This window comes from Saccostrea cucullata, unplaced genomic scaffold (assembly GCF_032062105.1).
Source record: "Saccostrea cucullata isolate Sc308-1 unplaced genomic scaffold, CSIRO_AGI_Scuc_v1 ctg120, whole genome shotgun sequence".
Lineage (NCBI taxonomy): Eukaryota > Metazoa > Mollusca > Bivalvia > Ostreida > Ostreidae > Saccostrea > Saccostrea cuccullata.
In genome coordinates, this window is record NW_026937312.1 from 608,727 (window position 1) to 752,905 (window position 144,179).

Below are 144,179 nucleotides of genomic sequence, written 5' to 3' on the forward strand. Positions count from 1 at the left end.
TCATTCTTTTTATTAACAAAATTATTATCAGACTTGCATATCACAGTAAATTTAAAATCAAATATAAATTATTTTGCACTGAAGTCAAGAATGTTTCTTTCTTCATTTTTTTATTCTGGTAAAAATATCACATAGTGTCATGATTGCACGCCTATAAATGTAAAATATAACAGTCAGCCAACTAAAAGACAATATTTCAGCACTATGTTACTTGGTTCTGTTGCATGAGTTCCATAAGGTACAGATGATAAGTATTACCAAAGGATAACTCATTGATGATTTAAAAAAAAAGCTTATTTCCACAGGGTCTTAAATTAAAAACAAGCTAGTAACAAAAAATTACATGAAAAAACAATTCACAAAATGAAATTTAGGCAGTGTACTTTAATGAATATAGCGTAATGCTTTGAAAAATGACATGTTTCCTAGTTACGTATTAAAGAAACCTGAAAAACAGGCAAAATCACCTGTAGGTACCTCTATCTCTAATAAAAGTCGTCCTTACTCTTACCTTTTTCTCTTTTCTGTGTCAAAAACACCCCATGCTCGTTGAGTTAAAAAGTTTTACGCTTTTATCATGTTGTAAATTTTGAATTTACTAGGGGGAGGTAAATGCAAAATTTATGTTATCATATCGTAAATTTTGCATTTACCTCCCCCTAGTAAATTCAAAATTTACAACATGATACTATCATGTACATATATGGGTTTTGGGCAGGATGATTCTGCAGATTTATTTTAATTATTATGTTATGCTGTATGGGTAAACTTTATTACTGAAGTATTAGTCTGTAGGCAGACTGTTTAAGCTCATAACAGAGCATTCAATAATCTTACGTACAGATTAGTTTCCCCCTTTTCATAACGTATTTGTTTTTCTCAATTCACTAGAAATAAATTAATTTATCCTTTTCCTTACCAGAGAAGACGTGAACAGAAATTTACCGTACTTATTGTATACAATAGTTTTACAAATACATTATTTTAAGTTTTTGTATGCATAATAAAAAAACTCCTTGATGCATAACCAGTTATGATATTGTAAATACAAACTGTACTCGCAAATGGTGACATCATCTTATCCATCGAATGGAATAAATTGTGATCGACTGCAGCCGGTCTCCAAAACACTATGCAAGTACTTAGTGTGCATCTCTAATAACCATTAAAGTATTTTGTTCATATTCATTAAAGTTCTAAACAAACCACTCTTGATAATCACTACAAACAACAATTTTATTTCCCTGGCGAGGTTCCACAGAGAATAAATCAACGTAGATCAAAGGCTACATAAACATTGGCGTTTGTTATCCTCAGGTGATGACGGAGAAAAACTGCATCGATACGGAAGTTGACAGATGAATTGGGTTTGGGATAAGAAACTTTCAAAGCAGCTGGAGTACTTTAATTTCCATTAGTCAACTATATAAAAAAAATCTTAGCAATGTAGATATTTCCTCTTAAAAGCGTCTCTTTCTGTTCATCAATCACCCTGCAAGTACAGTGAATGCGATATTTACAATACAGAAGCATGATGCAGCAAAAGAAAAAAAGACTGACAAAATTGAAATGTTCTGATGATTGTACACCCAAGTTCGCTGAAGTTGACATCAAAAAGATGCGTGAGTTTCTGATTGACAATATCTATGTCGTTTTTGGAGACCAGGTCTTCCAACAATTTATTGGAATTCCAGTGGGTACCAATTGCGCACTGTTATTAACAGACCTATTTTTGTATTCTTTGTATTCATATGAAGCATATTTTGTGCGAAGTCTTATGCGTGAAAAAAGAAAAAAACACTTGCTGTGGCCTTCAGCTCGACATCTTTCATTCTTATGTCTATACGATACATGCTGGTAAGCTTGAGATAAAAGATACTACAGAGTCTGACATATCTGTTTCATATTTGGATATTTTACTTGAAAAAGACGTTAATCTTTAATATCCATCAACTTCCCTTACTTACGCAGCAATATACTTTCATCACCTGCATGAGGAGTTTGAATATCTCAGTTGATTCGATACGCAAGAGCACACTCTACTTATGAACAATTTCTAAAACGAGGTAAATTATTTACAAACAAGTTCATGAAACAAGAATTTTAGTTGTCTCGTTTAAAGTAATCATTTCGTAAATTCTATGGTCGATACAATGACCTTCTCAGCAGAGTACAATTTATCATTGAGTCAAATGCTGACTGACGTTTTTCATACTATTTGTTAATCCATTGTTTATACACTGAATAGACAACAGTTTTCTCCGTTATTTCCCGATCATGACAAGGAGTACATGGCGGGTGTGACCGGTCAGCAGGGGATGCTCACTCCTCCATGGCACCTGATCCCACCTCCGATGATTTGGAGGTTCGTGTTTGTTCTGCTCCTATTGTGTGTTGTTTTCTGGACTTTTGATCTTGAATACTGTTCGTTATCTCCATATGTTTAATTGCAAATGACCATTGGTAAGGTAAATAAATTTACGAATTCCATTTTTTTTAATTAAAAAAGCAGCTGAGAGTCATCGCAGAATGCCCGAATTTTAATTTATCGTGGGGAATAATTGTACATTGTATATAAAATTGAAAAGTCGTAAGTTTCTTATGTCGTTGATTTGATCGGATTAATAAATATACACTTATAAATATAAACAAATAAAATATACATGATATGCATGAATTGATCCTCTATAATATTTTGTCAGCAACTCAGCTTTAAGACAAAAGCATGCACTTTCAAAGAAAAAATTCCATGAAACGTTAACTTGTTTTTGATTTTTTGAGATAAGATTCTTAGAAATGATCAATAAACATTTAATAATATAATGCATGACGCAAATGGAATTTTAATCAATAACTACTACCGTTTTACATATATAAAACTTCAATTCTCTCCTAGAAATAAATTATTAATCAAACTGAGTACGGATGATCAATTCTGATTCACCCGTGAACAGTGCATGAATAGCATCTAGACATCATATGAGATCTAAATAAACTATTTAATACCCATACCTTTCGTTGTTTTTTATATAAACAAAAAAAAAACACAAATAAATATTTTGACAAATAAATACTCCTGTAAACGAACCCACAAATAAATGAATGAATTACATGTAAATGACAAGGACGCACGGCTGGTGTGACCAGTCGGCAGGAGACATTCGCTCTTCCATGGCTTCTGATTCCACCTCTGATATCTAAGAGGTCCTTGTATGCTTTGGTCCCTGTATGCTATTGCATTGTTTGAATGGACTTTTGAGCTTGAAAACAATTTGTATATTTCATTTTAAAAGTTTGAATTTAGATTTTATTCATTTTATCTCGTTTTACTTTATTTTGAGATCATCCCCAACTGCAACACCTGCCTTGAAATATTTCTTAAATATTCAGTTGATCATTTTCTTTGCGATATCCTGAAACTTACATGTAAATCAAGATTTTAAAAACTTTGATAATAATATAATTTGTATTTTTTAATAATATTATTACGAAAATCTTTATAGAAATGAGTTTATAACACAGATCATTACAAAGATATTTTACAGTAAAAATGGAAGTTTTATACATTCTGATCATTTCGAATCATTTTACGCACAACTTCCTTTGTAACTGATTTTAAAAGATGTTGGGTTTTTCAATGACAATGTTTATTTCTACATATATCTATTTTTTCCTGTAGACCAGCTCCTCCGATTACTAGCAGTGATCCTTCATTTATTACTGGATTTTTTTAAACGATGGAACAAAAATGGTAAGGAGCTAATTCTTTCTGAGACTTTTAATTCGACAGTTAAATATATGAACTATGTACATCGTTATTTCATTCTTATATCAACTCGACTATATCCCAGTAAAGTCAACACGAGAAACACACAATATACAGTCTTCACATGATTACCACTCTTGGATTATTAAATTACTGTAGGCATTGATGCAAAACAATTAACAAACCTGTATGACAGCTTTCAATAGCTTTTTCCAATATCAACTTTCCTTACATATAGATTTCCATTTCTCGATCGACATCTGATTCTGTACGTAATTCCATGTTTCGAGTATACGATCAATATTTAAACCAAGGGAGGTTATCAAATAAGTTGATATTACATTGTTGTTTATAATATTTAAAAAAAATCAGATTTTCGCAAATTTTATTATCGATATAATGACCATATATGCAACGAGCCTGTCCTTTTATCGGCTTTAAGAGATTTTTTGATTGTTCGTTTGATTATTTTAAAGATTCTTTAGCTTTCCTTTTATCTTAAGTTTGCTTTTGAAAATTGTTTTACAATGATAATTGTAATTGTTAATTCGGTGAAACTCTTTTTTTCAATTATATGTTCATTAAATCATCTTATGTTGAATACTCAGACAAATAGAACATTTGACCTAAAATGTGTTGAAAACAGATGCCTTGACTGATCGATTCGTCTTTGTTGAGAAAGATTTGTGTGAAAGACTGAAAAGGAAGTGCCCATTTTTCATTTTGATAAGTCTTCCTAATCTATCCCTTTGCTATTATTAAACGAATGAAAAATATTTTTTGTTTGCAGATTAATTTTTTCGCTTTAAAGGGCGGGAATTCTACTGAAGAAAAATCATTCGTCATAACACTTTGCCCCTCATTTTTGAGAAATCCAAAGATTTTCTGACAAAGACCTTTAATTAAGCCGCACAATGCATCATCTATTCCCTTCTCTCTCAGCTTATTTTGTCCTAAGCCATGGTTTTAAGAAAACCCGTAACTTTTTTTCATTTTTTATTTCTAAAACAATACATCTCACTTATACTGGCAATTTCCTTGACTGGTTCAATTTCCCATTAAGAAGGATCGATCCAGTTCGGAGTGAAAAAATTATTTTCATTACAGGCTTGTGTCAGAATAAAACAAATAGTGTTAAAATCTATACTGCATTATCAAGCTTAATTTTATATCCACAAGAGGGATGTCACATAGGGCAGTTTTACTGATCACGAACAAGGGACAAGCGATAAGAATGGGAAAGTAGACCGTCGCTTACCACTTTTGCATAAATAACAACAGGGACATTAGGATGTAGACAGAATGGTAATTATCTATACAAGATGAGGGAAAACAATGGCGTATATTTATTGAACGATATGAGAAACATATCCTAGTTTCTTTGAAAATTTGAGACAATTCTTCATAAAAATAAAAATGTCCTAATGACAACAGAAGTTTCCTTTGTTAGTATGTATAAGTAGACGAAATGGCAATGGCAAGCAAGTATATTAACGGATCAACTATTTTCAAATTGGGCTTAAAAATTATTTTAAACCAGAAATTCGTGTGACTTTTCAGAATTGTCATTTTATGTATTGATTTATGTATGTCTGCCTAATGCCAATAGAAAAATAAGATAATCAGAGAGTTGAAAGTCATTTATTTTCCAGTAAAATATTGCACAAAACATGCGGCTGAAAATAAATGACAGAGGAAAAAACACAATCAAAATTAACATTCCCTGTAAAAACAATTACAAGTCCAACTGCATAATAGAGTACATGAAAATGTAAAAGGCAGTTTTTTGTAAAGTGGTCAGAAAAACATATATACAAAATAACATATAATCTCAAGACTACTTAAGTTCCATTGCTTACATCTGTATAGAAAATGTAACTGTACATCATCAAAAGGCAAAAATGCAATACTGTACATCACCAGCTTATGTGACTAGCATATCATATGCAGACTAGACATAGATGAGTAAAAAATATATAGTCATATCACAACTAGTACCCGTGATATATACCCCTATGGGGGGCGCTATCCCCCCGGGCACTATAAAAGGCAATTACGGGTACAACTGCACAACGTGTACATGAAAATGTAAAGTGGCAGAAAAACATGTATACAAAATAACATACAAATATCACTGATACTATATGTATAAAAAAGGAGGAGGGGAGGGAGGTGGTAAGCCTGAATTTTCTTTGTTTACATAATACGGAATGCGCATGCGCATCAGACAAAGTAACTCGTTCCTAGATCACATTAAAAATAGTACAAACAAATACTCTACCACAGGGGATGCAACATACATAAATAATTTATTGGCATAAATTATGTTTTATGTATGTCTGCCTAATGCCAATAGAAAATAAGATAATCAGAGAGTTGAAAGTCATTTATTTTCCAGTAAAATATTGCACAAAACATGCGGCTGAAAATAAATGACAGAGGAAAAAACACAATCAAAATTAACATTCCCTGTAAAAACAATTACAAGTCCAACTGCATAATAGAGTACATGAAAATGTAAAAGGCAGTTTTTTGTAAAGTGGTCAGAAAAAACATATATACAAAATAACATATAATCTCAAGACTACTTAAGTTCCATTGCTTACATCTGTATAGAAAATGTAACTGTACATCATCAAAAGGCAAAAATGCAATACTGTACATCACCAGCTTATGTGACTAGCATATCATATGCAGACTAGACATAGATGAGTAAAAAATATATAGTCATATCACAACTAGTACCCGTGATATATACCCCTATGGGGGGCGCTATCCCCCCCTTAACAAGGTATTCAACATATGCTGGATGGCTTGTTAACGCCCCTCTACTCCCAATGTTAAATTTGCTGAGCTGGAAATGCTATGAGGCGACTGTTCTGAGATGTTATTTGAGGTATTTGTATGGTTCATACCTGGTGTCGCCACTGGCGACGTGATTTCCTGTAACAATGAAGGCGTTGTTTGTTGACTGTCAGTTCTTTGTTGAGATCCCTCATGGTAGTCCTTCATATATTGCTTGAAAGTGTCCTCTATTGTTGGAAGCATCCGTTGCATGCATTCTTTTATCATGGTTTCCATTTGAGGAATTGGTGCTGTGATTTGTGCTGTCACATCCAGAGGTACTGGTTGTGGTGTTGCGTCCAGAGAGGGTTCTGTAGTTGGAGATGGTCCCACTGTTGAGGATTTTGCACGTCTCCTCCTTTTGGGTTGGGTTGCCATGATCCTGTAAGTAAATGATTAAATTAGCTCTGAGTACAGTAGAACAAGCCTATGTCTTGTTCTATAGCTTTTGTCGATATAGCTCTAGCTTAAATCAGTATCAAAACTATGTAGCAATCACATTATATAGCAGTTATTTGCATGTGATTTACAGAGTATAGCACAAGTGCTGATGGTTGAGCGCATAAAATATAGCTTAAAAGCTACTGCAGCTCTTAATCTAAATATAGCCCTCATGCTTATTATAGCTTCTGTTGGGCTCTATGCATAAATTGAGCTGGTTATTGCACAAAATGTATTGCACTTAAAATATAGCTTTTAGCTGCTGTGCATATCATAAATAAATACAGCACTGACTGTGTACTGTGTATTATATAAAACATTTAAATATAGCAATTATGCTGAAATAGATTCATACTCATAGTATGTATTCATATAGTGCCTTTGCATCAAAATTAAAACACTCTTAGGCTGAGATGCATGCAAATAGCAATTTTAGCTGCTGTGCATATCAGATATAGCCTTTAAAGGCTTGTAGTAATAACCCATGATAATATAATACAAAGGTTTTATAAACTGTATCAATTCAGCAACAACTAGCCTATCCAACTGGGGGGAAAATGTGTCCCAGAGTCGAAAGGTGAGCAAATTATTGCTGTGAGCGATAGTTATCACGCTGTAGTTAACCAAATAAATGGAAATGATATTACCTGTGAACGTCAAATTAATATGTGTTCTAATCAGTACTAGGCAGAAATCTGTGTTGCTGATTTTCTTCTGCTGAAAGAGTCAATTATTAAATGTACAAAGATAAGAGAAAAACAAATGGAAATAATAAAACAATAGCTCGGTTAACATAATAAATTGAATGAAACAATTTTTTTTGTTAATTACACCTCCTGTAAATAGACCTTTTACTTTTTCCATAAGAATGTTCAAAAATGAAATTTTCTAACAAAGCAATAACATTAAAGTAAGAATGCAATGCTACAAATTATAAATACTTTGTCGTATTATCACAAAAACACACAATTCAATGAAGCCCCTGTCTTCAAGATTGTGTAACAATAGGTCCTCCATTAGTCAGTTGATGAAGGAAAACACCCCTGATTTGACGTAGAAGTTTATAATTGCCTAGGTCGTTTAAGTGCACCCCGTCTCTTAATATTGGGTCTTGACTATTGGTAAAACCCCGTAATTTCCAGAATGTTATTTCGTGTTCCAAACAATTGATTCTTAAACATTCATTGGCCTGGGTTACTCTTTGGCTATATAGTTCTGCGGACACCACTCTTGTACGGTCTCTTGGAAAATAACTCAATGCGGTCACAGATCTAAGCTGACATTGATGTTTAAGTTGTGTTAAGAATGAAACAAACTTTGTCACAAAAAGTTCCACTGGACCAGGTGCGTCCAAGTCATTACCCCCTAACAGCACAATAAGATGGTGTGGGTTAATCTCCTGCACAATTGAGGTGAATTTCCGTAGATGATTATTATTCCTCACAAGTCCACCATTTATACCATAATAACTCACGGAAGTTAATTCTCGAATATTAAATGAATCAGAAGCAGGTCGACCGGGATCTATATATAGACGAAGTCTGTTTACATGGGAATCTCCTATGATGAGTGACGTCATCGTTGTAAACAAAGGGATTCTGCTTGCATTGTCACCATTTGTAAATTGTACACAGTATAACAGCAGAATAGTAACTACTTATCCGTCAGCAAGTTATAAATCATCAGTAAGTTATACAATAGTCGCTCATACATTTGCAAGGTGAAAAATCACATTGTCTCTCAAGTTACGCAACTGTAGATGATCAGTCCTCGAAGTGACGCTTTCTCAATTTCTTACCGAGGATCGAGGAAACTAGACTTAAACCATTATAAAAACATCCCACAAGTTGAATAAGTCAGGTTGAGACTTACGTTTGGTGAAATATCCTTATCGAGATGTAGAAATTCGCTGTTTTGGTTCTCTGTTTTTAAGCCTGAATTTTCTTTGTTTACATAATACGGAATGCGCATGCGCATCAGACAAAGTAACTCGTTCCTAGATCACATTAAAAATAGTACAAACAAATACTCTACCACAGGGGATGCAACATACATAAATAATTTATTGGCATAAATTATGTTTTATATCTGCTTTTTCTATTAAACGTTTCTACCAAGCAATCATTGTGAAAATAGACATTGAATTATTAAATATTATCACCAGTGGGACAATTTTGCGATATCGATGGAAACATTTTTTTCTCATTACTTTATACAAAGGGCGAGGAGAATAAACAGCTATCGTCCTAATAAAATCTATAAGCAATACAAATTATACCATCTAATTATACGAAGGTATACCATCTAATGCTTTAATTGAATCAACGATAATGATCATGATTAATTAAAACAATACTAATTGGCTGTAATTGCCCAATATAATCAATTTCTAATACGGTATAAAAAAGAACCACAGAAAACTTTGAAATGTAAAATTAAGCAATACAAATATTTAAAGACAGTTTATTACAGTGTAAGAAACTACAGCTTAAAGTATTTTCTTCAACATTACATATATGTAGGATACAGTATGTAAAAGGCAATTTTAGGACATTATCAGACTATTTTCCTTACTACGTAATTAGATTTTTATGAAACCTCTGATGCATGATGAAGACTAAATATGCTGATTGACACCTCACTTATGCTGATTCTATTTTTATTTAATTTGGTCAGTGCTACCATTAAGATGTTAATGAAGTCGGAAGGAGTGAAAATAATGAACACTAATATCATTAAATATTACTTTGAATTTTATTTTTGTAACCAAAATTAATAACATCAAAACGTATGAATTTCTCACAAAACCCTTTCCAAAGATAAATTAAAGTCCAAGCTTTTTGACATCATAGAGAGTGTCTTATTCAAGAAAAAATGAAACTCGAAAACTTACGTTGTAATTGCTAATGTGCAATTTATTTTGTTATAGAAACATTCTTATTATACATTCAGCTATAGGGTCTTCGAAAATGGTCGTAAAAAGATGCCTGGGCATCTGAGTGATAATATGAAAAAGGTGAAGAGAAAGAACATTGATTGATCTAAAAAACAAAAATAATTTTCTTTTTGTATAAATAAATAAAAACAAAATAAATTTTAGGTGGGATCAAGTGTCTAGGGGGAGTAATCATCCTTTATTGACCTGTCAAACACGCCTGAACACTATGTTTTATCAGGTAGTCGGAACATACCGTAGTCAAACTCATAATTCACATTAAGTACCGGTGTTACATAGGTATGAAACAAATCAGGCAAACTACCACATAATAAAAGAACATCTTTGTTTACAAGTTCATGATTACCACCAATGATCATTCATGACTTTAAACAAGGTTTTGAAATTCTTGAACACCAATCAATCTGTCGATAGCCTATTGAAGTTAGAAATCTGGTCGTATTCAGAGCAGGCTCTGTATCAAAATTAGTAAGGAAAATACAAAATATATGCAGATGAGAGCGGAATAATACTACCCGAATAAGGAAAGTTGACGATTAAAAAGTTAAAGTATTCTCGTTTGTCATACAACTTAGCTGTAAAATGGCCCCAATGCCTAAAGTCAGTAAAACATCCAAATATGAAACAGATGTGGCAAATTCAGTAATGTTTATTATTTCAATTTCAATTTGATATATCGAATATCCTTAACTTTATTTTAAAATGAAAGTAATTATTTTAATTGATATCACATCGTTGATATATTTATTGTCCAGTTGAAGACCCTGACAAGTGTTTTCTTCTACACTTGTAGAAGTTTTGAAAAGATTCTGATTCATTGGAACATATTAGACAGGTTGTCCAATATCTATAGCTTTTGGGGATCAAATGTCCAGCAATCTGTTTGAATACCCATAGATGCCCATTCGTGCTTATCATTTGCTATGCGTGCTGTTCATGTTGAATTTATGCTAGTATGCTAACTGGATCTGCTGTTTATATTGATTTATGCTACCAACGCTGGCTGTTCATAATGTATGATTACATGCATATGGTGGGTGTGACCGGACGGCAGGGAATGCCCAATTATTCATGGCACCTGATCCCACCTCTGATGTTTTGGAGGTCCGTATTTGCTCTGCTCCTATTTTGTATTGTTTAATGGACTTTTGAGCTTGAATACTAGTACTGTTCCTTATCTCCTTATATTGCTAGCTTTACTTGATGTTCAAGCTTATTATTGTTAGCTATTATGTAAGTAGCTATGCAGTTTATAGCTAGTGTTGCTAGCAATGCCTGCTGATTATGCTAATTTTATTATAGAAATACCAGCTGTTCATGTTGACTGTAGCTAGTATTAATACACATAATTACTACGTTATGTTCGATTGCAGCTAGTTATGAAACATATGTAGTAAATATTTTATGTTCATGCTGATTGTATTAAACTTGTGCATTGCTTCTTATTTACCCTGATTATTAGCCATGTTTGCAGTTCATGGTAACTGGAGTTATAATTGCCAGTGATTGTATGCTGTTTTTAAACAAGTATCTGTTCATACTGATGTTAATTATCGTATGAAGAATTAAGTATCAGAAAGTAGCCTCTTTACTTCAACAGGTCTTAGAGAATTTAGAAAAGTTTAATTCATTTTAAAATCTGTTTGAGAATTAAAAGACATGCATGTTTTACTTTAGAATAAATAATTAAAAATCACGTTTCTCTTAAACATAAGCCTTGGAAATACATGTAGTTATAGATGTTAAAAAAAAAACAAAAAAAAAACAAACAACAAAACTTTAAACAATCTTAATGAAAATCCTAAATTCCAATCCTCATGTTCAAGATAACAAGCCATATGCTATGAAAGTAATATAAAAACTTATCCTTGATCTCTCAATTTACGATGTCTCTTTCGTGCTTGATCATCATCATGGATTTTGCGGGCTTTTGGTCTAGAATCGTGACAAGGTCTAATATCTTTAACCTGCTAAAGTATCAAGTCTCTCCATGGTTTGAACACCAACACGAGAAATCTACAAGTCGCACTCAATTCATCGTTTAAATAAAATTTTGCTTCTTGGAAATACACCATTGTGAAAAATTAACGAATTACAAAACAGAACTTATTTGCTTCGTAGAGAGATCAATACATAATGAATATTTCATACAAAGAATTGATAATGTTAGGATAGACTACAATGGTATAACAAGTAAAAGGGACAAAGAGGCGCAAAACACTAAGAGATGATACTTTGTGACTTAGTTGTATTGCAGTGAATGAACGCACAATAATTAATTGTAGCTTCCGATCGTGATTTCGCTGCTGCCGTAAGATATATCGAGTCAAAAACATTCCGATAATCAACTCAGCTTTTCCTAAACTCCGAGTGTTGTCATCTTTATTCTTCCTCAGAACTACTTCTAGTAGCAGCGCGGGAAAAACGGGATCGCGCGGGAAAATCCATCGTATGTTAGACGCGCTTGGGATCATCTTGTTCATTGCCGTTGTTGATTTCGTCTGAAAGTGATTTGATGCATCCTTGTTGGTTTCTGTCGCGGTTCGTTGTAATCTACACTCTGCGTTATGTACATCGATTCTAGTGTAACGTGCCACGGTCCCATGTAAATTTCCAGGAATTGTTTCAATGAACACATGATAATGCATTCTGTGTAAACATGGACGTTTTGTATTATCAAGGAAATTAAAAATGGTGCAGAGCAAAGATGAAGGTAAAATTTATATATGGTTTATATAAGCATTTATAGAAAAAATATCAGCTGAATAAATTCTTAATACGTGAAGTTTTTGTGAGTATTCCAACGCTTACTTTTGAAAATATTTGTCAACATGATTTTTATGTGAGTTGTTCAAAATTTCTTAATTGCTTTAAAATAGATTAGCATTTAGCGATGTACGTTTAGATATGCCTGATTGGAAAATAAGTGGATTGATGGTATTTTGTTTCACGCCCCCCTCGAGAATTTTTCACTCATATGGAGAAATGGAAAATAAGTGGAAAAAATTATATTCTAAAACATTCTACTATATTTGATTGCCGCCACTATAGTATAAGAAAAAAATGTATACCTTATGAATAAACCAACATATTCACATCCTTGATTATCGAAATTTTCAAGGGACTAATAGAGATTATCATATAGTAAAGAAATCGCTCCTGAAAACCATTTCAACCATTTCCTACAATATCTTTGAAACCGATGTTAATTTAAAGAGACATGTGAGCATTTGAATATTGACTTCTCTGGTCCATATTTTTTTCACGGATGGGGATTAGCCGGGATACGCATCCGAGTGAAGCTAATGGATTATTGATAATCGTCAATTGGTGTGATATTCAGTTCGCCAGCGCAACTCAGCAGACCAAACATGTTTGATTTGCAAACACCTAAACTTGTTTTAATGGATATTAAATGAACATCGATGCAGCATGGAAAAACTTGCCGCCTTCGAATTCTTTGGATTATCAATGAAATTCCCCTACTCGCAATTCAATAATAATTCCCACTATATATAGATGTAAAGTGTGAAAAATATTTTCAACACTAAATGCGTTAATACTTCTTTAAGTCCGTATTCATGGCATACTGTACTTTTAATCCTCATCTAGAAGTGAAAAAAATATAATGGCGCACTGTTATTCTAAATTCACACTTCAAATACACACTTATGCCCCTAAAACACTTACTTCCATTTTTGGCTTCGAATTCATGAAAAGGGATATAGGTTCCAAATTTTCAATGATTATCCTTCACTCGCCGAACAAAATGAAGAATCGATTTTTGGAAAAAAAAAAAAAACAACATTTTTTTTCCATATTTTTATTGAAATTAAACCCAATATGACAAGGAAAGATCGTGGTACTAATGTAAACACCAATTTCTTTGTATTTTTGTCTTACTGTTTGTGTTATTGAAAGATATTTTATCAAAAATATATATAAAGAAATAGCAAGTCTGTCATGAAATAGATATATGATATATCCATTTAATGGTTTGGTTGGGGGAATAATGTTTTAGTGATATCAGGTTATGATTTATAGGGACAGGAGAGAAACGAAATTGAAATAATATCTCTGTAAAGTTAGCATTGAAAACTATCTGAAAACTTCTTGGCAACGGTGTCTTAAAGAAAAAACCCAATGACTTGCTAGTTTATGATTTAAGATTTTAGGGCTATTCCCTTTCAGCAATAATTTTACCAGGTCCGTAGGAAGCAATTTAAAGTTTGGGGGCACAACGAAACATTTTAGTTGGGAGCACTATCAATAATTTCTCGAAAAGCAAAAAAGGCGTTTTTATTTAGGGGGCAAAAGCATAGAGCAGCTAAGTTATCTATACTATTCTATGTTTATGAAAAATTATTCGGGGAGGGGCATGGCTCCTCCCGTGTCCCCTGTTCCTACAGTCATGATTATTATACGTATTGTCCAATTTGGTTTATTTCAAACATTGCAATTTTCCTAATCAGATACATGAATCTTAATGACGATGCAGGGAATCATCACTTCGTAGGCTGTTTCATTTGTAAATTACTAACCTTGACTTGGGAGTACCATCATGAACTCATACTCTCTAATTCTGTATGCAACAAAGTCCAGAAATGACATCCTTATAAATCTGGTCTCTAAAGTGCTGTAAACCGCAATGTGGGGTCAGCTATACCGCAATAACTTCTCCGAAACCGGTAAAATACTGTATGGTAATGTATTGCTTGGGGGAATTGGATTCACTGAAATCTTTATTGCACACCGATTTCAGTGATACAAATCATCATAGGAATTACTTTATTCTTTGTAAATGAAATGTAATTGAAAGCATTCATTATAAAGTATTTTTCTCAGTGACCTCTTTTATTGGAAACATTGTCTAGAGCCCAATTTAAAGATAAAAATAAATAAAAAGATTTATAACCTCGCAATGTTTTTGTACAAGCATTTCCGTTTGATATCAAGGATTCAATTCAATTTTTTCAACACAATTTACCACCATTTTCACCATGAATTAAAGACTAAATTTTATTAAATCAACAACTACTTAATCAACAACAAATGGAACTAGAAAACTTCAAAACTGCTCATATATAAGATTCTCATTATGATTCTACAATAACATGCTTTGCGGTTGATGTTTAAAGGAGCACACATAGGATGTCGCCGGTCGGTAGGGGATGGTTACTCCTCCATGCCACATAATCTAACCTTTGATGTTTTAGAGGTTCGGTTTTGCTCTCCTCCTGTTTACCATTAACCATGTATATGTAGTCCTATGATTTTAGACCTCTTTTTTTCCCTATGAAGCAGATTCTATCAAAGAATTATTGAAATCATGTTTACGAGAAGACGAAAAAACTTATGTTGGGGCCTTCAACTCGACATTGAGATTTTTCAACAACGTTTTATAAATTAGCAATATTACTTTCATTCGTAAGTCAACAAGAAGTATCTTAGTGAAAAAGCGTCTGATCATTTACATTTAAACTGCATGACAAACGAGATGACTTTTGATTTTCCATAATCAAGTTTCCTAGAAATAAATGAATTTCACTATCAACTACATACGGCTTTAATATTGATCACTGAACTTATTCGATACACTCATAGAGCCTCTGCGAGAATTGACATTTTATATATGGAGTAGAAGTAAACTTCTATAAACTGTATAGTATGACGTTTATGTATTTTGACTGTGTCAGGTAAAAGTCGCTGAATTATGGGTTTATGAGGTTAAATTCTGTGAATATTTTGACGCCGATTCTATAGATTGTGACTGTCTCTTGTCTAAATTTTGGATAGCACTTAACAGATACCTACTAAACTACTAGGATCACAGATTTAACTGGAGTTGGAAAATTGTATAAACTGGTCAAAGCCAATTTACAGGGCAATTTTGTTATTATTATCCAAATCAAAACTAAAAGTGTCGATGCATTAAATACGCAGGTGTAGCATTTCTTTGCATACAAAAATTACGCATGAATGTGTGTTTCATCCACATATAAGCTCTCGTAAAGAATACGCTCCATAATGAACAAAGCTTTAAATACATTTGTCTTAAAAGCATCAGACTGTACGTTAATTAATGGATTTAATGGATCAGCCATGTCAAAGAACTTCATGCAGATTAATCTGTCTGAATCCTGAAAAAGATACATGTGAATTAGAGAAAAAAAACTACCGTCAGCGGAAGATTTAAGTAAGACTACGATCTGTACAAAATTATCCTTTTGAATTTTTCATTAAGCAATGTTCATGATTTTATACAATGCCTTTGGTACGCAGAATTTCAGAAGACAATCGTGTTGTTAGAAATATCATTTAAAAAATATCCAACTCCATTTTCATGATAATATTTTATTTCTAACATTGCAAGCAATTAGGAGATCAATTATTAAATCTGTCAAAGTTGTTATTTTTTCAAGATCGTCGTTCATCAAAAAAAATCCTGCTAGTAATTTTTGAAACAAAAAAGGTTTTAACAAACACTCACAAGATACATATAACACATTCTCGGGAATCTAGCCTAAAAAGTTTTCAATATATAGCTGTCAACACCATCTTTTTATGGGAAGACAATACTCCCGTAAATCACTTCAACGTTCTGACGTAATTGTTCCTAATCAAACAAACATAAGGAGAGAAAGCTTTATGGCTTCTTTGCGTGAATTTAGGAATTTGGTTACCTCCTCAGGGAGGTGGAATTGCCCGGACTTGGTAATTGGCACGCTTTACTGCTCGTGTTTCTCTGACCGTGAGATAACTGTGTAAAGGAGGTCAAATTACTCTATTTTTTTGGGGAAAGTATTTTAATCGTCATAGGAACGAAATTTGTAGAGCTATGTATACATTTTAACTGTTATGAATGTATGCTATGACATTGACAAACCTAGAATGTAAATTAACGTTTTAGAAGTGAAATTAATATTGTTGTATACTGTTTTCGTATCAGTGCTTTGTGATATTACTTTTGGATCAACCTTCGTTGTTCTCCCCTTTGTGTTTTTTAAATAATTTAAGTCGTTGGTTTCTCGTCAAAACTTTAGGCGAGGGGGGGGGGGGGGGGGGAGTTATAAATAAAAGATGCATGTTTCCTTTTACGAAAGGACAGTGGACATTGCTTCATGTCATAATTGGATAATATGAACACAGTAATGTTTTCTTGGAATCTTATTGAATTTCTTTTCTTCTTGGCGTGTTAATTGGAAAACGACTGCGATCAATGTAGTCCTGCTGGTGAATAATATTAATACCTTTATAGTCGAAAACAGTCTGCATTGGATCCTTTTTATGTTTCAACCCATCTTCCAAAATATTTTGATTAAGTTAAGTTTAAATGTTTTTGTAAAGAAAATGAACATTTTTGTTTGTATCTGTAAGAATGATATATTTTTTTTTATCAGGCATAACTAATTTTATTAAAACATTTTATCTAAATTATCTATTGTGTTTAAAAACTTTAGTGTGAATTAGTCATCTAATATCTAGTCATCCACTGAATCGTCATTAAATAAATTAACTCAGAAAAGTAAGATAAGTATGTTATACCTTTTTCATTGAAATAAATGTCTTGGAAAAGTGTTTTGCTCTTGTTTATAATTAAAATTACATGGAAAACCAATGCACAATTTTGAATATATTTTGTGAATCTATCTTTGATCTGTTTGGTCGTTTTTCTATTTGTGTGCATGTATATACATTGATTCTTTCTCATAAACACTTGGTCATTTTCAACCAAACTTGACACAAAGCATTCTTGGGTCAGGATATTTATGCAAAATGAAGACTTTGGTTTTGTTTTGAATATATTTTATTGAACGAGTCAAATGGATTGGAAACAAGTTTTTGCAACTTACAAGTTCCTCTCCATAAATATAACAATATGTCATGCAAATAATACATTAAAATATAATATTTATTATATTTTCAAGTGATGCAAGTTAATTACAAATCAATTTAAAATCTACATGTTTCAGTAATAAATCTATGGACAGCAGCAAAAATATTAACATTAGTTGATACAGGCAAATCTCTTTCACCCCATAATAGTAGGTTAGTGTCAATTGTAACCAATTCTTCAAGCATGAACAGCTGGTTAAAAAGATTGTTTCTAGCATTTGCATACTTTGTACAAGCAAAAAATAATGATAAACATCTTTATACTTTCCACAAGAACGAAGAGGACTGTTGATAATATTGCGTTTATATAGATCATAATTAAGTAAACAGTTGTGTCTTAGTTTAGTATGAAGTATGTTTGTGTAGCGTTTACCAAAAGAAGAATATGTTGGCGGATTGATGATTTTTGTACAAGTTCTTAAGTTTTTACGGAAGGAATTAATTAAGATGTCTTCTCTTGTATCTAATTTCAATAAATTCCATTGTTTCACGGCGTCTGGCACAAATGACTTTTTGAATAGTTGTAATCTACATCTTGGAATAATGAACTGTTCTTTATTGCTGGTATTGCATTTTGATACATTTTCATGCTTGTTTGGTACAATATCATTTAAATATTCAGGGGCAGTCCCTTTATGTATTTTGAACATAATAGACATTTTTGCAACATAACACCTAAATTTTAAAGTTTCCCAACCAGTTTCTAAATGAAGTGTTTCAGTAGATGCAAAAATAGGAAGTCCGGTAACAATTCTAGCCGCAGCTAGTTGTACTTTTTCCAGCTTTTCAGAATCTTGTTCAGAGCACCCATCCCATCCCATACAACAGAAGCGTATTCGAGCATTGGTCTAATAAATGTAGTGTACAATTTTGAAAGACTTTGGTTCTTTCGCAGGGTGATACACTTAACTAATCAAGATAACCTAGAAATAGTCATTAAATAGGCTCTGGAGATTTCAAAAATCTTCTCAGGAACCAGTTTGCAAGAAAAACAGGTGCTTAAGCGAAAGCTTCCAGAAAAGTGTAAATTGTAGTTTTATTCAAAACATGATCAATTGGAAATATGTACTGTGTGTGATAAAGTTGCATTTGTATATGGAACATATATCAAAAGAATAAAAAAGAATCAATAAAATACCAATTGTTTTTATGAAAAAACGAGCTTTCCCAGGTTTGAAGACTCATCTTCATATACAGAAATTAGGAAATTTCCCCTGACACCTGTCACACTTCATGCCAACTTAAGCTAGATGATATTAAAACTCATTTTGCAGACTTTAATCAAGAATTATGTGTATTCTTGTTTTTGATTGACTGAAACGGAAATACGAATACCTGTAGTAATTCTTGATTGATAATAGTCAATAGGCCTATGTGTATATTTCAAAAATTTCAACTTGAAAGTGATTGGAGAATGTTTCATTATTTTACTCCGTTTTGCAAGTTACTTAGTAGATAATAACCTTCAGTAGCATCAAAATCAGGAAATGTTGCTATGTGTAACATATATATAGACAATTGGATTGAAAGAAACTACTCTCGCAAATGGACTTCTTATTCTTATTCGACAAGCTGATTCATAGCTTTCTATAAACTTAACAAGATGCTGTAAAAAATCTCCCCTTTCTTCATTAACTGTTACTTACTGTGATCTTAATTTCCCGATCTTACGGCTTGTTTCGAAATGTCATTTCCTCAGTGTGGAGGCCATTTCCCTCTTATTTAGTTCTTTGTACTATCCTTAAGACTTGTCGATCCTGGTCTAAACATCTCTCTGTGTAAAGAATGTGCTGCATGCTCTTCCTAAAGAAATAAATTGTTTCTATTATCACGACTGACAAAAATACTGCAATTCACACTTTTTTATACATTATTTTCAGAGTCCGTAAGTTTTTTTTTATAATAGAAAATGAAAATATGCTTTTAAACATCAAAATAAGTGGATATTATTTCAAATCCTTCTATTCTTAAACACAAACTGTAACCACAGTTTATATCTTTACGATGTATATTTAAGCAAAACTAGTGTGTCAAAGACTAACATTACGTTTGCTATACCTATTGCTTTGTGTCAACTGAACTTCAAAGAATGCATGACTTTAAATGGACGGACCACAATGAATTTAAAATCTGTTCAATGTATTTAATAAAGAGTTTATATCTATTGAACTCTATATAAAATCAAACATTTCACTTGTTTATAAAAAACAAACTGACACACACTGATGATAAAAAGACTGCTAAGCGTACATTGGTTAATATGGATACATGTATAACACATTACGGCAAGATTTTGTAAGAATTCGAATCATGTACGAGGCTCTTATTACCTTCAAATTTAACAGAGAACAATATTGAAAATATCACGTTTAAAAGTAATTCATGACAAGAAAGGAATCAAACGTGTAAAAGATTACAGTGTTACAAATGTTGGAAAAATATTATTCTAAAGTTTTTTTTATTAAACTTTTAAAATATCTTGTTTCAGCGCAGGGATTGTCCTCGCCTTACACTTCTCGATTCTTCGTGTTTATCTTGTCTACGTACTCAATTTCCAGTGGTCTTTCGAAAATGAGTACTTTTATTTTATCTTACATAGATGTACTTTCATTCCAGTGAAGTATTTGCTTCAGTATATGTTTTTTATGAAGACGCTAAATGCATTAACTTTATAATTGTCCTGAAAAGAAAATAGATTTAGATTTTGATTTCTAATTTGACGAGGGAGTTCAAATGATGTCAAAATGTGTAAATTATGCTATAAGTTAACCTTATTTAATTAATATAAAACTTACACCTTTTAAAGGTCGAGATGATGCTTATGTACATATACATAATTCATCAAATTTTGTTCATTGAAAAAGTTAACAAAAGCGGCATTCAATAAAAAAAAAAAATCTAGAACTATATTTTGAATATATTTTCATGATATCAAAACCAGGATTGAAAAAGAGCAATAAAATATTAAGATAAAGAACAGTAAGAGAGCTCATAGATCTATTGAGACAGTGAAGGATAGCGAGATAGCGAACAGTATTCAATATTAAAGTCCATAAAACAGTACGAAATAGGAGCAGAGCAAACACGGACCTCCAAAACATCAGAGGTGGGATCAGGTGCCAGGGAGAAATGGGCATCCCCTGCCGACCGGTCACACCTGCCGTGTGCTCCTTGTCATGATCGGAAAATGACGGAAAAATCCGTCGTTAATTCAGTGTTAACTTTTACTGCACATTATACAATAATGGACTAACAATTAGTATGAAAAACGTCACTCAGCATTTGACGCAGTGATAAATTGCTTTGCTAACAAGGTCATTGTATCGACCACAGAACTTTCGAAATGATGAATTTAAACGAGACCTGATATTCTTCTTTCAGAAACTTGTTTGTCAATAATTTACCTCGTTTTAGAAATTGTGCATATGTAGAGCATGCATTCAACTGAGATACTTGTATATAAATCTCAAATCCGTATGCAGGTGATGAAGGTATATTGCTACATAAATAAGGGAAGTTGAGGATAGAAAAGTTAAAGTCATCACGTTTATCAGAGAGCTTGGTTGTTAGATTACAAATAAAGCCTTTTCCAAGTAAAATATCTAAATATGAAATAAATCTGTCTGACTCTGTAATATCTTCTATCTCAAGCTCACTAGGATATATCGTATCGACACAGGAAGTTGACGATAGAAAAGTTAAAGTCATTACGTTTATAATAGAGCTTGGTTGTTAGATTACAAATAAAGCCTTTTCCAAGTAAAATATCTAAATATGAAATAAATCTGTCTGACTCTGTAGTATCTTCTATCTTAAGCTCACTAGGATATATAGTATCGACACAGGAATGGAAATTACCGTTGTTAATTGACAATACGTCGTCTATAAATATCTTAATGTCGAGTTAAAGGCCACAGCAAGTGTTTTCTTCTTTTCACGCATAAGATTTTGCACAAATTCTGCTTCGTATGAATTCCAAAAATAGGTCTGCTAATAACGGAGCACAATTAGTATCCATGGGCATTCCAATAGATTGTTGGAAGATCCATCCAAAACGACATACATATTGTCAATCAGAGACTCAATTATCTTTTTGATGTCAACTTCAGAGTACTTGTGCGCGCATTCAGAATGTGTTTTAACAAAATAATTTTGCAAATAACCAATGACCATTATATAATTCAGGAGGTGAGTAAACACGGATCTCTGAAAGCATCAAAGTCGAAATCAGGTGCCAAAAAGGAGAAATAATTCCATGTCGACCGGTCACACCCGCCTGCATGTAGGATGTCAACCATTTTTAACTTAAGAAATAAAAATTTTATAAAAGACCTGTCTTTACAAAACAGAGAATGAATCGTATTTCGTAAGTTCTATGGTCGATACAATGACCTTGTCAGCAAATACAATTTATCATTGAGTCAAATGCTGACTGACGTTTTTCATACCAATTGTTAGTCCATTATTTATACACTGAATTGACGACGGATTTTTTCCCGTTATTTCCTGATCATGACAAGGAGCACACGGCGGGTGTGACCGGTCGGCAGGGGATGCTCAGTCCTCCATGGCACCTGATCCCACCTCTGATGTTTCGGGGGTCCGTGTTTGCTCTGCTCTTATTTTGTATTGTTTTATGGACTTAGAGACTGAATACTGTTCGTTATCTATATATCCTTCATTCAATCAGTTTAAGAGGAAAATAACTTACGATGGCCCTACATCTAATTCAAATCGTGATCAAATAACAGCTTCAATGCTTCAGATTATTCAAATCACAAAAATCAACACTACCCCTTTCAGAATGATATCGTGGACGGAGTGAGTATGATAGTTCAAGAATATCAATTTTAGATATATGAGAAACGTCAGTATTAAAAAGAAATATTAAAAATTGGGGTCTTAACATCCTAATTCTTTTTTTTAAAGAGTTTGAAGTTGAAAAGGATTGTTCAATTTGAAATTCCAAATTGTAAAATTACATGTGATATCCCATTAACCTTAATGAAAAAAATAAGTACTGACTTGGAAAACGCAATGCAAATAAAACACAAATGAACATCCATATATAATATACGTATATTGCTTAACTTGAAATAAAATACAGTCAAGTCTTATTAATGCGAACGCTTGTTCTCTTTAATAAAACATCAGGATAACTGCATCGGTCTTTTTGAATTTGTACACATAAGTTTAAATTCTCATTTCCATTTCATCCGGAAAGAACATCGCCCGGATTATTAGAATTCGGTTTACCAAATCTCGACTGCACATTTTTACATTTTGAAAATAATTAATTTTCAAAAAATACATGTATAAAACCCAAATAAGAATATCTTGGAATACTCTAAATAAAGTCATATTACTATATTTCTATCTTTAACTGTTCAATATCTAACTCAAGGTATCGGAAAAATGGAATAAATATAAATATTCAGCGTACAATCTTCCTAGACGATTGCTAATCAGATTTAATGTTGGCTTGATAGAACCATAAAACAGAGATTGCCTATTCGATCATTAATAACCGTACACAGAACTTGACATTGACTTTTCCTGCACAGAGCACTGACAAGTGGACATAATTAATGGTAGACAAATTATATAAACGTCACAGAAAGACAAAATAATTGTCATATTCAATCAATTCTCTGCAGTACAAAGTGAAAGAAAATCCTATTATTTATTGAACGATGCATTGACAGTTGTTCCGTAATTTTAGTATCTGTAGGAACAGGTTCCCGATTATATAATTTGCAAGTCATATTGTTCTAATCGATCCGTCTTATTGTGGTGGTCGCCTCTCGATAAATCTGAGACGAAAAAGTATCGTTCCACACTGCAGGTGATAAATTACCAAAGACTTGATGATTGCAAGAGAAAACTTCTATAAAGAGAATCAATCTTCACACATTTCCAATTTACTACTTCTTCCGGATGTAGAGTATATGTCTTTTAGTAAGCACAAGGGAATTCTGGGTATATGTAGCAGACGACGCTGTATGACAGCGATGACTTGTGATTTACTCTCGCCGCTACTAGTCGATAAAGCTGCCTGAAACCTGATACGATCACGTATGTCAGTGACCGAGTTAAAGTGAATTATAGTATGATAGTCTTCTCCATTCATTATCGTATATGGTTTCCTTTCCCAAAGTTTAGTTCATTTTTGAAAATTTGCTCAGAGCTATAGTTATATTGTTTTGTAATTTTGGCACTTGAAAGTAAAAATAGAACAGCGAATGAAAGTGCATAGATAAGTGCCGCTCGGGAACATTTAAATGTGCTATACTGTAACTGCAATAAAAATCGATGATCGTGTAGATCAATACATTAAGTAAATATATATCCGATAAACCATTAGGCTTAGTTTCAATAAATCATTCACCTGCAATAAGATTTGCATAGCTCAAATTCAAAAAGTAGACAAAATTTTAAACAATTCTTTCTCGTCTCGTTTTGATTTTACTTTTCTTTTAACAATTCTGATAAATTACAGTTTTTAGAACAAAGATGTTTTTTTAACATGTTTCATAAAAACAATATAAAAAGTGGCCTATTTAGATCAGTTGATTATCAAATTCGGGTTATTACTGTAACAATATTTTCATTCATGTTAAGAACCCATTACACCGAATCTGGTGTGGAAACAAATAAAACGGTTCGCTTCTTTTATTCATGATTTATATTGTATATCAAAAATACATGTTTTGCAGCCAAAAATCACCTCCTATTTCTTAATATTTTCTAAAAGACAAATTATAGATCACAAAATGATTTGTTATGGTAAAAAGTCAAACGCAAACTGTTAAAAATTCCAACGGCTTGTTTACGAAAAATGAGGAACAGTCGTGAGTTGTTGGTAATATCAGGGGATTAAGTGACCCGATTTCGCTTTGTTGTTTTTTAGCCATATTTTCGAAAGAAAAGAAAATGATAACTTTTTCATGAAAAAATTTCATTTTGAATGAAATTAATTAGAATACCACTCTGCTTCATATGAACATGTTAATAGAAATTCTCTTTTGAAATCAATTGCAAAATTAATACAAACCTTAATAAAACACAATATACAACTTGAGTAAACAATTCAACAACTTATATAACTTATTTTCAGGTTTCCCTATTCGGTACACAGTTGCCATAGTAACAGCTGGCGTTGCCGTGGTGATTACAGTGATTGTTTATATGACATGGTTGTACTGTAAGCGGAAGCGGAACCGGTTCCAATGGTATGAGAGCTCGGACGAAGAATACTCGCCAAACGCAATACAATCAGAATCACGTTTGCGAATATCGCAAAGTACACCAGAACTGAATAAACATTTTCTTGATGATGACGACAAATTCGGGAAGAAAGGTATTTTCAAGTTAACAAACGTCCGACAATCCACGCTTCCTACTGTTTCACAGCGCCATGAACTGTTCAAGCGTCAACTATCACATAAGTTAGACCTCTCCAACATAGAATTTCAAGTTCAGAGTGTGAAGCATAAGGAACAACCTAACCTTGGAGTTATAAAACCAGAGTTGTATAAGCAAGTGTCGATAGATAGCGTTAAAAGTGAACACTGTGTCTGCGGAAAATTATTTTTTACTCTTGCCTACAACCACGGTTCGGAGAGCCTCGTTGTGAATGTTTTACGGTGCGAAGATCTTCCCGCCAAAGATTTCTCTGGGACGTCTGATCCATACGTCAAAATTTATCTTCTACCAGACAGAAAACATAAGTGTCAGACAAAAGTTCATCGAAAAACTTTATCCCCAGAATTCAATGAAAAATTTGCCTTTTCAGTTTCTTATAAGGAATTAACGTCAAGAGTGTTGCAGTTTAATATTTACGATTTTGATCGTTTTTCCCGCCATGATCTCATTGGAACTGTTGTTGTAAAGGACATTTTGTGCGAAGGAAGCTTAGCAAATGAAACTTTCTTTGTCCGAGATATACTGAGCGCTAACCAGGTAAGATATACAGTGCATATACATGTTAAGTTTAATCCATAAGAAACTCCAAAATCGTTACCTGTTGTTTAACAGAACGCAAGAATACAGTACTAGAAATACCAGAAACTTATCATAGGTACACAGAACAGATTTCAATTCATTTGAATATTGATGTACATGTAAATGCAAATTCGCAACATTTTAATGAATTAATGTCTTTTTAAGGTTCTCAGGTTTTAAGGCTAATATATAAGTATGCTATTCCACATAATACTTCAACTTGCAGTTCGTGGATTTCTTAAAATAAACTGAGGTCTTTATTTTGTGTTTAGATTCTGTTTCATTAATGGTGTTAAAAGTCATTAATCTGTACAAATGGAGCTTCAAAAATTTGTACAAAATATACCTATTCTCTCAGACTTTAAAAGAGGCTTTGTTGCAACCACTATTGAAATAATTATATCAATAGTGGTTGAGAGTTATTTCAATAACAAGCATAGTTAGTAACCACTATTGAAATACAACCTTTATTGAAAAAATTCTATCAATAGTGGTTGAGAGTGCATTTCAATAACAAACATAGGTAATAACCACTATTGAAATAAGACCACTATTGAAATAATTATATCAATAGTGGTTGAGAGTGCATTTCAATAACAAACATAGATAGTAACCACTATTGAAATACGACTACTATTGAAATAATTAGTTCAATAGTGAGTGAGTTTCATTTCAATTACAAACATAGGATGCAACCACTATTGAAATAATGTTCACTTTTGAAATAAATATTTCAATATGAATTAAATTATTTATTCCAATAGTGCAATGAAAAATGAATCCAATATATATTGAAATAATTATTTCAAAAGTTGCTGATGCGGTGAAACTTTTCTTTCAATACTGGTAGTATTTTAATAGTGGTTGAAACCTATGGTTACCACATTGAAATGTACTCTCACCCACTATTAAATAATTATTTTAGTAGTGCTCGTATTTCAATAGTGGTTGAAACCTATGGTTATTATATTGAAATGCAGTCTCAATCTCTATTGAAAAAATTATTTCAAAAGTGGTCATATTTCAATAGTGGTTATTACCTATGTTTGTTATTGAAATGCACTCTCAACCACTATTGATATAATAATTTCTATAGTGGTCTTATTTCAATAGTGGTTACTAATTATGTTTGCTATTGAAATGCACTCTCAACCACTACTGATATAATTATTTTAATAGTGGTCGTATTTCAATAGTGGTTACTAACTATGTTTGCTATTGAAATGCACTCTCAACCACTATTGATATAATTATTTCAATAGTGGTCGTTATTTCAGTAGTGGTTGCAACAAGGCTTAATAATTTCATACTTTGCTTTATAATTTTACATCATTTGCAAGGTACTGCTGGAGATTCTATATATCTATATGCTACCTTGATCAACTATATTAAGTTTATAAAATTACTAACCCCCTCCCAAAAAACAAACACAAACAAACAAATAAAGAACTAATTTGGCCATTTTTAAACAATTCATATCTTAATTGAAGAAATAAACTAGAATTACAATATACATGGCTGTATCTGAAAAGGGCATAACATTCTTTTAACTCACCCACAAGATGCTGTCAAATTACACAGATTGCTATAATTAAAATAAAAGTATCTCCTTAAGTTCAGAACATCAAGAAAGCTCAGTGGGTAAAGTGATGGTTCAGTGATCGGAAGGTTGTAAGTTTGAATCTCGACGGCGACTTACTTAAGTCGATAAAAATAGGTAGCAACTGTTCCTTCGCCAACAGGTAGGCACTTCGAAGTGAACGTCTCTAAATGACTGATAAATTCTCGAATGGGATGTAAAACAACAAACAATTTATCGTTAATTTAATATTAAATAGATTTAATGATATATGCACGTTTTTGGTGCTTTTCGTTCCATTCGAGAAGATTTAATTTTGATTTTGTAAAGATGTCACAATTAATACACGCCTGCCATAATACATTAAGGTTTCATCCAAAGGACCAGCAATTGTCATTTTCATTTTGTAGTGCCGAGCATTTGGCTAAGAAACTTTTGCTACGCAATATATTTTTTATCGACTTAAGTCTTGCACGGCCAAGGTTTGAAGCCAAAATCTTTCGATCATAGAGCGAACTTTACAAACTAAGCTTCCATGAAGGTTTGCTTAAAATAAGATTAATCAATGATGGGCAACATGTTCTACTCTTGACAAAAGAATGATCTATGTGTCTTTTAAAAATTACTTTGAAGCACGCAATGCGAAGCAAAAGCGAATAGTCTGCCTCGTTTAAAAAAAAAGAGTACCATTTGACTTCATGTTTTCTTATGATATTTAATAAAGATAAACACTTAATATATATGGAGATAACGAACAGTATGCAAACTTTATAAAGTCCAATCATACGAAGTTTTTATTTTTATAAAAATGTGTCTGCAGCAGGTAGAACTGTTCAGGTACATAAAGTGGACTCGAGTCTTTATTGAGTTGTAAAACATTTAAAAGACCTGGTGGCGTCTACATTTGTACCTGTCGAAGAAAAAATGATTCAGTGTCCTTTGTGTAAGCACTCATTTTTCCCCAGACAATTAAAAAAAAACAAAAAAAAAAAACAATAATTCGAATGGACCAATTTTAATTTTGAAGCTACCATTGTCACTGTCACTCATTGATTGTTATTCTGAACAAATTTGGACTTGGAGCTCTGAAAAGCTTTGTAAGTAATATAATGTTTCTTGTCTTTGAACCTAATTAGTCAGATAAGGAAACGTTAAAAGTACTTATCGTTCGTTCAACTTTTTCGTTTATTACAAAAATGATGAAGAACATAGGTACATGTAACCATGAGGTTAAAATTATCTTCGTCTAATTTATTTAATCTGAAGCTTTCACTGAAAGCATAATGAAGTATTGATTCTCAGCAAAGAGCAAACAGATGATGTAATATTAATGGAATTGGTATTCCTGGTGACAGGTAAAATAGAAAAAACATATTTTTACCTCCGATGTGCTTTAATGGAACTCAATTATTTAAAACTATTTAGAAGAACTAATTTCAAAGGGAAATGCCTAGAAAACCAGGAGTCAAACTGTACCGAAGGTCAATGTTAAATTGTTAATGCAAGACTTTAAAGATTGATAGTGCCTTTAGTTGTTTCTACGGAATTAATGATCTGGTGAATCCAAGGTCACCAATCGCTACGATTGATAACAAAAACAATTATATAAACCTCAGTTCACGGTCTCACAAACCAAAGCTTCCAGGAATACATAAAAATTATGATCCACAAAGCCCACATTCATTTTATTTTGTTAATTGAATACGGAATGGACAATGAGATCATTTTGATACAGGCTGTTGGAATATTGAGTAAAATAAGTTTATTCTTCCTACCATCATTAACACAAGTCACACAACAACAATTTTAGGTACTCTGTAAATTCCATATAATCTTGCAATATAGAATAATAAACTTAATGGTCATCTCTAGAAGACCTTTCCGAGATCCTATAAAGATAGATTACGTTGCATTTAGGGCTATATTTCGCCATTTGGTGGTCAGAAATGGTCTGTCAATTTTCCCTAACCTGAACATAGCCAGACAGGATTCTTTCCAAGCCAGTCATACAGACTCGCACTACGAGGGGAAAAGGGGACGTACAGCATAAGTACTTAGCTAAGTCAAAATAAAACAATGAAAAAGATTTTCTTACTTGAAGTAAAAAGAACGTTAGGGAAAAAAGTTTATCTAATCTAATTTGCACTGGCAACTTTATGCCTCAAATGGACACCTTAAAAGGCGAAGCTAGGAAATTAACTTTATTTTCCTCCATTCTTAGCTAAAACACATATTCTCATTGGATAAATGTCATTTAAGTGTTAATTCGGTATTTTGATGTCCCTGTAAAGGACAAGATAGGGTGGTAAGGCCTCTGATATGGAATATGTTTTAGAATGATACAACGGTTTATCATTAAAAATCTGTTGTCGCCCCTGACACAAAATTAGTATTGGTTATTTGTATGCAATACACAAATGCCATTGAAAGGTAAGAAAATATGTCAATTTCCGAATTTACTCATTTTTATTTAAATTTCCACAACTTTACAGCACATTTTGGTTCAGAAAACATAGAGCACAAGCTTACCTATCTGCCAGATTTATATATAACATACACTTTTATCAGATGCATCTTAGATCTCAGATGGGCAAGCTTGTTCTCTATATTTTCCGAAGTGAAAACTATCTGAAATTTGACGAAATTCCATCAAATTTGAGAAAATTCGGGAAAACATTCCACTTCCGCGCCCTCTTGTGTCCTCTGTGTTAGTTTTGAATCAACATTAATGCTGGTTTTAAAACAAGCATGATTTTAAATTCTTAACTTCAAACTATCAAAACTTTATCAGTGTTTTTGTTTTTACATCAAATAAGGGGCCAGAGTCGGCCGTTACCAAACCTTGTCGTTTGCTAATTAACGAGCTATATCAGTTTTTGGTCTGCACATCTGCTTGACTGTTGGTCTATTTACCCACAAAACAATAAGCCTGTAAAAGTCTATAACGTTTGAATGGTTGATGCTAGGGTTATGTATTTTAAATTCGCTTTTTGAAAACCTTTTTTAGGTAACAATAAATATTTAACCTTGACTATGGAGTTTGATCTACTTTTTCAAAATTTTACTACCATTATATCTTTGGCAATTCTTTTTGTTTTAGTGAAGCTATGACTTTCTAGATTTGGCACTGGTTCATTCCTAATTGATTTTACGTTATACCCTAAAAAAATGTATTTTCAATGAAATATAAGGATAACAAAAGTACTCTGGCTCAAAAGTCCATAGCAAATACATAAAAAGGAAGTAGTGAGCACGAAGATCAGAGGTTAGATCCCTCAATAAGGAATACTGTAAACATCCATTCTCGGCCGGCTACAACCACTGTATGCCCTTTGTCACGGTCGGACAATCGAGAAAAATCCGTTTAGACAATCCAGTGAAATATAAATGGCTTAATAATGAATATGCAAAGAGACATTCAACATTTATCGTATGATAAATTTCATTTGATAAGAAGGTCATATTATTAGCTATACAACCTACGAAATGATTACTTTATAAACGAGAATCTTGATAAAGTTGTTTCAACAACTTTTTTGTTTTTTTCTGAAGTAGCAATGTATTCTACAGGAAATGCTCTAAATTTCTGAAGTGAAAGAAAGATTGGGATGACGTGTCAGAAGTGTCCAGTATTCAAAGCAGTGAAATATCACTATAAGTAGTTATTCTGTGTGGTTTATTGAAAGCAGAAACCTAAAATTATATAAATCAAGCTTTGAAGAAAACGTGCAGCATTACTTTGTCACCGAATCACCAATTCGTCTAGAAAGATGTTGAGAATTAATTAAGGTAGAATATGCGCTTCCTGTGTGATTCAAGTCCAACAATGTCAAAGCCTGCAAAGATACTGCAAAGCAAAATAAATAAAAAAAACATACACAAAAACACATCCAACGAATAAAAAGTGAAAAAAGAGAAAAAAAAATGAATTAAAAATAGGGTCTAGTGCAATTTACATTTAGTGACAATTCGTAAGAGAGGTCTTCATATACAATTGGTACATATGTATATGATTATTTGCAAATGATAAAGTGATGTGTTTCATTTTCTCTTTTTTAAAATTGAATCATAGTTGAACTTAATATTTTAAGAATATGTAATTTGCACATCATCAAGCGTCAATATTCTCTATATTTATCCAGGAGAAGTTTGATCTCGGCGAGTTGATGCTATCACTCTGTTATCTTCCCACTGCTGGGCGCCTAACACTAACTGTTGTCAAGGCTCGAAATCTGAAAGCCATGGACATTACAGGATCATCAGGTGGGTCGGCCTCATTACTGGGTAATTCTTCAACTAGAAGGGATTTTGGGATATCGATTTTCAGAAATTCCATATTCAAATTTTGTCAATGTTTTTTAGCAAATACGTTATGATAACTATTAAAAAAACAACATCTTGCATGTGGCATCGTAAACGCTTCCTTCATTTTTCCATACGAGTGGCATTTTGCCAGTAAGAGCAAAACAAGATGTCATTACCGCAACAAACTTCATACTTCAATAAAATTTTCATTTAAAATATTATGCTTCTAAATTTTAGTTAAATAAGAAAAAAGATTAAAGTTTATTTGCTCTGATTTCTTTCAAAAGGTGAAATCCAAATATTTAAAAGAATAAGGACTGTAAATGATAAGTTACTTTCTAATATTCAGTTTTCAGTGATAATTTTTTCTTATTAAAATGAATCAACCCACGACTATCTCAAATCATCTTGGTGACGATAATTTTGACTTGTTCCATTAACCTTTGGTAAGCTTAAAGACTGAAAAAGAATATCAACTATAATGTTTTTCTTTAATTTTGACATCGTTGTGGTAGTGACAACGTGTTACGGTAATGACACACAGTTGCGGTAATGACATTGGTGATGCTTGCAAAAATCAAAACATTAAATTCAATGAATATTTATTAAACTCTGATCAAAATTATTAAAGAAAACTGTATATCTAAAAAGATAATTCAAGAATAAAATATAAATCTGTGACTTGGTCAAGAAATGTGACATTTGAAATGTCAACTGATTTGAAGCTATGGATTCATTATAATTTCTTGACCAAGTCACAGATTTAAACTTCTTGCAACAAATTCCCACTCGGCTTTTGACAATTGGAAATGCCGACTCCCAACAGCACCTGGTTGTCCAATATAAGCAACAATGTCATCATGAGAATACCATAGGACATCCTCTAACAGGGGCCAAAAAAATCGGTTTGTTCCTATTCTGTGCATGACCTTCACTTCGAATTCATTAACATCCACATTTTGTATGATGCCCGGGTACGGAAGCCCATCGTACTTTACTACGCACCACTGACCAACTTTAGATTCATCGGCCACGTTGGGTTCAAGACAAGCTTCTTGAATATTATCACCATCAGCATTTGACTGTTCAAACTCCATTGTGGTCAGATTAAAGCAAGAACAGGGTCCAGCGGAACAAAAACAGCTGAGGATTCTTGCTTGTATTGATCTAGGTTTACTTGTCAGAACCTATAAACAAAAACAAAACCTTTCTTGATTGATTACATTTACATGAAATATAAAAAAAATTTTCATTTTCCCACGTCAATTTATCTAAAGCATAATATTTTAAATGTTCTGATTGACATACCTGATGGAGTTTCATTGTCCCTGGTACTGTGGATAGATTACTTGGGATGACTTTCTCAATAATGGTTATGTCTGATTCATGAATTTCGAACATTTCTACTTTGGTTTTCTCAGAAATGGCAGACATGAGAGATTTTGCATTGGTTATGCTCCCTCCATTAGCTACAAATGCGTCCGCAGCTCGTTTGATAGCTCCACCAATGCCATCTGCCGGGCCCTTGCCATGACCTGCCTCTAGAAAATTCCATGATCCAGACTTGAAATGAAAATTTTCCAATAACTGCGTTGAAAATAAGTAAAAATTTTGTTTGCAACGATATTGAGTGGTTGGGCCGTCGCTTACAAAATGGACTGTTTCAATGCTTGGATTTTTTTGTTGCACTCGTTCCAAAATGGGTTTTAAGTGAGCCCAAATAGATGGAGGGCCGTGCTTGTTAAAATCTGAAACTGTGCAAAACGAGAACAACACATCGTTGGCATGATAGACTACGCCAGTGTGGAGGGTAACCTGAATTTGGCTAGCACCGAAATGAACACTTTGTATTTCTTTGTCGTATTTGCAGTTATAGTTTTCAGAAAAGTCAATATGGATTACAATTTCAGAATCCTTCAAATTTTCCCTAAGCGTGCGTAGTGCCTTGTATTGGTGTTTAATATTATATAAATGTCTGGCAATTTTTGTCATCTGTTCTTGAAAGTCATCAATAAGTGCTGATAATGAACACTGTTGTTCCTCTCTTAGGGTCACCGATACTGTGGTAGTTTTGTCTTCAGAACTTTCTTTTTTATTGGAACGCTCTATCCGTCGTGTAATCCATTTTTTCCACTTCACCTGCTGTCCAGGATCGTGATTCTGCAGAGGCACCTTCTTCTGACTACACAGCTCGCAATCTCTATAAGCACAACTCTGATTGTCGTTGCAGCAAATAGTTGCAACAAGTTGGTTTACATCTTGTGTTGATAAAACTTTCAGTTCTTTAAGTTTGTCTATTTGGTATTGAATATTTTCGCATTTTACACATAGACAAGTATCCCGAGATTTTTCTGTCGGTTTTAGGATCCAAAATGGCTTGAGCTTGCAAAAGAATGAATAGGAGATACAACTGGTGGGGTTTTCAGCTATGAATTTACTGTGTAGGTTAACCATACTGTCTCCAAGGTACCTTTTTTGTTTTTTAATTCTATTTCGCGTGACTGTTTCTTTTTTCCCTGCTGTACCTCGACTGTTATCGTCACGTTCGAGAAACACTCTCACCCTCTCTTGTAATCTTTCAACGCAACGATTTCGTTGTACCTTCCTTCTGAAATCCAGACCAGTGTCTAAATTTGAATTTGTTCTATTTTTATCAAAGGGCAGTTGTCTGAAGGCAAATTTTTTCAAGCGGTTTTTTTTAGGAGTTTGGAAGAAACTACCTTTGAAATGAACTGGCGATGCCTCTGGCTTTTAGTGTTCTTATATTTTTCTGTTATACTCTTAATCATAGTGTGGTGGAAAACAAGTGTCTTCCTGACGTCTTCATTTACTTTTTGATTCTTCAAAAGCCTTTCAGTTTTGGAGCGTGGAGAATCAGTGGTTTTAGAATCTGCTTTTTTATTTATTCTTTGCAGTCGTTTCTTGTATTTTTCGGCTCTTTTCTCTATAGAATTCAATTTTACTTTCATTTTCTCTATCTCCCTATAAGCTCTAGCCCTATCTCTGCGTACCTTTTTCCTACCCACGTTGTTTCGTCTTAATGCATGATCATTTCCATTATTTTCATTTGGTGAATTAGGCGGTGTAATTACGTTTTGGACATCGCTTAGTAAGATTTTATTTTTTTCTCTCTTATTTCTCTGATTTACTCGCCATGATTTTCGTTGTTTTCTTTGCTCTCGTGCAGAAAGCTCCTGTATACTTTTGATTTCACCTTTTTCCTTTCTCTTGTTATATCGCTCTCGTTCTTTTTGCAGATACGCCCTGTATTCATCAGGGTTATTTTTCTTCCGCTCTCTCCAGAGTTTAGAGCGCTCTGCAGAAGAAAGTGGCATTATTTTTGCATACTATGAATTTTTGCCAATTTATTTATTAATCGAGCGTGTTCTTTGGCTGCTTCGTGATAGTCTCTAGCGTTGCAAACAGTTCTGCACCACTTTTGAAAGGTGTTGTCTGTATAAGGTACTTTGATTACATTTAAGAGTTCTTTTTCAGTGGCCACAAGCAAATTATCCGCCTTTTCAAGTTTTTCTTTTAAATCTCTATCTGTGTTATTCATTGCTACAATTAAAAATAATCTATTGACTATTGTATACTTCATTTGTTCCAATTTTAAATATAATCGTAATTTTTTATATTCAACTTAATGAATAAATTTAATTCTAATTTTAAAAAAATAGAAAAATTTTATTTTAAGGAGATTAAAGGCTTTTATTTAAAAAAAAATGATGTTATGTTTGCTCCAAATGTCATTACCGAACAATATTGTCATTACCGAAACACAAATATGCGTTTCGGGAATGACCGTTGCGGTAATGACAAAAATACGTTTTTTCATTGATATAAGGGGCAAATAAATTATGTAATGGCGGACATCATGGTTTGAAGTTACCGGTTATGCACAAGATTGAATTAATGGTTGCTGAAAATAAATAAACGTTCAACAGAATGTTTCATTCATCATTCGGTAATGACGTGGAATTTATGTACGGTCAATATTTACCAACATTCTTCAAAGATATTTTAAAGATACTTACCTCAGCAGCACCAGCATCTTCATCACTTGCTTCTAGATTCAAGTTTATGACGTCATACGAATTGATCTCTACGTCATAATGAAGATAACACCAATGCACCGATTTTATTCAATGTGTGTCGGTAATGACAACAAAATTCTGGGACAGTTTATTTCTTAAATTTTCAAGACAATCGTATTAAATAAATTTATTTTATGAATCTTAAATAATTGTTACACATACCATCAAAATATTCGTACAAGAAATTTTGGAATATTTATAAGAGCACTGAAATTTCATGTATTCAAAAGAGTGTCTTGTAGAAGAGGGACAGGCAAAAAATATCGAATTCGGATACAAACCGGTCCAAAAATAAATAACAAATACTTCTTTTGTTTCATTTAATTCTTACATATAACAGAAAAATACAAATCGATATCAACAGGTTAAATTTTATCTCTGATAAAAGTGTTCTAGTGATTTTTTGGGCTTTATTTAGGATAGGGACGGCACTTGTCGGTCAAGTTGAAGAATCACCCTACTATAGATTCCGTCTGGTTTGAGAAAAAATCCAGTGGGCTGAAAAGATGTTTTTGTCATAGTCCTTCTGGTTTGAGAAAAATCCAGTGGGCTGAAAAGATGTATTTGTCGTAGTTACTTAGCAGAGAGGTCTTTGAAGTATTGATATATTTCAGCATTCTTTTGAATCTTTACATTTTTCTGCAATTAAGACAACCATTTTACTTCAGTAGATTCTCAGTAATGCTCTGTTTATCATGATGGCATTTTGTTGAAGACTTACAATAATGCATTGTTACTCACTGAGGTCTTTTGGAATAGATTAAGTCTTATTAAAGTAAGCTCTCTCTTGTGTATCTCTTATCCTGATGGCTGCAATAATGATAGTGTTTGTTCAGTAAAACAAATTTATAATACGTAAAAAATAATCGTCTTCTTGTCCTTGGTCGAAACTAATAATAATGAAATCTGTGGAGATAACGAACAGTATTCAAGGTCGAAAGTTCATTTGCATTTTAAATCAGGAGCAGCACAAACATGGACATCTAAAACATCATAGGTGGGGTCAAAAATCATTTTCAGAAACAATACTTTGAATTATAGGAAAGTTTTGACAAAGCAATATTTTGGATTAAGAGTTACATATCTAACAATAGGGACTTCATTTTATTAATCTGTTCTTTTTTACTCTCAAAAGACCCGTACGTAAAGGTATCACTGATGTGCCAAGGCAAACGTATAAAGAAGAGGAAGACGTCAGTGAAGAAGAGCACCTTAAGCCCAGTCTACAACGAGGCTCTGGTGTTTGATGTCCCACAGGAGAACGTCGATGACGTATACTTGATTGTCAAAGTGATTGACTATGATCGGTAGGTTAAAGAAAACTCATTAATTGATTTGTCTTTTTGTATCATTTTATACATTTCATTCTTTACCTCAAAATTAAAATCTAAAAAAAAACTTGAATTCATCAGTCATAATTAATTTAAAAAATCAAGCATATTAAAAATATCAAATTATAACTAAATACTACTGACGGCATGATTTTAATGTCAAAGTTATTCATAACCATGAAAGGAAGGTATATAGCTAAATACCGAATCAGTTTCATCGTCATATTGTTACGGTTGTTTCAATAACAGGTTTGTCTATGGTTGTTCACAAACAACCTTAAAGAATCTAAATAAAACTTCACAAAAAAATAATAACGGAATCTACTTGCGTATTCAACGTTTTCAATTTTTAAAATAGAAATTATCACCACCGAAACTGAAAAAAATAAATATGATAATTTGCGATTTATTCAAACTGCCAATCATTTTCAAATGTACTTGTGGCTTGTTTTGAGTCAAATTTAAATAAAAAAAGGTATTTACTTGGCAAAACTTTAAATGTTTCATTGAAACAGAAAGAAGGTAATATTTGAAATCTATTTATTTCTTGTAAAGGTGTCAAAAAAATTGTATAACACCCATTATTGATGTGCTACTGATGTATTATTGTTTCCAATAGACATTGGAGCTTAAAACGTCGAAAAACTGAACTCATTGAGTACGACGAACTCATGAGAATAGTATTGATAACAATTAAGAATAAGAACAATTGACAATAATAACAATTGGCTTAATTTCCTTGTTTTCGGTTTTTCAGAATAGGAAGTAATGAAGTAATGGGTTGTTGTGCCCTAGGGCCTAAATACCCAGGACTAGGTAGAGACCACTGGTTTGAAATGCTTGAAAATCCCCGGAAACCACTTGCTCAATGGTACACTCTACAAGAACACGTGCCCTTTTGTACGAGCGAAAACAACACCGGTAAATGTAAACTGAACTGTCAAGGTCAATCGCGGCAGTCCACGGTAGATTCTAGCGAGGGGAGTATGTATGGCTGAGGATTAAATGAAGGAGAGTGAAGAAAAAGAATCCATTTTTTCTTTTTTAATATTTTACCCCTACTTGTCAAGCAGTGAGTGCTTTTTGAATACTTGTCAAAGATACAGCCTGAATGGATAAAGTAAGATATGTGTAAGTCCTTATGTAGAGTTGAATCTGAGAGATAATCATAAAGTTGCTTAAAACACTTTTAAACATTCCTTTATTATGTTTGAGCTTTATAAATGTTATATACTAATTGTTATGTAAAGTATATATTTTATAAGCTTTCTTTATCATGTTTTAACTTTCATGATAGATGATACTAAGAACATTATCATAAGTTATTCAGATATCAATGTTTATTACACATTTATCAAACATTAGGTGTACATTGTATTTATTTTTTTATTCTCTGTGGAAGATTTTATCCATATGGTAGTTTTCGATGTTTACTACTATCTAAACATCAGTTATTATAAAATTTAACGAATATTCAGTTCAGCTAGTATTAAACAGTTGATAAGATATTTTCCAAACTATATGTAACCATATATTAAATCTTTTGAAAGATCAGAATTGACTTATTAAAACCTTAAAACGTCGTTGTTGTTTAATAGATATAGTACTGTTATCTAATTGCATTGTTGTGTTTATGAATGGATGTCTTTCGATTGTTATAATACGTATGGAAGATTTTCTTAATCTTAAGTAACTTGAATATTATTTATTCTTTGATCTATATTATTTTATAACATTTTTTGTTTTAGTAAAAGCTGTTTATATTCAATTTGTATTTATATCTTGAAGGATTAAAGTCGAGTGAAAAACAAATTTATGAAAGATATTACAATTTTCCTATCAATCGAGGTCGTTCTTGTTTAAAAAATTAAAATAGGTCACAAATCTCATACCGTATTATGAATTAAAAATAACTTAATGAGTGTAAAAGAAGTAGTTGAAAAAGTACCTTTGTTTTACCTTGAACATGACACCCTCATGTGACCTGATAAAGAAGACTACATACTAGTATTAAAAATTGAGAAATTGTATATCATTTAAGAAAAATAACCCTTAAAAATATATTTTGTCCAATATTTACCTTTTTGTTTTACAATTCTGCATTACCTGTGATGTAAGCATTCTCTTGCAATTATTTGGATTTTTGTAATGCGTGAAAAAAATCAGTCATTATTTTTGGTTTCTTTGTGAGTAACGTATTCCCCTGGCTAAAACAAACAAGACGAACGATCTAAATGATTGATGCAATATTGTTGCTTAAGGTAGGATTCTTCTCTGGTTTCTGACTAGATTAAACATTCAAAGTATATTTGCTTATATGTCTTATATATTAAGGTGTAAGGAATTTAAAAGACCATATTTTTCTTTCCTCATCACAATTGTACAACTTTAAATAGAAATGGTAAACTGTGTTTGAAAACTAGCAGGGACTATATTTTTGGCGGAATGGTGGCGTATGAAAATATCTTCTTTTCTGCCTCTCAAAATTATAATAAAACAATGAATTTAATTATAATTTTTACACAATCGAAGACTTGGAGAAATTTTCAAATGTAAGTTAAATTAATAAGGAGGGACTAAACTTTCAAAATATATCAAATAAATATGATTTTTCAAACAAACTAGAACTTTATTAGCTTTTAAACGCTTCCTATCAAAGTGCAAATTTGAGCCAAAAATCCAAAAAAAGTATTTTTTCTCTCTTCGTAAACGATCAAAACTTTTTGTTTTTGTATCATGTTGTATATTTATAAGACTACTTTATTATATATGAAAATAAGAAAAAGTTAAATATAAGAAGCATATGAAATTGCTAAAAAATTAAGAAAAACAGAGAAAATTCGGATTAGCCGATATCCAGTTCAGTTAAATTATTTATGTAAATTTGGTAATATCATGCTATAGACCCGATATAATAATATATTTTTATGCAAAAAGAACAGTCATTTAACTTTTGAAATAGTAGTAGGTATCACATGATTGGCAACATTTATTTTTTATTCTTAATGTCAAAGAAAAAGATAATGACCTTGACCTGACCTTGACTCTAATATAATACGGTCAAATCTAATTTCACTGATACTATCACTTACTGATATTGTCTTCTTGATTCTGTGAAAATTTCATTGATTTTTAAATATTAGAAATATGAGAAGAATCCTACCTTAACGTCACTCTTGAGAATTTTTCAATCATATGGAGACGCCACCTCGGTGAAGGGCTGCAAATTTTGTCTTGTACTCAGCATTCAAGGCCATTGAGCAGGGAGGGATCTTTTTCGTGCCAACACCTACTGCGACACGGGACCTCGGTTTATACAGTCTCATCCAAAGGACCGGTCTCCACGTCCCACATTGGGATTCGAACCCGTGATGTAAGGATCAACTCTTTACTTCGCGACTCTAGAGCAGACGCTCTAACCACTGCGCCACGAGGACGACCGAAATGAAAAAAATACTGATGAGATTCTTTGAACAGGACATAGAATACGAATCCTCGGAAATTCATAAGGGGGTATGAAGTTTTTGGGAGGACTGAGCATTCACTTTTGACCTATCACACCGGCCTTGAGCATTATGCATAGATCAAGTACCAGTAGACATACTCCTGTTGTCAAATTTTGTATAAAACAAATGGTATAAAAGGCCAGCAGCAATACGCTACAATGATAGATTATATTTACTAAAAGTTCATGGTATTAAAAATGTTGTTGTTGAAATCCCTGTAACATCAACTTATCTGTCAGTAGGCTGCCTTCATTTGAAAATTGATCAAACTCAGGAGTATAGGTAAGTTGAGTAAGTTGACCATGGGGAACCTTTATAGCAAATCTAGTGATTGCGAGAATAACTTAACATATTTGGAAATTTGACGAAGAAAAAACTTGCTATATCATGTATAAGCCTTTAAAGTATAATACAAATTAAATTATGACTGTTTTCATTTTTCACTTACACATTGCCAAAAAGGCATTTGACTATTTGTCTTCAACGGAAGTATCAGAATATTGTTGAAAAAGCGACGAAAAGCAAATCAGTGGTAATAGTTTGTTGGATGCAGAAACACAAAGCTCACGTATCGAAAGGCCTCACAGGAGATGAGTTAAACTGCCGTAAGTGCAAACCTGTACACTGGTATATGAATCGAGGAAAAATAAGGGAGAAAAATTGATAAGAAAAAAAGGAATGGTTTCCATTTATCTAATTTTAGACGTTTTAAAACCGATATGAAGCAATTTCAGCCCTGTTAAACAATTTGTCATGATAATAAAAAAAGGTCGTATGCTGAAAATATTCTATTTCAATGTATTTTACACAATATTGTAAAAAGAAGTAGAGCTAAAAATGGAAAAATGGATTTTTTTCTTGGTTTCACCATGAATAATTTCACAATGCTATTCCTCAGAGATAAAGTGGAAGCAATATACATTTATTATTTTATTCAGTAGAGAGGTCTTGTCATTCAAATCTCTGAAACATTTTTTCTATTATTATTACTCCATAATGAAAAACAAAGCCTAGTAGTATATTGTGGTTTGGCATAGATAAAATTGATATTGCGCACTTTTTTTTAACTGTGTCCAGAACACGGATATGTAATTATAGACGAATTATTAGAAAGAGATATAGTCCAACCTTAAAGAAATTGACATCACCGTATAAACTTAATTTTTAATCTCTCCACATGGAAGTTTTCATAAGCAATTAATGCTTATCCAACTACTAGTACTTTTTAAAGGTTATTAATATTTGAAATATATTCTTTTTATAAATTACAAAGCAATTTAAAACAAATCTTTCTAAATCAAAATTACACATTGCATATATCATGCTGATAATACGAAAATATCAATTATACTTGAAATTGAAATAATATGAAAAGAGAAATTAATGCAGTAAAATATGTAAAATGAGAAATAATAAAATATATTTGAAATGTCTCACATATTTGCTGAGTTTTTAAAGATAAGCATGTTCCCGTGGGAATTGTTCGATCTCTTGTACATTTCTAGCTTTCCCTTTTAATGCGGTTAGCTAGAACCAAGTGATTTCTCTCTTTGGTCTCTGGAAAATTAGACTCTGTAATTTGTACATGCACACCTTTATGTTGTTCTTGCATGGCAATTTCTTTCTCTAAAATTGTTTGTTAATCTAATTATTTTATGTTTGCTACTGTATGTCTACGGACACAATTTTGATCAACGTAATTGATCATTTTTTTTTACTTGGGATGTTGATTGCATAATATGAGATAAAAATCCTAATGACAGTTTCGATTTTAAAATTAATATTGATTTTATTGACGGTTCCATCGGCTGATGAATGACAGATTGTTATTGCGATATATTACGAAAGTGTTTCATACGGGGGATCCAATTGAAAGTCAATTAAGGGATTAATGAAATGACATTCATTTGAAGCTTATTAAAAACTCTTTGACAATTCAAATGAGGAAAATATGGCATTTTATGTTTTCATTTCTTTGCTTTTGGGAGAGAAAAAAAAATCCTCGCTGACCTTCAAAGAATTATATTAAAGAATATTATTTCTAGCTAAAAATCAAATTCTATAAAGAATTTTCATATAATTAGCTTATTAAAAAAGAGAAATGAAAAGATTATGAAAAAAAGTTTTTTTTTACCCTTAATTAAGAATGTCAGTTTTGAGCAGGTTACTCATCCGATAGCCTATCATCTTACAACAACATGATTTATATCGTATTCAAAAGAAGGTCATCAAGCAAAGCAGCTATCCTTACATTAGTAAACAGTCCTCCCTCCTAATTAATAAGGTGTCAGTAATAGAACTTGAACAATGTATAACCACGTGTAATTACATAAATATTTTTGAATTGAAATCCTCTGTTTTCCTTTCTGAAATAAATCATTATTAACGATTGTTTTCTTTTTTCTTATGGATCTGACGAATAGCATTTAAGGTCAAAAGTCCATTAAACAATACAAAATAGAAACAAAGCAAACACGGACCTCCTGCTCAGAGGTGGGATCAGGTGTCATGGAGGAGTGAGCATCTCCTCCTGATTTGTCAAACTCGGTGTCATAATCGGGAATAAATAATAGTTTCTTCCATTTCTAATGGAGTAAGTGACAGTAAAAGTATACCATTGAAGTATTATCTTAGAAATGTATAGAAAAACACTTGTTTTTTCTCTTGGGCGTGTTAACAATTTACTTACATATACGTTAACAAATGCAGTTAAATTCCCAAATCTAGTCTGTCAAGAAAAATAATAGTACTCGGTCAAGAAACAAATAAAATGTTTTTTTCTTCATATGTTATTTTCAAAATGAAAATATTTTGACCAGAGATAAAGTAAATGCTGGTACATGTACTAGTGAATAAATACAAGAATTCCACAGATCTTGAAAATTATCTGAATATGAAAATTATGATAAATATAAGTTCATAAATATTTTTGAATTGAAATCTTACGTTTTGAATTGTTTGACTAAATATCATTTTTTGTTAGGTATAATAAAGTTCGCAAATGGTTCCTGTCGTATGATATCAAAATAAACTAAAAAAAGCAATGGCAGAAAAGAACAATTGACATACTATTGGCATACTATTTCCTAGCTTATAGATCATACATGTGTCTGCATAAAGATTAATAGCTAACAAAGACGACAAACGGAAAGTTATCATAAGAATCCACTTTATCTAATATTTTGAAGATACCTATCAATATCCCTGAATCTGGAGACTAAGTGGTCAAACAATAAATACAATGCTTTATCAGTTAACAATTCATAGGTCTCTCGATATGTCCTTTAAAACATTGAAATAAAAGACACGACCAAGTTTGCCAGATCTATTTCAAATTTGGACATTTTACTGACTGTAAACGATAAAGGCCATTAACAACGCATTGTATGACATACGAGATGACTTCAGTTTTTTTTTTTCATATCAACTTTCCTTCTTTATGTAGGAATACAAAATTGTAGTTAATATCATCCAATACCAACAAAATGGACAGTTGTTTCTTTCAGCTTGATATTTGGTAGCAATAATAACAGAACACAAACTGTATATTAACCAATTTTTGTATTGTAAAACATGTATATAAGTTTTCTTCATACAAAACAAAATCCAGAATTTAACATGTGCAAAATCTTTTGCATGAAAAGAAAACACTTGCTGTGGCCTTCAACCAAGCCATTTGCATGAAAAGAAGACATTCAAATATATAGAATACGTATTGTCAATTAACAATGGTGATTGTTATGCCTATGATGATACGATATATCCTGGTGAGCTTGCGATAAAAGATACCACAGAGTGTGACACATTTGTTTCATATTTGGATGTGAGCATATTTGAAAAAGACGTTAATGGTTATCTAACAACTGAGCTCTTTGATAAACATGGTGACTTAAAATTTTCTATCGTCAATTCCCTTTACTTATGCAGCAATTTACCTTAATCGCCTGCATATGCAGCATGCTCTACGTATTAACAATTTTTAACATGCGGTAAATTATTGACAAACAAGTTGATGGACAAGAATTTTAACAGTCTCGTTTAAAATCTTCATTTTTGAGTTCTATGGTCGATACAATAATCTTATCAAATATAATTTTATCATTGAGTCAAATGCTGAATGATGTTTTTCAAACTAATTGTTAGTCCATTTTTTATGCACTGAATGAACGACGGATTTTTCCGTTATTTCCCGACCATGACAAGGAGCACACGGCAGATGTGACCGGTCGACAGGGGATGCTCACTCCTCCATGGCACCTGGTCCCACCTCTGATGTTTTGGAGGTCCGTGTTTGTTCTGCTTCTATTTTATATTGTTTTTATGAACTTTTGATCTTGAGTACTGTTCTTTATCTCCATTATGTTTAATTTTGGTAAGATCATGTTTTATAGCTAAAAGGCATACTGATAAGATGTTACAGGCGTTTTTTTAAACTCTTTTTAAGTCGGAGGTAAATTCTATGGTCGCTAAAATGCCCTTCCTAGCAAATATATAAAATTATCTTTGTATCGTAATTTGGTTGTCCTGTCACACAACAAATTTGAGGCATTTGCTTTTATTTCCAATAAAACAAAAGCCAATGGTGGGTGTGTCCGGTCAATAGAGAATGTTTATTCCTCCGTGGCACCCGATCCCTCTCTGAAATTTTAAAAGGTCCGTAATTGATGCCCTCTTCGCATATTTGTTTTTTTTATATTTACTTGTAGTATTTATGGAATTTTTGAACTCGATCAATATTTGTTATCCTCTTCATATTATATGCTTCATTACTACTGAATGGTAAATAATTGTAAGTTTTGTTTGGTTAAGATGTAAATGTTGATTGGCTTCATATTCAATGATCCGTTGAATGACTCCAGATCTATTTAAATCCACTTGTACTTTTCTCTTTCACTAAATAGTCTAATTAGTAACATTTTGAAGGATGTTATGCATTTTGAATATCGAATCAACATATTCATTCTTAAACGTTAGCCTTCTGATCCAAAATTTTACTTTTTGGTGAACAGTTTATACACATGTAGCTTAGTGTCATAAAGCATATAAATTACTTTATTTTCAAAATTTGAGGAAATAGCTAGTCTTTCAAAAGGTACAGTTTCAAATGATGTGTTTAATATACGATTGTTATATTACCAAGTGCAACTCTACTTGGTCCCTGAACACAAGGGGAAGATATTTCAACATTTTGGTGTTATACATTGTAATTCTTTCAACAACATCACAGTGTAATGTCATCTTTAACATAAGTATACAATCAACATTTCCATTTGATTATAAAGCATCTCCATCTGAATATAAAGCAAAATAAATCAAAGACAACTGCTTCGTGAATTCTTCTCCATTGATCTGCATTAACCACATGTATATTCAAACAGGATACGTTTAAACTGTGCCTTTAATAAATGCTCTACAAAAGGAACACTTGTACATTGCACGTGCGCAGGTTGAACACCAATAACACAAATGACAAAATGAAGGCAATTGAAACATCTTCTTTTATACAAATTTGAAACTGGATTATATATAAAACTAATTTTATCCGATCACATCAAATCAATTTATAAATGATAATCATAATGATAATATCAATGACATTTTTTTTTAGACATTCATTTTTAAGGAACCTTTTTTTGCTCAGTATAGTGAATGGAATAAAAATAGACTTATATGTGCAAAAAAAGTAACCATACCCTGCAAAGTCTTTGTACTTTGAGCCTTCTGTTTTCATCTATGACAGACTGTGTTTCATCTAAATATGAATAATGAAACGTATGGAGATAACAACCAGTTTTCAAGATCAAAAGTCCATAAAACAATACAAAATAGGAGCAGAGCAAACATTAACCTCCAAAACATTAGAGATTGGATCTGTTGCTATGAAGGAGTGAGCATCCCCTGCTGACCGTTCACACCCGCCGTGTGCTCTTTGTCATGATCGGGAAATAACGGAAATTCCGTCTTCAATACAGTGTATAGATAATGGACTAAAAGTTAGTATGAAAAACGTAAGTCAGCATTTGACTCCAAATTAAATTTTATTTGTTTACAAGGTCATTGTTTCGACCATAGAACTTACAAAATGATGACTTTAAAGAAGGCTGTTTATATTTTTGTTTCATCAAGTTTTTTTTATCAATAATTTACCTCGTTTTAGAAATTGTTCATACGTAGAGCATGCTCTTCTGTATCAAATCAACTGAGATACATACACTCCATATGCAGGTGATGAAGGAACATTGCTGCATAAGTAAGGAAAGTTGACGATAGAAAAGTTAGTCATCACGTTTATAATAGAGCTGGGTTGTTAGATTACCAATAATGCCTTTTTCAAGTTAAATATCCAAATACTGTAGATTGGCAAATAATCACGATGATTTTAATTTCGCTATGTTCGCGATTAATCATTTTTCCGCGAAAATAAACCCATCGTGAATGCTGATGTGAGTTTTTAAAACGTTTAAATGCTTATACGGAATTTTGAATTCATTTCTTGCAGCGTGAAATTAAAACCATCGCAATTTGCACTTTTTGAGATGTCGTGAAATTTTAACACCGTGGAATTAAAACGACTTACAGTATGAAACAGATGTTTTGGACTCTGCGGTATCTTTTATCTCAAGCTTACCAGTATATATCGTGTCGACATAAGAAAATGACTCATGCCAGTCCTTTGAATTGATGAGCAGGATATAGAAAATAATCATTATTATCTTTATGGCCCTTTTCTTAAATTTATAACATGTATCGAATTCAGTATTGATATATCTCTTTTTTATTTTCATTATAAACACCTGTAAAATAGATATAAAACATAAAGATAGGTATACCACTCAAACGTATGGCTCCTGATTCTTCAGATATACCTTAGGTTGACAAAAAGCTGCTTTCTCTGCCTGTTAAAAAGAATTTGTTTGAAATCATTAATTTTCTTTGTTTACGAGGTATACATATGATGATTCTACCGGAATGTAAATTAGGCAGGTCAATGGATCAGGAGCTAAGAGGCCTAATATGCAAGCAAATCTCGTGCGCATCTGTCTCTGAGTCTGACGCTAAAGAAGCCATGTACTGTGAAATATTTAATTTTTATGGAGGTGTGGTTTTCAAGGTATGAAGAGACTCACGAATTTATGTCCACCATGAAATGCATTTTTTCACATACTTTACTACTGAACATTTCCCCAGCCACAAAATCAAATCCCTATGAACAAATTTATTTTCTTCAAACCTTGAAAAATGACACCCTCCACATTATGTGATTTACATAATTGGAGGGACTCACGAAGTTATGACTACAACTAAATGTAAAATTTCATATGCATTTCTTCTAGATAATTTTAGACGAAATCAAACCACCCACAAACCCATGTTCCTCATCCTGATCTGGGGATGAATTCAGCATCTTTGAAAATGGTATCATTATACTAGTCTAAGAAAATTAACTCTTGAATACACACATTCTGAGAGAAATAATTTTAAAATAAAAAAAATCCCAAAACAAGCAATAATAAAAACATGTTCCTTTCTTGTTGATTTTCATGTACTTCTCTTTAATTGATTTCAAAGTATAGCCCATTTTAAAAATTTCATATGCTACTGGAAATTGCTAAAAATCTAATGAGTTTTAATGATAAAATCTATAGCAGGCTAAAGAACTCTGTATGACACATATTTAAAAAAGAGTGTTTTCGGCGATCACGGCGATATAAGAATTTAATATGTTACACGTTCATGTCGTTTACTTTTATTACGAACGGTTATTGTCAGATGAATTATCCTTACAATGACAGAAATTTCAGCATCAACTTGTATTTCGTCAATAACTCCGCGAATAAAGCTGCAACCATATTCATTCTGTGGTCAGTCTTTTGAGGTTAAAACGTATGTTAAGTACAACCAAGAGGCGCATCACTCGGTCTAGTGCATTAACATTGATGATGAAAGTCATCAGTTCGTACATTCTTTGATCCCTTCAACAGCTGTTCAAAGACTTTTTCAGCAAATACAATCTATCAAGATGTCAATTGATGACTGTTGTATTTTAACCTACTATGTAATCGTCAATTGTTTTCACATTGAATTGCTGACAAATTTCTCCGTTATTTCCTAATCAATGCAAGAAGCCAACCCTCTATGGATCCTGATGACCACCTCTGATGTTTTATACATCCGTATTTGCTCTGTTCTTGATTTGCACAGTTTAATGAACATTTGAGCTTGAAAACTCTTCGTTTTTTTCATATATATTTTATTGGATGAAAAAAAGATTTTCTTTAAAAATCTAAAATACATGTTACTGTTTAAAATATATATTCCGTCTATCAATTTCAGACGATGTCAAGTCAAATTGTTTGGAAAATTCATCAATTATTATAAAACTGCTATGATCAAACTCGACGAAAAGCAGATGCTCAAGAGAATTTCCTTTTTTTATTTTTCAAAATCGTTTGAAAAAAATAATTCGATTTTTTAGAATTTATTTTACAACCATAACCAATATAGTTAAATCATATGATTTTTTAAGTCCTGATGCAAAATCCAATTTTGAAAAAAAAAAACCGGATATAATCAACGGTGATCAGTTATAAAAATGAATAAAAAAAGTTACATCTTTGATTGGTTTTCGAAGGCTTTTGTTATATGTCCTTTGTCTTAATAATTACTAGCAATTTCTATTGTTAAATCTATTAATGTGTTACTTTGTCACTTATAAAAGTTTTAAAAGACGTTTAGAATCCTCAGAAAAAAATTAAAGTTCTCTCAATCACCACTTATCACATTCAGATATATAAACCTTAGTTTTTTTATTATATAAGCATGCGCAAGTCTATAGCTTATAGCAAATCATTCGCCATTTTCGTTTTTATGCCTCAAGTTATGTGTGAGGCATTAACATATCAATTTTTGAGCTCCAACCCAATATTCAGACGCTGATACGAGGAGATTTTTTCCGAATGTGAGAGGTATCGAATTTTTAATATATTATGCCACTGATTACAACAAATCACACGACCTTTAAAAAGTGTTTAGATACTGACCTTTTGAAAGCAGTTAATTAAAGTTGTTGATTAATTTGTTTATTGATTTACATTTTTTTTCGTTGAAATTGAAGTAACGTGAATTTTGTGTAAACATATTAAATAAAAATATCATGGTAAATAGGAATACAGGTTGTGACCTGAATTATTGATTAAATATTTAAATACCCAAGACACAATTTAAACAACACTGAAAATAAATCTACATGAATGTCGAATGATTATCGATAAAACTGGCGAATGCTTTTTCACAAAGCCACCCGATATGAGATTTCAACTTTATTTATCTTGTTCAAAATAAATAAGAAGTAATTTATTACCCATTGAATGTAATCATTTCATTGTACTGCTGCTTCCTTTTATGCTTTAAATTTAATAATATGAATGATTTGGATAATTTGTGCTTGTTTGGTTATGCAACTTCTGTAATCTTTAAAACATATTATTGCTTTTTCTTTTAGTATAACGTCTACAATTATCAGTATATCAAAATTTAAATTGAATGTATATTTTTTTAAGCATTTAATACATATTTAGCAGACTACGCCAAAAGTATGTGTTAACTTTTCATGTCGAATAAAATTTGAATACTTTGAATACTGTAATCTAACAACCAAGCTTTATGATAAACGTGATGACTACTACTTTTCAATCGTCAATGTCCCTGACCTATGCAGCAATATACCTTTTTCACCTGCAAAGGGGGTTTAAATCTCTCAATTGACACGATACGCAAAAGCATATTCTACGTATGTACAAATTCTAAAACGAGGTAAATTATTGACAAACAAGTTGATGAAACAATACTATTAGCAGTCTCGTTAAAGTCATCATTTTGTAAGTTCTGTGGTCCACACCATAACCTTGTCAGCAAATACATATAACTGATCATTAAGTCAGAGGTTGACTGGACGTTTTTCATACTAATTGTATAAAGCCATATTCACACACTGATTGTCGACAGATTTTCCCGTTATTTCTCGATTATAACAAGAACACGGCGAGTGTGACTAGTTGGCAGGGGATGCTCACTCCTCCAAGGCGCCTGATCTTCTGATGTCTGTGAGATTCATGTTTGCTGCGCTACTATTTCATAGAGTTTAAGGACTTTTGAGCATGAATATATACAGTTCGTTATCTCCATATACGTTTTACCTTAACAATGCTTTATATCATTACAGATTGCGAAAGCGACGCTGGTAAAGGTTAACACTAAACGTAGTATGGATTTATCGGTGTCAAATCTACCTCAAAAATGGACAGAGGACGGTATCAAAGAAGGATTAAAAAGAACCTCCATCGACTTGCTTATTTCCTGTGGATATGAAAGTTCTGACGCAGTTTCAACATTAACAGAAAAAGATATTCAGAATTTAGACTTGCCTATGGCACAGAAAACAATTTTGAGAAGATGGGTTATTAAGATTTTGCAATCAAAAGGTGAAAGTGAAGTGCTAGTAAATGCTTTTCACGGGAGTTTCAATAAAAGTTTGAGTGAACAAAATAGCTTCAAGCATGATAAACATTTGTATAATTCAGATATCCAACCTAATAAACAAACTCGGAAATCACAGCATGGAGATTGTGTAAAAGGCATGTACAACAGTTTTAATATTTAAAATAAACACTAGTTTGATATGTCTTTTATTTGAAAATTTAAAAATAAGTGAGTACATTTTTATATTTTACAGTATCTTCCTCCTCAGAGGATAGCAGCAATGATATAGAGGAACCAATAGATGAACTAACGGAACATAGTCATAAGGGTACATTTCCACCTGTTATACAGAGGTATACATTGCATATATATATATATATAATATATATATTTCGTATTGCACATTTATCAGTACAATATGTATTTAAAAGTCATTTTTTCTAAAACTTAAAAAAAAAACCCAAAACACAACACTTTTCAATATATGATATAAAAGTCAACATGTAAAAAATACGTCTGATTGTTTCTCTATAGTGAAACGAACTTTTAATTGATTTTTTAAACACACTGGTTTTATTAATTTGTTTGTTTAATTTTTAGCACCAGAGTGTAAATTTGTTTGTTTACCTTGAGCAAGCTATTGCATATCATATCAATTGTGCTTTCATATGCCGCATAAAGATTAGCATTTATTAATTATAAATCTTTCAATTTTATCATTATATAGATTAAAATCTTTTTAAAACAAATATGCAATAACAAAATCAATTTACTAGAGAGGGATATTAAACAATATATGTTACAATCAATCAATTAATTTCATTGGGATGTATATTGTCGATATATAAAAAGTGGTATATAAGGTCCATGGAATATCAAAAAAAAGACATTAACTTCATATGAACAGATGAAAATTTGTTATAGTTTTTGCATATATTTTTGTAGGGAAGTTGATTGTGAAAATAAATGATTTTTTAATGCAATTGTTAACTTTAAAGTTTTGCAAGTCTCACAGACAAAAAGGATTTTGCAAAATTTCCGAAAATTTTAACGTCTTTTTTTGTTGAATTCCCAAATATGCAACTGAGTTCAGACTCTGTTATTTCATTTTCAGCTAGAGAGGGACATTAAACAATCACTCAATAAATCAATTTGATTGGGATATATTTTGCTGATATATGTTGTGGCACAAAAAGGAAAAAAAGGGGAAAATTGACAAATGTAGAATTTTTGGATAACCCTGTAACATTTTGTTCAATATTCCTAAAAAATTAGGTTTCAGAAATTTACAGGCATCACTTCAGAACCTAAAATTGCATGAATGTAATGTAAGGAGAAAGCATAAAACTGCACAGATCATAATTTTCAGTTGACTACGAATCATTGCAAGAGGATTATTCATGCCATAGTTCCGACCCCACAACACCCCAAATATCGACTTCAAAAATCTCAGATGAATACAGTATGACCACAGCATCACTGCTGAACATTTTGGTGCGCAGAAAAAAGCCTTTTAATGAAGTTGCCTCCACGTTAAAAAAGTTGGTGGTGGTAGTGTTATGATATGGAAAATGGTATTATAAGAAAGTAAGATTTATCGAATTCAATGGACTTTGATGAAAAAATGTAACCATGTTCTACCTACACAAAAATTTTGATGTAATTTTTTAATACAAAGCCACATATGGCGCGTTTGACACACTTATTCTTGCAAAGAAACAACAACCTGTTTCAGTCACAGTCATCTAAATCGCTAGATTTAATCCAAATTAATCAGCATTGGACAAAATGGCTTGACATGATTTGCCAAAGACAATCGCATCCCCAGACTCTGCAACAGCTGACTAAAGTTCTATATTTGGATTGGGAGAGTATTCCTATACAGTTTTTATTACACACATTTGCTTCCATTAGATGCCGTTTGTGACTATCATTTGTGTCTGCGGGGGGGGGGGGGGGGGGGCATACCAGATTTAATCTTTAATGGTCTTAAACTGACTATAATTTTAAAATTGTTCAGTAATTTGACATAAGTCTATTCCCGTTGCTTACCACATTTCTGTTTTATCAATGCATCATTTTACTAAATAATCTTTATGTTCAGTGTGTCACTTTTAAATACTTTTTTTGAAGAGTATATGTTGTCTATTCATCTAAATGTCGAGTTGAAGGCAACAGCAAGTCTTTTTTCCTTCTCATGTATATGTTTCTGAAAAAAATTACTCCGTATGAATACAAATATGTCTGCGAGATAACACTGTGGATCCCCATACAAATGTGTATCCTAAAACCATCAATTTGCAAAGCAGAAAATCAATCATTTAAATATAGAAAAAAAAACCAACAAAAATAAAAATAAAGATACATGTATATAAACTTAGTATTTATATTTAGTAAATGTTTTTCGTTATTGCTATTAATATTAGTGTAAGAAAAAAAGATTAAAGCTCGATATAACGATTACTGGAACCCCTTGTTAAATAAGTAACTTTTAATTCAATCAAATTATAGGAAATATTAAAACTGATATAAGGGCTACACGATTTTAAAATCAAAACAAGTTCGATATAATTAGTATTTTAGGTAGAATTTTTTTTTACTTTAAAAATTCCCATGATAAAATCAAACTTTATTACATATATACATATAAATAAGGCTTTGGTACATTCCAATTAACTGGTATTAGGGGAAAAATAAAATAAAAATATAGCTTGTATGTCGATTCGTGGGTTTGTTTTGTGAAGAAGTCTAAGCATAGAAGTACGTTTATTTCTTAAATGAGAAGCAAGATAAATGTTGTGTTATTTGATACACACTGCAATGAATAAAGAATTTGAAAATCTTCTTTCTCTATTAAGAATCATGACTAACAGTAATAAATGCTGCTATCATGTTATATTAAAATATTCTTTGATTTTAGTTTGGTTAATGAAGATATTTTACCAATAAACATGGAAAACACGGGTGAAATTGCTCCAAACAGTTCAACCAAAGGTAACAAAAAGATGTCTGATATAGGATAATCTATATGTAATGAAGTTGAATACTTAAAATGAATACCATGAAAATATGGAGTTTGAAAACATTTGAAAAGAATTTTCGAATAAGTTATTTTTGTTTTCATTTTTTCAAAGATTCATTTGAAATATTCATTTATGGGTAATATTTAGGTGGGAACTCAATTACCATGAAGAAGCGAACGGATGTCAGAAATACATCTAACTGTGTTATCGCCGACAAACTTCACGTTGTGAAAAATGAGTTTGTACTCCAAGGAAAGAATAAAGGAGAAACAACATTGTCAAAAAACATAAAAGGTACATATGAAATGCACTGAATTCACTGTCAATAAGCTGTAATACTTAAAAGTTTATCAACGTATCGAAACTATTTGGGTGATTGAGTAAGGAATTGACATGACATATTCAAACCCAAACATAATAGGAATGTTTCAATATCAATATTGTTTAGTCTTGCATTGCTATTCCGAAAACAAGATCTTTTATTACATTTTCTTGTGTAAATATATTTTTTCTACCAAAGAAATACAAACGTTTCCTACCTGTTATATTGTCCATAGACTTTGCTAAATGTTGACTTAACACAAAGTACTAATTATTGCTATTTTAATATTTTTAATGCAAAAAAATGTTGTTCAACTTTAATTTGCCAACCAATCAAAGTTATATTATTATATTCTCTGTCAGTTAAAATAACTTTCCAGTAAAAACGTGAAAAGAATCTGAGCTTCAATTTCGCTTGATTAGAAAGGTTTTTTTCGCTAAATAGATAAAGTATTTATAATGGGGAAAAAACCCTTTCTAATCAAGATCATTCGGAAAAAGTAGTTTGATTCAATACATTCATCTGAGAGGAAAAAAATGAATATCTCTGAAATAAAAATTATTGAAAGGATAAAAAAAATATATAATTCTTCAAGGTCTAGAAATTGATTTACCTTTTCATCTAAGGACTCTTTTTTGTTTTTCTTTCATTATTATTTGGTTGACCTGATATCGTACCCACATTAATTTTATCAGAACATCATTTTAGCTATAATTATTGAAAACTAAAAGAGCTAATGCGGTGGTTTATGGTAGCAGTTACTTTTTTTCAATTTATTTTCTGCTTTATTTTGTGTTTGAACATTAGACCAAGGATACATTCCGAAAACTCATATTCTTTGTAAACATTTTTTTGGTGAAAGATGTTGCAATTCTCTCCCATAATAAACTTGTGAAGTTCTATAACAACATTTTGTTATTGAGTTTTAGTCTGAAGTTGTTATAACTGGGAACAAAACTACCATAAACATGTATCAAGATCAGTTAAATACATTATGTTCTATATAGCTTGCCAGAGTTACTAAAACAGATAGTATAAACAATTCTTTAAACTCTGCATACATCACTAACTGACAATACTGATTAATTGAGTTTTCTTTCTAGATCTACTCTGATGTTTTTCTGATTAAAGCTTTAAAATCATTCATAAATACGCAACAAATTTATTTTTTAAAAAAATTATTAAGGATAAATTATACGTAATAAAAATGTGAAGATGTATCAGAGATCAATCACATCCCAAAAATCCCAGTTTCCAGATATAATTATTTTTTTTGTTTTACATTTTCAAGTGAAAAGTTATTGCAAAATATGAGTCATGATATTACAGTCACTGTGTATAACAAAAAATTAAGAAAATATTAACTTCAACATCTCTGTACAGGCAATTTTTTATACTTTTCTTCTAGTGTCTGATTAAATATTTTCTTTTTTACACATATTCTACTATTGATGTACCCGACTTTAAATAAATATTATCTAATCTTACTTATTATCTTACAATGTAATTTATTTACATTAAGATATGTCCTATCTTAAATGTACTTATGTCCGCGGAAAATTGATTGAATAATTTTTCAAAATTACTGGTTTAAATGTGTTTCATAATTTCAGGAACGACAAAGCTGACCCTTAAACAACAACAAGAAAATATATCAATGACAACTTATGCCTTTACAGCAGCTGAACAGATACTAGAGGATTTGAATTTCGTCATGATATCTGGAAGACCTGGTGATGGTAAAACCTGTATTGGACGAAAATTATTAGCTCTCAAGGCCGAACATGGTTTTGATCCTTACTGCATAAACTCGGTCAAAATTCTTCAAAAAATTCTTAACGTTGAAAAGCGCCAAATATTTTTCATGGATGACGTATTTGGAACAGTGACCTCTGATAAAAACAAAGTCAATAAATGGTTTCACCATTTCGAAAATTTGCGATGTTCAGTAGATGGAAATAAAGGGAAAACTTTACTCGTCTTTGCCTCTAGAAATTACATACTTAAAGACGTTCTTTACCTGCTTGATAAAGGATCATTTTTCAAGGCATTTAGTATCGTTGATTTGTCGAATGATCATTGTTTAACAATTGACGAAAAAGAAAAAATGGCCAAAATATATAACGAGAAATTTAACTTAAATTTGTCAGAAGATGAAATCAATACCATATGTTTACTTGATACATCATATGGATTTCCATATGCTCTAAATCTTTTCAGTAAATCTTCAAAAATCCGACAATTAGGATTAAAGTTCTTTGAAAATCCAAGAGAAAAGCTATTGTCAGAAATATCGGGATTTGCTCATAAGGATAAAATTAAGTATTGTACATTTGTAATGACATCAATAATGGAAAAAGTCAGTATTTCTAAATTGGACGATAGTTGTGAAAAATCAAATGAACAAAAGCTCATACTTAGAGTATCTGGACTGTGTGATAATACCCCTTTCACAGACATAATTAAAACATTCAAAAAACTTAAAGATATTTATTTTCAAACACATGAAGGTGATACGTTTATCTTTTCACATGAAACATATAAAGAAGCTACGATGGCTAACATTGCAGAAACACATCTGAAGCTTGTGTTAGAAAAATTTGATTTTGATTTCATTTTGTCATCAACAGCTACGACGAATTCCGGAGAAGAAGATGCCTATTCCATACATGTTATTCCCAGGATTTATTTTAAAGTCTTAGCGCAACGATTTATTGACGAATACAAGAATGAAATATACAATTTGTACAACATTATGAAACATCGTTGCTGGGACGATCTTTGTTTTGTTTTAGAATTTGAACAATTTATGTCTGATCATTCACTTTTTCATAATATGATTAATTTCATGCAGTCAAGGGGCACTTTGGATAAAACAACTTTCTTCTGGTCCATTTGGCATAAAAAAGAAAAACTTGTTTTGTACATTCTGGATAAATGTAAATCAAAAAACATGACAGATGATTTATTGTCTTTGCAAAAAGACACATCAGACGGCTTAATCGCTGCATCGTATAGAGGTTTGAGTAGAGAATGCTTGGAGCTCTTGATAAAATTTGGAGGTGACGTTAATGCAGAAAGTACTTTCCAAACATTCGGAGAAGATGATGATGGATATTATGAAGACCAATTTTCATGTTTTGAATTCATATTTGATGATAAATTTGGACACGAAGTTCTGGTTAGAAAGATGACACCTCTTATGGCCTCTATATATGGAAAACAACCAAACATTCTACAATTCTTACTTAAGAAAGGGGCTCAAACGAGAATCCTTCAAGACAACGGCATGTCAATGGTTCATCTGGCTGCCATTGAAAATGACATACACGTTCTTAAAGTATTATTAGACTACCCTTTGAATGGTTTCCCAGGTGGTGATAACAAGGGTTATACGCCTTTTCATTATGCAAAATCACTAGATATCATCAAAATATTGTATGAACATCATCCACATATTTTACAACTGCGATGTAGAGGAGGCAATACTCCATTGCATTTATGGGCTCGAAGAGTTTTCTTTCACAGTACACTAAATAAGGAAATTTGCAAATGGGTATGTTTGAAAGCGCCTAAACTTAGTAACTGTAGAAATCAGAATGGTTTGACTGTTATTCATTCTCTCGTAAAATCTAATCAGGAAGACAACGCAGTCGCAGAAATGATTGAAATTTTAATAACCTTTGGAGCAAATGTGAATGCTTCAACAAACAGAGGTAGAACTCCATTACATTCAGCTGCAAGATCCTCCAATGTCCGATCTCAGACCGCACAAATTCTTCTGAAATATGGGATTCAGATAAATGCAAGGGATATAGAAGGTCGCACAGCTCTTTATTATGCTCTTTTCACGGATAATAAAGTTTTAGATGTACTTCTTAAAGCTAAAGCTGATCCAAATATCATTGACGAATATGGACTCCCTATCTTACATAGCTTGATTACAGATGCAGGTGATGGTCTTTTAAGAAAAGAAACCAGTATTCAGTTCTCACACGAATACAGATTTGACTTTAAATTAATAGAGCAACTCATTAAGATTGGATTAGACATTAATCTAAAGAGTACGAAAAACGATAATACAATTCTTCACCATCTTTTGTCCTCTATGAGCATGTTGCCGACATATAGTAAGATAGAGATACTTTTAAAATTGGGAGGTGATCCAAACCAGAAGAATAATAAGGGTTCTTCTTCAACTATGTTTGCTGCGTGTGTTGGTATTCCACTTCTACAACTTTTAATTCAATTTGAGGGAGACATATCTTTGTCAAATTGTAAAGGTGAAACAATTGCTCACAAGGTTCTTCTTAAATGTACTGAAAACCATGCATTGTCCGTTATCACTTACTTGCATGAAAAACGTGTATCTGTTCATAACCCAGATAATTCCGGAAAGACACCTCTGGATATAGCATTTGAAAGGCGTTTCGAGAATGTTATTAAATTTCTATTGAAGAACTGTCCTTCAAAAACTTTGTTTTCTTTAGCATTATCAAAAGGTTTACGTTTAGAGGAATTTGACAAGGAAAACAGAAATGTTTGCAACTTTTTGGTATCTGCGAACCTAGAGGAGTTTGAACATATTGAAAGAATCAAAAGCATACTAGAAATATGTAAGCCCAAAATGCTTTCCTTTTTAAATGATGAACAGGCAATACGCACAACGTTAAAACGTAACAAATTCAACCTCTTGAAATATATGATTAGCATTGCAACCCCAGTTACAAGGAGGTCAATAAAAGATTTGATTCCTGAGATGATTAATTATATGCAAGGGAAATTATTGATAGAAATTTTGGAGATGCTATCATGTCAGATGAATGTAAAAATATTCACGGATGCTTTCATTGATGCAGTAAAAAAGCCAAGGGAAGAGTTTTTTTTATCGTTCTTGATAAATAAGGGAGCATCTGTAGACTTGTTTTCTGAAGGAGAACGCCTGAGTTACATTTTTGGACTTATTGGTTCAGAGTGCCCTGATTCAAAAATAGACAATGTGTTCAAATTACAATGTGTTCAAATTTCTAATAAAGTACCTTTCTCTTTTAACAATAATGAATATGGAAGGATTGAATTTCTTGCAAGCAGCCATAGCCTATGACTCAAAGACAATGCCAAAAAGAAATAGAATAAGCGTGATATCATATCTGATTAAGGAAAGAATAAATGTAAATCATCATTCAAAATCTGGAAATACTGCTCTTCACTATTGCATTTTATCTAATCGACCTTTTGAGGAAAAGAACAAAATTTTACAATTGTTGCTCTAAAATTATGCTAATGTTGATGCCAAAAATCTCAGCGGAGAAACGGCTTTAACAATTGCTTTCAATGCAGCAGGAAAAATCATATGCTCAATGGAATCAGTTGAGGCTCTAATCAACCATTCCAAATATTCGAAGAAGTATATCATTATTAAATATTTGAAAGAATATACTTCTTACTACGTAAATTTTCTTGATCAGTCGGATATACAGAGGGGGAAATTAATTTTTTTATACACCTTACAAAACCTATTAAGGAGCAGTGACCTGATTCAGCCTTTAAAAATTTCATTGTTGAAAACCATACCTGAACTTACAGACATGTGTTTGGATATTGGTGCAAATGTAAATGAAAGGGATTCCGAGGGCAACACTCCTCTCCATTACATTTTTTCATCCAATGCAATTCAAGAAGAAAGGAATAGATTGTGGAAGTATATTAAGCGTTATTCTTCAGAGGATGACTACGAATTTGCATTTATGAACGCATTTTATCACCTGAGAGGACTTGAACAATTGGAATTTTTACTTATATCAGGAGCTTATGCAAACATTGTAAATAAAGATGGTGATAGTCCTTTGCATTTGTGCGCTAAGTCAAATTTTCTCGCAATATTTACTTACATCGCAATGAAAATCCTTTTGAAATATGGTTCAAATGTTAATATAAAAAACAAAGAAAATTTGACTCCACTCCTCGTGGCTATTCAGCATTACGGAAATAGGGATCGTTTTATGAGGATGATGCCTCTTCTTAAAAATAAAGGTATTCAATTAATTGATAATATGCACACAATTGATACATATTTACATGCTGCCGGAGTAGGTATAGGAGAAATTGTGAAATATCGTCAAAACTTCAAAACACCATTTGGTTCTAACTTTATGTCCGAGATGTTCGATTTTCACAGAAGATGGTATGATAACGACGGGCATGAGTCTGATTAATAAAATTTAGCTCTTTCGTCTTGCATTGCAGACATGGAACACAAGAGCATTTTTACACCAATTCTAAAGAATATTTGTAACCCACTGTTACAATTGAAATTTTTATAACATAACCAGTTGCTCTCATATAAGACAGTACTACCCGCACAAATTTCTGCTTTTTAATGTAGTTTTATAATATAATAATTATTCTGCATTTTGTAGAAAATATACATGCAATTTACTAAACATGGAACCCAATTGCAAGGGCATGTTATGCACACATTTCATATGATAAATTTATTATTAGTCTAAAAATAGAAAATACAGTAAATTCTGTAATAACCATTACCCCTCCCCCCAATCAAACTTTGACGGAGATAAGTATAATTATGCTTTAAAACAGGAAAATGTCTGCAGACTTCAAAGCACTGTATATTTTCATAAGTCATGACGTCATATAATTAATATTAGATGAGGAAATGACGTAAATTTAAAATTTTCACGATTTCTACAGAAAAAGATGTATATTATGTCGATAGATCATATTATAGGTAAGATTCACCAAGCGAAGGTCTACTCCAGGATGTGTATGTGTGGAATGATAGTATCAAAGAAATATTTAAATAATGTCTGGAGCAGGCCTGTGCTCTATTAATTTTACAGAAAAAATTGAGCAGATTTTGTCCATTTTTTTCTTTCTCTTAAAAATAATACAAAATCTGAATAGTTTGTGACGTGATCAAAACAAATTTGTCAATACCCTGCTTTGAAACATTTAGACATTTCATACAATATGTAAAATTCAGCACATTTTAAGGAATATTAATAAGTTATAATACTACATATGTCCTTTTGATTAAAAGTGAAATTTGAAGATTTTTACTGAAGAAAGGACAATGGTGCTTCAAAATTTTGGCTTGTCATTGGAATTTCGAAAGTAAATGCACGTTTTATAAAATAACTTCATATTTAATTTGAATGATGGTTAAGCTCAGTTTCTTAATTAATCTGTACCTTTTAAATTATCTAGACATATTGATTGTTAAATGTGTAAAATGGTTAAAATCTTTATGTAGCAAAAAATAGTTGTACTGTGCTGACGTGAACATTTTTAGCTTTGAAAAACAAGGCAGGGAAATCGCTTTTTATAAGGCATCTGATCCAACTCGTACGTCGGATGTTTTAAGTGTCCATATTTACTTTAGATCTACTCTTGATACTAAATATTGAATTGATTTTTATTGTTAAAAGCTGTCTGTTATCTTCATACATATTCATATAAAACGTCTCATTTCGAGCATTTATTGTTAATTCACTATATAACATATATTGTTTAAATTATAATGTTCAGACGAACACTTTTGTAATGTTTGCTCTCAAAATACATGAAATGTGAAAAATTTATTAGTCAAATGTGTTACATAAATGTCAATTAAGACATACAGTACTTTTCTGTGCCTTATAAAATACAGATTTATCAAATATGGGTAATTCCCAAACAATTACTTGATTATCAAAATGAACGTAAAATCTTGATAACAAGATGACTGGTAATATTTCAACACATTGCGTGTGAGATGTATATTCTTTACGCATGCCACACATCATAAACGGTGGCCTACAGTTACCATAACATCTGTATCATTTATAGGTTTAAGGATTTTCCCCGTAATTGTCAATTACTTGAAATAAAAAGCGCATTACAATAAATCATCTTTTTTACTTAGATATATCGCAATAATTAAATATCGTTGATTCAAAATAACCCCCCCCCGAAAAAAGTCCATGTAAATAAGATAATAAATCCTATTTAGTAAGTATGAGTACTTATAAGTTATTTCATTTTTCAATGTATTCAATTGAAAAATTCAATTTATACTTTAAAATCGAAGTTGTTTGTATTTATATGTTTATTAATGTAGCCGACTAGTTTGTTTGTGTGTGTGAAAAATTTTAATGGAAGCATTGACTTTGTGTACTTGTCAGGTATAAGAAAATCTACCTGGACAAGATCCAATATTCAACCCTGTGCCTTAAATATAGATTCGATAATAAACATGTGTATGTGCTTGTTAATTTGAAAAGTGGATTGACAGAAATAAATAGGTTAATTGATTTTTTCTGTGATTCCTGCACATGTGATTAATCCACATATCTGCATTGTTGGAGTTTTTGCAACCTTTGTTTGATTTATTTGAGCTTCTGTTTTATTTTTAAAACAAAGTCTTTGCTAGTAATGTATATCTGTTTTACAATCTGTTCTGTTTTTTATACATTATTTTGACATGTAACACTGGAGATCATTATAAAACTTTACTTTGTCATGTAAAAGAATATTTGTATAAGGTTTTTGGATCTTCCCATTTATTGTATTATTAATGCATATCGTCGCTCTCAATAAATTACATCTCACACAAAATTTTTGTTTTGATATTTTATCCACGAAGAAAGCTATAGGTACAGCTTAAATGTAAATGCTTCTTAAAGAAACATTATGGCATGAAGGCCATGCATGTGGGTCGTTTTTTAACATTTAAAAATCTCAATGTTTTTTTTTTAAATTCAAAATTGATTAAATCATATAATAGTTCTTTACGGCTAGGATTGGTCCAAAATATGAAAAAGATTTTTTTTATTAATACAAATAATAATTTAAAAAATAGATAAATTATTTCATACTGAAATGACGACAGACTTATTTGTTTTGTCGATCATGACAAGGAGCACACAGCGGATGTGACCTGTCGGCAAGGAATGCTCACTCCACCATTGCCCCTGATTCCATCTTTGATGTTTTGGAGTTTCGTGTTTGCTGTGCACTATTTTGTATTGTTTCATGGACTTTTGCTTTTGAATACTGTTCCATATGTTTCATACACCATGTCTAAATGAATCAGGTGAGTGTAGTGGCCCCGAGGTCTTGCCATATGCATTTATATGTCTACTCAATTCCAGTAACTCTTGAGAACACACCATTTTTATACAGTAATAAGTAATCAATCAGCTGGAACACAGCTATTCTCACCTATTGTAGTCCTTTAAAAATATTGCTTGGATGATATGGCTTCAATGATTGTTTTTAGTGAACGTCGTTTATATTAATTATATTTATCATTTTGAAAATTGTAGTTAGTATAAGGCAGCGAAATTGGACATGCATAGAAATGTCGCTACATACTTCTAAGGTGAAGAAATATTTAGAACGATTTTAAGACAAAGAAATGTTGAAAGTCATTTTTGGTAATAAGTTAAGTGTATACGAGGGAAACAAACAACATATAAAATAATATACAACTAGCGATCTCAACAACTTCCATTCCTTCTCTTTAACTAGTCTTCTTAAAACAAACCAGCGTGACAGATTGGCCTCCTTTTGCATTGATCAAATGGGTCATAAACAAAAACTGTAGACCATTTGAATTTTTGGTGTCTTAATTGTGTCTTTTGAGTTCATTTATTAATAATTTTAGTACCAAAAAAAAATTATTTCCGTTGTACTCGATATTTATATACTCAATAACCATGATAAAAACAGCTTTGGGTTAAAAAGGGCTTGAAGGGGCTCAAGAGCACGCTTTATATATCAAAATTTTATATTTTACCGAGTACATGGGTACTCGATCAGAATAAAACGTCCGAGTAACCGATTATCAAAGACTGACCGAGTTGACATTCCTACTAAAAAATATTAGCTTTGCGGTCTTGAATGGTTCGTTGTAAAAGAAATTAATATCCTCCTATAATAGCAGTCTGGAAATAGTTACCATTCCTGAAATCTGATCCTCTCCTGGCGTCTTCAGCGAACTGCGTTTCCAGTCCTGTCCACAAATTTCATTGTTAACAAGGAGTTTACGATATTGATAACAGTACACATCCTCTATTTCATTCTTGCATTTCGGTATTTGACTATTTGTTTTCAACGAAAACACAAGGATGTTATTTGAAATAGTGATGAAAAGCAAAGCAGAGAAAAGAAGGAACGCCATGTTTGCTGGAAGCCGACATACGAAGCTGACATCGACGTTGTCGGAAGACATTAAAAGTGAGGTAAACTGCAAACTTTTATGTATGATTCGAGGGAAAATATAGGGAAAATGATGATTAGAGAAAAAAAAATAAAAGGAATAGTTCCTTTTAATCTATTTTAAGAATACGTATGGGGCAATTTCATCTTCGTTAAACAAATTATCGCAACTTTAAAAAAAGTGGTATGCATGCTGAAAATATTCTAATTTCATGTACTTTGTACAAAAATATTGTAAAATGAAGTATAGCTAAAAATAGTTTTTTTCTTAGTTACACCATGAATAATTTCACGATGATATTCCTCTTAGATAAAGTAAAATCAGTATATATCTTAAATTATCATACTATTCAGTAGAGAGGTCATTTAAATCTCTAAAACATTTTTTTCTATTATTACTACTCCGTAATGGAAAACAAAGTCGTGTAATATACGCTTTTCTGTGGTTTGGCATATATAAAATTTATGCTGTGCACTTTTAAGCTTTGCATATGTATAAATTTAGACGAATTTTTAGAAAGAGATATGGTCAACTCTTTAAAATATTTTCATAATTATACCAACCTTATTACCTCCCTCTCCCTATGGAAGTTTTTATAAGCAGTAAATGCTTTAAAGGAAATACATATTTTTTTAAAATATACAATTTTGATTAAGTAAAAAGCAATTCAAAACTTAAATCCTTTTCCATCCAAAATTACATATTTCTTTAAATTGCTGATAATATGAAGATTTAAATTGTACTTGAAATTGAAATAATATGAAAAGAGAAATAAATGCAGTAAAACATCCAAAAAGCATAATTATAAAAGAGAATAAATATATATAAAATGTTTAACATATCTCCTGAGTTTTAAAAGATAAGATTGTTCCCGTGGGAATTGTTTGATCCCTTGTACATTTCTAGCTTTCTCTTGGGGAAACAAAGTGATATTTCTCTTCAGTCTCCGGAAAATTAGGCTCTTTAATTTGTACATGCACGTGTACTTTTTGGTCTTACAAGTTCATTTCTTTCCCTAATTTTTTTGTTAATTTAATTACTTTATTTCTGTTTTTATATGTCTACAGAGATACTTTTGATAAACCTAATTTGTCATCTTAAACCTTGCTGTGTTGTTTGCATAATAAAAGATAAATATTCTAATGAGAAATTCGATTTTACAATTAAGATTGATTTAATTGATGTTTCTATCGGCTTGTGAAGTACAATTTGTTATTACGACATGTGTATATTACGTGTATTACGGGGAATCCAATTCAAAATAAATTGATGGAATAATAAAATGACATTTATACGAAGCTAACAACAACTTTTTTGAAAATTCAAATTGGGAAATTATGGCATTTAACGTTTACATTTCTTTGCTTTTGAGAGAAAAAAAAATCTTCGCCCATTTCAAAAAATTATTTTAAAGATTATTATTTCTAGCTTGAAATTAAATTATATCAATGAATTTTCTTATAATTAACCCATCAAAAGCTAAATATTTATAAAATGTGTTTTGTACATTAAAGAACATCAGTTTCGAGCAGGTTGCTCATCCGATAGTGTCTCATCTAAGAACAACATAATTTACATTGTATTCAAAAGGGGTCATCATCCAAAGCAACTAACTATAAATTAATAAATAGTCGTCCCTGTTAATTAATAAGGTGCCAGTAATAGAACTTGACCATCGTGTAATTACGGGCACCTCATATATCTGCCCTTCATTTGCTTACTTTTCTAAAATAAATCATCATTAACGATTGAGTTTTCTTCTTTTTTAATTTCTGTTGCCTTCTCCATTTATAATTGATTGTATGTGTTAAACGTTCCTCTCGAAATTTTTTTATTGCAAACCGTGGACCTTTGAAACCTGCACGTTTAACTGAGGAAAATGCAGATGCTGATAACAGTATTCAAGCTCAAAAGCCAATTAATAATTCAAAATTGGAGCGGAGCAAATAAGGACCTCCAAAACCTCAGTGCATCCTGTTATGAAGCACCAAATATACCTTTACAATGAAACGAACAGTCAAATGCTGGGTCTGAAGCGTGGTCAGGAGGCAGCGACAGGCCAGGATACCAAATGCGTTCTCAACTACTCGGCGAGCATGAGAAAGTTTATAATTAAATATTCTCCCCTTATAGGTCAGGCGTGCTGAGAAGGCCATAAAATTCACAATTTTGAAAGAGTCACCATTGCTTATCGTAACTATACACTTAGCACGCTTACTTTAGTTACTTATACCCAGAGGTGGTCAGAGTAACAAAGAGAAAATGCATTTCCTCTTTTATCAGTTGTCCACCCCATCCATAGGAACCGCTGACCCTGGGGCCACATCTTTCAAAATTTTGAAAATTTTATAATTTTTATTTCTGAATCATCATGTTCTTGATTAATACCAAAGCGTAGATTTCAAAGCATTGACTTTTTTTTCAGACTTTGTACCCCCCTCAAGTACCTCTGTCCCAGGGGCCCGGAAATTATCCATTTTGGAAGAGGCAGCTTTTTTAATCATAAATATGTACTAAGATTATCGGCATTATACCCAGGAAAAAAGGAAAATATTTTCAAAGTATTCATGCATTTTCATTATATATCAAACAGTAGAGCCCTGCCCTAACACAAGAAACCCTGACCAAGTGGCCTGAATTCACAAATCTCAGAGGCATACTTCCTCCTCATAACTATGTACATAGTTCATTGGTTTGATAACCAGGTCGTAAAAAAGATTGTTAATGAATATATGCATTTTCACCATATAATCAATAGAGCCCCACCCTAACACCAGAACCCCTACTCCAGAGGGTCATAAAATTCTCAATTTTGGAAGGGGAAGCCGTATTCAACATAACTATGCACTTGGTTAGTTTATTCTATGCCCATGAGCAGAGAGGAAGAATTTCAAAGAAATAATGCATTTTCACTATATAATCTATTTAGCCCCGTCCTAGCACTAGAACCCCTGATCATTGGACCATGAAATTCACAATTTTGGAAGAGGCAGTTTTATTCACCATCACTATGCACTTGGTTAGTTTGTTTAATGTTTAGGAGCAGAAATGAAGAATTTCAAAGAAATAATGCATTTTCACTATATAATCTATTAAGCCCCGCCCTAGCACTAGAATCCCTGACCTTTGGGCCATGAAATTCGATTTTTGAAGAGGCAGCCTTATTCACCATAACTATGCACTTGGTTAGTTTATTTAATTCCCACGAACAGAGAAGAAGAATTTCAAAGAATATATGCATTTTCACTAAATAACTACGTAGCCCCGCCTGCTACTAGAACCCATGACCTTGGGGCCATGAGATTCATATTTTGGAAGAGGCACCCTCATTCAACATCACAATGCACTTGATTAGTTTCTTTAATGGCCACGAACAGAGAAGAAGAATTTTAAAGAATTTATGCATTTTCACTATATAATCTATATAGCCCCGCCCTAGCTCTAGAACCCATGACCCTGGGGCCATGAAATTCACAATTTTGAAAGAAGAAGTCTTATTCAACATCACTTTGCACTTGGTTAGTTTATTTAATGCCCAAAAACAAAGAAGAAGAATTTCAAAGAATTTATGCATTTTCACTATATAATCTATATAGCCCGGCCCTAGCACTAGAAACCCTGACCCTTGGGCCATGAAATTAAAATTATTTGGAAGAGGCAGCCTTATTCAACATAACTATGCACTTGGTTAGTTTGTTTAATGCCCGGGAGCAAAGAAATAATGCATTTTTACTATATAATCTATTTAGCCCCGCCCTAGCACTAGAACCCCTGACCCTGAGGCCATGAATTTCAGAATTTTAATATCTCGTGAAACGAAAAATTAATTTTCTCGTTTAAACGACTTCCTATCCGGTGAAAACGAAGTTTAGTGTCGAGAAAACGAAATTCAGTGTATTATCTCCTGAAAATGACATTAAAACGAGATAACAACTTGTGAAAACGACATATCATTTCGTGAAAATGAGAAATTATCTAGTGAAAACGAATGAGAAATTATCTTTAGCATGAAAACAACTCATTATCTCCTAAAAACGACATATTATTATTATTATTATTATTATTTTTAAGAGATATTGTGAGGTTTTTACGAGGCGATAATTATATCGTTTTCACTAAAAATAATGCATTTTTTACATATAATACACCTGTAATTTTAAATGAAAATAAGTTCCTATCATGCAATGTTTTCACGTAATTCTACAAAACGCAGGGAACTACTTATTATTTGATGTACACTTCAAATAGTAGGACACACATGCTGTAAGCCAGGCTAGCTCAGAATACCAAGTTCAAAAATACGTGGATGAAAAAAAAAACACCTGCAGAGTTTAGAAACCAAAACTTACAAAGAAATATTTCATTTATTGATAACCTAAATAACTGTTTTATCTAAAAAAAAAAATAGATAAAACTACATCCCTATTTTTAAAAAAATGACAGTGTACTATCTATACTGACTTTAGCATCCGACATCAAATGTCCGTGCTTTTCAAAGACCTGAAATTGAATAATTCAATGTCCACGGTTGTGTTACCGCCTGGATTGTTATATTTTTATAACAGTATCGATTTTTGCATTGATTGGTAGAATGTTCGTGTATTGTTAGCAGATATTCGATCTTGTAAGTTTTCGAAGGTAAAAGAGCTGCTTGCAGATTCCATGTTGGAAAGTGTTAAGACGTCTTACACTCTTCTTTAGTCAGGTGGTTTCATGTTTCATACCCGTGGAGAACAGATGGTAATACCACTGATCGGTATATATGAGACTTCGTCGGAGGCTTAACATCCATGGGATATATCTAGGTTGGAAAAAGCGAAGTAGAATTTCCATCCTTTGGAGCATGCGTGGAAAATTAGAAAATTTGTAGATGGAAAATTGAAAATGGGTTTACCCAAATGTTCATAAAACCATTCCGTATTGAATTTTGGATTGTCCTAACTAAATGTCAAATTCTAAAGGCTGTTTTTGAGTTTTTGCGCTAAATGACATAAAAGATGATCTAGATGCGTTGAAATTGAATCGCCATTTAGGGCATATTTCAAGGCAGTCTCAAGCATGGATTGTAGATCGCCTGAATATAGTGCGATGCGGGCTATATGGTATGCAAGGGCTTGTGAATAGTGATTTCTGTCAAAGATCACAGGGTGGTTGGAATTCAGTGATTGAAGCTCGTCGAACAGGTATTTGATGAATACTAGGTATAAAAACGAATACAACAGGTCCCTATATCTGACCTTTTGTTGGACTGAAAACGAGCATGATTTGTTTTGTTGACTCTAACTACGCTCTCTGTGTTCTGATGGCAGTCGTTAATAATGTCCCATATTTTTCCTTTAATGTTTAGCTTTTGCAATTTACACTTGAGGCCTCCATACAGTGTCAAATGCCTTACTTGTGTCAAGAAAGAATATGTAACGTCACTGTCAATTTCTAGGTTATATGATATAAAGTTTCGTGGAGGTAAAATGAGACCTGTGAGGCTACCCAGTTATTGTGGAAGCCTTGTTGTAAGTTTAGAAACGGTTTACCGACTTAAAGACAGGGAGGCTATTTTGGCTGAGAATAATTTTTTAAAATATTTTGAAAAATCTTGGTAATTAAGCTACTGGACGGTAGCTGTTACGAGAGTTTTTGGGTTTGGTACCTCCTTTGTGAATCGGAATGATAAGTGTTCGTTTCAATTGCGGTGGGACACAGCCGGTGTCAATGATTGCATTGTATAGTGTACAAATTATCAGAATGTAAGATATGTTCGTTTGTGATGTCAGCTCCTGGCGGTTTCTTATATTTCAGAGAGGAGGTGGCAATGATGACATCATCGTGTAAAATTTGAAATGAATACAGTAAAACTCGGTTATAACGAAGTCCTGGGGACCTGTGAATTTAATTCGCTATATCCGTAAATCGTTATATCCGTAAAACGAATTCGTATAACCATATATAGTGAATTCGCAATATGCATGTTTTCCTTCAAGTGTTACTACAAAATATGTTATGGAAGCAAATTTAAAAAAATGCTCTCGATACTAAGGTTTTATTATGAATTGAATTTTATATACAGATGCTAAATGAAAACAAAGTCAGTTCAATTTATCTCATTTAAAGATCTTTGAAAGTTCGTTATAAAAGATGTAAATTTCATTATATTTTATCTCAATGGGAATCAAAATCAGTTCGCTATATCCGTAAATTCGTTATCTGAGTTCGTTAAGAATTTTGCCGGGGACCAAAAAAATTTCGCTATATCCGTGAATTCGCTATATCCGTGTTCGTACTAAACGAGTTTTACTGTAATTTATCTCGATTATACTGAGGTTTTTTTTAAGAAACAAGGAAAACTTTATCCCACGAAAGCGACATTATTCTGTGAAAAACAACATTTTATCTTATAAAAACGAGATATTATCTTGTGAAAACGACACATTATCTTGGGAAAACGACACATTATCTTGTGAAAACGAGATAATTTCTTGCGATAAGGAGATATTGTCTTGTGAATACAAGATATTATCTTGTGAAAACGACATAATATCTCGTGAACAACTCGCCAGCAACCTACCAAAGACGAATGGAAAATTTATTAGCAGATTACAAGTTTTAAGTCGTGTCGTATCAAAACAAGGAAGCGAAATGGATCTAGATGGAACAGGATGAGTTATCAATTGGCCAAAACCTAAAAGTGCTGAAGAAGTTTACGAATTCCTTTCCTTTTTGTCGGTAATTAAAGGCCATCTATTGAAAACTAATCCAATAAGTACACCTTCAACAGATATCATGTCAATACCTTAAGAAAAAAAAAACAGGGAAGAACAAGAGGATGAACAGCATAAGAACATGCATTTGAAACACTCACTTGAATGAAACAGCCAAGGAACATCGTACATCTTCCCCTTTTCTATGTTAAGCAAACAGTTCTCTCCCTTATGAACTGCTCACTGATGCTTCACGTGATGCTTAAGGAGCTGTACTATATCAACAACAAGATAGACTTAAACGTGCCATTAGTTTTGCAAGCAGGGGTTTGAATAAAGGAGAATAAAATTATCTTCCACACAACAGAGAATTCTAACCACTTAAAGGGATCATTTGCGATAGATTTAAAAACTAATTTTACTGACAACAGTTTACAGTTTTTACAGACAGCATCTCGGTTACTTTTGTATTAACAAAAAAAACCTGGACGAAACTGGTCACAGATGTTTTGTAGCTTTAGCAGCATTTAACTTCGAAATTAATAAAGAGTCATGCTGATGATTTAAGCTGTATTTCTATTAGCATTAAGACATTCTAAGATATCTGCAATTCTTCTGTTTCATCATATGTAGAATCTTTGACTCTTTCACGTGATGTCATACGTGATGATATGGATCCAAGTGGTAGATGTATGAGAGGAAAGACCCCTACCAATCAATGTGCATCTTCGGTAAACATCTCAACCACCTTTCTCAATTAGCCTATATTGATACGAATTTATGCTTGCTCTCTCCCGACCCGAGGTAAAATTATGTGGCCGGTAGGTAGGTGGGAAAATCTTTTTCAAGAATCAAAGTACTGAAAGTACTGAAAAGCGGTTAGCATGCTTTCATGGAATTTGACTGTACAGTGTAGACTAACAAAAAATGCATTCAGTGATGATATTAAAGTAAGCATGCATATTTTTGTCCGATGTCATCAGCGAAGAAGCAGACACACTGACTTTTGTAGTACTTAACTAAATGGAAAAACCAATAACATCCCAGACTGATGTCACAAATGTATGTTTCAAAATATCAACCTGAGATTTTCAGTTTGAAAGACAGGAAGTTCAATTTCAAAAATTTCTTCCTAATTGTCTCCATTGGTGGCGTCCAAATGTGCTCAGAACGAAAAAAAAATATGTTGATGTTGCAAATTTAATTGTCTTTCATGCTCTGTTGACTCTGAAATTAGGTAACTGTAAAGCCTACTCAAAAAGAAAATAAAACAAGTATACTTTTCAAAAAAGCTTACCGTCTTTAGCAACAATTTTAAATAGCAAACAGATCTATACAAGTCTTCTTTTGAATTTCTTGATTTTGTATTTCTAAATAAGCTTTTTACGGGCATTAGCCCTACCACGGTTGTCGCTCGGTCATCTCCGTAAACGTTGACTGGCCGAGAGCTTTCGGCAAACCTCGGCTGATTCCCATTCACTCTTCAAACAAGAAAGGGGAAAAGAATAATAACAAATTGTAAAGCCTGCAAGCAATAACTATCAAATTTTATTTATAATGAAATTAAAGAGACCTTTTTATTTATCGCTATAAAACACTTTTATCACTATAAAACAGTAAAAACGCTATGTTATTAAGAATTAATTACTGTTGATTTTGTTGTTCGTTTTGTCATTTTTTTAAGATTGGAATTGTACGAAAAATATATCATCAGAAAGTTATCTTCCTTGCCTTGAACAGCGTTTCAACCAATGAAATAATTGAAAATTTTCTCATCATGCAATTTCTACCAATCACAAAAGAAAGGAAGTGCATAGTCCGACGACTGTAAAAAAACTTCAACTATACAATACCGTCTTCCAAGGAAGACGGTAATGATAATTCAAATTCTTAAGATTAATTTATTTGGAGTTCTGTACATAGATCTTTAGCTGGCTAGTCTGAGAAAAACGGATGGACGAGCAGAGAATTTGTAAATTAATTTAATTTCAGAGGGCTTCAGTTTCGTATGCTCACTGCGGGTCAGCAGGTGTGACCTGTTATTGGGGATGCTTACTTCTCCTAGGCACCGGAACTTTCAAGGATCCGTTTTTCATTTGAGACCGATCACTATTCATTCTGTATTTTGATACAGATACTGAGTACATCTGTTTATGAATATTATGAACTATTTCTCTCACAGGAAGAAAGACAAGTAAACAAGATAATAAAGTTTTAAGAAATGTACACTATTGACTTTAAATACAATAAATGTTCGAATTAGTAAATGGTACATGACAATAATTCAAAAAAGAGTCTTGTAAGCACGATATATATAAACGAACATATACTGAGTATTTGGCAAATATTTAAATAATGTGACGTTTATAATCGTTTGTAATGATTAGACTGAGTACAGAATAGATCCCTGGAAACAAAGCTTTCATCATCTTTTAAATAATTTCAATTGAGAAAAAAAGGAGAAGAAAACAAACGTTTCATTATGGAAGTAATCTATAACTGTACAGCTTAAAGATGCAGGGTTCTCCATGAGCTGTTTTACTGTGTTGCTCCCGACACAGCAAAATTTTCTACGACACAGTAACGATTAAAATTTTATGCATGCGACACATTTTTAAGGAACTCGTAAGAATATCATCCCTATCATCCCTATTTTTTCCTTTGCAATTCGGTAATTTGATAAAAAAAAAAAGAACTGACAAAAAAGTACAACAACTTTACTTTCAAAAGTGGTAATTAGTTTGATTGTATCGATCAGAATTTCCCCTTCTTTTCATAGCACGTGTTTTTACTTTTATCAATATGTATGACGAAAATATTTGTATATCGAAATAGTGATTTATTTTAAAAAGTGTGCGCATATGTTCCTATATAAGTTTAATGAAAAGTAATTCAGTTGCGAATTTGATCTCGAAAATAGCGCGAAATTTTAGTGCTTCACGTAAACTATGCAACACATTAAAATTTCAAATGATGGAGAACCCTGCAGATGTATTCAGTTTTTTTTTTATATATAAAGCTTTCTTCATGTACTAGTATTACTTAAGTTAATTAAAGGGATGGCTAAATATTTTGGCAAGGAAAATGAAACTCGATCGAGAGATTCTCCGATGTTTTGCAGTCTGTAATAACCTTCAACCCCTTAAGCCAGTAATTAACCCGTCCTTTCTGTGCCAGTAGCATAATTCGATCAAATATTTATTGTTCATGAGGGGTGCCTTATAATTAATCACAGGCACCTGAATTTTTATCAGTAAGTCTCTAAATTAGCCAAATATCGAAACATTCTACCCCTCTATGTACAGTTTAGATACACAAGGTGTGCAACGCCATTTTGACCCCCTGTTCAATTCAGGCTTCAATTTAACACATAAATCGGATATGCCTACTGGTTTTCGTGTAGCATTGGGTTCAAATATGATATTTCTCGCTATATATTTCTTCCTTAAGTTTAAATCCAACGCGTTGATAATGTTATCAGCTAAACTTCATGCTGACTTCAAATTTCGTCACAGGGCCCGATCGCCATCAGCTGACGTCACGGAAATTTAATCTCGACACCAAATGCTCCTATACATAAAATTTTAAAATACAACAATAAATTTATTTCATTGACAAACAAAATCAGATAAAAATTAAAAACCGAAAGATATGTTGTTTTGATAGTCTTGTTTTTATTTAACATATGTTATATGTGTTAGAAACAAATCATTGGTAGAGGCTTTGTTGAAGTTTCTGTTGTCGATAGGTAGCGCCTTATGGAGGTTTCCGGTTGCCGACACATGCCATATAGCGGCTAGCGAAGCTAACCGCTTAAAAATTCAGCATAGTTTACAACAGGATGAGAGGTACATAAAAAAAAGAATATCGTGTCCTGAAGAGAAAAAGAACAGTTTTGAGTCGGGCAATTCTTAAGTTCTAGTCAGTTTGTCGTGAGAGGGCTGCCAAACAAGTTTTTAAAAGGTTTTGTTTGGTTTTCATACCTTGGGTTATGCAAGGGAGGGTATAAACATATTCTGGCTGTCACAGATCATTTTACCGTATTTATTATTGCCATTTCCACAAGAAATCAATCAGTTAGGACAACAACTGAGATGTTTTGTAAACATTTTATTGTTCCTAAATATATCATTCCGGATAAAATCAACTCATATCAAGGTGCCAATTTTGAGTGCCGAGTGATTCAAGAATTTTGTCAGATCATCGGTATGGAAAAGTCCACAATTGCCAGCTTCCACGCAATGGGTAATGGCATGTGTGAGCGTTTTGATTGCACTTTGCTCCTTAGATCAAATGAAGAAAGCCAACAGGAAAGCATAATATGTAAATTCACTGTCTCATGAATATAACTGCACCCATCATGATAGTACTGGACAAACAATGTATCTGTTGATGTTCGGAAATAATCTAAGATTACCAGCTTATGTATCATTTGATTTATGTCCAAATGTAAAAAAACCAATTACACTCTACATCAAAGATAGAAAGAAAGAATAATCCAAGTAAACACGTTAGCAATAGAAGCAGTAGACAAAGCCAAGACTTAGCAGAAAGAAGGTTATTATAATAAGCTTAAGGAGAGTACTGTGAAAATCGGAGGCTTTTTTCAATGCACCTAAAATATGATTAATTCTTGACAATTATTTCAAACAAATTGATATATCCAGTGCGAGTGTAGTTAAAAACAATGATATGCAGGAAGGTTTTGCCTCAGATGTTCACTATATATAGGCCAGCAAGATTTGTTTATAATTGAAAAGTTTGTAAGCAACGATTTAGAAATATCTATTGGAAATGTAGAACGCACGCTTGAAGACTTAAAATATGATTGAATGCAAGTTATTGCCAAGATAAAATTGTGGTAAAATTTGCAAAAGATTATCGCATGTCTAAGTTCAGGTCGTTTTATTGCCTGACGTCACAGCGTCAGGCACTACTAAGGATCAATATTGCCTAGATGCGAAGCTAAGAGGTCACAGTTAGCCAGCAAAAATTTGTGCATGCTGATTTTCATCAGATTTTCTTACCTACATTTCAACAACAACAGTTAGAAGAAAATAACCAGATTTCTGATACAATATATTGATGCATTTATTTCCGTTAGTTTTTGGCATGCAGCTATTTATTTCTTGCGAGTTCCTATACGGACATGCCCGTTTGACCTTTTTTCTACGTTTCTATACTACTTAATTAGTCCAGTACATTTGTCTTCTAGTTAAGGAGTGACACAATCATTTCGCGCCAAAAGGTCACGTGTAAGTTTTGGCGCCTTTTTTCCTGGACTATTCTATTGAATGGAAATAAAAACTGTATGTGTTTTTTTTTTGGTCGGAATCTTAATCGAGCTTTGGAAAAAAAACATTTCGGTGATATTGTAAAGTGAGTTAGAAGTTTCACTATTTAAAGAAATATAAACGAAACAAACAAAAACTTCTTAAGAGGATGAACTGGCCAAATATACATCTGATCATAACCCCCCCCCCCCCCTACAGGGGTTTCCTTCTACAAAAACAGAATGTAGACTAAGGAAAGTGCCCCCTCACATTTCAGGATTGAGGGACTTTATTAATTTCTTGCTCTTACAAATATTTTTTATGGGGACCCCCCATCTCGGGGAAAAACTTCCTAAATCTGCGCCTGTCGCCATTCATATATCACCGTTAAGTTTATTGGGTCACTATGCATAAAGGATTTTATTTATCCCACGTTTCCAACAATCGTTGATGTTCTGGCATACCCAAAAAAACTAGTAAACATATTCTGCATGTCAGTCATAACCGTTACGATTCCCAGTTTCTTGTAGGTATCATATTTTAGCTGTCTTCCTCAAAGCCTATGCTGTATGCAGTTGAATCTAATTTATGTAACCTTAACCATGTTAAGATAGCCACGGCTTTCCAGGATACATTAATTACATTGCTTTATTTCCCTTATTGACTTCATCCTCTGCAACCATTTTTAGACTCGCGTAGTGAGGTGTTTATCTTTACCTCGCGGGTTTGAATCCACAGGAGAACGTGGAGATCGGTCCTTCGGATGATACCGATAGCTTATATAGATATTGATGGCATTAGTCAGGCAAGCTTTTTGAAAAGCTGTTACTTGTACTCAAAGCAAGTTCTTGTTACAGGAAGTATGCATGATATATAAAAAATCCCTTGAGTCAAAGGTTAAAAATTATAGACAATTTCTTTTTTATTTTAAGTTTAGGTTTTTTAGGTTTAATTTTTCTACAAAGAAAACAAACAGAAAGGAAATTTTCAGAACAAAAGATTAAAAAATATATATACACTTGAATCCACAATTATTCAGTCATTGACTGTATGAATTATACTATGCATGAATGTATTAATCCCAAATAGGCAAATACTCAAAAACACAAGGTATTACAAAAAGAACTGAGTATCTTTAGATTTTGATTTTATTTATTCAATTAATCGTACTTGATTTTTTTTCTGTTATTTCTTTTTTAAATTCTGATTTATTTAATGCTTTCTTTCACATAGAGCTAGTAACAATCTTATGTAAACCTTTTCTTTAAAAAATTCTATTCCGGAAAATCGTCCGGGATATGTTTTGCGAATTTTATCGTTCATAAATATTGATAAGATGACTCAGCCAGACATAGCGAATTTTCTCTGCGTTTACTGCACAATCATGTCATTAGCAAGTCACTCGCCATTTTATGCAGCCTCCAGATATGTGTACGAATTTCTACTTAATTTGATGAAGGTAAGAGATATTTTATTTAACTTTACCTGTATACAGTTTCAACAAATTAAGCGTTCTTTCACGCATATCTCTTTATTGTCAAACTGCTATATAAATACTATATCTCTATATGCAAATAAGAATAGTGGCATGTTTTATTTTATTATCAATGGGCTCCTTGAATTTGTTAACTAAATATTTACAGGTGGACTTGTATAAGAAAATTATACATTGATTGCATGAGAAAAAGTGTGTATAAACTGAGATATTAATTTATTATTTGATAGTTTAAGGTTTCACCAAAGGTCAACTTGTCCAAAAATTTATTTTTACAATAGCTCCAGAACTCTGTGGTTTATAAAGTTAAAACTTTCACAGTTTATAAATATATCATTGATTAACAGATATAATTTGTTTAAGGATTATCTATCCTGTTTTATAAACCAACCTAAACTTATTATCAAATATACGTCACTGCTGATTAAAGGTGTCGATAAAGAAAGTAGGTATGCTCAAAGTCCAATCAAGATTACCTATTGCAAACAGCGTAGAAATCTGATATCTGAAAATTGGGGTGAGAGCATTTGCCAAAAAAGAGTAGACACCCCCTGTTCACGGTCATCATACCCGCCATTTGGTCTTCATTAATGTCGGGAATAAAATAATCTGTGGACGATTCACGCTTCCACATCGTCACGGGTGACGCAGTTGCTATCTCCGCACAGCCAATCAAAATTGCGGAAAAATTGTCAGCCATTAACTCCGACAAAACACAGCTGTCGGATGCTGCGAGAGGACATAGTCAAACGTCTTATCCGCCATATTGCAGAAAATTGTGAAGTCCCATTAATACGTTAGATGTAATAATGATACGAGGTACCCGGAAAGAATACGCAAGGTGAGATTTATTCATTTTCTTCTAAGTCCAAAACACGGAAAAACAAGTGTTTACATTGCATAAACAGCTGATCAAGTCATGTCATGTGTAAGACTGAAAACGACTGTCCTTTAAAAAAATAAGTTTCAAATATATTTATGTCAAGGTAATGACAATGTAAGTGGACATGAAAACGAACAATATTTGAATTAAGTAATATCACGTACAATATGGTGATTTACATACTTTGAACTTAGGCAGTTATATACTGTAGTATCTGTGCAACTGTCCCGTGGTACGACCGACTGACTGTATATCGTCAGACGGCGGGATAGTCGCACTCCGTCTCTTCTACACGTGGATGCCGAGCAGACCGGACGTGTCTACGACAGCTGCAGAGCGGGGGCCAGAACCCACTGTGTTTGTGTTTGTATATATGTTGATAAATACTTGTACAGAACACCCCTATACGGTTACTTTACTGGCGCCCAATTCGCGGGGCCCGGACATTCCCGTACTGCTGTCTATATTTTAGGCATCAGATTTAGCCGCCATTTTTGGTGCAGCTAGGTACGTGAGAGCACGTGTTTATTTTGTATGTATTTTTTCTGAATCGACTTTCTGAATTGATTTGTAAATATTTTCTGTGATTTTTCTTGATTATTCGTGACATTTAATTATGGATATGTCTGTAGAGGAGGCGTGTCGGCTTTAAGCTTGACACGCGCCCATCTGTCATGCGGTCAGACTTGAACCCTCGTATTCCGAGTCGTGTGGGTGGTTATCCCAGGGATGGGGGTTATTCACCATATGTTTATAGCGGGAGCGAGCATTATGTCTCCCGTCACACACCTTTTGCTCAGTAAATGTCAGGTAACATGGGAGGGGGGTTGCCCCTGGGGGGTCCCTCTACATGCATGTCCGGCCTGCATTCGGGCATCCCCTGTGGAGGGGGTAGTGCGCTACATGGTATGTCAAGGAGAGAGGTAAGGTTTACCCAGCCCCAATGTAGCTCACCACGGATGATGACCAGTAGTTCTCTGGACTCCTCTTTAGGTAGGATGTGTAGGTGTGGCTCACCTGGCAGCAGTAAGGGTTGTAGCCCACCTGGTTATGAATACAGTGAGGTTCTCTTGAATTTAGGTTTAGAACATCGGTATTCTGTGGGTCATGTGCGTTCAGCTAGCAGCCAGCCTGTCCTTGTGGGAGACACAGCTAACCTGGGGGACATAGGAGTTAGACCAAGCTTGGGTGAGGGTGTACCCCTCGCTTGACACCGCCCCTCCAAAACATACACTATTTGCCAATCAACAGCCTGTGAGGCCTGCACAGTTCACTTCTGAGTATGATCAGAGGCCTGTTGACCCTTTAGGGCTCACCTGGAACCCTTTGTCTGTACAAATCCCAGCCTAGACCCGCGTGCTTTCTTGTGTCCTCTCTTCCTGGGGATGATTTGCAACCCCGGAGCTCAGTGCCACGCACTACCCCTGTCCGAGACTTGGTGAATACTGGGGGTGGACATGCCCAACCCCCACTGCCCAATCACACCCAATCTGTATGGTACGGAGGTAAGGATATTCAAACCTCGCACCTAAGAATGGCTATGACTAGTGTATTACAGCAGCATAGTGTCCCTGTGTCAGCGACTAGTAGTCCTGCGTATTTCGATACCCTGGCCTGCCATTTTGGAAGGGAGGGGGAGAGGATAGCACATGTACAGCCAAACATATGTGGGCCTGCCAAGCTGGGACACTATGCCAGTCAGTCAGTCCCGGCCTACCAGACTCGCAGCTTCAGTTCACCTACACAGAACATCAGTAGGGTAGCTGTCGGGAGTAAGCCCAGGTACAAGGACCTCAGGTATGATGGTAAAACCAGCTGGAAGGCATTTTTGCATAAGTTTGTGAGGTTGTCTCGCAGTCAGCTGTGGACTGAGAAGGAGCAGCATGACCAGTTCTGTTTTTCCCTTGAAGGGGCAGCAAGCGAGTATTATACCCTGCTGTTAGAAACCATCTCCGCCTAGGTGAGATCTTGCAGAAATTTGAGAAGCGTTTTGGCTCCTCTGCTCCCAATGTCACTCATCAACTAAACTTCCAGTCTGCCAGCCAGAACCCTGGAGAGTCACTTCATCAATGGGCCGACAGAGTCCTGACCTTGGCGACTCGAGCCTTCCCCAGTTTGCCTGATGTGCACACTCATGCTATACCTCGGCTATGTTATGGAGCTTAGGACAGAGATGCTGGCCTTTACGCACTTGATGGGCATCCCCGGACAGTGAAGGAAGCCGTGGAGCGCATGCAATACTATCAGCACTCCCGGTGTCACAGGCCTAAGCCGTCAAGGGAAGTTAGAAAGCTGGATTCTGCTCATGACATGAAGCAGACTGATCCCGAGAGAGTAAATGTTGTTGCTGTGGAGGAGCTCGCAGCCCTCCGGAGCAGGATAGAGGAACTCGAGGAGTTGATTAGGCAGAGGAAAGGTGCTTCCCTTCAGAAACATCAGAGGAGTGGTACCCCATCCCCTAGATGGACGGAGCGGGACCGGAGGCCTGCTGTAGGTTTCAAGTGTGGAGAGGTGGGGCACTTCCGTAGAGATTGCCCCACCCGAGCTGCAGGGAAGACGATGGCTACTATTGGGCAAGGGGGCGGGACCATTATGGGAGGATTCCCTGTGGAGACGTTCCCTAGGTCGGAATCCAAGGAGCTGGGGATCGGTGTTCCCCGCTTCTGTGTGCGGCGCCGGCGCAAGCTCCGCAGGCTCAAAGATCACTTTGGGATGTCACCATCACCGGAGCTTTGCCTGGCTAAGGAGGAAGTGGTCACCGTGGAAAAGAAGGTGGGGACTGTAACTCCCCACTTCACTCTGGAGCCGCTTGGACCAGCCGTGGTTGGTGAGGAACCCCAAAACCAGGGGAGGATGGACCCGTGTGGTGTTGATTGGTCACCTGCAGGGATGGGTAATCCCTGGTCACCCGTGGCAGTGGGATTGAAGGAGCCCTTTATACCAACCGAGCGGTTATGTCATTCTAAAGGTTTTAGGTTGGCCTGTGCGTACAGTGCATGGGGGTTACAGCTGTGGTGGATACTTGGGCTAAGGTCAGTGTGTTGTCAACCAGGGTGTATGACCAGCTGGAGCCCAATCCCTCAATACTGGAACATGTGACTATGAGACAGGCCGAAGAAACACCGAGTTGGAAGGATTCATAGTGGGGCCCGTCACTCTGTGTATTGGTCAGCAAAAGCATGAAATGGAACATCATGTTGCTCCACTACAGGACTCTATGTTGCTGGGCATGGATTTTTCTCCGTGCCCTGAAAGCCCAGATGGACTTGGGGCAAGGAATCCTTACTCTGGGGGATGAGGCCATAAAGGTGGAGTTCAGGAGGTCAGGTGGTATTCCAGAGGAAGGAGTGACCTTGACAGGAGGCACACTAGTTGAGGCAGACAGGTGTATGTCTGTTCCCCGTTTAGTGAGGGACTTTGGTAGTGTGGCGCCTCTGACCCGTCCCGGAAGTAAAAATTGTAGTTAGTATTAGTGTAAATCATTGGGTGGTTTTGTCTGGAGCTTGCTCCGGCACTTGTTATTCTTGGGCTGTTAGCCCGAGAGGGTGTTTACAGCGCCCCGACGTTGGAGATGGTTCCGGATCCTCTTTCCTGTGGTAGACTCCAGCCTTTCAAAGAAAACAGGGGGGAGTTTAGCATCTGTGCGACTGTCCCGTGGTACGACCGACTGACTGTATTATGTCAGATGGCGGGATAGTCGCACTCCCTCTCTTCTACACGTGGATGCCGAGCAGACCGGACGTGTCTAGGACAGCAGCAGAGCGGGGCGTTGACCCGGGCCAGAACCCACTGTGTTTGTGTTTGTATATATGTTAATAAATACTTGTAAAGAACACCCTATACGGTTACTTTAATACTGAAACGCAAAAGAAACGCAACAAGCAATGATCTTCAAATGTTTGAATTTTTTATCCAATGATTTTCAAAAAGAATACAGTAAGGCTAAACTCACTTTTCAGAACATCAGAGATTTGATAAAAATATTAAACGTTTAACTTTTAACTTTACAGTAGCATATGACTGTTAAAACACCCCCTTCCCAGGCATTCAATTACAACGTGCAAGACTACCCTTAACAACAATTGCAGCTTAATTTCTACGATACAATAGGTTAATCAATATCGAGATCTGAGCGAAGGAATTATTCTTTGCCATTTTTTAAATGCCTGTTTTTCAGATTATTAGGTCGAATTTTCTCTAACTTGACGCCCTGTAGTAACCCTTGGACTTCCGGTCCAAGGACAATCATTTATGCATATGATACGTAAGACCCCGTTGAGGCATAATGTAGTGTATTTTTGCATCATCAGCTGTCCATCTCCTTTACTTTGAGATTTTCCAGCCAGAGCAATGGAAATGCGTACTTGAGCCATTTTCAAGAAGCCTAAGCATCGTTGCGGGGAACGAAAGGATGTTTTTTTTTTTTTGAAATATTGCTGCATTACTTAAGATAAACAGTACAAACCCTTAAAACTCCATAATATTGCCAAATGTTTTGTTAAGCATGCAATTTTTGATTTTCTGTTAAGCGTTTCAGTATATATGTACTCGGACTATACATAGACCTAAAGTGGACTGTTCAGAGCTGATCTTTGTGAACTGTATATAGATTCTCGAAAAACAGAATGCTGCAAAAATATGTTCTGGCTAATTTTCATGTTTTTTTTTTATTTTGTGATTGTATATATAAGTGCAGTGTTTGGGTAGCTTTTTGAATCTTAATTGTAGCATTTGTGGGTCGATCTCATGAAATACTGACTGTATATAGCAATTAGATAGGCAACAGTCACCAAGAAAGGCAGGATACTTAAGTATTATCAAGGTGAGTTGTAAGTTTACTGATATTATTATATTATGTTACGAAAAGTATTTTTTATGAAAAAGACTTAGTTATAAAGCCAGTATATTATTAAAGTGAAGATATCATTATACATGTACGTGTATATAGTGCTTAACTAAGAAAACTATAAAAATGAGTAAAATGACACATAAATTGTTATTTTTGTTATATACATTTTTGATACTTATTTAGATTTGGTGAAAAAAAATAAGGATAGTTCATTGCAAATTTGTTTTTAAAAAGCATTCTAAAAATTCCAAGTCAAATGTATTATTTTTATTTAATGAAATATTGCATGAATTCAGGATCAATGATGAAGCACAAAAGGAAACAAAAGAATCTTCACCCAAGTGTCATAACAGAATGAATGTTCCAGTGAATTTCAACAGGCTACATCTTTGGTTAGTTAGGTAATTTACAATGATAATGGAGAAAGAGACATGCCACTTATTCGTGACATCAATGTTTTTATGCTGTTAAAGACCCAAGAAAATCAGCATTTGGAGTAATATTTGAAGTAGAAAGCACCCTTTTTAGATTTTGGTAAATTTATTTGTGTTATAGATCTAAACTCTCTTTTTTCTTTTTTTTTATAGAAACTTTGGATTAATTTTACCAATATCAGCTGTGCAGGTCAAGATTTTGAACTACATCATTACCAGAGAGAATCTTCAGTCTACAGAGCAGACTAAATAATCTTTTACAATCCACATATCAGCTTGAAAAAAACAAGACCCCCTTGCCATTAAGAAAACAGCAGATGAAAAAAAAAATACATCAGGATCGTTTTTGTAATATCTATACTACATGTAAAACAAAACATTATTGAAAATATTTAGATTTTTTGACATCAGAACATTGAAAAAAAGAGGTAATACTGATGATGCTAAGCTAAGGCACAATTTTGGATTAATGGATGTAGCATCAATGGTGTATCAGTGATTAATCATTTGCCTGCGTTGACTTTATGTGTATGTTATGTTTTAAAAGACAAGTGACTGTGATTCTGCATTAAACTAAGAAATTCTAATAGCAGAATAAATGTTTATTTATGTAACATTAATATGGTATCCACAATATGCTGAATACAGTTTATATAAGTTCATAAATGTGATAAATGTGATGAATATCACACTGTCACTGTTTGATTCTTATACATGTATATATAATACTTATATAAGTAAAATGATTTTTAAAGTAACATGATGATACATTACAATTAGAAATAAATGTTCCAACACCCAACCCTTAACATGTGTGTAACTGCCTAGGAGAATTTAAGTATGATAGAAGGAAAAAATACTTCGACATAAACAAATATACTTTTACTGATATCAGAAGTGCACAATATAATTAAACTTTTCTGTATACTCATACCTTGAACTTGGCTTGTCTTTATTTCTTCTGCACATATTGTTTCTTACGGAAGCCCGTTGAGGCCAGTTCAGAGAGAGAAATATTTTTTATAGCGTTTAAACGCAATAATTATTGCGTTAAATCGCAAAACTTTGCTTTTAATCGCAATAATTATTGCGTTTAAACGCAAAACTTTGCGTTTAATCGCAATTATTATTGCGTTTAAACGCAAAACTTTGCGTTTAATCGCAATAATCATTGCGTTTAAACGCAAAACACTTTGGGTTTAATCGCAAAAGATTGCGATTAAACGCAATAATTATTGCGTTTAATCGCAGTAATATTTTTGCGTTTAAACGCAATAATTTTTGCGTTTAATCGCAATAATTTTTTGCGTTTAATCGCAATAATATTTTGCGTTTAATCGCAATAATCATTTGCATTTAAACACAGTAATTTGTTGCATTTAAATGGAATACTCTTTTGCATTTTATCACAATAATCCTTCCTTTTAAGGATTCATTTTGAGTTTAACCACAATGATTCAGTGCTGTAGTTTGAAATCAAACATCGACTAGCCAAAAATCATTATGAATACTATGGTCTGATTCTTTAAAGAAGAACCGTTTGGTTCTGTGTCTTTTTGCAAAATGTTGCAGTGTATGAGATTTGAAGTTTATCAATGGCATCCTAAATAAACAACCAGAGTTTCTTAAACCTATTAGAATCCAACACTTTTAAAGCAGCCATTAATCAATTCCTTAGGTATCACAGCAAATTAAGAATGTTTCAGTGGTATTAATAGCCATATCAATTTAGTAGTACAAATCGATCAATCTGTTTTCATTTGATTTATTTTTGATTTCATATAATTCCATCTCCTAAATTTTCGTGCTCTCGTATTTACTGTATGTGATCAAAGGAAAGGTTTTGAATATACAGGAATATAGACATCTATACATGCTAAAGCTTTGTTTCATTCTAGGGTTGTCTTTTGTTTTACAAACCGACACCTCTTTCTCCTCTTTAAATCCATACCAATGAATCATTCAGAAAATGCTTGTTCAGATGAATCTGACTCTTTAATGCTTAACAATACACAATTCGCCTCATAGGTTAATGTGCAAAGAAAAAAGAAACGAATATTGATCGGCCTGGATCCATTGCACTCTTCAAAAATCAATAGAAATGATTGCTTTTATATATAAAGATTATTGCGTTTAAATGCAAAAAATATTGCGTTTAATTGCATATTATTGCGATTAAACGCAATACTATTGCGTTTAATCGCAAAAGTATTGCGTTTAAGCGCAATATTATTGCGTTTAAACGCAATAATTATTGCGATTAAACGCAAAAATTTTTGCGATTAAACGCAAAAATTTTTGCGATTAAACGCAAAAATATTATTTCGATTAAACGCAATAATTATTGCGTTTAATCGCAATATTATTGCGTTTAATCGCAAAAGATTACGTTTAATCGCAAAATTTTGCGATTAAACGCAAAGTGTTTTGCGTTTAAACGCAATGATTATTGCGATTAAACGCAAAGTTTTGCGTTTAAACGCAATAATTATTGCGATTAAACGCAAAGTTTTGCGATTAAACGCAATAATTATTGCGTTTAAACGCAATAAAAAATATTTCTCTCTCTGAACTGGCCTCAACGGGCTTCCGTAGTTTCTTTACATTGCTTATTTTGTATTTAACATATGTGATATTGTTTTTAAATACAGCAAGTACTTGAGGGTAACATTGAAAATTTTCACCTAAAGAAAATCCATGGTCAACTAAGTGCGCAGCTGAGGTTGACCATGGTTTTTGAAGGGAGAATATATTCAATGTTACCCTCAACTGCAAGCTGTATTTATTTTTAAGGCCAAAAGAAAAAATACTCTTGTTTCCTGTCCACTGACCAAAAAAAAGGGTAGGTAGGTAGGAACAAAATTATTTTGAGAAAAAAAAAATTATTTTCAAATCTCAATGAATGCAGAACATATAGCACATAATTACAAGAAAAAAAGTATGTGAACAGTTTACAAAGCAAGTTTGTTAATAAAGATTTATAAAGTAAAGGTATCCTGTACACTTGTGATGTATGAGTTCTGTAATATATTGTAAATATTTTTGGCTGACTTTAGTATTTCAGGAAAATATCACTCAAAAATGAAAATGTAAAAAAATACTTTTAGGATTGGAGGGTAAAATCTAGGGTAAGTTTGGTGACAGGAAACGAGTATATTTTATTTTGGCCTAATATTATACTGAATGTTTGATACGAAGAAATGTAACACTGAACTGTGCATGCATAAATTCTGCACATGTATATATTTTTTGGAATATCACCCGTCAAGCAATGTTTTCTGTTGCTACGCTGGAGGGCGTGGTTTCTTTGTTCAGAGGGAATAGTGGTTTTTTTTTTAAACAAATCATATTAATTTACATGAAAGTATATCATTGATTGAAACAGGGTTATTTTGATTCCTCTTTGAGTACGACGGGTGATCAAAAAGTTCGTAAACTAATTAAATAACTTCCATACAAGAAACAATATTTGGTTTTAATGTTGATTATATTTTAAATTAATCCTCCCCGATTTTAATGCATATCAACCACCGTTCTGCGCATGCGCGAATCACGTGTTATTGGCGGTCACGTGACCCCCTCCGTAGCGTTCTGTCACAAAAGTTAAAAGATTTTTCCGAGTTTTATATTTCTTTCCATGTGAGTTAATTTTTATGACAAGAACAGTTAATTTGTCAGAAATGGTCATATCTCGGCAACAGAATGGGTGGATAATAACATCCTTTCCAAAAATAAGCATGGCGACCATTAAAACACAAATCTTCTGTCTCAGGAGAGACCTTTATGCAAGGTGGATAGAGAATGGGTGCATCCTTTTTATCATATCTAATTTGTTGAAAATCTAAAGTAAACGATGTCTTAGGTATTTAATACTTATATCATTGTTCAAATATTCAACTATTTTTCAAAGTGCTAATTTGAGGTCTTTGATAGCAAATTGCTTAATTAAAAATACATATCTTTTCAAACTTGCTTTCACTGGGCAAGATGACAAGTATCATTTTTAACCATCAGCCTTCCTTCACTAAAACGATTAATCCAATCATTAATTGGATTTATAGGAACTCATTTATCTCAATAAACTATGTACAAATTAATATATGATACTGTAGAGGGATTTCTAAGATATTACAATAAATTGTACAGTCGTTTGTTGAACGAGTTCGACTGAGACAACCATTTTTCGTCACAAGTGACCTAAATAGTGACGTCACTTTCACATTGTAACGTCACAAACAAGGAGAGAAACTTTATTCAGCATATGCTATTTATAGACCTTGTGTATGGCTATGTGTGTACCGAATTTCATTCTAATCTGAATTGTGGTTTTGTAGATATAGAGATAGTTTGCGAACTTTTTGATCACCCCTCGTATGTCACTGCTGATGAAGACATCATGATTGTTCTGCAAGGAAATCCTTTAAACCTAACATTTGAAATACTGAATGTAACTTATTTGTTCAACAGTATGTGAATATTTTCCTTAATCCCTTAAGCCTGTGCTTCACCTTTAGTTTTAGAATAGATGGTGTACTCTGAATGTTTTGATCATTAAACAGTCTTTCACAAAATCTTCAGTACAATGTAGTATTCTAAACATGACAAAAACCCTGCAAGTTTATTTAGTACAACATCTGAAATTTTTAAACAAATTTGTTTTCTGTTTAAATGATCTTAAGGATCCTCTATATACTGCCACCCAAGCAATATATTGTTAGACATTGAAAAAATGTATTGTATGAAGGTTGAAATTTTGAGCATATCCATTTCATTTTCTGCATAGGGTACCTAGCATAATCCCACAGAAAATAAAGATGATGAATACAGATGAACAGAAATCGCTGTTGTTAACTTGTGTCAGAAAAACATGTGCATAAAGTATTCATTTAATTTATCTTGGCCTATTAAAATGTTACAAATGCTTGAGTTTATTACAAATTAAATAAAACACTGTAGATTTCATTTTTTTTTAAATTTAGATCTAGTGGTATCCAATATACTCTAATTGCAATACAAATACCACAGAATCAGACCTGTTAGTAACAGTGTAGAGATTTTAAAGCAAATATTGAAAATAATTAAATAAAAATATTATCAGTTTGTTAAAATCAAAAATATTGTGTGAGGAAGTGATGGGGTGAATAAATGCTAGTAACACATTACGTAGACCTACATTCATGATTGCATCAACAACAAAATAATTTTGTCCATTGTCGGTAACAAAGAATTTAATATTGGAGGACATCTCGGCGGTTAAGATTGCAATGTTAAACAAAATTTGTCGATTTTATTATAAACAATGAAGATTGGTCTACGTTTCCAATCTAACTACTCTGTAGCACACTGTCCGGCGACAGTTGAACTGACCTTCAAGTCGGTTGCATACGGAGCGAGCGGTAAAAATCACTCTTCCCATTTCTACTTACTAAAATTTTGTGTTTGAAACCTCAATTAAACTTATATGACTTTTGACAAACATTTCTGTAAAAATTTGTGAGCAAACAAGCTCACTGAACTTTTTTTTCCATGCGATTCTGTAAATCGCATCCATGTTGTTTACGTTAGGTTGTCGGAGTCTGCATCCACGTGACTTTCGTTGCCATCGGTGGGCGGAGCGTGGAAGCGTGAATTAAATGCGGAAATGATGTCCTTAAGCAAGACATTGTTTCTACAAATAAATCAGTCATTTTAAATGAAAAAGAAAATACTCTTGTATCATCCACTCATTTGTTTGAAACTAGTCTCGGTTCAAGAAAACAATTATGTATAATACGCAGTTTTCACCAAAACTTGGCACAAAGTATCCTTAGGTGAAAAATGTATTAACCTTTTCTGCTTTAAAGGAGAATTACTATTTTTAGGTTTTGTCCTTTTTAAGTTTTGATTTACCTTTGCTTTCTGGAAACCGTACCTTTAAGGAGGAAAAAATATTATTACATTACATATACATGTATTGCATATCTTGATAGGTTATTAAGGACATGATACAAACAAACTTTTGTCAAAAAAATTGAAAATAACAACTTAAGGTCATATTTAAATAAATAAAATGAATAGGTTTCACCGCATTGTTTTTTATTTTTTATTCAAAATTGCACAAAAATGGAAATTGAAGTGAAAAATATTTATATAGAATAGTACAGACGGTTTCAAAAGAGTAGAATTTTGAACATAATAGAAGGTTTACAATATTTTTATATTCCTGAAATTTATCAATTGCATCATTTGCAATGAAATAGGATTAAAAAAATATATACCAATCCAATCATCCATATTTTTGTTTGTATCATCTGTCCTTAAATGGCATTGATACTTCATGTTTAAGGAAAGCATTTAAATACAGAACAGAACATTTTATTTCTAATTTAGAGCTCATGAGCAGACAAGTATGAGATTATTACAATAATAACGAAAAGATAAGCCAATGAATAGCAAAACAATTAGTAATTGACATAAATCATTTCAACAATAATCCTGTTTCAATTAAAAGGAATTCAACAATATGCATGTATATGTGTAAAGGACTAAGATTACTATAACATGTTATTGTGACACGATAGCGGTGTTTTTCTTTGAAGTTTACTGTTCTGTATTAGCAATACAGAACGGGACTGTGGTGGGCGGAGCTACTTTCCGTTCTGTATCAGCCCTGTATACAGTATTGTATTTGCCAACTATTCTGTATCTAAAATACTGCACAGTCTAAAAATAAATCTGATTCAATTTAGTAAAAGCACGTACAAATAATAAATGCTGATGTTTTCCTATTATAATTTTGGAGAAATACCCAGCATTTTCCTGAGAATGTTAAATGTCAAAATTTCTCAATCACTTTTTAAAAACTTATTCCACACCGAATCTACACGTAATTTCGATCCAAAGTAAAATGAAAATTCGCAATAACGGAAAACATCCTCTGTACGTAATTTCGATCCAAACGAAACGGAAAATTCGCAATAACGGAAAACATCCACTCTCCTCGTGCAAAATCATTCAAGTCCATTTTTTCCGCTTTTTTATTTTTAAAAATCCTTCTCGCTGACGACAGCCACACATCTCTTTCATTTCGTTTTCAATGTCGCAATTCAATTTGAAAATAAAATCCGTGACATCAAAGTCCATCGAAGAATTTTCTGTAAATCCTGTTTTCGTAAATCAGTTAAACCGGGATTTAAAGACCCCTGAAATAAATTATGATAAATTTCCATGTATAATAGATCACAACAATGACGGTTAAATTCTCCAATTTATCCATTAAGACTGGCGATCACTCGATTACGTCTACCACGTTAAACTGTCAAAACTAATCTGACCGAATTTTACGTTTTCCGTGGAAATATATATATATATATATATATATATATATATATATATATATATATATATATACTGCAGATGCATACTCCCCGTCGGGGCCTCATCTTCAGAACTCTGGCGGAAGTTTGGATGCTGCAAAGTTATAAAGTGGGCGGAGCTATTTTTGATTGATCGTGTCACAAATCATTTAGAGAACTCGACAGGTTCTGTATCGTAGATACAAATTTGGGGTTGGAGACTCGTGATGCGCACTCGTATCCATCCCCAAATTTGTATCTACTATACAGAACCCGTTTCGTTCTCTAAATAATACTCATTTATAAATTTGCCCACAAAATTAAGAGTTTCCTTATCTTCTGTATTTAGTAACCAATAAAGTTTTTGTACATTATTTGAATACATGAACTATCCAACAAGTATGAATGTAGCGTATAAATGCGTGCATAAAACTTAAACTTTATCTTGACTTTTTTATCTGGCATTCTCATTATCAATGTTTATAATATTTCAGCAGTGCTGTGAAAATATTTCGTAAAAAAATTACATTGACCTAACTATGGATTCATCCCCATTTAATTTACATGAGAAATGGAAAGAGGACGGGATCAAAGAAGGATTAAAAAGATCCTCTATCGACTTGCTTGTTTCGTGTGGATATGAAAGTGTCGATGCAATTTCCACATTAACAGAGAGAGATATTCAAGACCTGGACTTGCCCATGGCACAGAAAACAATCTTAAGAAGATGGGTTATTAAAATATTGCGATTGCATGATGAAAGCGAAGCGCTAGTGAATGCATTCCCCGGAAGTATCAATAGAAATCTGAGTGAACGGGTTGACAACAGTCATAACAAAATTAATACAGTTGATAAACTTGATCTACAGATCGGAAATTCACTAACAGGAGATTCCTTTTCAGGCATGTACACAGGTTTCAGTATGTCATCAGAAGATACATAATATTGACGAAAGCCTTTAGGTTGAACAGATTATTAAAAGTAAAGTTTTCTATCAATAAGTTATCGGTTCTTATTTTTAACTCAGGTGACCTATTGCTATCTATTCTCGTCCGTCGTCGTATGTCATATGTAAACATTTGAACATTTTTAGCTTTGTCCCTGCAACAGCACAACCAATTTTGGCAGAAAGCATCTTTGGCTGAATTTTATGATCCCTGACCTCTGGGGCTTATCTCTGTGGAGATTCTGCTAGGCTCTAGATATTTTGATTGACACCCTTAGATTCTCAGGAACCCCTTGATAATTCCTGTCTGGAAATTAAGCCCCAACTTCGGCTAACAATAGCCAAAATTTTAAACATATGCAACACTGCCGTTCGCGTCCAATTAGTTATTTGTTGTTTATTTGATTCTCTGTCCTAATTATTTTTACATGCTTACCGTTTTAGGCATGTAAACCCCAACATGAAAATATTCGCTGAAATCTCCATTCAAAATATAGCTACCGTGACGAAATTTCTTTACCTCCTCGTATAATTTTTAAGAGTTCCTTTAATCTGTTACATATATCTCTTATATGATGATCAATAGCCACAATACATATTGATTCAGAATTTATGTATCATTCATTTTTTTCTGTTGAATTTATGCAATTACGTGACGTTGTGATCTGACTTTTTGGATCACTACACTGTGGTTTTCTTAATCCATATCACAACTCGGAAACTTATTACGTACACATTATAAACATGAACGTTTTTATCTTGCTTATCAAAAGGTTCCCTGAAAGAATACTTTGCTTACTGGATAAAAGGCATAAATAATTGCTTACAAAAGTTTTCTTCTCTTATAAATGCTCAATTTAGAGGGGTATATTAATGAATTTATCATAGTAAAAGTAACTAACCTGAACCAAAGCCGTAGCAAGTTGAGTTGAACGGCGTGGATTTTCAGATCAAACGATATGCTTCGCCTCTCAACACCTGTCAACTCGACGTGATACGGCTCTTTGGATCAAATTACTGTTAAAAATATATTTAATAATATTTGGAGATCCCCTGCACTCTCCCACTATAAACCTGCAGGCTTCAACTGCGTTCATAGCACTATAGACGCAACTGCTCCTGCTATGAGAGCAATTGCTCTTTCGCACTCGTATAGTACAAGCTCGACTACGCCTATATGGTGTGTTGAGAAGTATATATATGAAATGTTTCGTAAAAGAAATAAATATAAGCTTTTAATAATATTTTTTGGAAAAAAAGAAATTCAGAACAATTCAAAATTGCAGATTTATATCTTTAAAAATTTAATTTTGGTCAATGTATTCAATTGTACAATAAAACTTTTTTTAAAAATTAAAGAGAATTGCCATATTTTTTATTTTTTTTCTTATCATTTTTTTTGCATATTTGTACATGTACAAAGAACGATAACTTTTCACACTTGGATGATAAAACATTCAGAAAAAGCAAAAATCTTTAATAATTAGTATGTCTTTCAAGAACGATTTCAGCTCTTAAAAATAAATAGAAAAACTTTAAAAAAAATCATAGAAAACATTCTGGAATTATAATCATTATTAAAACATTCCCTTTTTCATCATAAGGTTAAATTATTGATTTTTGTCAGAGGGTTTTTAAAAATAACGTTGATTGATGACGTCACAACTGCACCAAAACAAAAATTAAGAGAATGTGACGACAGTGCAGCTTGTATCCAGATAACTGTGTTTAAGAGGCAAATACTGTACAATTTGTTTGTGATTTATTAGAGAAAAGATGCAATGATCAGGTATACTAGTTTTTTAGCCGTGTGTTTTTCTTTACTGAAGACAGCAAGCCAGGATTTCCTCTGATATTCTTGACAACATCAAAAAATGCAAATTTAAGTAGCTCTGCTGGCATATTTTCCATAATGCGCGTTAGCGCATCATGGAATATGCCAGCAGAGCAATTGCTATTCATAACGCCATGTTCACTAAATAACTTTGTTTATTTCTTAAATAAAAGTAACTTGATCCAACGGGTCGTATTACGTGGAGTTGATAGGCTCGGATCATCAGATCTAACAAGATGCGAAGCGTCTAGTTTGATCTGATGATCCGCGCCTGTCAACAAGACGTGAAACAGCTCTTCGGATCAATTTACTTTTTATATTAATTAATTTATTATACTCCCCCTCATAACTAGCAAAATATGCAAAAGAAAACTTTAGAGGTTAATTGTACAACATATATCCATAAAACAAAGCATAATAACAAAGGACTTTTTAACGCGCAAGAAAAATAACGTCATGTTTCTGCGAACTATGTCATCAGTTTCGGAGAGTGGCGATATGGATTCAGGAAATCACAGTGTGGTGATCTGGAAAGTCGGATAACGACCTCACGTGATAGCGTAAAATCAAGAGCAAACTTGAGTGAAACACATTAAGTATATAATGAAAATATTTATTCCATACTTCGTAAAAAATAAAGGGTTTTTGTATATGCGATATGTCTGATCGACGTCACAATAGCTGTTGCATGGCTGATATGGATTTGCAGAGCGTATACGGATCAATATCACACTCCTAGTAAATCATTCAAACCTCTAAAATCAGTTCTTGTGATAATACAAATATTTTTAGGGGTCATCATTCTCTTAATTTTAATCTTTTGATTGTAAGGATCATCTATTTGACAAAAGATTGTTTCAAACTATGGATCGGGTACTTTTGAAAATGAAGTAAAAACATACCCAACCCGTTTAAACAATACGCTATGTACCTGTCATAAGTATGTGCATGATTATTTTTTATGTATCATTTTCTTAAGTTGGTGTATACTGTATTTTATTATTAAGTATGTAATAAACATAATAAAACGTAATCTTTTCCACATCACATCCTGTATCAGCCCTCGGGCCTTCGGCCTTCGGATGTGATATGGAAAAGGATATGTATTATTCTCAATATTCTCAATATATTTACAGTATCATCATCTTCTGAAGAAAACAGCGATGATATGGAAGAAGAAACGGAGCTTAAGACTAGAAATCCTATTACAGGAGCAATTCCACCGGTCATACAGAGGTTAATCATTTCTTGATAAAGAATATATCATTGTTATCAAAATACTCAAACTCTACCACTTAAATAAAATAAACCTGCATTATACCATTTCACCACTGAAAGGCATGTTCAGTAGGTCCTTTAAAATCCCTAGTTTTGATCAAAATATTTCCATTACTATTTGTTTCTCTGCGACAACTCTTTGAAATTTAAATGAGTAGATTTCTTGATCAGTCTACCAGAATGTAAATTTCGCCAAGCTAAGGAGACCTTATATGCATGTAATTCTCGTGCGGGTGTCATTGTATTTGATATGTCAGTTGGTGAGGAGAGAGAGTTATATAAAGTTCCTTCAAATCATTACAGTCAAACATGTAAAAAAAAAAATCATCTGTTCAAGAATAGCAAGGTCATTGTTATTGATATGGAAGCATCCTCAGTTAGTTTAAAATTCAAGCCCCCCCCCCCTTCCCCGGGTAATTTAAACTTTTCAATACTAAACTGATTTGTGCTTTTTTTCTAGCCAATGTGCTCCAGTGAGCAATGTGGCCCATGACCTTCTTTTCTCCTATTTTAAAAAGATAATTCGTTTGATGCTTTCTACAAGATAGATATATTTAAAATCTCTTTTTCTAAAGAATTTTGCACTAATTCTAAAAGTAGTACAGATAACGGCTGTTCATATAAGCTAATGATCATACATTTTCTTTTAATGATTAAAGTTTGGTAAACAAAGAATTCTCTCCAACACACAAAGAGAACACAGATGAAGTTATACCAACCGTTTCAACAAAAGGTAAGAAATGCCGAGGTCTTTATTAATCAAAAAACTCAATCCAATTAAAATTAGATCTTTGATACACTCCAACTAGATCGCTCACAACAGGTACTGAACATGGCCGTAGGAAAGTGAGTGGGGCCACAGGGGGTTCCCCTAATTTTGCAAATATGCAGAAAACATAGTTTACATAGCTTGTAACATGCTCGTGCCCCCTCAGTAAAACGCCCGATGACCTTTTTTTCTTGTTAAGGAATGTTTGGCAGTTGGTAGTACCCCCAACTGAATAGGATGTCCTGGAATGTATGAAGAAACTTTGAGTCGGATCATTTTTCAGTAAAAGGGCAGGGAATGGGTCTATCTATCCATTCTGAAAAATTAAAGAAATTACAACTTAACGTAGCTCGAACTGTTACTCTTTGTATTTCAAATCAGACTGGATATTGCTCAACGATAAACACAAGCTCCAAATATTAAATACCATGTATAAGTTCGAAATAATTTAGTTTCAGATAAACTATCTGAGACTATACCTGACATGTGATGAAACTCTTCCGTATATACAACAAGAAACTCACAAAATTATGAATTACCTGTATGTAGGTTGCAAACTTATAAATGAGTGGAATTCTTTATCGCTAGACACCATGTTTTTGTCTGCTTTTAATTGGTTTTAAGTAAAGTTTCACAAAATGTCAGTAGCTCCGCCTTATAACAATTTTGAAAAAAGACGCTACAATGTACTGCGCACTAGACTTCGACACAACTGCATGCTCAACGTTGAGTTTTTTAGGTGAAGCATAGCATCTAATCTATTATTGTCATTGGGTAAAATGAGATTTAATAAAGTTCGTATTTGACATTCATTCTTTACTCTCGGGGATTAACATCACTCAGCATTGCTGAAAACGAATATCTCTTTTATTGGTGTACATTCTTACATGTATATTCAGCATTCTGGTAGATATAATCGTTCTCATATTTACTGAGTATTTTTGAATACTAGTACACAATTATGTAGCAGTATAAATGTTTACATTTTGAATTAATTTACAGTAAACCAAGACGATTATTCGCTTCCTCTTTTATTCGCGATTCGTCGGTTTAAAATAAAAAAAAATTCCAAATGAGGAAACATTCTTTTCAAATACTAGGCAAAATGATTGGATGGCGGCGCACGAGTTGATGTAGATGACAAACCTCTACAATAATACTCGAACGTGAATATAAGTTGGTTTACAGTATTTTGTTCACACTGCTTAACAGGTCTTTTTCAGTCTTTTGTGATATTTCATGTAGGGAAAGGGCAGATTAATTTTTTTAGGTCAACTCAGGTTATTTATTGCTATTCCTTTTTTTGTCGTCATGCGTCATGCCTCAACATTTTGAACACGTTCAGCATCTTGAATCTTGAATTTCTTGGTTCCCCCATTAGGCCTGGGGGGTGGTGCCAAAACCATTTAAATTTATGGAATCTTTACTTCTGAACATCAAGCAGTCAAACTGTTGGCATGATTGACATACGCTTTGATTCCGGTCCTCTACCAAAATTGTAAAGTTCATGGTCCCAAAATTGGAGATGATCATAGATCTAACTTTAGCAGAGCGATCTAGTTGGAAATTATCATAGATCTAATTGTAATATTCAAAATAGAGGATAAATACCAATCGAATAAGTTTTAAAAAAAATAGAAGAAAAAGAGTTATTAATTTCTTGATTATGTAATTAAAGGTTTTATAGGATTTACATGAAGTTTTAGATAAAGGTTACATTTAGGCCCAGATGGTAGCTCAATAATCATGAAGAAACGGACGAATGTTAGAAACACATCCAACTGTGTCATCGCCGATAAACTTCACGTTGTAAAAAATGAATTTGTACTCAAAGGAGAGACAAAAGAAAACCCTACACTGGAAAAGAAATTAAAAGGTTTGTATGTAGTTTAACAAATTAAAAAAAAATGTGGTCCCCCGCTTTAGGTGTCTTTGTGGATGATATGTCATTACTTATGGCATAACATTGTGTCAAATAGGAACGCCCTATCATATGTTATTCAAAAGATATCACCAAAGTTGATATTTGTTAAACATTAGGTTAAACATAAAGGTCAAGGTCATGGATTTAGAAATCATAGTGTATTTGGTCTTGTCACATGTAATTAAAACACATCTTTAGGATAAAAACTCGATCTCTTCTCATTCAACAGTTTCAGTCAATTGAAAGTAATGCTTAAATTAAATTAAATGAAAAGTAGGTCAGAATCTATTTAAGGGTCAGGAAGTCAAGGGATAAATTATCATAGTACGTTCAGTCTTGTTAAAATGTAGGTAATGTACATATGTAATACGAAATACTAAATTCATTCAACAGATATGGTCAAGATTAAAGTTTTTGTGACAGAAGAACATACTTACAGACTGACAGACGGACAGACGAATGAGATTTAATGTCCCCTTGCTTTCGCAAAAGCGGGGGTCATTAAAGTTAGTATCAATATACAATGTATTGATTAAATAAACCGATAGAAGTAAAATTCATCGATTAACTTCTAATAATGAATAGTTAGTATTTTTAAAGCCGCTTAGTCCGATTCTAATCGCGAAAAGAATATATTCGTTTTTCTTCTTGAAAAATAATTGTCCATAAATTGTTTCAACTTTTGTCAAATTGTATCCCCAAAGTCGTTTTCTTTTGAAATATATCAAAATTCAAAAGTTAAAAAAAAAATTTATTAGGTCACACAAAAAATAATCCTATGTTGATATCGCGTGAAATCACCTTCGAAAAATTAAATTTATCGCTTATATCTCATGAAGAACAAATCCGAGCATTTTTTACACAACAATTAAAGTACTTATACCTGTACACGGACAATATTTAAACCTTCGTTAATTAACTTCCTTTTAAAAAATATCTGATTTTCCTTTATTCTTTAAATATGCATATTAATATAAAAATTACTGTGGATTATATTCAATTAATTCCTGAATTTTTAAAAGATACATTTTGATTTCCATGGCTTCTAATGGAAAAAAATACTCGGGTTTGAATTATCTTCATAAATAGATATAACCGATAAATTCATTTTTTCAAAAGTGACTTCACAACATATCTTAACTTCCCGTCAGGAACTTCTGTTTGTCAATAAGGTTTATGATCTATGTTTTCCTTATGAGGATTGTTGTAATAAACTATTAAATCAATCTTATGATTTATTTTTATATATTTTCTATGTAATGACGTACTTTTATTGTGTAAGATAATATGTGCCTGTTTCAGATTAAGCGGCTTTAATTATTTATAAGATTTTTAAAACTTAAGGTAAAATACTGATGTCATCGTCTATGTTCAAAGGTTTATTTGCTTACTTTAACGAGGCCGAGTCTAATTATTTCTACCAGGATTTCGATAATTTTTCGCCCGCTTTCGCAAAAACGAAGGGACATTAAATCTCATTTGTCTGTCTAGCTGTCCGTCTGTCCGTCAGTCTTTCAGTCTGTCTAGCTGTCCGTCCGTCATAAAAACTTAAACCTTGCCCACATCTTTTGATTTAGTGGAGCTATGACTTTCATATTTCGCATGTATATTCCTTGTGATAAGACCTTTCCTTGGGTACCACCAAATTTGACCTTTTGACCTTGACCTTGGAGTTTGATCCACTTTTACACACAAATCTAAAGCCAAACATTTACTTTGGCCATTACATTTAAATGGCAGGTACTAGGACTTTCATATTTCACATATATATTCTTTGTGGCAAGACCTTTCACTGGATACCATCAACTTTGACCTTTTGGTCTTGACCTTGGAGATTTACGTACTTATGAAAACAGTTTAACTTTGACCATAACTTTTGAACGATAAGGGCTAGGGCTAGCAATTATGTAATCCTTGTAAGAAGACCTATATTGGATACCAAGAACTTCAACCCTTTCACCTTGACTTTGGAGTTGGCCTACTTTTAAAAAACTTTAACCTTGGCAATAACTTTTGAACGGTTAGGGTTTTCATCCTTCACATATGTATTACTTGTGACAAGACCTTTCATAAGAAACAAAAACTCAGACCCTTTCACCTTGGAGTTTGACCTACCTTTCGAAAATTTATCCTCGACTATAACTTTTGAACAAGTGGTGCTAAGGATTTTGTATTTCACAATCGTATTTCTTGTGAGAAATCCCTACTTTGGGTAATAATATATCTAATTTGCATTTAGGAAAATTTTAATATTCGTTATGTTGCCATTCGGGGTCATCAGTATTTCACAAACGCATCTTGTTCCTTATATTGAGAAGAGATAGGGCTTTCATATATGACATGTGCATTACCTGTGACAAGATAATTCCGAGCATGCTATGATTTCTTACCCCTTGACCTTCACAATTTACCTTATTTTAAAAAAAAATCCTCTTCAGTGATAATTTCTAAATAAATGACATATGATAGGGTGTTCATATTAGACACAATATGTCACAAAAAATAACATCTCACCCACAAAGACACCGAAAGCAGGGGACCACCATTCTTTGAGTTTGCTTTTTTCACATTTTTTCAGTTTTAAGATTAAAAAATAAAATGTTTACCCCCCTCCGATTTCTTAGGGGGGGGGGGGGGCATCTCTAATGTTATCAAGTTTTACTAATTCGACCCTAAGGGAATATGTTGGAAAAGCGCCAAATTATCCAATTCTTCCCTTGTTTTTTGCATTTTTGCCCTAGTGATTTCTTATTCAGACAAGTAGATGAAAGTTATTGCTAAAATATAGACCATATAGGTTGGTCTGGGTCTTAATAACAAAGTTTATATTTTCGATGCACAATACCTCTAAAACCGCCATACTGCGGTATAAATTCATATCGGTGCAGATGAATTATCGGCATTATGAATTATTTTTTTGGTAAAAATAGCAATATTTAGATCGCTAGTTTGTTTCCTTTAATATTCTGTCATCAGATTTTAGTATGATATCCAAGAACGTCTACGAACTTAAAAGCGAATATATCATTCTTAACATGACGTTTACTCAGGAAAACAGAAAGGAAATTTTCTAAAGTATAATATGTTAAATCAAAAATTGTTCTAAATGGATAAAATAACCAAGTTTTAACTTAATATCAATTGAAAGAATTAATATTTTATTATTTGAAGAAAATATACAGGAACAAAAGATAATCAATGTATGGTAATGCAGAGGAAATTCTGGCTAAATTTTAAATTTCTCATTTTTGTCAATTTTTTTTTTTTATTTCTTGCAATATTCATCACAATGTAAAGGTTAACTGTTTTTTAGACAGCGTTTTGCAAATATCATATTTGTTAGAAAAATAATTGTGTCATGGTGCGGTACTGTTTCTTTTGATGTTGACCATACTTTAAATCAGATAGTAAACCTTTGGCTGAATTCCGTACAATAACTTCCAATGTGCCGTACAATAACTTCCGAAAGAATTCAATTAAGGAATGTTTTTAAGTTTTGTGTGAGTTATTGGTGTGTGAATCACACAGACTTGTCACGTAGGCATATTTCATGAAGCGCGCTAGCGCTTCATGAAAAATATGCCTACGTGCAAGTCTGCGTGATTCTCACACCAATAATTTACACTAAGCTTAAAAACATTCCTTATATTTACATTTTACATGTTTGGAAGCAACTAAAATATACTTATTATTTGAATTTCTCGCTGCCCTATATCGTTGCATTTTTACTAACGTCGCTGCAGTCTCATTGTGACGTCATGTTAACGCACGTTTTTCCGTGTATATTTCTACGTGTGAATGTACACGAAAATGGCATTCAAATCAATTTCATTGTTTGCTTAGTAGAAAAACACAGCTAAGGTAAATATTAGTTTTTAAATATTTTTTCTTCAATTTCTGTAAGCTTGTACAACATATCTAGAGGAAACGAGAAATCTCACAGAATACCCCCTTTCACTCTATAAATGCATACGTGACAAGGATGGGGTAATTGAACAAAAAGTAATTGTACTTTACTGTAATTAATTAATTACAGTTTTAGCTCACTTGAGCCGAAGGCTCAAGTGAGCTTTTCTGATCACATTTTGTCCGGCGTCCGTTTGTCCGTTTGTCTGTCTGTCCGTCTGTCCGTCTGTCTGTAAACTTTTCACATTTTCGACTTCTTCTCAAGAACTGCTGGGCCAATTTCAACCAAACTTGCCACAAAGTATCCTTGGGTAAAGGGGATTCAAATTTGTTCAAATGAAGGGCCACGCCCTCATTCAAGGGGAGATAATTGGGAATTAATTACATTAAGTGGCATATTTTAAAAATCTTCTTCTCAAGAACCACTGTGCCAGGAAGGATGAAACTTAAAGGGAAACAACCTCAGGTAGTGTAGATTCAAATTTGTTCAAATCATGACCCCCGGGGGTAGGGCAGGGCCAAAATGGCCGACCAAAGTTTTACATAGAAATATATAGGAAAATTCTTTAAAAATCTTCTCCTCAAGAACAACAAAGCCATAATTGATCATATTTATGTGGAAGCATCCTCAGGTAGTGTAGATTCAATTTTGTTCAAATCATGACCCCCAGGGGTAGGGCAGGGCCAAAATGGCCGACCAAAGTTTTACATAGAAGTATATAGGAACATTCTTTAAAAATCTCTTTCTCAAGAATAGCAAAGCCATAATTGATCATATTTATATGGAAGCATCCTCAGGTAGTGTAGATTCAAGTTTGTTCAAATCATGACCCCAGGGGTAGGGCGGGGCCAAAATGGCCGACCAAAGTTTTACATAGAAATATATAGGAAAATTCTTTAAAAATCTTCTTCTCAAGAATAGCAAAGCCATAATTGTTCATATTTATATGGAAGCATCCTCACGTAGTGTAGATTCAAGTTTGTTCAAATCATGACCCCCAGGGGTAGGACGGGGCCAAAATGGCCGACCAAAGTTTTACATAGAAATGTATAGGAAAATTCTTTAAAAATCTTCTTCTCAAGAATAGCAAAGCCATGATTGGTCTTGGGACTACTTTTGGATTTAAGCTTTTCAAGTATAAACCAATTCTGCTTTTTCCTAGCCACAATGCTCAGGTGAGCGATGTGGCCCATGGGCCTCTTGTTTGTAAAGTAATTATAAATCAATTAATTACATGTTTTACAAAGCCTGTAATTTAATTGACGAGAAAGTCAAAGTAATTGTAATTTGATTAATTACTTTATAATGTAATCGACTCCATCCCTGAATTACGTGAAAACCATTTTCAAGAGTATGTAAACTCATTAGTTAACGCTTTAAACAAAAAATAAAAACAATACACAGAATTTCACGAAAAACATGTATATTCAAATGAAAACAGATAATTTAAATCTTACAATATAGAAAACACGCGCAGTTTGATGATTTTCTTAAAAGTACCTGTTTCCTGTGTTCCTTGAGTTACATGCACACTGATACATGTTCGTATAATATACAAGTATGCATTCGGACTTTTTCACAATGCATTCCATAACTTTGAAACCTGTGACTACGGTACTCCATTCGGATGTCCTCCGCTGCGCGACTCGACTGCCACGCCTCTCTGTACAATCAATTCCTTACAAACGAAAGAAAGTACTGTAAATATAACTTATGAAAGATGTCAAGGGCGTTTGTAGTTTGATGATTACTAGAAAACACAATCATATATAAAAATATTTATTAAAATGTAGTCAGTGCCAAGTTTAGGACACCAGTGTTTTGAGTGTAAGGAAAACGAGCAGCATATCAGATATATTAAAAGAAAAACAAACTTTTTTCCTCACATAACAATACCATTGATCATATGTTTTTGACCAGAAAATCCACCTGATACTTTTATTCATGATCAACGATAGTTCAACAAAGGAATACAAACACAATTTTCTTTGCAGTACGGACTTCAGAAACTACGAACTCCACGTTTAAAATTAAAACAATTGAATTGTTTGTATTTCTAAGCACGGAAATAAACCAATATTCATTTACGAGGGGCATTCAATAAATAAAGTCATCAGCTCGATGACATACAACATAGAAATCATATGCCATTAAGCTTGACTTTCTCTAATTATTGAATCTTTAATGAGTTGATAACAGTTTAAGTGACAGCTTTTCATCACATAATTCCATTGTGAGAAGCTGGAAAACAACGGCTAGTCGAGACACTGCATTTAACATGAATGGTCAAGAATCAGTAAACTAGATGAAATTAAACTCTCCATTAAAGCTGCTGTAAAACGTGTTCAGAATCCCAAAGATATGTGAAATTAACAGCAACCAATGTCTGTTTTATACACACAGGAGCAGGTGCATTTCAATAAATAAAAATGATATAATGGACTTCAAAAATAGGTACCGTCATTGGCGACAAGGACATACAACAACAGATGTATATTTGCGAAAATTCAACAAATTATCATTGATATGTTTGATTGACTTTAAGACACACAGGAAATTTGAAAGACATCATTTTGGGGGTAGTTCACACTGTTTTAAAGAAACATTGGATAGTAAAAAAGTTTATTACTCAAAGGTCACCCAATATTTTGAAAAATGAGTGAAAACGTCAGCGTGTAGGAATTTCTAGCAAATTGTTTTAAAAAATAAAAAAATGTACTTATCCTAGGCTTGTTTGTCTGAAATTCAGACAGATAAGAAAACTTGAATCCATTTTGCTTTAAACCTCCAAAACAAATTTACAATGAGATACACTTGCCAAAACAGCAAAGGCCTGAAAAGAGCAAAGAATATCATGAGCACAAGAACAGTTTTATATGCAATTTTCTTAAATATTAGGTAACCCACAACTCAGTTCTCGTTCAGTAATTGTTATGATTTTTCAGTTAAAGCCATTTTGGTACATCATATGCGTGTCCGATGCCAATAAATGTAGTCCGAGTTTTCATGGAAATTTGTCCAAAATCAAATGCAATACATGACTGCAGCGCATAATGTCATAAAGAATAATATTTCTTTAAGTTTTATTGACTAAGTACTATTCTGCAGAGATAATAGGGTGCAGAAAACTAAAACTCAACATAACGTTTCCGTTTTATTACCATGTCTCCACGTGGTAGTCACTTCCTAGCCACGTTTAGAATAATTAATTACCTTATCTTGCTGTAGTATCGCTAAATCTCGCCAAATATACTCTCAAAGTTACTTTGAACTCCTCTGGTTTTCAGAATTGTGGAACACCAAAAAATTTAAGGTTCCGAGGTGTTATATAAGATATATTAAAAGCATACTTTTAACAATGTACTTCATGGAACAAAATATGATATTCAATCTGATTAAAATCAGATTCTTTGATCCGCTCACATAGATCGCCACACAAAAATCAAGTCAAAGGTTGAAAGTGCTGGCCAAAGGATCAAAGGATCTGATTTTAATCTGATTGATGATATTGTGTATCTCGTAGTTTATAGAAGGAATGAACATTGTATACATAATGTATAATCGTTTTAATGTATAGGTATTAACTTTGAATACTTGATTACGTCTCCAACCTCAATCCCATACACAAAACCTTTAACTTTTACGTAGGAGCAAGCTGGTTCTCCCGAATGCAATAACGTAGACAGAAAAACTGTATTCCTCCTACAGCTTTGAACCTGGATTTCATTAATGTTTGGAGCATTGTTCATCGATTAAAATTTTTTTTCTTTTAACTTTATTATCATGGTTGGTAAAAAAGAGATAATTTTTTGTAAAATTCATTCAAACTGCTACTCCTCCTAGACTTTTGGTTCGATTTTAATGACTTTGCACAATCAGCTTTTAATATTATACATAATCTAATGTAAATTTAAGTTTGCTATCGTTTTTAAAAGTCGGCTAAAAAGTGCAGGATTTTTTTTTTATTTCTATCCTCTAAAGTAAAACTGCAAATTACAAAATCTGATTGCACATACATAGGACGCAACGAATCGTTTTTAAAAAATGTGAATAGACTATTGTGTAAATGTACGATTAGTACCCCCCTCTCCTATTTGACCCCAAGAGTGAAAATCAAATCCTAAAGTATTACTGCAAATGTACAGACTACCACCATTCATCTTTGAGAAGATGATTAGGCTACTGCGTAAAATGTAAGAGGAACTCTCGAAACAAGAATGTTTAATGTATTAAACACCATTTTCAATCAAAATCAAACGCTTGGGTTGAAAATGAAAATTCTATTCAACCTTCATTGCATATTTAAGATTATCACCAATTATATTCCAAGATACGATTAGGCTCCTAAGTTGAATGTAAGACAAGTTTAGGAAATCAGATTTTTGTTTTTAAAATCGCCATTTTAACCCCTGTTTTGTCCATTGAGTAATATTAGAAGTTCGATAACTTTATTGCACATCTACCGGGCACCACCTTTCATATTTCAAAAACTTATTGGTTAATGCTCAGAATAAAAGATGAGTTTTATAGGAAAATGAAATTGTGTCAGTCGGACAGACAAGATAACGACAATATATCCGAACTTTCGTTAGAAAGTACGGGGATAAATAAGTCATATAAATGCTGAAGTAAATCATTTGCATTTTAAACTTTAAGATACTACATGTGTTTGTATTGTACTAACAGTCTCAATGGAGATGCCTGCTTTGTTTCAACCTTACCTTTTTCTGTCCTCCACGTGGTGCAGTAGTCATAGCGTCTGCTCTAGAGTCGCGAAGTAAGGAGTGGATCCTTAGCCAGTCCTTTAAATGAGACCGTATTAAGGATAAATAAAACAAACAAACCTTTTTTCCCAGAAAGTGAATCATCTTTCTGCATTCTGAAGCCCTTCTCACTAAAGAAGAAATATTCTACCATCTAACAATTTTATGATTGAACAATTCACTATTTAGTGAAAGTTTGGAAAATGTATGTTTCTAGTTCAATCTTTTCTTTAACAGTTTCTTATTTTTTCTGCCATCTTTATGAACAGCTTGTATTTATGAAGGTATGCAGATCATTATCCTGGGTCAAATATTTTATGGAAGACAAAAACTTTTTTTCCTTATTGTCTTTCAAATTTAATCAATATCCAGAAAATGATAAAACTTGATGTAAAAAGTGTACAAACAATCCTTAAATATGTTAATATTTTTATAGAGTCTTTACAGTGGTATAACTTTTGAAAAAAAACCCCAAAGAATTGGGTGCCTTTTTGACACTAATAAAACGAGAAAAAATATTTACACACAAAAAAGACATTTATTGAACCAGGCCAGGAAAGAGTTGTCTCCTCAAATGTCTGCATGAACACTGTCCGAACAAATATTATCTTTTTCGTCAACATTGAATATACATGTATTGATACCTTGCTTCTTTTTTTCCTTCGAACATCTTTCTGAAACGCTTATATTGGACTTGCTAGAAAATTTCCCGGACTTCGTTCTGTGCACATGGTACATGTTTACAATAACTACAATTTCCTGTTTTATAAAATAAGAACCAAACACACTGCAAATTCTGGAGGTAATAAAATGTAGTGTAACTTTTTTTGTGAAAGATAAGAAAATCTGTTTGTGGTATGTATCCTTTACCGAGGTTTCGAGGTGGCAATAGCTGCTTGCACAAACCACCGCTCACTGCTCAATGGTCGTAAGTGCCGAGTATAGGACAACAATTTGAAGCTCTCTACTGGCAAGTTGTGGCGTCTTTATATGATTGAAAAATTATGGAGGACAGCGTTAAATATAACAAACTATCAATTGATTTGATGAGAAACTAAATTGAGATTGTTCATTTTCAGATAATAAATTTTACAAAAGCATGCCAAACTAGTCTAAAAGAAATCAAAACATTTTTTGAAATTTATCTTTAAGAAAGAAAAACATAAATTAATTTAAACTAGTGTAACAGTGAATATTTAAAGTGCAGAATGGTAAAAATGTAATCCAAAAATTATGAAAAAATATACATATAAAAAAATAAGCGACCAAAACAAGATTATAAGGACAACCTTACATTTTAGAACTTATCTTGTGTCAAAGCATTCTCTTTTGATAATCTTTATGATTAAATCCAATTGCTTTTCACTGTGTAACATCTCAAGGAAAAGCAGCCTACAGTCTATTGAGATTTTTAAAAAAGAAACACATTTATATGGCAATCTTCTTGTCTTTTCATAATCTTTATTAAACATGTTTATTTATATACACTTTTTAAGAAAAAAATTACTAGTATATTTGTAAATTGTAATTTCAGAAACGACAAAACTTATCATTAAAGAAAAAGAAATATCCATGACGACTTATGCCTTCACATTAGCGCTACAGATACTAGAGGATTTGAACTTTGTCATGCTATCTGGAAGACCTGGAGATGGAAAAACTTGTATTGGTCGAAAATTGTTAGCTTTCAAGGCTGCAGAAGGCTTTGCGACCTACTGTATAAGCTCAGTCAAAAATCTTCAAAACATTCTTAACGTTGCAAAACGCCAAATATTTTTTATGGACGACGTATTTGGCACAACGACGTATGATAAATGCAGTGTTAATGAATGGTTTCACTATTTTGAAAACTTGCGGCGTACAATAGATGAAAATAAAGGAAAAACATTACTCATCTTTGCATCGAGAAATTATATACTTCGAGACATTTTGCACCTACCTGACAAAGGATCATTCTTCAAAGCATTTGCTATTGTGGATTTATCACAAGATCAATGTTTATCTTTTAAAGAGAAAAAAAGAATGGCACAAATGTATAACGATGAATTTAACCTAAATTTGTCAGAAGATGAAATTGATTCCATATGCTCAATTGACACATCATATGGATTTCCTTACGCCCTAAATCTTTTTAGTAAATCTTCAAAACTCCGCCAACTAGGATTAAAATTCTTTGAAAATCCAAGAGAAAAACTTTTATCAGAAATATCGGGGTTTGCTCATGACGATAAAGTCAAATATTGCACATTTGTAATGACAGCAATGATGGGAAAAGTCAGTATTTCTACATTGGACGATAGCTGTGAAAAGTCAAAGAAACAACAGCTCATATTAAGGGTATCTGGATTATGTGACAATACCCCCTTCAAAGACATAATCAAAACATTCATAAAACTGAGAGGTATATATTTCCAATCTGATGACGGTGATGTGTTCTCCTTCTCTCATGAAACGTACAAAGAAGCCACAATGGCTAGCATCGCGGAAACGCATCTAAAACTTGTTTTAGAACAATTTGATTTCGATTATATTTTGTCATCAACAGCTACGACAAGTTCTGAACAAGACGATGCTTATTTCATGCAAATCATTCCAAAGTGTTATTTCAATGCCTTAGCCCAAAGATTGATTGATGAATATGAAGATAAAAAATACAAATTAACCATTATTATGAAACATCGGTGCTGGGATGATCTCTGTTTTATAACAGAATTTGATCGTTTTATTTCAAACAATCCAAGTATTTTTCAAAACATGATTGGATTCATGCAGTCAGTTGGTCCTTTAGATAAAACAGCTATTTTCTGGGCTATTTGGTGTAGAAAAGAAAAACTTGTCTCGTATACCCTGGGTGAATGTGCATCACAAGCCGCCGCAGGTGATATATCGTCTTTGCAAATAGACACTTCTGATGGCTTAATTGCTGCATCATATAGAGGTTTGAATATAGAGTGCTTGGAGCTTTTGATAAAATTTGGAGGTGATATCAATGCAGAAAGTAGTTTCCAAACATTTGGAGAGGATGATTATGAGGAATTTGAAAAGGAATTTTGGTTCTTTGAATGGTTGTTTGATGAATATTTTGGTCACGAAATTCTAGTTAGAAAGATGACCCCTGTCATGGCCTCTATTTATGGCAATCAACCAAAGGTTTTGCAGTTCTTACTTCAAAAAGGGGCTAGGTTAGGATTTATTGAAGACAATGGCATGTCCATGGTGCATTTAGCTGTTATCCAAAATAACGCACGCCTTTTGAAAATTTTATTAGAACACCCTTTGATCGAATTTCGTGTCCGGGACAATAAAGGTTACACGCCTTTTCATTATGCAAAGTCACTCGACATAATAAAAATATTGCATGAATATCATCCACACATTTTACAATTGCGATGCATATTAGGTGGATTGACTCCGTTGCATTTATGGACTCGAAAAATATTCAATGATAGTATACTTAATAAAGAAATTTGCAAATGGGTATGCTTGAAAGCCCCTCAACTTTTGAACTGTAGGAATGAGAATGGCCTGAGTGTTCTTCACACTCTCGTAAAATCTGATCAAGAGGACAATGAAGTTGCAGAAATGATAGAACTTTTCATCACATATGGAGCAAAAGTGAATGTTTCAACCACCAGAGGTAGAAATCCATTACATTCAGCTGCAAGATCCTCTAAAATTCGATTTCAAACCGCTCATATTCTTGTAAAATATGGGATTCAAATTAATGCAAGGGATATGGACGGTCGCTCTGCTCTTTTTTATGCGGTTTTCATGGGAAATAAAGTTTTCGATGTGTTGGTGAAAATTAAAGCGGATCCAAATATCAAAGACACTTATAAATTACCAATCTTACATAATATGCTTAAAGATACAACTTGTAGTCTTTTTCAGAGACGGAGTTTCCAATTCCGCCATCAGTATGGACTCAATTTTAAAAGAATAGAGAAACTCATTGAGATTGGGCTAGACATTAACATAAAAGATGAGAAAACTGATGGAACAATTTTGCACCTTCTCTTATCCGTTAAAAGCTCATTACCAAAATTAGAAGAAATAGAAAACCTTTTAAAATTAGGAGCTGATCCAAACATGAAAAATAAAGATGGTATTACCCCGACTATGTTAGCTGCCAATTTCGGTATTCCATTTATTCAGCTTTTAATTGGATATAAGGGAAATGCTTCTTTGTCGGATTGTGAAGGTTTTACTATCGCTCTCATGGTTCTCTCGAAAAGTACCGAAGACGAAGCATTGTCAATTTTGATGTACTTGCAGGAAATAAACGTTTCTCTCGAAGTGCCAGATACTTCCGGGAAAATACCTCTGGACATAGCAATTGAGAGACAATTTAGAAGCATCATTCGGTATCTCTTGCAGGATAAGAATATTCTTAATACACACCCGAAGCTTCTGGTAAATGCATTTGCAAATAGACTTTGTGATCCTCAGTTCATGTTTGATATAATTCATGAATTGAATATAACTGAAGACGTGTGGAAAATTAAAACTGAAGACGGAAAAACACTTTTAATGTTAATATCGGAAAACTGTCCAACACAAAATCTGTTCTCTTTGGCATTATCAAAAGGATTACGTCTGGAAGAATTTGACATGGAAAACAGAAATGTTTGCAGTTATTTAGTTTCTGCGAATCTGAAGGAGGATGAACATATTCTAAGAATCAAAAGTATACTAGATATATGTAAGCCAAAAATGCTATCTTTTTTAAATGATAAAAACGCTATAAGGACAACTTTCAGAAATAAAAAGTACAACCTTCTGAATTACTTGATAAGTATTGCAACCCCACTAACAAGAAGGTCTTTAAAAGATTTGATACCTGATATGGTTCATTCAGACATGACAGGTGAAATATTCATCGAAATTTTGGAAAAGTTATCATGTCAACTGAATGTCAAAAATTTCACAGATGCATTCGTTGAGGCAGTAAAAAAACCAAGAGAGGGAAATGTGTTATCTTTCTTGATAAGTAAGGGATCACGTGTTAAACTGTTTTCTGAAGGAGAAAGTGTGAGTTACGTTTTTGAACTTATTGGCTCAAAATGCCCTGATTCAGAATTGGAAACAGTATTCAAATTTTTAATGAATGATCGTACCCTTTTAACAATAACAGATAAAAATGGATTAAATTGCTTGCAAACAGCAATATTATATACAGCAACGGAAAAGTCGAAAGCAAATAGAATCAATGTGATAATGTATTTGATCCGTAAAGGGATTAATGTAGATCACCGTTCTAAATCGGGAGATACTGCCCTTCATTATTGCATTTCGTCAAATAGACCTTTTAAAGAAAAGCAAAAAATTTTACAATTCCTAATTCTGAGACATGCTAATGTTGATGCTAAAAATGCTCAAGGCGAAACAGCTTTGACAATTGCTTTAAAAACAACAGGAAAAATAATGTGCTCTACTGAATCACTAGATATGCTTATCAACGCTTATCAACCATTACTAAGGGATTATATTTTCACCACATATTTGAAAGAATATATTTTAAACTACATGACCTTTCTTAGCCCATCAGATGAACAAAAGCAGACATTGCACTTTCTATGTATATTACTGCTACAATTAAGAAAAAGCGACCTTTTTGAGCCATTGAAAATAGCAGTATTAAAAACCTCACTTGCACTTACAAAATTATGTGTAAAACTCGGGGCAAATGTAAATGAGAAGGACTCTGAAGGTAATACTCCTCTACATATTCTCTTTTCATCCCATACAATTCAAGAAGAAAGAGATAGAATGTGGATGTTTATTTTAAAATGTTACCCGACCCTAAAAGACTATGAATTTGCATATGAGAATGCATTTTATCACCGCAGAGGACTTCTACAGTTGGAATTTTTACTTACATCAGGAGCAAATCCGAACGTTGTAAACAATGATGGTAATAGTCCCTTGCATTTATGCGCAAAGTCAAATTTTTTGGCAACATTTACTTACAATGCAATGCGTATGCTTTTGAAAAATTGTTCAAATATTAACATGAGAAACAAAGAAAATTTGACACCACTACTTTTGGCTATTCAGAATTATGGAAATAAGGACCGTTTTATGAGGATAGAAGGGCTACTACGAAATAAAGACATTAAATTATTCGAAAATAAATACACAATTCATACCTATCTTCAAGCTGCCAAAATTGGAATAAAAGAATTAGTCAGAAATGATCAAAGCGCAAAAAATCCAATAGGCCCAAATCCTGTGACAGAAATGTTTGACTTTTTCAGAAGATGGAACGATAACGATGAGCATGAGTCTGACTAATGAAAGAAATGTAGTTATTATAAACAGAGTCTGAGTCGTTCGTCTTGATTTATAGTGCTTCGAAAATATTGAAGACGATTTTTATTTTTTGTACAATTAGTCTAAGAAAATACTTTGTTAATGTTTTTATTAAAATAATCCGTAACCATTCTATACATTTCGAAGGCATTTATTTTCAGGAACTCTCAGCTATATAATATCAGCGTCATTGATAAAAAGACGGTCATCTCGACACTAGATAAAATGATTTTTTTCACTGCTGGCAGAAATATTACAAAAAGTATCATAGTTTTTTGACAATTAATTACATGCTAATTGCGTGTAGAAGTATTCCATTAACCCGCAATTAGTTAGGGAACAGATGTAGATATACACACTTTTTTTTACACTTAGGAAATGTACAAGTTCCAGTAATTAATGTTTTCTATTTACATGTACATATTATAAAGCATATTTATTTTGATATCTGGTGTTATAAGTATGTTATAAATAATATATTGCAATATCTCTGTACACATTACAATTTTCTCTTCACATGTTATAGACACTTCATTTTGATGTCCGTTATACTGTGTTATTACTTTTCATACTGAGGATGCTCTTCTCAATTTTCATTAAGGATGAATTAAAATAAGGAAACGTGCACATTTATTTGATTTATCAGTATTTTGAATTTTAGGGAAAAAAATTACTTTTCATTCCATATGTATGCAGGTCTAATAGTTATATGTACATCACAAAAAAAGAAACGCATATTGTTTAAATCATCAAAGAAATTTTGAAAAAGTATATGGAACAACTACTTTTTTATCATTAGATATCCCTGATCTTTTTATAGGACACCATGAGGTTTTAAGACCCAAGTGTTGAATTATTTCCCTTGAATAATCATGTTTATGAAAATAGTGTTTTTCAGAATTTCTAGTAAATCGGGGGTCCATTTTCATTGATATTTTGGACTTAGAGAAAAATAAACACCCCTATTAAACCCATATTTAAGATTTGATAGCAATGTTGATGCTGCAATTTCAAGCCTTAACAAAGATGAACGCAACACGGACTAACTATGATGATAACCGGAGCTACGGAACAGGAGGTTGCAGTTGCATTAAGTGTACATCAATCGGCTTTGCAGTGATTTAACGTACTTCTCCACCAGCTAAGAAAACGGATAACAGACCAAAAACTGGCCGTCAACGGGTTACCACACCCAGAAAGGACCGTCAGACCCCCGTCACCAATCGAGTCAGAACTTCTGCATAAACTGCTGCTACAATTGCTGGTTGAAGAAATCAGCAGAAAAGTGCACAAATTGTTCGTATGAGACTGAGAGGAGATGGTATTCGTCCACGACATCCATACAATGGAAACCCACTAGCGTTGATACGTCGCACAGTACATATTGTTATGCCCCTTGAATTTTGGAGCGATGAAAATGAAATCATCTCGACTTTTCAATAAGACATGTTTGATTTTTATCACAACGCACTCTAAAATCACTTAAATAAAATAAGGTTTAAACTGAAAACTTAGATTTTCATATTAATCGGAATATGCATATCTTTTTTCTTTGAGTATATATGTATGAAAGTGTTTAACATAAAGACTATGATTAAAAGAAGAGGCCCAGGGCGACAGCGCTCACATGAACACATCTGCTATGAAAAAGCACATATCAGATCAGAACTAAAAGTTTACTGAGCTGGGGGGGGGGGGCTTGAATATAACCCAGGGGGTCATGATTTGAGCGGACTACAATCTACATAAGTTAAGGATGATTCCATAAAAAAATTACTAATCATGGCTTTGAAGTACTTGAAAAGAAGATTTTAAAAGGTTTCCTTATATATTCCTATGTAAAACTTTGGTCGGCCATTTTGGCCCCACCATGCCCCCGGGGGTCATGATTTGAAAAAAAAGTTGAATCTACACTACCTGAGGATAGTTTCATCTTTCCTATCTCAATGGTTCTTGAGAAGAAGATTTTTAAAGATTTTTCCTATATATTCCTATGTAAAACTTTGATCGGCCATTTGGCCCCACCCTACCCCCGGGGGTAATGATTTATTCAAACTTGAATCTACACTACATTAGGATGATTCCACATTAATTTCAATTTTCCTGGCCCAGTGGTTCTTGAGAAGAAGAATTTTAAAGATTTTTCATATATATTTTTTATGTAAAACTTTAATCGGCCATTTTGGCTCAACCCTACCCCCGGGGGTCATGATTTCTACAAACTTGAATCTATACTACCTGAGGATGATTCCACGTGAGTTTTATCTTTACTGGCCCAGTGGTTCTTGAGAAGAAGATTTTTAAAGATTTTTCCTATATATTCCTTTGTAAAACTTTGATCGGCCATTTGGCCCCACCCTACCCTCGTGGGTCATGATTTGAACAAACTTGAATCTATACTACCTGAGGATGATTCCACATGAGTTTCATCTTTCCTGGTGGTTCTAAAGCAGCAGATTTTTAAAAAACGCCAATGATTTTTCTCTAATTCATAATCTGATCTCCCCTTGGAAAAGGGCGTGGCCCTTCATTTTAACAAACTTTAATCTAATCCCCTTTACCCAAGGATACTTTGTAGCAAGTTTGGTTGAAAATGGCCCAATGGTTTTTGAGAAGAAGATGAAAATGTGAAGTTTACAACGACAACAACGACTACGACGACGACGACAACGACAACAACGACAGACAAAGGACAAATTTTGATCAGAAAAACTCACTTGAGCCTTCGGCTTAGGTGGGCTAAAAACACTGAAATGTAAGTATCAAAGCACACATTTTTAAAAGTTATGGTAAAATATAGAACGTCGATACGTCTAGACTTTACTGTCTCGTTATAACAAAAATGAATTCATGAGGCGCATTTATCATCATTTTGAGATGTGCTCTTGTACTTATGCGATTTGTTTTTATTGTAATACGATGTGTTGTAGTCATTATATGGTGTAAATTTGTAATAATATGATGTATTATTGTCATCATATTGTTTTCATTTGTCGTAATGTGATGTGCTCTTGTCATTAGATTGTTTACATTTGTCATAATTTGATGTGCATCTGTCATTACGGAATGTGTTTTTATCATTATATGGTGTGCTTTTACCATAATATGACGTGCTTAATAACAAAACCGCATTACATAATGACAAATGCACATCACATAATGTCAACAGCACACCACAAAATGATAAAAGCTCATTACATAATTTAAAAGCACATCACATAATAATATAAGCACATCACGTAATAATAAAAACACACCATGAATTCAATTTTGACATGCGTAGACAACCCAGGAATTCCAAATATGAAAAGGACGTGGTCATTCATTGTAACAAACCTGAATCACTCTCACCTAAAGATACTTTGTGGCAAGTTTGGTTGAAATTGGTCCAGAAGTTTTTGCGAAGAAGATGAAAATGCTAAGACTTTGTTCCAACGCCTATTTAAGGACATTGGCAATGTTTCTGATTTAGTATAGAAATTTTCATGAATTTTTGAACATGTTTAATGGTACCAAACATATTTAATTCTAGTTCATAACCCACCAAGCCAGCCTTTCTTTTTAGATTTTGTCGAATCAATGCTTTCACAATTCTCAATCAGAGTCAATGCATTTCCTATGTAAAATGTTGATAAAAAGGACCTACATAATTTTTAACCATACGATTTCTCTAAAACCCATTTATTTCATAGACGTTTTGAATAAAATACATTGTTGTATCCTTATATCCGACGACATGTATATATTTTGGCTGAAAATGCAAAATATAGAAACAAGACACAGAAATTTCAGTACTGTTAGCTAATATGAGTTACTTCCCTTAACACCTACATATTATTCTCAATGATCAAGAGTTTCTAATTTACGTTATTGAAAACAAATTGTCATAAATATATTTGTATGGTTTATAATGGTTTATAATAACTTATTCGTAGTTACTAAACGGTGCTTCCTTCACATGACTTATAGAACTGTTCTTATTCGGTTACCAGCCTAGCTTTCGCAACTTTCAGCACATGTCGCATCTTTGCCCTTCCCAGCATAACTATGGTAAATGACGACCTGTTGACTGTCTGCCCTTTCAGTTTACACAATGTATACAAAGCTATCACTGCTTCTCTTTCTTGCATTATTGTTGATTCTATCCGTTTAAAAGCACATCCTCTGTAAATGCTTTATTTATTTCCTTCGCCTAGAGAATTCTAAAGGGGAGATCACTCTCAATGACTGTTTTTATAACTGGAAAAACCTATGTATAAAACCTTTTTTCTTCGGAAACCCTGCCTTGCCAATGATCTTAAATGCACACTGTGAAGTTTATTTTTATTAAATATATTTTTACATTTGGAAATATCTTACTTAGATGAACCTATTGAAGAGAAAACATCTTCAATTAATTCTGTATTCATGAAGTTTATATAGGGTCAGAGGTCCTAGCGCGACCAAATCACAGGGCGAGGTGATATTTTGTCCACATATTTCTGTCACAGTGCAACTTGTTTTGGAATATTTCTAAGTTAATAACGATGAAAAAGATAAAATGATAAACAATACACTGAACCAAACTTCTAAGTGTTCACCTAACATTTTTGAAGTTTTAAAGGACAAATGCGAACAAAAAATAATGTCTTCATTTCTTGGTTAATGATGCATATTTAAGTTCGATGTTGCGTAAATTTCATGTTAGGATCTCGTCAGAATTTTAAGCAAAGTGTCAATGAAATGGTGTACCCTCAAAATGAAAATTCACACAAAAAATCTCGATTGTGTAAGACCCACTACTCGCTCTAATTACTAAAAGAAAATCTTTATTTTTGGATACCATGTACCCCTGAATAGGAGATTGACCCATCTGCTGCCACACCTACATGTACTGCATTTATCTTTCCAAACCATTGAAATTGTGAGAAAAGGGGGGGGGGCTTGAACATTTCTTTTAAAATTCAAAATGTGTTCAATGGGATTCAGATCCGGGAATTTAACAGTGTATCGTCACACAATGCCTTTTGGTCAATATCCTTGCGTTTTTAGCACGTTAGTGCGCCGCTTTCAGGAAAATTCAGACTGTTAGAGCTGATATAAGACTGCCTTGAGCACCAATTTCTTATCATATCCGTACGATTGAAATGATTTGTTTCCATGTTTTTAACATTTTTTCAGGACAGTTTAACACTCTTTTAACCTGGTGTGACGCAAAATTTTCTTATCAGAAGAAGATCAAGGTCACTTCCGGTGTGGTTAAATTTTGTCAAAAACTTTCAAATTGGAATAAATTAGTGATAAAAAATGATCACAGCCTAAAGAAAAATGTGTTTAAATGGGTTTTGATAGTGTTTGACAATTTTGAAATGTAATTTGAAATACAATTAAGCACTAAAATAAAAGTGAGTTAAACGTGGTGTAAAGATGGTCCAGATAGCAACATTCCAACGGCTCTATCTTCTATCTCAATGGTCATTTAACCAATGTTTTGTGTGTTTTAGTGAAACCAGTTTTTAAAATTTGATAATGATCACAACAAGATCCTTATTACACAAAACACATGCCGCAAAGTACAAATTTATTGTTTTTAAGCTTCGTCAAGGAACATTGGTTTTCATCATTGATATTGAATTTTCTTTCTACAATTGTTGAGAAGACTCATTTGTTGATATAATTAGAAAATAGCATACCATTCTATAAATTAGTTTTTATATAAAGACATTTATTAAAGTGAACACTTAGAAGTTTTGTTAAGTGTATAGATATTTTTCAATCACGAGATGTACAATAAATCTTCTTTCGATGTGAATAAGGTTTTGAATGCTATAATTAGCCTAAAACCCCAATTTCCTTTTAAGGAGGATCTCTACACCTAAAAAGTATAGCTGATTTTTGTTGCATGCATGTTTCTAATAATAGGCTCCATATCCGATAAAATAAGGTTCAAAAGTATTTCAATTAATTTTTTAGAAATATTTTGAATATTTTATTTATTTTATTAAAACCCCTCCTATTTATATTTTTAAGAGCCCAGTGCTTTAAATTTCTCTTCAAAGTTTAATGTTATAAAATATTGAAATAATAACCAATGAAGTTGAAAATAAAATCAACATAATTTTTATTTAAATTTACAAAAACCGACTTCCCGTGGGGATCTGGGTTAGAATAGGTCCTCAGTAGCCCCTTGCTTGTCGTAAAAGGCGACTAAATGGGGCGGTCCTTCGGATGAGACCGTATAAACCGAGGTCCCGTGTCACAGCAGGTGCGGCACGATAAAGATCCCTCCCTGCTCAAAGGCCCTAAGTGCCGAGCATAGGCCTAAATTTGCAGCCCTTCACCGGCAATGGTGACGTCTCCATGTCAGTGAAATATTCTGGAGAGGGACGTTAACAGTATACAATCAATCAATCAAAAATAGACAAAAGAAAAACTAAATCAGCATTTTCTTGAGAATAGCTGGTTGGATCTTCTCCAATATCTGAAAAGATATATAATATCAAAGGATAAAAACAATGAAAAAAAGAAGAAATTGAACAAAATTGAAAAAATGTCAAAAATTTTAAACATCACAAAAATTCAGGTGTGAGAAATCCGCTTCAAGAGTGGGCTCAAATATCTTGGTACTGTGTTTTTTTTAATAAACTTCAAATAAACTTTACTATAACTTGCACAAGTATTGAAAATAAAATGCCAAGCAAGGATATTAAAAAAAATTCGTATATATTGTGCATGTATTGTTTTTCAAATGAGTTTAAGCGAAAACCATCATGTTTCCAGTCATATTTAGTGAATTCATGGTATTGAGAAAGGTAGATTTACTTACCGTTTTTATCCAACTTGCATGTGTTATCAAGTGCTAGATATAACAAAACATGTAAAAATGGTAAATGGCCAAAAAAAATTCCTATAACCAAATTCACACTTCGTCTAAAACCTGCACGTTTGCCATACAAACAGCTGATAATCAATGTTGATCAAACGTTTGGGTCATGCAAAATTCCACTTACTGTCCAAACGTTTTGGTTATTTCACGAAGAGTTTAATTTCGCTGGGTATAACCATTCATTCGAGTGTATACAAGTCGTGAACAGAGTATCCTCTAGTCGATGGGAAGATAATACATATGTCTTATCTTATCAAATTTGCAATTTGGGAGATAAATTTTGCTGGAACGAATATATGTTTATTGAAGAAAAAAGAAATTCCTGAGTGTATGGTGTTTTTACACCTAATGATGAATTAGCATATGGACAAGCCGTATTCTTAAAAGTTTGTACGTATATTATTTAATAATGAAATAAGTAGAAATTGAATAAATTGACAAACAATTCATTTTTAAAGAAAGGATACCTGGGCAATACAGTTCTATTAATTGAGGTGATACAGTATACACACAATCCACAATATTACATGTTGTGTTATACTCAGTGATTTATCGGTGTTAAGTGAATTTGAATCGGATCATTTGGGATCAAAATGGCGTTTCAACGGAAGTACGCCATGTTGTGACGTTGTAGAGAGCTACCTTAAACACGAAATTCCTTTGGAGTTATGTAAACCAAAACAGGCGATACCACAGCTTTTTGTCTTCAAATATTTGAAGAACTTTTTAAATAGATAATTCTCAGCAGCGATCATTGTTCTTTCACTATATACAAATATTTCCTGGACTGGGCTGCTAAACATAAATGTAAACATTCAAATGTTGGAGCTAGGTAAACTTTCAAGACCAAACAACTTCTAGGTCATTGCGCGTCACAACATAGCAATACGGCGTTCTGATCGTGTATTATATGCAGTTTAACTCGAAATTTATTCGTCTCAAATGTTAATATGAATCATAAACAACAATGTTAAAAAGTTCACTGGAAAATGAACTTTTAGTTGGTACGTGATCAAATCTTCTGAGAAGCCCTTCACAGAATTTAATCACGTGACCAATTAAAAGTTTTTAACATTCTTGTCTAGGTCTTATATATTTTTAAATTTTTGTTCTAACGAGGTTCCAGTCGTTTGAGGATGTTTGTTTACGAGTATACAGTGTATAAAGGGAGCAGTTTTCTCAAAATGGTCAGCTCTTATTTATTGTCAGGTGGCGTGACCAGCCGGATGTGTGCCATGTTTGTTTTCCCCTACATGCTTTATACATGTACAAGTGGCGAATATTTTCGGTGAGATGTAGCAAGGAATATAGACGGATACATGTAGCCATATACATGTAACTTTTTTGGAGGAATATTTCAGCATGTACATGGAGTTCTAACCGATAAGAGTGTTCGAATAATGTATATATTTGGTTTATTTATTTATTTATTTTTTTTTTATTTTTGGTTTAGGCTGTAAATTAATTAATTAAGTAGTATTTGTAGAAACGATTTAATTCAGTGCGTTGGGTGCTGGTAGAATATTGTAAACATATTAGACGGGCTTAGGGTCATTGGACGACTGTTACAAGCGTTTGAGATCAGTGAGGAACGTTGTATGGAGGGCCAGTCGTGTCATTTCCAATCGTCAATGCTGATCTGGAATCTATGTTGGTATGACAACGCAGTGGAAGGCGATAGACCCGGTACTACGATTAAAGCAACTACATGTACTACGTGGTGACGGAAAAACGACACGACTTAGACGTTCCTATACATGTATGAGTGCTATGGCGGATGCAAGTGTGGCGTGACTTCCGGTGAACTTTTATAAGAAGATGTGATACATTGTAATTTTTGAATTGTTTAAGTAAAGGAAATTATATGTTGAAAGTATATATAATTATTACCGGGTATTTCAAATTATATGAGCTTTTTCGGAATATCATTTTGAGTCAATTTTGGTGATATTTTTAATATGATATAATATCTGATACATACTGGATGAGTATTTGAAAAAAGTTAATAGTGAATTAATAGTAAGTATCAGAAGTGATGAAAACTACTATAATTACATTTACTTCAATTCAAATTTTTGAGCCTGTTTGTGAAAGTGACATAAAATTTATTTGCTTTCTTTATTGGTGAGGTTCATGGGGCAACGATCAGTATTCAAGCTCAAAAGTACATTAAAATTACAAATAGTAGCAGAGCAAACACAGACCTCCAAAACATCAGAAGTGGAATCAGTTGACATGGAGGAATGAGCATTCCCTGCCAACCGGTCGCATTTGCTGTGGATTCCTTGTCATGGTCGGGAAATAAGGGATAAAAATGTCGTCAATTCAGTGTGTAAATAATGACCTAACAATAAGTATAAAAAATGTCAGTCAGCATTTATCTCAATGATAATTTTATTTGCTAACAAGGTCATTGTATCGACCATAGAACTTACGAAAGGTTGACTTTCAGCGGGACAGCTGATATGCATAGCTCTTCCTTGAATCAGGATTGGTGTTGGAATATTTTAAGAATGATTTAAGGAATAACTATCTCATTTTTCGATTTCATGATGTGATCAATCGATTGGCTTGCGTGATAATTTGCATTAACGCTGAAGGCGTTACAATCGGTTACAAAGGAGATAAATGATTAAAAATTATTTATAAAGTAAACAATGCTCGTGCCTTGTTTTTGTTTACAAATAGAAAATGGCATATTTATGACAAAACAAGATTCAGCAAATCGATAGAAAATGTGTAATAGTATTTAGAATAAACTTCTTCAAATGAAAAATCTGCTTTGAATGTACATATATTAGTATATTTATTTGTTAACGAAAACATGATACTGGCCTTGTTTAAATAACAAAAGTTTCTATCTCTACATCTGTCTTGTATTTCGACAAGTGAAGTTCGAATTTTAGATGATCATTAAAAATAAATTTATTAAGTTTCTTTAAAAATAAAAAGAATGGAAAAATCAATTTGATGTTTTAGCTGAAACTGTGTCCATGTACCTTTAACAAATGCCGTTACATTTCCAAATCTAAGCACTGAGAAAAATTATCGTACTCGGTCAAGAGACAAATAAAATTTTTTCTTTATAATTTTATTTTCAAAATGAATATATTTCGACAAAAGATATTGTAATATTAAAACTATACAATTATAGCCTTTTGATGAGGTCAATCCCTCGATATATAGACCTTAGAGAAAGCGTATCGACCGAGCACGAAGTGCGAGGTTGATATGCTTTCTCTAAGGTCTATATATCGAGGGATTGTACCGAATCAAAAGTCTACAATTGTTTTATTATTTTTTATCAGTAAATAAGAAATGTCTGAAAATCCTTCTTTCTAATACTCAGTTGACAGTACCTTCCCATACAAGGCATTCTTATGTCATTGCATTATGATGTCACAGTAATGAAAACCAGCTGCAGTATATGTTTTTAGAAACATCCAGTCTATAAAGACTATTGTGCCGTCAGCACTATTGCTGCGTCACAGAAGAACGTTTCCAAGTGTAGAAACAGCAGGTGTTTTTTTTAAATTTTATTTTCATTTCTTAATACAAACAAACAGTGAAATATATATATAACAGACAAATTACATTATAAACAATATGTTAGTATTACCTTAAGATAATTGATACAGAAACATTTTATGCAAAATATTTAAAAAGTTTGTAGTCAACAGAGTTCAAATTTTTAAGAATGGAAGCATAGAAAAAAAATTGAAGATTCAACGTGGTTGAAAATGTTATAACTAGTTTCATCTAAGGAATTTAGTCTACAGTGCATCTTATATTTATAAATATAAATGATTGCGTTGAGTGATACAATTTTTCTAATGCGCTCAGAGCTAAATCCAATTATTACATGTTTCCATTTGATATCTATTTTCAGGTACAAACTTAATCTGTTCCATATTTAAATAACATTTCTACATTCAAAAATGAGATGTTTTGAAGTTTCGTTCACGTGGCATAATTTGCAATGACTGCTCGTTTCTTTTTTTCCATTTACTGAGATAGAAATTATTACAAAGAATATTGTTTAAAAGTTTATAGTTGAATTCTGTGAGTTGTTTATCGGGTATGTCATATAATTTACATTGATATGTATTTTTCCATTCTGAGGGTTCAACACTGAATTCCTTGCTTAAAACTGTTTGATAACATAGTTTACAAAATTTTCTGTGTACAAGATTGTCATAGAAAAAGTTACATCTTTGATCTATGACATTAACATATCCTGTATAGAAGAGAAAAAGAATTTCTGTATCGTATGTTAACAAACTTACAATTTGAAAAGTCATACTTTAGTAGTTAAGGTTTGAAAACAGAAGTAAGAATTTTAAATTTTAAACCAGTTTGTCTTGTTTTTTATACAATTGGAAAAATCTAACAATGATTTGAAAAACCACCATCGTCAAATAAATCTTTAACATGAAAAATCCCACTGGCTATCCAGTTTTTAAAAAATAATGTATTTCCTCTATAAACAAAGTTACAATTTTCCATATCGGCTGTTGAAGAACATTATCGGAGGACATTTTGTTAAAAAAACAGGGCTTACATTCGTTAAAGCGACATAAAAATAGGTAGTTTTTCTAGTTTTTCTATATTTTCTATCTTTCTATGGGAAAAACCTAGCACATAAAGAGCATCAAAATTTGATTTCTTAGAATAACCATCAAAAATGTTGTACAAAATACCTTTTAACAATCTAGGTACCCAAGCTGCCTTTAAAGCTTTTAATTTACATTCAGTATCAACGATTGAGAGGCCACCTTTTGAAATTTTACCTATAAGCGTGTTTCTTTTAACGACGACGGACCTAATTCATTTCTTCAATAGAAAATTTACCCAAATTTTAATATGAGGTAAAGTGACTTTTTGTGAGTTAAAATCGATGAAAAAAATATATGGTCATCGATATAGATTTTTAATAGGGAGCGTTTCAAAAGTAGGCAACGAAAATCGATGGGAAAATGTGAGTTTGTGGTATAAAAGTGATGATTAAAAAAATTCTGCAATAGAATTTTTGTTCATATTAAGATAAAATGTTAACAAGATAATTTAGTAGCAAATAATGCCAAAAAATTAATAGGTCATCGGCCTAGATTTTTTAAGGGGGTGTGTCAAACTCTGGTGAATGGCATATTTTGAGGGAATTTTCATTGAAAATACCTTGGCAAAATAAATTGTGTCGTTTTATTTCCTTATTCTTCAATTTACTTTTACACTAAATAAAAATAATAATTTAAAGTTGTTTAAAATTCTAGGGATGGTGATAAAGTAGGATTTATATGAAATAAATGTGTATATTACTCTAGGGATTGTCTCAAAGTACGATTTTGTGACCCACATCCCAAGGGAATCAATATTTGAAAGCCTGATTATTTCAGAAATTAATGTTTTCTTAGCATACCTGTAATTAACTAAAATACTTGTACCTGATACAGTGTTTGTCAAATTTAAAATAAGCATAGGTAGTAAAAGTTTAAGTATAAGGGACTGTTTCAAGATTGGTGTTTTTGATTTTTCGTTATATGCGTGCTTTACTGTATATGATCAAATAGTCAAATACTGATGCATTCATCAAGAAAATAGTACAGAAAAACAAAAGGCTCATGGGCGAAATTGCTCATCTTAGCACACTGGCTAGAGAAAAAAAAATCACTTCAGTATTGAGAGTTTACATGGGGGGGGGCTTGAATCTAAAAAACCTGATGATGCTTCCATATCAATATAACAACTGGCTTTGCTGTTATTGAGCAGAATTTTTTTTTTTAATTTAGCAAGACCTTTCATTTGATACTAATTACATTGACCTTTTGACCTTGACCTTGGAGATTTTTGTACTTATTAAAAAACTTTAAGATTGGCTTACTTTCAAATTTCACAATTGTTTTCCAGTGAGAATACCCTACTCTTGGTACCAATTAATTAAATTTGCATTAATTTTAAGAAAAGCTTAATCTTACCTATGTTGCCATACGGTGGCATCAGTGTTTCACGAACACATCTTGTTTCTTGGTATTTCTAGGTAAAACTTTGATCCCCTATTGTGTCCCACCTTAAACCCCACTCCCCCCTGAGCTGAAATATCTATCAATTTGTAATCTGGGAATGTTTTCGCAAAATTTGACAATAATGCACCTGTGTTATATTACTCTGAGTCTAGGCTACTATAATTGTAAAAGTATAAGAATTTCACACACAGGTAAAATACTTTATTGATAAAGTATTTCACATTTCAGGAAAAAATGATGACAGGTATAATAGATTTAACTATGGAGTATCAAACAGTACCATTGGGTATCAAATACATGTATTGATGAAATTTAATATATAAAAATATTTTTCTTGTATATGTTTGTTTATAATGATTTCACTCAGTCATTTTAAATAGCTACATGTATTAGCTGTTACTTTATATACAAACTTTGATTTTTTTAACTAGTTTTTTTTTATGAGATATAACATATGTACAAGTGGGATAAAACTAACCGTACACTAACTAGAGTTCCTAATTATTTCATCACATCTGTACATATATCTAAAAAATGATGTACATGCTGTTTACATGTAGAACAACACTAAAAACTTGCAATATTGTTACATATGAAAAGTTTGTAAAAATTTTCCCAGTGGCTAATCATATATTCTGGTGCTGTAAAGTTGGAGGTCTTTTGGTTGAGAGAGTAAAGGTTGGAACAGCAGACATTGGCACAATAAAGAACCCTCACTCTTCATTGCTCCCTAGTGTCATTCACTGCATCTTGTGACTTCTCATCAGGGTTGAATAATCTTGTAACATGTGTTAAGGCTTAAGCTACAACAATCAATCCATGCCTGCGAGGTGCATTTTTGGAAATGCTGGAAATTCAAGAAAAATTCCTGACGACGATGGGTGCTCTAATAGATGCAGCAATTTTAACTATCTGCATATTGTTGTTTCTACCTGAAATACACAAAAAAACCTATGTGATACTCAGATAAATAAATAACATTCAATCAATCAATATCAAGTGTACAGAATTTTTTGCATTTTGTTAACAAAGGTAAAATAAAAAAAAAAAACACTATGCACCCAGAGGCAACAAAGATTTGAAAAGCTATTTTTAGCTTAAGGGTCACAGTCAAGGTCAAACTAAGGGTCATTTACTATGGTGTCTTTTGAAAACTTAATTAGTGGATTATGCATATCAAATATGAAGTCTCTATCTGTTAAAACCTATGGCTATATAAGGTTAAAGTTGACAACAGACAGACAAACAGATAAACAGACAAACAGACAGGACAAAAACAATATACACCTCTGATCTATCGATTAAGGCGCATAAAAAACAAGATGTGTTTGTTAAACACTATGCGCCCGGCGGCAACAAAGTTCGAAAAAGCTATTTTTAGCATATAGGTTACAGTCAAGGTCACAAGATCATTGACCTTGGTGTCGTTTGAAAGCACTTGATTAGTGAAGTACGCAAACCAAACATAAAGTCTCTACCTTCAATGGTTTAAAAGTTATAGCAAAAGTTCGAAAAATCTATTTTTAGCAAATAGGTCACAGTTAAGGTCACAAGGTCATTGTCCTTGGTGTCAGTTGAAAGTGTTTAATTAGTGGAGTATGCATTACAAATATGAAGTCTCTATCTCTCATGGTTCAAAAGTTATGGCAAAAGTTCGAAAAAGCTATTTTCAGCATAAAGGTCACAATCAAGGTCAAAAGGTCATTGACCTTGGTGTCAGTTGAAAGTGCTTCATTAGTGGAGTATGCATACCAAATATGAAGTCTCTATCTCTCAGGGTTCAAAAGTTATGACGAAGGTTAAAGTTGACAACAGACAGACAAACAGATAAACAGACAGACAGGACAAAAACAATATGCGCCCCGAAAAAATTCAGGCGCATAATATATGAATAAACTGAAATACTCAAAATAAAAATTAATATTCACACCCTAATAAAGCATATGATTAATCAGCATTGTCAGTGTACAAAGAATAGGAGAATGACTTTTAACATTTACATCCCTTTTGAAAAGTCATGAGTGAAGTTTTCATTTTAAAGGACTTCAAAAACATACCTAAACAAGTCTTGGGTAATTTTTTCTTCAACAGCAGGTATTTCCTCAGTACAAGTATCTCAGTCTGCAGATTTTTTCTGTGGTAAAAAAATATAAAACATTAAATTTGATATGCAAAATACATTTGAGTATTGTGATCTACATACATGTACATGCATCTTAAATTTGTATAAAATAGTATTATCAGTGTGATTCAGTTTTGAGTTGTTAATTTTTTAAAGCCGCGGGTGCATGTACTGTAAAAGATGAAGGCAACTTATTATTATCTTTTTTTGGAGGAAACAATTATGAATGATACACAACTAATAATTCAACAACTTTTTGCATTAAAACAAATGATTCAAGGGTTCAAATACCATATAATCCCTATTAACCGCCTCGGGCGTTTAGAAAATTGTAAAAAGGGGGCAGTTTTTTTTGGTACTCTATTTATGATATTCAATGTCATATTTTAACTTTAAAAAATCTTGAGAAAAAAAAAATACAAGGAACCAATAAAATAATGTCTAACTTTACTTAAAGTGAAGATATCCCACCCAAATTATGCTAAATTATTCATTACCATTGAAATATTGGATAATAGATAAGTTTAATTTTCACTTTCTTCAATATTTTGATACAATTCTTGTTGATTTTAATCACTTTACAGCCAGAGGGCCCTTATTTCCTGACAATTGAAAAAGACCTAAGGGGGCGCTTATAGGGGCAGGGGCGGTTAATATGGATTATATGGTATATAACGTATAAGATAGCATACTGCCATACTTGATTCTAATGATTACATGTTGGTAACACAGGGGAATTACCAACAACACATGTGTAAAATATCTTTAAAGAAATTTGCCGGTACGTCGATTTACCCAAATGGACCCAAATGGACCCAAATGGAACCCAAATGGAAATCAAATGGACCCAAATGGAAATCAAATGGACCCAAATGGAAATCAAATGGACCCAAATGGAATTTTTAATATGTTTTACTGCGGTTTTATTAACTTTTACTTGTAAATTAATTACTGTTTTGATTATTTTAAGTATTATATGTGTTCATGTATGTTTTTGAAAATTAATTAAATACTTTATACATTATATTATTATTATGTGTCAAAGTACGTTGTCTTTTTTTCTTACGAATAAATATATTTGTATGGGATCATATTATTTTTTAAAGGGGGGATATATAATTGATTTCAATTATTAATGGGTAATTATCCAATAGTATCGATGAATTTGTACTATAATTTGGAGTACTTAGCAATAACCAATGGGATTAATTTATATCTTTGAGAAGATAATTATGAGACATTTACATTTTAAAAACACGCGTTTTGGGGAAAATTCTTCCTACCTGAATTTTTCTTCAAGGAGAATTTGGATTCTATGTACGGTAAGTCTTTTTTCTACATTAAATGATTTTTTTCCTATAAGATATTAAAAAAGCACTGATTTAATTAAGTGAATCAATACATATTTCCTTTTATTTTACATAAGAAATAATTGAATATTATACTTTACTCCGGCTACATATATAGACATTGATAAGCATACTGTTGCATTCATTTAAAAAGAAAAAAATAAATAGAACGTACATACAAGATATTTTTTTTTTAAATTAAATTATTTTTATACATGCAATATAGATTAATATAAAAGACATCAATTAGATTTTTATTTATAAACCAAGTACAATAATCACTTTCATTATATACACATAAAAATATAACAATAATCTTAATCTAAATGTGTAATTTTTTAGAAGATATAATTGTTTACCCGTATTAATTAGACCTCCTTATAGTTGATACTGTTCTATAGTAGGGTAATGACGATATTGTTATGAAAACAACCGATTATTTGACACGCGTCACATAATTTGTGTACTCCTAATAAACAAAGGAAGGCAGTAGTTCAAATTACACAACTCTTCGCATTTTGTTAAATAAATTATCTAACATTACAAAAAATATTTACTACATTGTATAGTAAAGCGTAGGTTTTTCTTTATATCAGTAATCTCTGTTTTTAGAAGAAATCTAAATGTATTCCTTTTTAATTTCGATCTGTAAATGTCTGAATTTAGACATACACAATAAATTTACATATATACATACAATCAATCTATTCTTAGTTCTTTGTATTATGTGAATTTGAGCAGACATGTAAATTATTAATTATATATATATATTTATACAACATTTACAATCAATCCATTCAATGGAATTTGCTATTTTACTCTTATAAAATTTTTCTCCCAATATCTTAAACATTTTGATTATAGGCACGAAATGAAATACGACTTAACAAATGCTAATTAAGGTTTTATTTTTGTTACAGATTCCTTTCACAATGCCGCGCAAACAAAAAACCAAGAAGAACGAGTGGCCCTGTGGTCGTTGTAAAAAGAACTGTGTTTCGTCTTGTGTTTTCTGTGCTATTTGTGAAAAGTGGTACCACTGTGCTTGTGAAAGTGTAACTTTGGACAAACTTAAAATCATATCAGACAATCCAGAGGATTATATCTGTGAAACCTGCCGAAGTGACGATGGGAAATTCGACTTTCTGATGGGACTGGAGCGTCTGAAGCAGGTAGGGATATTATTCTTTATATATCAAAAGTACCAGACTAGGGTATGGAGTCAACTTTCAGAAATAGTAGATAAAATTTAGAACACTTTAAATATATGGAAATGCTTAAGATATTCTTCCTTATCGTTTTCTGGATTAAAAAAAATGTTTTTTTTAATAACTGATTTCTATTTTTTATTTCAAGACTTTGAAATCATCTTACAGAAGTAAAAGATAAAATAGAGAAATGTTTCAGATATTTAAATATTTTGTTTCTTAATTAAACATGAGAGAATAACTTAAATTAATGCTTATGAAAACGCAAATTGGGTAGGTAGTATTAAATATTACCTGGTCTGGTACTTTCTTTTAGAAATTATACATTGCTTAAATATTTTGTTATAGTATGCAAGGTAATAAAGCGTAAAAAGGGTTTTGATAAGTATAAATTAATGTTGATTTCCATATTAAGCTTTATGTGTTGATGATAATCATGCATATCTTTTTACGCTTTATTATTTTTTTGTTGATTTTAGATCTGTAGACTGTAGAGTTATAACTTGTCGTATGTAAGAAATTGGGCATACATATTCTTTACGTGTATTTTTCTGTGAGGATGTTTCATAATACTAAAAATGAGTTATTTGGTAAAATATGAAAACACCATTCATTTGAATGTTATTTATTCTGGTTAAATAAAAAATATGTACATGTTATATACATGTGATATTTAAACAGTTAGTACAAGTCAGTCTCAAGTATTTGTACAATAAGTCAGTCAAAGTAGTAATAAAGCCATAATACGATAAATTCAATGTCTACACAAGACGCGAACTAAACGACACTGAAACTTTTTCATCCCAGACACTGTGTCTTCTGTTGTTGTGCTAAGATGAACTCTGTCTTTATCGTAGTGAGATGGGTATCGGATGTCACTAAAAGTCACGAAGCATTGACCGTAGGTTTTCCTGAGATATCTGTTAAGGAGTCTTCTTTTCTTGTCAAATACACTTTTCGTTAATCCAGATGATCGAAAGTTTCCTCTTGTCATAATTTCACACACATATACATGTTCAGCTACACTCTTTGCATCACGTACGATACAAGCAATATTGTCATAAATTTCTTTCGGTGAACAGTCTTTACTTATATCATTACCTCCCAAACATACAAAAACTGTTTTGGGCTTGAAACACAACATTTCACGTAGTTGTCTTATTTACTTTAAATAGAAAATTATTTTAAGGATTGAGCAAAACATAAAAACAAGGTATTTAAAAAATTTCAGGCTGCTGGACATGGTATCACAAAACTGCTCTCCGTTGCCAATCGCGAAGCATTGCTTGTTGAAAACCGTTCTGTCCGTATCCAACCAGCCACTCTCGCCAACATGGAGATAGATCCCATTGCCGACAGACTCCTCCATCACTATCACTTCAACGGTACCAACGACGCCGCTATTACATCCACTGGTGATGGGGATTGCCTCTTCAATTCTGTATCCCAGTTGCTGATAGGGGACGAGACGTTGTCAGTGGAGCTGCGGTACAAAACATGCCTTGAGATGTGTCTAAACAAGAACATTAGGACTTACAAGGACGCTGCCAGTTTCTACTATAACTCTCCAACTTATGACCAGGCCGTGTTAGATTGTGCCAGAATCCGATCATATTCCAGTGTGTGGACAATACTTGCTTTGGCCAATGTAATAAGTACTCCATTAGATGTGTTATACCCATGCGTCAATGGTACTAAGGACTTATCCTTCATGAAGCTAAACATGAAGCTTAGGCCAGAGGAACCAGTGTGCGAAGTGCCTATCAAAATTATGTGGTCCAGCACCTTCCAACCAATTCCAGGCAAAACGTGGACCCCAAACCACTTCGTGCCCATTGTGCCCAAATCATCAGCCACGCAAGTAAAGACTAAACATCTTACATTCAATTTTGGCTTTAACAACTTAAGCTTCGACAACAAGGACAAATCAACCCCCAAACCAATTACCAAGCAGGACAAACTTCAAACCAGGAAAACTTCAAAGCAAAAGCCACTGCCAGTCCCTGAGGTAATTTCACCGGTATCCGTACATTCATCACCAACTTACTCCCTTCCATCGCCTAATAGTACACCACCGTCTTCCCCCGAAATGCCAATGCCACCAAGGAAAAGACAGAGAAGTACATGCGAGCCACCAGCAACACCGAAAATGTCAAAACCTAAGAAGCAGAGAATACGCATCAAGGCCTCTCCAAGATCTTCACCAGTGCCTTCACCACAGTCGTCACCATTGTCTTCACCAATGACATCCCCACTGTCATCTCCTGAGAATAGTTTCCTGTCCAAAAACAGCTTTTCCGTCTTGGAGGATGAAGACTGTGACATGCAGACTGAGGAGACTGGAGAGCCCACAACACTGCAGACCCTGACAAACGACAAATTCATGACAGTCGACGAAGCCTACAAAGCAGTGACAACGACACCAAGCCATGCGGTCGCGCCAACTATACCAAGAGGACCAAAGAACAATGTCTATTTACTGTTGCAGAGAACATCCGACAATGTACACGAATTTCCAGATGACTGTGGAGCATGGGGCCGTGCAGGAACATCAGTAAATTCAGTAAATAGATTTGCTGTTGGTTGTATATGTATTTTGTTCTTTTTAGTTTCCATAGAGTTCTTCTTTGTGTATTTTTAAAAATTATTATTTATTTAATTTCATTTCAGTTTAATAATCGAATTTCATTTTTTTTCCTCATTCATCAAAGAACATAAACTAAAAATTACATTATTTTTTCTCCATTCTTCCTGTTTTCTAAAAAAAAAAACAAAAACTTTGGCTTTTCTTTAGAATTTAATTGATTTTTTATTTTTCAAATTCAAAATTATGGCTCTTCTTTGGGATGGCCTCCACGTGGCAAGAGCTGGGCAACGTTATCTATAGACTTTGATAACGGCTAACGATCCCTATATTTGATTATCTAAATATTATTAACCGTCTATTCATTTTACTTTAATCAAACTTTAATAATACAGTTATTTATCTATATAACTTTTAATAATTAACTTTAAAAAATGACTACAGTAAAAAATTGAACGATAAACTAATTTCATTTTACATCTAAATCCTTCGAATACTCAAATAAATTATTTTTTTCACTTTATATAAAGTTTAATATGAAAAATATTATATTTTAATTTCCATTTGGGTCCATTTGATTTCCATTTGGGTCCATTTGATTTCCATTTGGGTCCATTTGATTTCCATTTGGGTCCATTTGGGTTCCATTTGGGTCCATTTGGGTAAATCGACGCACCCGAAATTTGCTAGTTTAATTTCATTGCTATATGGGAAAAATTTTATCAATGATTGAATGAAGCTAGCACAAAATACATATAATGATATATTTAAAAATAAAGTGATCAGCCTGTTTCAACATTGCTGGTACTTTACTTGATTCATCTCTAAGCAGGTAAATAGCCAGGTTTATCTGCATGGCTTTATATTTAAGCTTGGTTGATTATTCTTTGAGAATTAAGTATGCTTATAAATTAACCCAGCTGCTCTAATAAGGTATTTTGCTTAACATTTACAACCTTTTGCAATTGCATCCAAAATTTTTAACATTTTTACATAGACCTAAAGATGCATTAAAAGAAATATATTCAACAATAATAACAAAACATAATGAATAAATGCAACATTTAGCCTAAAACAAAAAATCTATATATGGTTACCTGTTCCAAATGAAATACTGAATAGTGTTGATATCACATCAGAAATTTCAAGCTTTGGCAGCTGTTAGGTCCTGGCATTCCGGGGTCTTGTTTTCTCCTCCATTTACAAACACTTATATGTTCATTTAGCATCATGCATGTTTAGTTCATCTTTAGGACGTAACAGACATTATTCAGAAAAAGATCTTTCCTTACAAATCATCTCCATCAGAAACATCAACTTGAACTTATTGTCTCAGGCCACGGTCCAGAATCCGCTCTAGAATCGTATCGATAATGAGAGACAGGGGTCGTACATTTGGCTGTAGTTTATGACGATGTTTGTACTTGCTGCACTTCATTTTTTAATGAAAAACGAAGCTTCAAATGAACAAAACCAGCCTAACCGGCGAGTCAGGAAAGTCATCAACATCACAACACGTTTTTGTTTACTCGCCATGCGCTTATGGCAAATGTCGTAAAATAATCATTTACTTATAGAATCAACAAATGAATGTAAATCGAATTGTGTAAAATATTTTTGAATTGGGAATAAAGGTATGAAACTCTTTGTAAACATTAAAAAATGTATATCAATCATCTTTAGCAATACATAATTACGTCAATCTGATTCAAGGCAGATGCGCGACTTCCTGCGCAGTGGTGCGAAATTTCGAATTAGGTCTGTCGTCCTTAATTCGTTCATTTTTATCCCAAATAAAGTTATAAATTAGACGTTGTATTTTTTTTAATGTAAGCAATATCAGGAAGAGTAAGTATTGAGGCAACATATGTGAGTTTAGATATTGCAAGTGTCTTTACTATACATGATTTACCAATAACGTTAGTTTTCTTCTTTTCCAGGATTCAAAAAGTTTTTCAATATCGTGATAAATTTTCATCCAGTTTTTAGTGTAACATTCTTCCTTATCATGTCCTATGAATATTCCAAAGCATCTTACTACTTTATTCGTAATTTTTATAGAGTTCATCATATAATTTTTTTAGTTCTCCTAATAAAATACATTCTGTCTTATGCATGTTTACTTTTTATCCCGCATCTTCACAAAATTCTTGTAATTTATCCAGAGTTCGCTTCAATGATATTTCGTCTTTTAAAGCTACAGTCAAATCGTCCGCATGTTGGATGTTTTTAATTTCATGATTATTAATCGTAATGCCTTTTATATCAGTATCACATTTTATTTTAATAGCCAAAATTTCTGCGACGAAGAGGTACAAGACAGCGGAAATAGGACATCCTTGCCTAATTCCTCGTGTCATTTCGCTGGTTTTAGAAAGCCAGCCGTTGTTTTTCATTTTAAACATTGGATTTGTATATAAAATTTTTGCCCACTTTATAAAACTATTACCAATATTAAATTTTTGTAAAATTCCATTCCATTCAACCGAGTAAAAGGTTTTTTAAGGTCTAAGAAAAGTAAAATACCATCTGAATTTTCTCTTTCACGGTATTAAAAAACGTCAAGTACTAATCTAGCATTTTCACCGATATATCTTCCTTTAATGTATGCAGTTTGATTTTCGTTAATTAACTTATATAGTATACTTTGTAATCTTTTTGCAAAGACAACAGCAATGATTTTGTAATCTGTGTTTGTTAAACTTATCGGTCTGTAATTTTTTTAATTATCTTTTTCACCTTTTTTGTAAATCAGTGATATAATTGAAAGTTTCTGTGTGTAAGACAATTCACCTTTATCAAAAAATACCAATAAGGGCTTTATAAAAGAAGGGCCCAAGTTTTTCCCAAAAACATTGATTAAATTCACTAGGAAGGCCATCTAGTCCAGGTGATTTTTCTTTTTTCGTGTTGTAAACAGTTTCCTTACACTCTTCATATGTTGGAAATTTTTCTAGCAATATCTTATCTTCTTCACTTAATTTAGGAATATCTCAGATAAATATTTTTCTAGTTTTTCGTTTGAAATGTCTTTACTCGTATATAGTTCGCTATAGAAAGAATGCATTTCACCTAAAATGGCATTAGTTTTACTGATTTTGTTTCCTTCTCTTGTTTTTATTGCTTTAATTATGTTTGATGATTGGTTGCGTTTTTCTAAGTTTAAAAAATATTTTGAATTTTTCTCCCCCTCCTCGATCCATTTAATTTTAGATCTCATCTGCGCACCTTTAGATTTCTTGTCGTAAATAGCGTCAAGTTCCGCTTCTAAAGTTTTCAGTCTTTTGTAATCAAAATTTTCTACGTTTCCTTCCTCCATATCTTCTATTTCGCGTTCTATTACTCTTTTCTTTTGTTTAATTGACTTTTGTTCATTTTTTGCAAAATAAATAGAGAAATCTTCAATTAACCTTTCGTTTAATTTACTCCCATGTCGTTATAGGGTTTAAAGAGGAATCTATACTATGAATAATGTCTAAAATACCATTTCTGTATTTTTCATTATCGAGATAGGAAACGTTAAGTTTCCAATATCCGGGACCTTTTTTCGTTTTATCGATATCAAAACTAAATTTTAAGTATCTATCATAATGGTCACTCATTCGACTTCCGTTTGAATGGGTACCTGGAATTTTTCTAACCTTAATATCTGCTATGCTATAATAAAAAGAATCATTTATAAAAACATAATCTATTCGACTTTTAAGATCATTTTTTGCATCACACCAAGTGAAACCTGACATGCCTGGATTTTGTTTTTTCCAAATATCATCCATGTTATAATGCCTTATTAAATATTTTAAATAATTTAAACTTTAATCAACATTATTAATATTGTTTAACTGGCAATTAAAGTCTCCACATAGTATAATATTTTCGTTGACACAACTTTTTGAAATAAAATTCTTAAGTTTTTTTGAAAAGTTCATACCTCTTTTTAATTTCATTAGGTGCATATATATTTACAACTGTAAAAATATTACCCTCGATTTGAAGATTTATCAGAATTTTCCTCCCATCAATAGACTTTTTGACATTTATTATGTTTACATCTAATTTTTCATTAAAGTGACAATACGGCGCATCTCTTCAAAGACAGACTTGTTAAAATTTTCCCATAGGATTTGGAATTTTTTTCATAGTCATAAATGTATACACTTTCAAAATTACAAATTTCATAAGTAAATAATTCTGATTATTTCATTAAAATCAAATTTAATAATTATTTATGGCCCATAAATATATACATCGCAACGTGTTCGAGGTTCCACATTCCATGCTATTCACGCATGCGTATAGTTTTCATAAACAACTAAATTAGACGAAAATTTAGTTGGGAGATTAATATAATTATTGGATGAAGAAGAAACGGGATCTCCGCGATCTTCACGTGGGGTTTGATTTGATTTAAACATATTTTATTGAACAATCAAATGGATTAGACGCAAGTTTTGCCAACTCAGATTGTCCTCTCCAACACAAACAAAAATATATACACGTGATGTTCAAGCAACAAATATATACAATAATATAAACAAAATAAAAAGAAGAGAGGGGGTGCAGAGAGTTAAGAAAGGAAGAGAGTGGGAGTGCAAGGAAAGAAGAAATAAAAGGGGTTGTAAAGGATACAAAATGGTTACGCTGGTTATTCATAAAATCTTTTTGATTTTTTGATATATTTATGTACAGCTTTAGCAATATTGATATTATTTTGTTGACCCAATTCTGGGTCCCCAAATAAGATAATGTCAAGGTCTATTGCTCCATTGTTATTCTATATAGTGTGAAATAATTCCGTTCTAATTTCGGCATAATTTTTACAGTACAAGAAGAAGTGTTCAGTGTTTTCATTGATATGTCCACAAGAACAATGAGTGTTATCTGAAAGTTTAACTTTAAATAAATCTGACTTAAGGTTACTCACATTGTGTCTTAATCTTATTAATGTTGTGTTTGTTTTCTTATCACCATAAGAAAAATATTTTGGGGGAGGTTCACCTTTAAAGAGTCTTTTTTGAAAGCATTCACAGAATCTATAATTCTAATCTCTATAGGCAAAGCATTCCATAGTGATATTGTAGATGGAAAGAATGAATTTTGTAATAAGTTTGTTTTACATTGAGGAATGGAAATATTGTTGAAATTGCGTAAATCATAATGGGTAGTTTGTGAGACATCAGGAGGTAATAGATTTAATAAATACTCTGGTGCAATACCATGTTTTATTTTATACATTAAACATAATCTTCTCTTTTCCCGTCTATAGGCTAATGTTTCCCATCCTGTTTCATAATATAGAGACTTGCGAGAAGTATAAATAGGTAGGCCAGTGACTATACGCGCGGCTTCTAATTGTAATTTCTCCAGCCTATCACAGTCAGTTGCGGAAATATTATCCCATACTTCTGATGCATATTCAAAAATGGCCTGATAAATGCAATATACATTTTAGTTAAAAAGTCTCGATTCAATGATAATTTCAAATTACGAAGAACCGCAATTTCTTTTGAAGTTTTTTAAATAATGTTATCGATGTGATTTGTCCATTTACCAGAATATGAGAACGTAAGTCCAAGATGACAGTGAGTAGAAGATGGGGCTCTCTTGATTGTCAAACTTAAAATGTAAATTGGATACCTCATTTTCTTTACCAGCAAACAATAATATTTTTGTTTTATTAGGATTGAATTTTTCAAACAAGTTTTTTGACCATTCATTAATTTTCTCTAAGTCATGATTAGTAAATCTTTCTAAGTCCTGTATATTTTTTGAGGTATTTGACACAGATGTATCATCTGCAAATAGTCTAGAGAGACCATGGAGTCCACATGGCAGATCATTTATATAAACTAGAAAAAGTAAAGGCCCCAAAACAGAACCCTGGGGAACTCCTGCTTTAGTTCTTCCCGTCGAAGAACTTGATGATTTTATTTTAACCTGTTGTGATCGACTCGTAAGATAATCATTTAACCATGCAAGAACCTCTCCAACAAACCCGTATTTTTCTAATTTGTATTTTAAATCTTTCAACCAAACCGTGTCAAATGCTTTACTTATATCACAAAAAGCAAAAGACGTGACTTCTTTATTGTCTAGAGCAATACATATATTGTGATAAATTTCTATCAATTGGATCACCGTTGAATGGTTACGCATAAATCCAGCTTGTAGGTTATATAATAGTTTATGTGATACTAAATGATTATAAATGTATTTAAACATTACTCTTTCAAAAACCTTTCCAATGCAGCTTAACAAAGAAATTGGTCTGTAATTGGATGGGTTTGATTTCTCACCTTTTTTAAAAACAGGAACTACACATGCATGTTTCCAAACACATGGAAATTTCCCAGTTCTCAGGGATTTATTAAACAGTATTTCTAGCGGGACAGCAATTTCTTTCCTTATTTCTTTTATTAAAAATATGACTGAAATTGTCGGGACCGGAGGCTTTTTTAGAATCTAAGATTTCGATAATATCGACAATTTCATTTTCATTTATAGTAACATTTTCAAGTCTAGCTTCTGTCCTTGATTCGAATTCGGGGAGGTCTTTGTCTGTATTGTCATTAGAGGAAACTTTACAAAAATATGCATTCAATAATTCACATTTTTCATCATCAGTATATACATCGGCATTATCTTCAAGATCTTTTAGTGGAGGAATCGAGTGTGATGGTTTCGAACCTTTCAATAATCTGCGAACTATTTGCCAATAAGATTTTGAGTTTGTACAATTCAAATGATTCACTGATTCATTAATCAAATTTATTAAGTACTCTTCTTCTAGTTTCTTTTTAAAATTATTGACTTTGTTTCTTTCATTATCTTTTTCATTTTTAGATTTTCTGTAGGCTTTTCTATATTTTTCGCGAAAGTTTATTTCTTTACGAATTCCAGAATCAAACCAAGGTTTGTCGTCCGGTCTTACTACTACATCTTTTTGTGGTATGTGTTCATTGACATTATCCGAAAGTTTTTTCGTTAAACTTTACTACACCGACGTCGACATCTACGCTATTTAGTATTTCACCCATTACATTTCTTAGTTGTTCAAAATTTGCTCTTTTGTACAGGAAAATCTTACGAACATACGTATTTTGGATCGCTGTATCAAGGTTGAGTATTATATAGGTTGCTTTGTGATCACTTACAGTTTTTTCTATGTCGATAGTTCCTGATTCAATACAATCAAGGGTATCTGTGATAAGTATGGGGTCAATACAAGTCGATGTCAAATTTGTCACTCTTGTTGGCTCAGTAATATAGTTTGTAAGGTTATATGTCGAGATTATATCACTTACATATATATTGGAAGCTTTTTCTTGAAATCTATATTCCAGTCCCCATTTAATACTATATTATTTGATTCATCTAAAGCCCTTCCAATAGAATTTTCTAACCAGTCCCAGAATTCAACTTTCGATGTTTCAGGTCTATAAATAGTGCATAGAAAAACGCTTTTTGATTTTAGCTTAATTTCTACCCAGATTGTTTCGTCCAGCGCATTTTCGAAGTCTCTACGTCTCAGGACTTTTAAGCCTTCTCTTATATAAACAAGAATTCCACGGCCATGACTAGTTCTGTCTAATCTGAATGGGGAGTTATACCCTTCAATTGTTAAATTCTCTGTATTAACTAGATTACACTGTATTCAAGTGAGTCTCGGTAAAACACAAAATGTCGTTCAATTCAATGTAAGTAGTTATCTTGTCTAATTTATGTCGTATACTCCTACAGTTTAGATGAAAGATTGACAAACCAGTTACGTTTAGCTCTGGACCAGGGTTTTCTGCAATATCATTACATATCAAAAGTAGAGCTATTAGAATTAAAATATACTAAATGTTCAGTATATTTTTCTTGATTATATCTACAACCTTAAATAAGAAAAGCAAAATTTCTTTTGCCAGTTTGCCGATTTTTAGAATAAAAAATTTCTTTCTCCGAATAATTAATTTGTGACACACGGAGTAGTATTTTCCAATCGCCGCACGATATGTCATAAGATCATTACTAGTACCCATGATCTAAAACGTCAAATCGAAAGATGTAAAGAAGAGTGTTTTTCGTGCAGCGATGGCAGATCGGAGTGTCGACTTCATTCATACAGCGTAACGCTTGAGTAACCCTTTGAGTAAAGAGGAGTTATGGCGCAATGATAAAGTAGGTGAAAAGTGAAATAGAAAAAAAACACGAAGTATTGGCATGGAAAAAAACTGGAAAATTGGGAATACATAAAAAATCAGTAAGAACCCAGAGCAAAGTATGGGCATGCAAGGAAGTTAGAAAAGAGGTAGGATAAATGTGTGTTCATGTGTAAATTAGAAAGATACATATTAATAATATATACAGTCGTTCAAATCTAGCTTTGCAAATGTTCAAAAAGAAATATCGCTGGTTGTTTTTCTTGTTTATAATCTCTTATAAGAGTTTTTTTTAAAAATAATAGTTTGGGGATAATAACAGTACATTTATTTGATTTTAAGCCTCATCATCACTGATGTAGTCAACTTCTGGTAGGAAGCAAGCAATGTCACTGAGGTGCTTTATCAAGATTTTGGGTGACTTCTCAGTCTCCTTTACAAATATTCTTCCATCATTGGTCCAATATGAGTCAATTTTTTGGTAGTAACGCGCCTTGGATAGAGCTTGCATGATTTGTTGTCGAGAGCGAGTAAGGTCCTCAGAAATAAAGATTTTGCTTTCGCTGCCTTGATCTTTTAACGCGGATTTTGTCTGGTAGACCCTATTTTTGATTTTCCAGTTGTTAAATTTACAAATGATTTGGGCTTTTCCGTTTTGGATTGTTCCAATAATGTGGGACCTTTTTATATTATTCGGACTGATAGGAGGAGATAACTTCAATTTTTCATTGCAGATTCCAACCACAATTTGATCGGTCTTGTTGATTTGAGTTTCAGTCATTGGAACCCCATGGAACCTTAATGAGTTTCTTCTCCCATACTGTTCAAGTTCTTCCAGGCCTAATTCTAATTTGTCGACCTTTTGAGATAGATTGTCAACCTCAGCTCTTAAAGTTTGATTTTCTGAACTAAGTTCGTGGATTACAACATTTTGAGATTCAATTTTCTGACATAGGTCTGATTTGATTGACGTCAGATCTTGAATAACTGTGTCAATTTTTGAAGTGAGTGGCTGAATTGATTCAGCTATTAAAGTCCCAAGTTGTGGCATGAGGGCTGGGATAAAGGTTGATGCTGCTGACTGAATAAAATCAGGACCATTGATCGTAGCATGAATTAACCAGTTCTGAAATACTGAAGGTCTTACCCTGGTGTGTCAGTATCATTGGAGCTATATTGCCTTTTTGGACGGGAGCTAAATTGTCAAGAGTTTCTTCGTCGCAGAGGCGCGGGAGCACCAACATGATCCGCCAACTCAGTGGGGCTAACAGTTTGATCAACAATTCTCTTTAAGCCGTGGGTTGTTGGTGTGGAAGGTGTATTGTTGATATCACTCATATTGTATATTTGCTAGTTTTTGAGTTAGATGTTCAGTGTTCAAAATACAAGTAACAAGTTTGTGTTATTCAAGATCAAGATCGACCACTCGTTATACAGGCAGTCAAGGTGGTGAATACTACTCAGGCGATACTCAGTCAATATATCGTTTTAGAAAACTTCCTCAAACTTCTGCTTTACATACTTTTTAACGTAATTTCATATGACACATACCTCCAGCAGTTCTTAAAAGTCTTGTCCGTAATTTTTTCATTCCATATAGCACTAAAATGATATATTATCACAACATTTATTCTTCAGATAATTTTACACACCTTGTCCCATCACGTGACCGGAAGTAACGTGGGGTTCTACCCTACAGGTTTGTTAATACATGCTATTATTTCTCGTATCTCCGTGGCTTTCTAAGAAAAAATCAGTGTAAACTCAGCATAAAAATGCACTTGTGGCATATAAAAATTATTACCATTTGAAAAGCAAATTGTATTGGAACTGCAGAAGGATATTTTTTTTGACATTTTGCCGCGATGACGTATGATTTGGTGGGTTTGCCTTTCCTGCACCCCAATACACAAAACGTCAACATTTGTACTTAATCATGTTAAATTCGTCTGAATGCAGACTAAAATGTTAACAATTATTAATTTACCGGAGAGTTAAGATATTTTGATTCTCAGAATTGCTTAATACTTAATATTCCATTATAATTGTAAACCCTGCATTGTATGCACGTGCCATTTTAGAATTCACGTGGTACAAATAAACAGAACTAAGTTGAACGACCCTTGATTTTCCGGCAGATTTTAATTACATTAATTTTACATGAGGAGAGAATATTTATTTTTGTCGAATGCTTACTTCAGCTTTTTACCTTATTCCTGAATGATATATTGGGTAAATTTGAATGAAAAAGCACACGATTTTCAGCCGTATTGCCGCTTTAAATAAAACAAACACGCATCTACTGAATGCAGAGTCGCTATATGCATGCGTGATACGTTTTTCCTCTCCAGTTTAAATTATATGTAGATTCATTTTTTTTCTAAAAAATGTGTTTCTTGCAACAGAATAATATCTA

General features: G+C 32.9%; 3 protein-coding genes and 1 long non-coding RNA gene across 4 annotated transcripts; 3 read left to right on the plus strand and 1 right to left on the minus strand.

The window, feature by feature from the left end:
- The first annotated feature begins 12,237 nt into the window (after positions 1 to 12,237).
- On the plus strand, positions 12,238 to 38,591 carry LOC134247897 (synaptotagmin-10-like). Its single transcript, XM_062730307.1, has 5 exons — positions 12,238 to 12,720; positions 25,021 to 25,865; positions 31,629 to 31,749; positions 37,024 to 37,195; positions 37,977 to 38,591. Exons 1-5 carry the CDS (start codon positions 12,699 to 12,701, stop codon positions 38,215 to 38,217), a joined length of 1,401 nt encoding a protein of 466 aa, XP_062586291.1. The 5' UTR covers positions 12,238 to 12,698; the 3' UTR covers positions 38,218 to 38,591.
- A 12,398-nt stretch (positions 38,592 to 50,989) lies between these two features.
- On the plus strand, positions 50,990 to 79,920 carry LOC134247903 (uncharacterized). The gene is made up of 6 exons (XM_062730313.1): positions 50,990 to 51,206; positions 51,458 to 51,557; positions 54,125 to 54,198; positions 54,375 to 54,521; positions 56,163 to 59,104; positions 79,750 to 79,920. Exons 1-6 carry the CDS (start codon positions 50,990 to 50,992, stop codon positions 79,918 to 79,920), a joined length of 3,651 nt encoding a protein of 1,216 aa, XP_062586297.1.
- A 12,337-nt stretch (positions 79,921 to 92,257) lies between these two features.
- LOC134247898 (uncharacterized) lies at positions 92,258 to 113,939 on the plus strand. The gene is made up of 5 exons (XM_062730308.1): positions 92,258 to 92,637; positions 95,652 to 95,751; positions 96,453 to 96,526; positions 98,286 to 98,438; positions 108,691 to 113,939. The coding sequence occupies exons 1-5, from the start codon at positions 92,274 to 92,276 to the stop codon at positions 113,448 to 113,450; spliced, it is 5,451 nt and encodes a 1,816-aa protein (XP_062586292.1). The 5' UTR covers positions 92,258 to 92,273; the 3' UTR covers positions 113,451 to 113,939.
- A 12,099-nt stretch (positions 113,940 to 126,038) lies between these two features.
- LOC134247876 (uncharacterized) lies at positions 126,039 to 134,866 on the minus strand. Its single transcript, XR_009987941.1, has 3 exons — positions 134,714 to 134,866; positions 128,411 to 128,487; positions 126,039 to 127,285 (listed from the first exon to the last, which is right to left on the minus strand). It is a non-coding gene; the product is annotated as an uncharacterized LOC134247876 (long non-coding RNA).
- Between the last annotated feature and the right edge of the window lie 9,313 nt (positions 134,867 to 144,179).

Excerpts from the sequence above, each read along its gene's own strand:
- LOC134247897 (XM_062730307.1), top strand. The coding sequence starts at position 12,699 with ATGGTGCAGAGCAAAGATGAAG. Across the intron at positions 12,721-25,020 it reads GGTGCAGAGCAAAGATGAAG|GTTTCCCTATTCGGTACACA; the intron begins GTAAAATTTATA and ends ACTTATTTTCAG. Across the intron at positions 31,750-37,023 it reads GGACATTACAGGATCATCAG|ACCCGTACGTAAAGGTATCA; the intron begins GTGGGTCGGCCT and ends TACTCTCAAAAG.
- LOC134247903 (XM_062730313.1), top strand. The coding sequence starts at position 50,990 with ATGGATTTATCGGTGTCAAATCTACCTCAAAAATGGACAGAGGACGGT. Across the intron at positions 51,207-51,457 it reads TAAGATTTTGCAATCAAAAG|TATCTTCCTCCTCAGAGGAT; the intron begins GTGAAAGTGAAG and ends TATATTTTACAG. Across the intron at positions 54,199-54,374 it reads TCCAAACAGTTCAACCAAAG|GTGGGAACTCAATTACCATG; the intron begins GTAACAAAAAGA and ends GGTAATATTTAG.
- LOC134247898 (XM_062730308.1), top strand. The coding sequence starts at position 92,274 with ATGGATTCATCCCCATTTAATTTACATGAGAAATGGAAAGAGGACGGG. Across the intron at positions 96,527-98,285 it reads ACCAACCGTTTCAACAAAAG|GCCCAGATGGTAGCTCAATA; the intron begins GTAAGAAATGCC and ends GGTTACATTTAG. Across the intron at positions 98,439-108,690 it reads ACTGGAAAAGAAATTAAAAG|AAACGACAAAACTTATCATT; the intron begins GTTTGTATGTAG and ends TTGTAATTTCAG.